At 39.2% G+C, this 121,896-nt stretch overlaps 1 long non-coding RNA gene, 1 other non-coding gene and 2 pseudogenes across 6 annotated transcripts; 3 read left to right on the top strand and 1 right to left on the bottom strand.

Annotated features, from left to right (window-relative positions):
• Nucleotides 1-3,755: 3,755 nt before the first annotated feature.
• Nucleotides 3,756-120,709, top strand: LOC138844624 (uncharacterized). 5 transcript variants are annotated; one of them, XR_016217351.1, is made up of 5 exons: nt 3,756-4,000; nt 5,757-5,829; nt 108,381-108,515; nt 111,235-111,438; nt 117,961-119,444. It is a non-coding gene; the product is annotated as an uncharacterized LOC138844624 (long non-coding RNA). The 5 variants fall into 5 exon arrangements; XR_016217348.1 differs by lacking the exon at nt 108,381-108,515 and adding an exon at nt 120,157-120,709 and having other exon boundaries at nt 3,761-4,000; nt 117,961-118,255; XR_016217349.1 differs by lacking the exon at nt 108,381-108,515 and adding an exon at nt 120,157-120,708 and having other exon boundaries at nt 3,771-4,000; nt 117,961-118,089.
• LOC127483715 (protein SET-like) lies at nt 11,438-12,521 on the top strand (annotated as a pseudogene).
• Nucleotides 15,935-16,226, top strand: LOC149122992 (signal recognition particle RNA). Its single transcript, XR_016218773.1, has one exon.
• LOC100343494 (MKI67 FHA domain-interacting nucleolar phosphoprotein pseudogene) lies at nt 49,622-50,601 on the bottom strand (annotated as a pseudogene).
• Nucleotides 120,710-121,896: the final 1,187 nt, after the last annotated feature.

The raw sequence follows: 121,896 nt of genomic DNA, 5'->3' as shown, positions 1-121,896 counted from the left end.
CTGGAAGGTTTTAATTTTGGAAGTAGTTAATTTCTGAATTCAAAACAATGTTTTCTAGGGTCTGGGGTAGGAGAAGAGGGAGCTGTTGTTCTGTTGATATAAAGTTCTGGTTACGCAAGGTGAATAAATTCTAGAGATCTGATTTACAATGTGATTTATGTAGTTAACAATGCAGTATTGTGCACTTAAAAACTTGTTAAGAGAAGAATTCATGTTAAGTGTTCTTACTGTGCAACAAAACAGTGTACTCCAAGGGACACAAAGAAACCATTGGAGGTGATGGATATTTCACTACCTCATGGTAATGCTATCATTGGTATATGTATGTCCAAACTCATCAAATTGTACAGTACAGATGTGAGGGGATGTTTTTGGTATATCAGCTGTACCCAAATAAAGCTGTAAAAATACACTCTGGCAATAGCTTGGAAAGAGTAATGAAATTTGTACAAAATCTTGAAGTAGTCAATTGCTTGAGGCTGTTTAGGGGCATTTTTTTCTAGATACAGGACACAGTCTTTTCACAACATACAAGTAAGGTATGGTTGAAAGACTAAAAGACTTGTGTCATGATTCCCTACCACTCTGTCAGATCCTTGTGCTTTTCTGCAAAAACAATTTCATTCCCTATCTCAAAAGAAACTGCACTTGGCAATACAATTTTCTTTTTTACTTTGTATTAGATATGCTTCTTTGATTTATATATAACTGCTTCATTTTGCCTTATTTAGTAGCATCTTATGAAGCTTCACAAGCAGTAAGTATACTCAAAATATGTGTTATATCAATCATATTTGTTTTCTCTGGTCAGCTATTTTCATGTAACTCTCATTTGTGCTATCACCACAGTCAATTGTTGGCGCATTGTTGGGTAAGTTCATACAATTTTTTTAAAAGATTTATTTATTTATTCCAAAGTCAGAATTACACAGAGAGAAGAGAGAGAGAGAGAGAGAGAGAGAGAGAGAGAGAGAGAGAGAGGTCTTCCATCCAATGGTTCACCCTCCAATTGGCTGCAATGGCTGGAACTGCACTGATCCGAAGCCAGGAGCCAGGAGCTTCTTCTGGGTCTCCCATGTGGGTGCAGGGGCCCAAGGACTCGGTCCATCTTGTACTCTTTTCCCAGGCTATAGCAGAGAGTTGGATCAGAAGTGGAGCAGCCAGGACTCGAATTGGCGCCCATATGGGATGCCAGCGCTTCAGGCCAGGGTGTTAATCTGCTGCACCTCAGTGCCAGCCCTAGTTCATACAATTTTGAAAAAAAATTGTTTATTTAACGTGTGGTAGGGAGTAGGGGAGAGCTGCTATCCACTGGTTTACTTCCCAACAGCTGTGGATGGCCACACTGTAGCCAAGATCCAGGAACTCAATCAGGTCTTCCACGTGGGTAGAGGGAAACCAGATCTTGTGCCATCCCCATTGCCTCCTAGGATATACATTAGTAGTTAGCTGGAGTCAGGAGGGAGCTGGTATCAAGTCCAGGTACTTTGATATGGCATGTGGCATTTTAATTGATGTCTTAAGCAGCTAGGCTAACACCAACCTCAGTCATGGCTTTTTAATCTCGTGCCACTGGTGACGTGAGGTTGTCACTGATGGCGTCAATCTCCATTGCTGGTTAGGCCTATGTAATCATTTACTTTCCCAAGGTAAAGATAAAGTAGCATTTTCGCTGAGCTACAGTCAAGTTGATAACTATGAACATAATTATAAGCACTCAGTTGTGTTGTAAAAATAAAGCTTAAAAAAAACAACAAAAATAAAGCTTGATATTATATACTTTCATCAATTTAAAATTCATTGGAAAAACCCCCACTTGTTTGTGCAATCATATTCTAAGTTCAGATTTAATTTATATTGAATTCATGTAATAGTTTGGGTTAAGTGTAAAACTTTCAAAAGTAAATTGAAAGTAGAAAAAGTACATTTAATTATTGGAAAATGTCTTGTTACCCAAATGAGTAGTTTCTACTTCATTTAGAAATAGCTTTTGAGTGGTATTTGGAAGCCATTTTATTGATGTGCATATAATTTAACATAATTTGAGCATAGTTTTCTTATCTCTGATAAAAGGTTTGTTTTGCCTGGGAAAGAGCTACGCTTGCCTACCTTTTTCCTCACACATCTTACACACAGATTTTGCATAGTAGAAATAGAAATAGCCTGAAGTTGTGTGGTAGACTATTAACCTGGTTCACAAATGTGGTATATGGTATCTTCCTTTGCCATCTGTCTCTATTGTCCTACTGCAAATGACATCAGAAAGGTGCAGAGAGTACACAGTTTCGTGTAAAAGTGTTATAGCTGCCCCCTCTCTCCTGTCATGTGTTAAGATTCAGGAAGTGGTGACAGAAAGTGTTATTTTGGCCTTTCTTTCTTTCTTTTTTTTCTGTCTCTGAACATCTGCAACTCCCTTTGGATTGTGCTGTACACTAAAAATAAAACAACTATAGCCTGTGATTCACCTTGTTTTCACTGAGTCAGGACTGTAGATTCTATGGAAGTTTCAGTGACATAGGAGAGTTATAAAAAAGGAAATAAAATTGCTGAATATAGAATGAATTTGGAAGATGATCACAGTATACCTAATATTTGGAACTCCTACTTCTTCCAAATTTTACTTGAAGAATGATTTTAATGTTGTATTGTTGTAGACCTTGTGATTACCTGGAATTCTTAGGGACTCTTTATTTAGATCTGTTTGCCATAGATTTTTGCATGAGAAATGATATATATTAGAGTTTATGTCTAAAAGAAATAAGTAGATCAAATCTCCCTAAAATCATCCTCACTCAAGGCGATGCTTTTTTTTTTTTTTAAAGATTTTATTTATTTATTTATTTGACAGGTAGAATTACCGACAGTGAGAGAGACAGACAGTGAGAAAGGTCTTCCTTCCATTGGTTCACTCTCCAAATAGCTCTACGGCTGGAGCTGTGCCAATCCGAAGCCAGGAGCCAGGTACTTCTTCCTGGTCTCCCAGGCGGGTGCAGGGGACCAAGGACTTGGGCCATCTTCTACTGCTTTCCCAGGCCACGGTAGAGAGCTGGACTGGAAGAGGAGCAACTGGGACTAGAACTGGTGCCCATACGGGATGCTGGTGCCGCGGGCGGAGGATTAACCCAGTGCGCCACGGTGCTGGCCCTCAAGGCAATACTTTTAATAAATTCTTTGCACAATTCAATCATCATTGTGGAAAGAAGGAATTAAAATCCTAGTTAAGGAGGCAATTAGTCAGTGTAGGCTTATGAATAGACAGACAACTGCAATAGAACTCTCCTGGAAGAAAACTGTCTGTTATAACTCTAAATTCATTTTAAGAATTAATTGCTGTTGGCTTTGCAGGTTTTTGGTCTTATGAAGGATTCACACTAAAATACGAACATGCTCTCAAGGCATAGTGCATTAGAAAATTCAGAAATTGGATTTGTAACTAACTTGAAGACTGTGTTCAAATAGTGCCCATGGTATATTTCTAGTAATGTGTCTTTCAAATTTGTATTCATCATTTAAAAATTATTTTACTAAGATGACATACTCATTAAATTGGAAAATGATGCAGCTTGGAGAGATAGCTAATATGTTGCATGATAGAATTAATATCTAAGTGATCCTGATTAGCTGGAATGGAGATGGAAGGTCAAATTAAGAAAAAGTTTCTGGGGCTGGTGCTGTGGTATAGCAAGTAAGTCACCCCCTGCAGTGTGGGGAGCAACTGAGACTAGACTAAATTACTGGAATTAGGACTAATTCTATGCATCTGATCTCCCACAATATGGCGCTGAGAGAGAGACCAAACAACATCTACACAGCTGCCTCGCCAATTCGACTGATAAACTGCAGGAGCTGATCCTGCTCCTGATTGGAGGAGAGCAGCGTGCTCAGCGTGTGGGCAGAAGAGCATGGATTGGTGGAAGAGGACTATAAAGGAGGAGAGAAACAACATGCACCAGGAACACCTGAGGAACATCTGAGCAGCCCCCGAGAGAGCTGGCAGGCGGTATGCTGCTCCTCCATGGAAGCGGGGAAAGCGGCGGGGGGGGGGGGGGGGGGGGGCGGGGGTGCCGCCCCTCCGTGGAGGCGGGGTGGGGGGGCGGCAGCTAACCCGGGACAGCGTCGTTCCTCCACGAGTGAGGGACTGGCAGCAAACCCGGGGAGGGCCGGGCAAAGAGAACAGCGCAGGGTCCAGTGTCGTTCCTCCACGAATGGGGGAGCGACACTGCAGTGCTGGCATCCCATATGGGCATTGGTTTGCGACCCAGGTGCTCCACTTCAATCCAGCTCCCTGCTAATGCACCTTAGTAAGCAGCAGAACATGACCTGAGTGCTTGGGCCCCTGCACCCACGTGGGAGTCCCAGAAGAAGCCCCTGGCTCCTGGCTTCAGCCTGGCTCAGCCCTGGCTATTTGTGGCCATCTATGGTGTGAGCCAGCAGGTGGAAGATCTCTCTCTTTCTCTGCCTTTCTGAAACTCTGCCTTTCAAATAAGTAAAATTAATCTTTAAGGAAAATAAAGAGAAAATGAAGTTTCCTAACATGAATTATAAAGTGCTATATTTTTTTAGATAGCAGAACAACCACAATTGTGAAAGCTATCTATCATGTGAAAACATTGTAGAAATATTGTTGCCTGGAAATTAAACAAAACAAAACAAACAAACAAACAAACAAAAAAAAACCTGGAGCAGGTCCTGTGGCATAGTGAGTAAAGCTGCCTCCTTCAGTGCCAGCTTCCCATATGGATGCCAGTTCAACTCCAGGCTGCTCCACTTCTGATCCAGCTCTCTGCTATGGCCTGGGAGAGCAGTAGAAGATGGCCCAAGTCCTTGGACCCCGTACCCATGTCGGAGACCCAGAAGAGGCTCCTGGCTCCTGGCTTTGGATTGGACCAGCTCTGTCCATTGCAGCCATTTGGGGAATGGATCAGAGTATACAAGATCTTTCTCTCTCTGCCTCTCTGAAACTCTGCCTTTCAAATAAATAAATCTTAAAATGAAAGCAAAAAAACAAACCACAAAAACCTGATCTCCTCAAACCTGAAATGTAATACAATCACTGCTCCTATCATAGAATAAATGATATTTTCTTTTCTCCATAAAATATTTATGATGGATTGTGTTTAATTTTAATCATATTTTTAAGATTTATTTATTTATTCAAAAGGCAGAGTTACACACACACACACACACACACACACACACACACACAGAGAGAGAGAGAGAGGTCTTCCATCCATTGGTTCACTCTCCAATTGGCTGAAATAGTTGGAGCTGCACCGATCCGAAGCCAGGAGCTAGGCGCTTTTTCTAGGTCTCCCACATGGTTGCTGGGGCCCAAGGAGTTGGGCCATCTTCCACTGCTTTCTCAGGCTATAGCAGAGAGTTGGCTTGGAAGTGGAGCAGCTGGGTCTTGAACCAGCGTCCATATGGGATGCCTGCACTTCAGGCCAGGGCATTAACCTGCTGCACCACAGTGCCAGCCCCAATTTTATCATATTTTGAAAGTGACTGAACAATTGGAGCATATTCAGAGAAGCCTGAGTGGAAGCCACTCATAGTTGCGAGAATGAAATATGTATAAAATGGAAGAGAAAAACTTGTATGGACTGGATTCTTGTAATAGCTGAAAGTTAATCAGGTAGAAGAATTCGGTTTATTCTGAGAAATCACAGAGACAGGCTTAGAAGCATGTGTGTATTAGAGAGAGAGCAGAGATGCTTTGGTTAAAGAGTTATCTGAAAATCATTGTGTTTCTTTAGGAGGAATTCCACCATTTTTATAAGTTCAAGTATTCATTCAGAGATTTGCCAACTGCTTGTCAGAGATATTGTGGTATGTATTCTATGTCTAATGCTTTGTGCTGTTATTAATTTAATTTATACCTTACAGGAGGTCAAGATACAGTGAATAGTGAGACACAAAATAGGGGCTTAGAGTCAGGGAGAAATAGTGCAAGGAGGAGAAATAATCCTTTTTGGGTGTGTGTGGTGGTGTGAGGAGAAATATTATTGATAAGGCAGTAACGGGTTAAACTTTTGCCTATTCAGTTGTTAAGAGTCAGCTTATATGGCTGGTAGGGGTAACAGGAAGAGTTGGGGGCAATGCAGGGTGTCGTATCTTCCAATCTTTTACCCACAACAAAATGCCATATAGGAATTCTTTAAGCTAGGGACTAGAGATATTAAGAGGATTAAAATATATTTCCTTTCCATTGGAGCTCACATTCTAGTAGAGAAAATAGACATATAGACAATTCACAATACAACTTGTAAGAGCTTTTGCAGTAGATGGTAGGTCTATAGTGGATGGAGCCAGTATTATCTGGGGACCTGAAAAGATAGTTTATTTAGTAAAGCAAAACAAGAAAGATCTTCAAGGAGTGAAAGGTACACAGTATTTTTGCACAGTTAATTTTTGTGTCATATCAAAAGCTGGATTATTATTTGAGAAGGAAAAGTGATTCAACTGTACTGCACATTTTGTACAAAAAATAAAATGTTTCCTCTTCTTCTCTTTGAAAATGTGAATTTTGTTTGTTTTTAAGATTTAGAATAAGAAGGAGAGAGAAGATATTATTTAATAATTTAACTGCAAAACCAGATATTTCTTTCCCAGAATTTTCCACATACTAGAGTCTTAAATATTTCTAAAAATTCTCATTCACAACTTTGTTGCAACAAAATGAGCAAAGTAAACTCAAAGTAACAGAGAGGTCTTCCACCATGGTTGATAATGTCTACAGCCTAGAAATGAGAGATTCTATTTGATATAATGCAAAGTTTGAATATGTTTCAATATTTTTCTTCCAATTTCTTTCAATTTAGTGGTTGTATCTATTTATGGGGGAAAATTTCTTTATTCAAATATATTATTATTTTATTATTTGTGGTTTTTTATTTGCTCTCATATATACTGCATCATTTCTTCTATTATAGTAAAAGAATAACTGGTGGCAGCCGGCCATTCTGATTTTAGTGTAATTTAATTTATTGTTTACCATGTACTATATAATAACAAAAATGGGTTAGGATTTTTTGCTCATTTTTATTATACAATTTTATTTAATGCACAAGAAGATGAGAATGCCTTAAGGACTAATTCTGAGGTCAGAATGCTACTTAAGGTGATTGTAATTCTATGAGGCTGATGTATGGACTGCTTCCCATGTTGGAACATTCACTCCTTTTTAATTTTACCTATTATTATTACCGAACACTCGGTCCTATTTATATGGTCACTTTAAAACTTGATCTTATCTATATGATCACTTCAACACTTACTCCTATCCATATAATCTTTATAATATTTAAAGTGCTATTTTTACTACCCAGCTTAAGGGGACTTGGGGTCCCATGGCAAGCTTTTAAACTGTACCATTAGAAGTAAGTCCATAGGAATGTATGCATAACTATACTGCTTTATAGTTACAAACTTCATACATTTCACAGTTATAACTTTAGGATCGTGGTGAGTCTTCTTACCATGCCCGCCCTCCCACCCATACTCCCACCCCCTACCTCTTCCCTCTCTTATTCTCTTATTTTTCATTAAGATCTATTTTCAGTTAACTTTATACACATATGGTTAACTATTAAGTAAAGAGCTAAACAATTAGTATGAAAGAAAAAAAGATAAGCAAAATAAGAAAAGAAGAAAAAAATTATTCCTCAACAGTCAAGACAAGAGCTGTTCAAAGTCATTGCTTCTCAAAGTGTCAATTTCACTTCTACAGTTTGCCTTTTAGGTGCTTTATTAGTTATCACAGTTCAGGGAGAACATGTAGAATTTGTCCTTTTGGGAAACTTATTTCACTAAGTATGATGTTTTCCAGTTTCCTCCATTTTGTTGCAAATGACTGAATTTCATTTTTTTTTAACTGCTGTGCAGTATTCCATGGTGCATATATCCCATAATTTCTTTATCCAGTCTTCAGTTGTTGGGCATTTGTGCTGATTCCATGTCTTTACTATTGTGAATTGAGCTGCAATAAACATGGAGGTACAGATAGCTCTTCATATCCTTATTTCATTTCCCTTGGGTGGATTCCCTGGAATGGGATGGCTGTGTCATCTGGTAGGTCTATATTCAGCCTTCTTTTTTTTTTTTTTTTAAAGATTTATTTATTGGGGCTGGCACTGCGGTGCAGCAGGTTAAAGCCACAGTCTGCAGTGCTGGCATCCCATATGGGTGCCGGTTTCAGTCCTGGCTGCTCCTCTTCTGATCCAGCTCTCTGATATGGCCTGGGAAAGCAGTGGAAGATGGCCCAAGTCCTTGGGCCCCTGCATCCATGTGGGAGACCCAGAAGAAACTTCTGGTTCCTGGCTTCAGATCAGCTCAGTTCTGGCCATTGCAGTCATTTGGGGAGTGAACCAGTGGATGGAAGACCTCTCTCTCTGGCTCTACTTATCTCTGTAACTCTGTCTTTCAAATAAATAAAATATTTCTTTAAAAAAGATTTATTTATTTATTTGAAAGTCAGAGTTACACAGAGAAGAGAGAGAGAGAGAGAGAGAGTGAGAGAGAGAGAGATCTTCCTTTCGATGGTTCACTCCCTAATGTCTGCAGTGGCTGGAGCTGCACCGATCCAAAGCCAGGAGCCAGGAGCTTCCTCTGGGTCTTCCCACATGGGTGCAAGGGTCCAAGGACTTGGGCCATCCTCTACTGCTTTCCTAGGCCATAGCAGAGAGCTGGATCAGAAGTTGAGCAGCTGGGACTCAAACCAGTGCCCATATGGGATGCCAGCACTGCAGGCGGCAGTTTTACCTGCTACGCCACAGTGCTGGCCTCATATATTCAGCCTTCTAAGGTATCTCCATACTGTCTACCATAGTGGCTTTTCCAGCTTACATTCCCACCAATAGTGGATTAGAGTACCTTTTCCCCACATCCTCAATAGCATTCATTTGTTGATTTCCATATGAAGGCCATTCTAATGTGTGTGAGGTGAAACCTCATTGTGGTTTTGATTTGCATTTCTCTGATGGCTAGTGATTCTGAGAATTTTTTTCATGTGTCTGTTGGCCATTTGGATTTCCTCTTTTGAAAAATGCCTCTTTAAGTCTTTTGCCCATTACTTAACTGGCTTGTTTGTTTTGTTGTTGTTGAGTTTCTTGATCTCTTCATATATTCTGGTTATTAATCCTCTATCAGTTGTATAGTTTGCAAATATTTTTTTCCATTAGGTCAGTTGTCTTTTCACTTTGCTGAGTGTTTCTTTTGCAGAGCAGAAACTTCTCAATTTGATGTAATCCCATTGGTCAATTTTGGCTTTGATTGCCTGTGCCTCTGGGGTCTTTTCTAAGAACTATTTGCCTATGCCAGTGCCTTGCAGTTATTCCCCAATGTTCTCTAATAATTTGATGATATTGGGTTGTAGATATAGGTCTTTAATCCATTTTGAGTGGATTTTTGTGTGAGGTGTGAGGTAGGGGTCTTGCTTCTTACTTCTGCATGTGGAGATCCAGTTTTCCCAGCATCATTTGTTGAAGAGACTGTCCTTGCTCCATGGATTGAATTCAGCTCCTTTGTCAAAAATAAATCAGTTGCAGATGCATTGATTGATTTGTGGCATTTCTGTTCTGTTCCATTGGTCTATCCATCTGTTTTTGTACCAGTACCAGACTATTTTGATTATAACTGCCCTGAAGTATTTCTTGAAATCTTGTATTGCGATGCCTTCAGCTTTGTTTTTGTTCTATAAGATTACTTTAGCTATTTGGTGTTTCCTTTATTTCCATATGAATTTCAGCATCTTTTTTTATATCTGAGAAGAATGTCCTTGGTATTTTGATTGATATTGTATTGTATTTGTAAGCTGCTTTAGGTAGTATGGACATTTTGATGATATTGATTCTTCCAATCCATGAACATGGAGGATTTTTCCATTTTTTTGGTATCTTCTTCTATTTATTTCTTTAATGTGTTGTAATTCTCATGGGAGAGATCTTTGACATCCTTGGTTAAATTTATTCCAAGGTATTTGATTTTTTTGGATAGCTATTGTGAATGGGATTGATCTTAGTAGCTCTTTCTCAGCCATAGAACATGCTGCTTTTAAATTGGCAATAAGAGGGGCCGGCACTGTGGGTTAACACCCTGGCCTGAAGTGGTGGCATTCCATAAGGGCGCCAGTTCGAGACCCGGCTGCTTCTCTTCTGATTCAGCTCTCTGCTATAGCCTGGAAAAGCAGTAGAAGATGGCCCAAGTCCTTGGGCCCCTGCACCCATGTGGGAGACCCAGAAGAAGCTCCTGGCTCCTGGCTTCAGATCAGCTCAGCTCTGGCTGTTGCGGCCAAGGGGGGAGTGAACCAGTAGATGGAAGACTGCTCTCTCTCTACGTCTCCTCTCTCTGTGTAACTCTGCCATTCAAATACATAAATAAATCTTAAAAAAAAATTGGCAATAAGAAATCCATGATGATGCCATATTGATTTATTGTTGACAAAAAGAAAGTGTGTTATTGTGTCAATATAGGGAAATTTAGTAAGAGTGAGCTTATCTTAATAGCAGTTCACCCAAAAGACTTGGAGATTTTATTTGTCTGCAATCTCATATGGGCTCATAATGTGATATGGCTATAAAAAAAGTCTATGCTATTTTGAAGATAATAGATGCAATATATAGATGAATAGTTTCCCGAACAACATCAGATCATATCTGACATATATGAAGTACAATGATTTAAGGGGAATATTGACAGAACAAGCTGGATCATTTCTCAACTTATATATGACATAGAATAGAGAGGACTGAGTTTTTCTAGCTAGCAAAAGAGAATTCATGAGGAAGCTAATCAAGTGCTTTAATGGTACTTAATGTCTTGTAGAAGAATGATTAGACTAACAGAGTTGTAGTTTCAGAAAATTAACTGGAGAGAGATGGTTTGGCTCAGCCCCAAGTGTATCTGGTAATTGCAAAGGACTACCTTTTGATATAGTAAATGTCCCTGTGTATGATGGAGATGACGAACTAACATTTCACCACTCCCAGTATTTGTGTCATTTGGCATGTAACTTTTAGCACCTTCCACTGTGGACAGGTTGATCTTTCTGACCCTTTAACTCTTGACTGAACCATGTGAATTGCTTTGACCAATGGGATGTTACAAGAAGTGACACAAGCAGAGATGTGAAGCAGGCTTGCATATTGGGGTTTCTTTTCTCTCCTACTTTTGCCAGCACCATGAGAACATTTTTACGCAAGAGTATTGGCAGGAGGAGCCCCGGCCGGCCGGGGCCGGCGCGCCGCCCCAGCCCCTCCCTCGTCCTCAGGCCGCGAGGGCAGCGCAAGCAATCGAGCGAGCGAGGGGGAGGGCGAGCGAGCAGCGCCGGGAGGAGGCGGCCGGACAGAGCGAGCGTCCGCGCGTGTGGCGTGAGGGGAAGCCGCCCGCCCGCCCCCCGCGCCTTCCCTTCTCTCCCCCTGGCCGCTCCCCGCCACGACCGCGGAGCAGCACCATGTCGGCGCCGGCAGCCAAAGTCAATAAAAAGGAGCTCAACTCCAACCACGACGGGGCCGACGAGACCTCAGAAAAAGAACAAGGAGCAATTGAACATATTGATGAAGTACAAAATGAAACAGACAGACTTAATGAACAAGCCAGTGAGGAGATTTTGAAAGTAGAACAAAAATATAACAAACTCCGCCAACCATTTTTTCAGAAGAGGTCAGAACTGATCGCCAAAATCCCAAATTTTTGGGTAACAACATTTATCAACCATCCACAAGTGTCTGCACTGCTTGGGGAGGAGGATGAAGAGGCGCTGCATTATCTGACCAGAGTGGAAGTGACAGAATTTGAAGATATTTAATCAGGTTACGGAATAGATTTTTATTTTGATGAAAATCCATACTTTGAAAATAAAGTTCTCTCCAAAGAATTTCATCTGAATGAGAGTGGTGATCCATCTTCAAAGTCCACCGAAATCAAATGGAAATCTGGAAAGGATTTGAGGAAACGTTCAAGTCAAACGCAGAACAAAGCCAGCAGGAAGAGACAGCACGAGGAGCCAGAGAACTTCACCTGGTTTACTGACCATTCTGACGCAGGTGCGGATGAGTTAGGAGAGGTCATCAAGGATGATATTTGGCCGAATCCATTACGGTACTACTTGGTTCCTGATATGGATGATGATGAAGGGGAAGGAGAAGAAGATGATGATGAAGAAGAAGAAGAAGGGTTGGAAGACATTGATGAGGAAGGCGACGAGGATGAAGGGGAGGAAGGGGAGGAGGATGAAGGAGAAGATGACTAATAGAAAACACTGATGGATTCCAACTTTTTTTTTTTTTTTTTTTTTTCTCCAGTCCCTGGGAGCAAATTGCTGTCTTCTTTTTATTTTTTTCCCTCTTGTGCTCAGTCTCCCTGTTTTTGAGGTCTCTTTTCTCTACACCATGGTTCTCACCTTATTGTGGGGAAAATACCTGAAGCAGAATACAATGGGAAAAGAATCTCTACCCCTTTCTTTTCCAAATTCATTTTATCCCTCTTGTCTCAACAAAAACTGTATGGAATCAACACCACCGTGCTCTGCGGGGGGGGGGGGGGGGGGGGAAGGGAAGAAACCCTCCTGCTCCTGCTGGCTCTGCTGGAAGCTGGAGGATGCCAGGCCCCTGTGTACTAGTGCATAGAATTCTAGCTTTTCTCCTCCTTTCTCTGTATATTGGGCTCAGAGATTACACTGTCTCTGTGTGACTACGGACAGTTAGCATTTACCAACATGTATCTGTCTACTTTCTCTTGTTTAAAAAAAGAAAAAAAAACCTTAAAAAAATGGGGTTATAGAAGGTCAGCAAAAGGTGGGTTTGAGATCTTTGGGTGGGTTAAGTGGGCATTTTGACAACATGGCTTCTCCTTTGGCATGTTTAATTGTGATGTTTAACGGACATCCTTGCAGTTGAAGATGACACTTTTAAATAAAATTCTCTCCTAATGATGAAAAAAAAAAGAGTATTGGCAGATGAGATGTATATCAATCAGTTTGAGTCATACTCAAAAATCAGCTGAGGACCAACTAACCTCTAGACATATGAGTTGAGTATAACTAAGCCTAGAATATCCAGAAATGCCCAATCTAAATTGCTGATTCATTTATTTATTATGAGCTAAAGAAATGCTTATATTTTAAGTCACTGTGTTTTGAAGTGCTTTGTTACACAGTATTAATGTATCAAGAGATAACATTTTCTATAGGATGGTCATGTTTAAGAAGGAGGTAGATGGCTATCAGTCAAAATTGTTATAAAAAAGAAACTTTATTTATTTAAGTAGACACAGAAAAGATAAGTCCCAAAGATGAATCCCTTTCCAGGAAACACCATTGTGATATTAATATAATAGTTCACATTTAATGAGCTGTTACTATATGCCAGACATTAAGTGCATTATATTTATTAGTATTTACTCTTATGAAATAAGTACTCTCATTATTTCCATGATACTGTTAAGGAAACAAGCACAGATCACACAACCAGTAAGTGGTGTATCTAGAATTGAACATAGGTATTTAGCTACAGAAATAATACCCTTATCAGTGTACCATGTTCACATTGATCCATGATCTCTAACTAGTATTCCTAAAGCACACTGGAAAGTTGGCATTTATATCTCCATGTTTATTAAGTTGGGAAAATTAATGATTATTTTTGTAAATGCAGTTTTTTTGGATATAGGAAAACCTTTAACACATGAATCATATTACATAAAATTCAAAAGAAACCCATTAGATGTGAAAATTGATAAATTTTTTAAAGATTTATTTTATTTTTTGAAAGACGGAATTACAGAGAGAGGTTGAGACAGAGAGAGGTCTTCCATCCGCTGGTTCACACCCCAGATGGCTGCAATGGCTGGAGCTGAGCTGATCTGAAGCCAGGAGCCAGGGGCTTCTTCTGGGTCTCCCATGTGGGTGCAGGGGCCCAAGGACTTGGGCCATCTTTTACTGCTATTCCAGGCCATAGAAGAGAGCTGGATCAGAAGAGAAGCAGCTGGGACTAGAACTGGCACCCACATGGGATGCTGGCGCTTCAGGCCAGGGCTTTCACCTGATTGATAAATTTAATGCTTTGGTTGTGGTGATATTTTGGGGGGGGGGCATGACTTAATAACTCATGTTTTATTGGATGCTGTAATTAATTATGCTACTTTTGTAATAAAATGAATATTTTGGTACATTCTCTATAGAAGATAAATATTGAATGGGACTCAATTTGAACTGTTAAGAAACATCTCTGTAGATCTAATGAATTTATTCAACATGAATATGGTGGATGAGCTCTATTTTAAAAATTATTTAAAAACTTACATTCTCTTTTCATTGCTTGCTTTTCTTCAGTCGTTCTTATTTTTAAGCTAGGGAATTTGGCACCAGCATGGTAGATTGTGAAACTTGTGACTTACCTCTTTTGGGTGTTTATTTCATTTTGTAAAAAAAAAAAACACTGTTCAAAATCTATATTTATTTGAAAGCAAGAGAGAGGAATAGAGATAGGGATGAGAGAGAGAGAGAGAGAGAGAGAGAGAGAGAGAGAAATTTGATTTTCCACCTGTTGGTTCACTACCGTGGGCCAGATTGAAGCCAGGAGCCTGGAACTCCATCCATTTCCCACATGGGTGGAAGAGACCCAAGTACTTGAGTCATCATCTGCTGCTTTCCAGGATATGCATTATCAGGAAGCTGGATCACAAGCAGAGCTGGAACTGGAGCTCAGGGACTGTAGTATGGGATATGGCATCCCAAGTGGTGACTTAACTGCTAAGTCAAATGCCTGCTTCTAAAACCCATCTTAACACAGGTGACCTCTAGCATCTCTCACTCATTTAAAAAAGGAACCTATACATTGTTTTTCTTTTTCTTTCTCTTTTTTAATATTTATTTATTTGAAAGAGTTACAGAGAGAGAAAGAAAGGCAGAGAGAGAGAGAGAGAGAGAGAGAGATCTTCCATCTGCTGGTTCACTCTGCAATTGGCCGCAGTGGCTGGAGCTGAGCTGATCCAAAGCCAGGAGCCAGGAGCTTCTTCTGGGTCTCCCACGTGGGAGGGGCCCAAAGACTTGGGCATCTTCTACTGCTTTCCAAAGCTATAGTAGAGAGCTGGATTGGAAGTGGAGCGGCCAGGACTAGAACCGGTGCCCATATGGGACTGCTTTCCCAGGCGCATTAGTAGGGAGCTGGATTGGAATTGAGGCAGCTAGGACTAGAACCAGTGTCCATATGGATGCCAGCACTGCAGGTGGAGGCTTAACCTTCTATGCCACAATGCCAGCCCTCCCCGCCCCACCCCCTCGTTGTCATTCTTAACACAGTTTTCTAAGCAGCTGCTGCCAATTGATTGAAGCTGCAGAAAAGTTCAAACCTCTTTATTATCCTGGCATTGGACTGATCTTAGAAATGCCCAGATGATTGCTTAAAATTTTAATCTAGTAAAAATTAAACATCTACTAACCACTCCCTAGAAACCAGGCACTAGGTTCAAGGTTACACCTGCATTAACTCATAATTCCCACATAATCTCTATGTGATAGATATTATCATTATTCTGATTTTATGAATGATAAAACTGAAGCTTAAAGGGGTTAAAGTAAAATTTCAAAATAATAGAGTTAGTATATTAGTGGTGCCAACATGTAGATTAGCTCTGATTTTCTTACTTCACAGCACAGGCTCTTAACCTATGTCTGATATAACTGCTTTTCACTAAAGTCTTTGGTGGTGCATCAACACTCTTTAGGTTTCCTCTAAGATGACATTAGTTATGCAGAGCTGCCTTGTTCCCTAAAAGTGGAGTGGAGAATCTGTGGGTTTTGTTTGTTTGTTTGTTTTTGTTTTGTTTGTGAAGGAAAGAGATTAACCAGAAAGCATATAATGATAATTCCTTATAATATGAGTAGAATAGCATTGGGAATGTGGAATATCTTACTGCATTTGAAATTATATAAGAAGTTGCCGGGCGCGGTGGCGCGCGCCTGTAGTCCCAGCTCCTTGGGAGGCTGAGGCCGGAGGATCGCTTGAGTCCAGGAGTTCTGGGCTGTTGTGTGCTATGCCGATTGGGTGTCCGCACTAAGTTCAGCATCAATATGGTGACCTCCTGGGAGCAGGGGACCACCAGGTTGCCTAAGGAGGGGTGAGCCGGCCCAGGTTGGAAACGGAGCAGGTCAAAACTCCTGTGCAGATCAGAAATTATATAAGAAGTTGTTATAATATGTTTAAGAGTCATTCTTTTAAATTATCTAGTTTGAAATTGATGTCTAATTGATTGTTACATGAAATGTTGTTTATCAGAAGTTAAATATTATCTTTATAAGGCTTTAGAAATGAAACCAAAACCTTAAATTGTGCCCTAAAGTACTATTATAGAACTGACAGTGTGTACTGTCCTAAATATATTAATTCATAAAAAATGATTTTAATGCTCTTCTTAGCATGTCAGTGGCACAATTAAACATTCTACAGGATAGTTAACTGAATATTTTATGCCTCCAGAAAAGTTCTTGATCTTCAGAATTGCATACTAATTTTCAAATTCCTTTTATATAATGCAGAATTCCTTTAAGGAATTAAAAATTCATTTGTCTTTCAAATGAAGGCATTATGTATTTTTACCAACTTTTTTGAATGAAAGAAATGTCCAAAATTAGTGTGTTAACTTTGAATATTTTGGCTAAGTTTGACTTCTGAAAGTTAGAATATCCATGCAAATCATCAAAATTCCCTAATGTAATGGAGCATCCTTTATATGAGTAATTATTGTTAGTTTTCTAAATATAGTACAACTGAGTAGTTGAAGAGTAAGGAAAACATTAGATGGCCTACTTTTCACTAATTAATAATCTTTTGGTCCCCTCCCTTCTCCACTCTGTGAATTTTGAGCCTGGACTTAATTTTTCTCTTGATACTAATTAGCAAAATTCTGTTAATAGGAATAAAACTGTAGGGACTTCTAACTCTGATGAAAAGCTCCACAAGATAAGATAAAATATCCTCTCTTTCTATGAATCCACATAAATGTGGGCAGAATTTTAGCATTGTCATGAAACCATCCCTGGAAATTTTATTTGTAACAAGGGAGTCATAAAATTCCTGGATTTCATGCCTTGTTGCTGTGTTTTGTAAAAGTAACCTGCAACCTTTAAAAATTCCATTACTCATTTTTAAAAATTTTACTTAAGTTATATAAATTTCATGTATTTCATATATACAGATTTAGGAACATAGTGTCACTTTCCCACCTACCCTTCCTCTTGCCCATGCTCCAAACATTCCTTCTCCTCCATCTCACATTTCCACTCTTAATTTTTACAAATATTTATTTTCAGTTTACTTAATGATTGTATATTTAACCCTACATTAAGTAAAAGAGTTCAACAAATAGTATGAAGAGGAAAAAAAAAAAAACCACTGTTCGTTAATGGAAGACACAAGCACTGTAAACAATCATTGAATCTCAAAATGTCTATTGCACTCTAGTATATGACATTCCAGGTATTCTATTAGTTACTTTGGATCATGGGGAACATATGACATCTGTATTTTTGGGACTGGCTTATTTCATTAAATATAATGATTTCCAGCTGTATCCATCTTATTGCAAAAGACAGGATTTCATTTTTTTTTGTTTTCCAGAGTTTAGTATTGCTTTCTTTTTTTTTTCCAAAGAAAACTTTTATTTAAGGAATACAAACTTAATGCATTTCATAAATACAACTTTAGGAACACAGTGATTCTTCCCTCGTTGTCCCACCCACACTCCTTTACCTCCTCCCTCTCCTATTCCTAGTCTTATATTTTTTTCTAAAATCTATTTTCAATTAACTTTATATACAGAAGATTAACTCTATACTAAGTAAAGAGTTCAACAAGTTATATATAAAAAAAACTATTCCTCAGCAGTCAAGGCAAGGGCTATTCAAAGTCATTGCATCTCAAAGTTGATTTCACTTCTTTTTTATTTGAAACATTCTTTTTTTGAGAAACATAATTAACTTTAAAGAAGAACCCAAGAATGATACATCTTTTGTGAGCACTTAGACTTAATTATCACTTATGAAACATAAGAATATCCTCCACTTAATACACTAAAACGAAGTAATTCTTTGAGATCAAGTTTTACTTTTAAGTCTCATAATACAATTCTTTGAGGACAGAGGTCCTGCATGGGAAGTTAGTGCTCAGTGACTCCTGTTGTTAATTTAACACTCTTTTGTGTAATGTCAGTGATCACCTGAGGCTCTTGACATGAGCTACCTAGGCTATGGAAGCCTTTTGGATCCACAAACTCCTTCAGTATTTTGACAAAGCTGTAAGCAGAGTAGAAGTTCTCTACTACCTTCAGAGAAAAGCACATTCTTCTTTGATGACCACTCCTTTCCATTGGGATCTCACCCACAGAAGTCCTTCATGTAAGACACTCTCTGCATCAGAGTCTTGGCTTTCAATGCATGAAATATACCCTTAAAACTAAGTCTGTAGAAATCTATTCAGAACTATACAAGTTTACAGTTACAAACTCCATGCAATTCATAATTACAACTTTAGGATTGTGGTGATTCTTCCCACTATGTCTGCCCTCCCACCCACACTCCCATCCCTCTCTTATTCCCACTCTTATTTTTAATAAGATCTATTCTCAAGTAACTTTGTACACATATGATTAACTCTATGCTAAGTAAAGAGTTCAACAAATAGTATGAAAAAAAGTAATACTGTTCCTCAACAGTCAAGACTAGGGCTGTTTATAGTCTTTGCTTCTCAAAGCGTCCATTTCTCTTCTACAGATTGCTTTTTAGGTGCTCTATTAGTTATCACAGGTCAGGGAGAACATATGGTATTTGTCTTGTTGGGACTGGCTTATATCACTAAGTATGATGTTTTTCAGTTTCATCCATTTTGTTGCAAATGACTGGAATTCATTTTTTTTTTTTTACTTTACTGCTGTGCAGTATTCCGTGTTTTACATATCCCATAATTTGTTTATCCAGTCCTCAGTTGATGGGCATATGGGTTGATTCCATGTCTTTGATATTGTGAATTGAGCTGCAATAAACATAGAGGTACAGATAACTTTCATATGCTGATTTCATTTCCCTTGAGTAGAAACCCAGGAGTGGGATGACTGCATCATATGGTAGGTCTATATGCAGATTTCTGAGGTGTCTCATACTGTCTTTCATAGTGGCTTTATCTTCCCATCAACAGTGGATTAGGGTAACTTTTTTGCCACTTCCTCACCAGCATTATTTTGTTGTTGTTGTTGTTGATTTTTGTATTAAAGCCATTCTAATGGGGGTGACCTGAGATCACATTGTAGTTTTGATTTGAATTTCCCATTGGCTAGTGATCCTGAGCATTTCTTCATGTGTCTGTTGGCCCTTTTGATTTCTTGTTTTGAAAAATGCTTGTTTAAGTCCTTTGCCCATTACTTAACTGGGTAGCAGTATTTTAGGTGCTGTGTTAGTTACCACAGATAAGGGAGAACATATGGTATTTGTCTCTTTGGGACTGGCTTATATCACTAAATATGATGTTTTCCAGATTCATCTATTTTATTGCAAATGACTAGATTTCACTTTTTTAACTGCTGTCTAGTATTCCATAGAGTACATATCCCATAATTTCTTTATCCAGTCTTCAGTTGGCAGCATTTAGGTTGATTCATGTCTTAGCTATTGTAAATTGAGCTGCAATAAACATGGGCTGCAAATAACTCTTTTATTTTCTGATTTCATCTCTCGGGTAAATTTCCGGGAGTAGGATGGCTGAATCATATGGTAGAGCTATCTTCAGACTTCTGAGTTATTTCCAAAGAGATTTCCATAGTGGTTTTTCCAGTTTACAATACAACCAATGGTAGATTAGGGTACTTTTCCCCACATCCTTCTCAGCATTTGTTGTTTGTTGATTTCTTTTTCTTTTCTTTTTTTTTTTTTTTAATTTAAAAGCCAGGAGCCAGGATCTTCTCCCAGGTCTCCCACATGAGTGCAGGATCCATAGCACTTGGGTTATCCTCCACTGTTTCCCAGGGCAAAGCAGAGCGATGGATCAGAAGAGGAGCAGCTGGGCGTGGAACCGGTGACCATATGGAATGCTGGTACCACAGGCGGAAGCTTAGCCCACACTATGCCACAGGCCTAGCCCCTTGATTTCTCTTTAAAATCTCAATTTCATGGGAAAAATTTTCATTCATGTAATGCATGGCTTTAGTTTGTGGATTGCTTCTGATTGCTTTTGAATAATCCTAAGGTTAATTTTTTGATTTCTGTTTCCAGCATTTCTTCAATCTCTACATCTTCACATTGTAACACTGAAATATTGTTGTGTACCTTTGTTGTGGGGGGTGGGGGTTAGTCATGGTGTATTCCTTATTCTTGTTTCTTGAATTTCTATGTTTTACTTTAGGGATTTGTGGGATGGATTTTTTTTTCCTCTGATGGCTTTTATCTTTGAGCTATGTCTCTGTGGTTTAGTGGAATGTCTGTACTTTCAGTGAATACCAAGAGGTGTGTGGTGGGTATGGCCAGGGAGCTCTATTCAGTGCTTCAGAGTGGGGCCAGTATCCAGGGTAACACCCAAATTGGGTGTGTTAGATCTCAATGCCTGATTGTTAGCCCACAGTGTGTTCTGTCCCACTGTATGAACCACACAAATGATCTGTGCAGTTCTCATTGTGATCACAGTTCACACTGTAATGATCTGCTCTGAGCATCAGAGTTGCATTCAGTGATTGTCCAGAAACCCAGCTACACCCTGTACCTTCTCATGTAACCACTGAGTCTCCATAGTCTCAGCATACAAGGCTCCCACAGTCACTGGGTGCAGAGGATTCTCTGTCCTGCCAGCTTGTCCAGTCAACAGAGAGGCAGATGTTCTTTGAGACAGTTCCACCAAGGTTTCCTGATACTGGGGGGCTATGGGCACCTCACCATCCTATGTGGTTGCTCAACCATCCCCCAAAGGCTCAAAGTCAATGGGGACTGTGGATTATTCCCTAGACTAGAATCTCTGGATCACATGTGTACACAAGAGCCAGTGGCCAAATGTTGCTCTCTCCCTGCCACTACTGCCAGTATGGCCAAGAAGATGGTGTCCTGTTTCAGCCAGGTGCTGTGAGCATTCACAAAGTCTTCTGTGGCTCCCACTCAAACACAAAATGGTGCCTGCACTTTTTTAGCTGTGCAGCAGATGCTGTTTTGGGGAAGTTGGGGCAAGATAAATGTGCCCCCTCTACTTCTACTGGGTCTGTGGCCCGCTAGCAACTGCTAGTCCCCAGGGCTGCAGTCTAGAGTCATGCCACACTCCCCGTCTGGCTCTATCACTCTTGGTTGTTGCTGCAGTCTGTTCTCATCTCTGTCTCCAAGCTGCTGCCCACTCTGGCTCTTGGCTGCTGCAGTTATGCTTGTGCTTGTGTTTGTGCTGCATGTCTGCACCCTCCACATAGGTCCATGGAATTCCTTTTCCTCTTGTAGGATTTCCAGTGAGGTTTTCTCTCCAATTCTGCCCTGAGAGTGTACTTCCTATGCTTTTTTTTTTAATGTTTATCCCTCTCTAGCACAGTAATGTTGTTCCCTAGTCTGCCATCTTGGAATCCCCTCCATTGCTCATTTTACACAATAATTTTTTTATGATTTATTTATTAATTTATTTGAGAGGCACTGTGATGGGAGAGACAGAGAGAAAGGACTTCCATCCACTGGTTAATTCCCCAGATGGCAAAAACAGCCAGAAGTGAGCCTATCTGAAGCCAAGAACCAGGAGCTTCTTCTGGGTCTCCCACGTGAGTACAGGGGCCCAAGCACTTGGGCCATCTTCCACTGCTTTCCCAGGCCATAACAGAGAGCTGGATCAGAAGAGGAGCATCTGGGACTTGAAACAGCTCCCATATGGGATGCCAGCACCATAGGTGGCAGCTTTACCCACTATACCACAGCATAGGCCCCACAATAATTTTTAAAAAGATTTATTTATTTATTTATTTAAAAGGTAGGGTTGCAGGTGGTTGGGGGCACAGACTGAGAGAGAGATCTTCCATCCACTGGCTCAGGCCCCAGATGGCTGCAATTGCCAGAGCTGGGCTGGTCCAAAGCCAGGAGCCAGGATCCAGGAGCTTTCTCTGGGTTTCCCACATAAGAGGCAGGGATGCAAGAACTTAGGCCATCTTGCATTGCTTTCCTAAGCCCATTAGTAGGGAGCTGGATCAACAGTGTAGCAGCTGGGACACAAACTACCCCATATATATAAAGTCACAGGCAGTGGATTTAACCACTGTGCCACAATACTGGCTCAATAATTTGTTTTTCTGAAAATAATATTTAAATCAACATTCCTTTTTTTCTAAAAGGTAAAAAATATTGGAAGTGTAAACATGTTAACAAAGATAAAGTAAGAAAGGAACTGTTGATATATCTTTCATTCTTCACTTGGAGAGAAGGAAAATAAAATCTCTGGTTTTCTTATTTGAATAAAACATTTGGGGCCTAATCCATTTGATTAGAACTATTTGTTAAATTTATGACTATGTATTGCTGAAGGAAAAAGGCCAAAGGGCTCTTATTAAATTATTGTGATATATGCTATGGCTACAAAGCAGAGAGACAAGAAGTTTGCTATTTGTCTAGTGTCTGTGATTGAGGCACCAAATGCCAGATTTTTCTCATTTGAATAAGTGAAGCTGCTACTTACTAAAATATGTTAGTTCAGGTCTCCTCATTGGGAATGAAGCAGCTGTGATACTGAGGCAAGGGCAGGCACAAATTAGGGCCCAGACTCCTCATGCAGTTGAAGCTCTGGATTGTTGCTTCATTGTTGGTGCAGTGAACTTTGAATCTACCACAGCCTGAGTGGAGTTGGACTTTTGGAGGAGCTTTCTCCTCTAGAGTTATTCCCCCCCCCCTTTTTTTCCCCTTTAGGACTAGTCTCCTTCCTTTTGGATGCAAAGTGACTTTGTATTATCTGACCTTGAACTATAGAAGTAGGAAACCTTTGAGGAATTTAGATTCTTCCATTCTTCTCATGAAATGCTTCATCTTATTTTGATTTATAGTTCCCCTCTCCACTTTCTCCTAATGCACTGGAAAAGTAGAATTTAAAGCATAACAGTCAGATTCTTTAGACCACTAAGGATCTTACCCAAGGGGGAGATGAATAACTAATCCTTTTTACTTTTTTGTCTTTCATTTTCCTTTCTGGAAAGATCTGGTAAAGAAAATGAGTGGCTGTTTGCCGTGACTTGGATATGAAGCCTAGGCAGGGTTTAGTGTCGTTCCTCCACGAAGAGGGGGAGCGACATAATGGTGCCGTGACTCGGATAGGAGACCTAGGAGGGAAGAAGCGGGAAGAAGCAGGAAAATACTGGAGAGAGAGACTAGCAAAGAGCCTAGGGGAAAGCCGGACGGAAAAGGTGCCGGAAGAAGCTATCGAAAGCCTAGGCATAGACTCGGATACGGACTGTGGGAAAGAAGTTAGGATTGAAAGCTAGGATTGAAAGTGAAAGTGAAACCAAGAAGAAACTTAGACTCGGATGCGGACTGTGGGGAGAAGCCAGGGGAAATGAGAGGGGAATATTGTTGGAAGAAAAGTTAGGAAACATACCGGGTAGAGAAAAGTGTTAGGAGGATGAAGCCGCGGGGGCAGGCTGAGGCGGAGACGTAAGCTAGGTTTCGTCAAGTCAGCCCGGGGAGCAAAAGGCTAAAATCTAAAACCAGAGGCGGAGACGCATAAGCTAGGTTGGAATTCGCCAGGTTAGCCCGGGGAACTTAGACTGAATACCGGTGGCGGAAACGTGAGCTAGGCTGTGTGACTCGTGGAAGCCGCCGCGCGCAGAGAGCGCGCGGGGCACGAATAGATAGGGAATTCAGGGCTAGCGCGGAGGCCGTGGTGTGGGCGTGAAGGGTACAGAGACCGCAGAGTGCGCGTGAAGCCGGGAAGCCACCGCGGGGCGAGGCACCGAGAAGCAGCCTCAGGGCGGGCGCCGGGAAGCCGCGGGGATAAGAGAAACAGAAGTTTAGAAGTAAAATGAGAGAAATAGGAATGCTGGCAGATAGAAGTAAAATAGGAGAGATAGGAATGCCCGGAGATAGAGAAATAGAGAAAAATAAGGCCTCCCCACAACATGGCAATGAGAGAGCTTGGATTCGGTCTGCCTGATTAGTAAGACGATAAGCACCTGTGGGTGGCTGCAGGTCACCGAAGACAGGCACGTTATCAACACCAATAAGTCTCCCCACAATATGGCAATGAGAGGGCTTGGATTCGGTTTGCCTGATTGATAGGGCTTGTAAGCACCTGCAGGCAGTTCGAGCAGAGCAGAGCATGCGCTGCAGGGCACCGAACACAGGCACGCATCAGCGCCTAAAAACCTCCTCACAACATGGCGAAGAGAGGACCCGGATTTGGTTTGCCTGATTGGTAGGGCTTGTAAGCACCTGTGGGCTACTCCAGCAAGCAGAGCAGAGTGTGTGCCACGGGGCACCGAAGACAGGCGCGTATCAACGCCAAAAATAAAAAGAAAGGGGGAATTGTGGGGAGCAACTCAGACTAGACTGTTACTGGAATTAAGACTTATTCTATGCATCTGCTCTCCCACAATATGGCGCTGGGAGAGGAGGAAACAGCTTCTACACAGCTGCCTCCAGTTCAACCAATAAACAGCAGGACCTGCTTCTGATTGGAGGAGAGCAGCGTACTCGGCGTGTGGGTAGCAGAGTTGGGATTGGTGGAAGAGGACTATAAAGGAGGAGAGAGACAACATGCACCAGGAACATCTATCTGAAGGAACACCTGTGCAGCCCCCGAGAGAGCTGGCCGGCGGTGTGCCGCTCCCCCGTGGAAGTGGGAAAAGTGGCAGGGGGAACCGCCCTTCCATGGAGGTGGAAGGATCGGTAGCCAACCCGGGAAGAACCAGCAGCAAACCCGGGGAGGGCCGAGCAGACAAAAGAACAGCACAGGGTCCTGTGTCGCTCCTCCACGAAGAGGGGGAGCGACAGCTGTTGGGTTGTTATTTTTAAAATTTTTTTTGAGATTCTCAATAAATAAAGTATGGCTAAATAGATCTTACTGTACATAGGCCTGGTAAGAGTAGTTGGAAGTGAGTTTTCTGAATCAGAAAAGTTTCAATGCATATTATTATGGAATGTGCTGTTCTAGAAATGCTGAGCAATTTTCAATACGTATAAATCTCAGTCTCAGTTCACTCATGGCAATATGTTATTGGATGATAGGTTGAGGTCAGAAAGAAAGACCAGGATCTCATACCATTAGGCTGTGCCTTTTCACAGCAACTTAGGCTGCCATTTTAAATTTTCTTGTGAGGAAAACTATCTGTAAGAACCAGAAGCTGTAGTTGTACAAGTCCTTTTTGCAACTATAATATATGCATTACTGTGCCACTTGGAATAAACAATAATAAGATTTTAGATAAAGACATTATGTTGTGTTTTCAGCCATTTTAATATCATGTTGATGGGCATACCATCAAACTATTCTCAGCATATCACAGGGTTGTAGATATGGAACCTCAAAATGATCTGTATCAGTGATCAACAAGGTCAACATGAAACCCAATATATACAATTTCAACAGGGTTCTAGTCCCGGTCAGAGCGCCGGATTCTGTCCCGGTTACTCCTCTTCCAGGCCAGCTCTCTACTGTGGCCCAGGAGTGCAATGGAGGATGGCTCAAGTGCTTGGGCCCTGCACTTGCTTGGGAGGCCAGGAGAAGCACCTGGCTCCTGGCTTTGGATCAGCAAGGTGCGCCGGCCGCAGTGACCATTGTGGGGTGAACCAACAGAAAAGGAAGACCTTTCTCTCTGTGTCTGTCTCTCTCTCTCACTGCCAACTCTGCCTGTCAAAAAAACAAAAAACAAAAAACAAATATCACTTTACAAAAAAGTTCACTGCAGGATAACTTTAGGCATTTTGTTACTAATTCATTTTAAATGGTTAAAATAGCCAAGACACTCTGGCAAAAAAACAAAACAAAACAAAACAAAACCTAAATGAAAGATCTCTGTGAGTGAGATCCCAGTGGAAAGAATAGGTCTTCAAAGAAGGAGGTACCTTTCTCTGAAGGGAGGAGAGAACCTCCACTTTGACTATGACCTTGTCTAAACAAGATAAGAGTCGGAGAAGGGGCTTCCATAGCCTTGGAAACTCATGACTGGTGCATAGGGAGATTACTGATGCCATAAACAGGAGTGTCAATTTGTAAAGTCAACAACAGGAGTCACTGTGCACTTACTCCTCATGTAGGATCTCTGTCCTTAATGTGCTGTACATTGAGGCTTAATGCTATAACGAGTACTCAAACAGTATATTTCACTTTGTGTTTCTATGGGGGTGCAAACTGTTGAAATCTTTACTTAATGTATACTAAACTGATCTTCTGTTAAAAAAAAAAAGAAATTAGCAATTCCCAACTTGACTCTTGCTGGGATTAAACATGACAATAGGTCTGATCTGATTTCATCATCATTTAAAAAATCATCTATTATTTTTCACTTTATGCTTCTGTGTGGGAGCAAACTGTTGAAATCTTTACTTAATGTATGCTAAACTGATCTTCTGTATATAAAGAGAATCGAAAATGAATCTTGATGTGAATGGAAGGGGAGAGGGAGTGGGAAAGGGGAGGGTTGCGGGTGGGAGGGACGTTATGGGGGGGAAGCCATTGTAATCCATAAGCCGTACTTTGGAAATTTATATTCATTAAATAAAAGTTAAAAAAAATGGTTAAAATAGAAGATTTTTTGGAATACACAATAAAAGTACATCTATCTCCTAGAGAGTAAATGGTATTAGAAGATAAATAATATGTTAAAATATATCAATATGGCAATAAAGTAAATATAAAGTCTATGTAAATTGCAGTGGCTATATTTTACTTTGATATCTAATATTTTTTTTTGGAATATGATTTGGATTCTGTAATGCGTATGTGTATGTGTGTTGTGTGTAATCTCATGTTATTCTTGAGATTTTATTTCTATTATTAAATGCTATTTTATGGAGTTATCATTGCAACAAACTGAATGACAGTAATAAAACAAACAAAAAAATCAAATAAACAAACTATCCACACATATACACAAAACCCAACAAAACACCCCCCCATGGGACAACTGAAGTTAATTTAGCTTTTTTTTTTTATTTCTAAGGATTTATTTATTTATTTAATTTATTTATTTGAAAGGTAGAGGGGCTGGCATTGTGACATAGTGGGTATGGGTGCTGGTTCAAGTCCTGACTGCTCCTTTTCTGATCCAGCTCTCTGCTATAGCCTGGGAAAGCAGTAAAAGATGGCCTAAGTCCTTGGGCCCCTGCACCTGCATGGGAGACCCAAAAGAAGTTCCTGGCTCCTGGCTTTGGATTGGTGCAGTTCTGGCCGTTGCAGCCAACTGAGGACTGAACCATCAGATGGAAGACCTCTCTCTCTCTGCCTCTCCTTCTCTCTCTGTGTAACTCTTTCAAGTATATAAATAATTTTTTTTTAAAAAAGAAAGGTAGAGCAATAGAGAGAGAGGGAGAAGGAGAGACATAGAGAGATCTTCCATCTACTTATTTACATCCCAAATGTCTGCAACAGCCAGGTCTGGGTCAGGCTGAAGCTAGGATCCAGGAACTCCATCCTGCTTTCCTATATGGGTGGCAGGTGCCCAAGTACTTGGGCAATCATCCTGATGGCTGCCTTCTCAGGTGCATTGACAGGAAGCTGGATCAGCAGCATAGCAGGCAGACTTGAACTGGCACTCACATCTGGCATGCTGGTGTCACAAGCAGTTTCTTAACTTTCTGTGCCACAGTGCCAACCACTGTAACTATTATTAAATCAAGACAAAAAGTGACTCAGAGTTCTTTCTATGACACTGTATGGATAAGAATGGCCTCAGGAGCTTTTAATTCTGAATCAGGTTTATAGGCTGTTGTTATGGGGAAAGAAACAAGAGGGAGAGAAAAAGATGGGACACCAAGTAAAAATATCAAAGAACAGTTATTGCCCATTTGCTAGTGGTCTGGACTGCAAGAGCTGTTGACTTCTACAACTATTGCTATTTTTGTGGTGGTTGTGGCAGGTGCAGCATTGCACATTAGAGATGTTCAGTAATTTTTTAAAATTACTGATTTCATTTAAGTGATCTGCTTTTAATAGTTTAGAATCTTTTCTTTTTTAAAGTTTTAAATTTTATTTATTTATTTTCACTTTACTTGAAAGGCAGGGAGAGAGAGATAGAGGGTGGTCTTCCATCTGCCTGGCTCACTTCCCAAATGCCTACAACAGCCAAAGTCTGGAACTCAATCCAGGGTTCCCACATGGGTGGCAGAGGCCCAAGTACTTAAGCAATCATCTGCTGCCTCTCAGGAAGTATTAATGGGACGCTTGATTCAGAAGTGGAGTACGTGGAACTCGAGCAGAATATTCTAATATGGGATGTGGGTATCCTAAGTGGTGACTTAACAACTTTGCCAAACATCTACTGTTTAGAATCTATTATATTATTTTCTTTTTTGTGTATCTAAATTTTTAAATATATTTTTATTTGAAACAAATAGTTGCGCTAAGCAAGACCCCACTTAAAAAAAGAGAGCATAATAGTAGCAAAAATAATTAGCCAAGACAGTTCCAATATGTGAACTCACTGCGGTTGGGACAACTTTATTCCTATGTATTTCTTCCTACCCAGATATTAACCCCAAAATACTAGTGTTATTGTTTTCTTAAATATACAAAATTGAGAAACATTGAGTTGTTGGGAAAACTATATCTTTTCACATCTACACTGATTTCCCTACAAAACACACCTGTGTACGTGGTGGGGTAGGGGGAACCCTTATCTATGTTCTTTGGTTTTCTTATTACTTTTATAGATAGAATAAACGTAACAGATTTTCTGATTTTGACACTGCCTTTAAAAATATTATATCTACTTAATTGCTAGGTTAAATATAGAAATTAGTTTTTCTGTGAGAGGATGGGGCAGGCACAAAGTATTTGCTCTGCTGTAGGTGGTTATCTCCACTTCTTTGGATAGCTATGGACCAATGGATCTTAATAATTGGCAGTAGCAGAGAGCTATGACCAGAGCAGGTATTTATGAGATTGATGTAATTACAACTACCGATAATGTCAAAAGGGATTGAGATGATATGCTGACCAACTGTTTTGTGTTGTTAAGAGTTTTAACTGATCCCTTTTAAACAATCCTTAATCATCTTGAGTAGTATGGTAGATAGAAGGATCAGCTGGGCTGTATTTTTTTGAATCTTGGCTTTGATTTTACCTTTCTGAGTTTCCATTCCTCATCTGAAAAATCAAGATAAATCATATTGTCTGCTGTACCACAATGCAATCTGCATTAAATGTTATAATGTATGTGTAAGAGCTTTGAAAAATTGCTAAGAGCTATGAAAATGGTATTTAATAGTACTTCTACCCAGCCTCTCCTTCCTCATGCATTTCTTTCTCCCTTATGCCTTTGGTTCTCTTGTTTATGTCAGTTCTAAGTAGAGTAATGACCATATTTTGGGATAAAGAGGTGAGATTAAAGTGAAATTGATTTATTTTGCTCTGTGGGAAGTTATATACGCTTCCCTTAGCCTTTCTATTTATTTTAGATATAGAGCTTGTATGCATGAGAAAAAATCATTTTCTTAGGAAGATGTTGTTTGAATAACTTTATATACATCCTGGAAATGTACCAAGCAACCAATCTTATGAAGTTGTCAGTTTAGCATATATAGCATATATATGCACATCATCTATAGGTGGGGAGAAAGAGAAATGATAAAATAATGAGCTGTAATGGTGATAAAGACAATTGCCCCATCTCTCCCTGGATTAATATTCAATGCAGTTTTGGCACAAGTTTTGCTGACCTTTCTATGTGCATAATCAAGAAACAGCAGGATAGGAATAAGTGAGGGAATCATTTCACACATACACTGGTCTTTCTTGTCAGTGGTCCTGTTGGCCACCTGGTTGCAGGCTTTTATCCTGTGCTTGCAGACAACTTATCATAACTTGCAGATTGTTTCTTTAGGGCATTTTCTCCCACACCCAGTGAGGTAATAGCCTATACTGCATGTGTCTACAAGATAAAGTCTCCTAACAAACTTAATTATTATGTACAGGCCTAGTATTGTCCAGACGAATAAGAAATATCTTTTTGCAGTTACATATCCTGTAAAAGGACATAATAATTTTTATACTTCTATACATAGACACATGAATTCTTCAACACCACTAGACATATTCCTTTATTTATAATCTTGGGGAAATGACAGCATTACATGGTAAATGTCAAGGGGAGTAAAACAAACATGCATCTGTAATTTTCTTCAGATCCTTCTATGGGTGGAAGCAGGTTGAGCCATCATATAAATAATTGATGCTGATCTGATATTAGCTATAAGGAGATCATTATGGTCAGATAATTTATCTTCTGCACTGTTTGCTGAAACTTTTATCCATAAAGCTTTTCATAGCTGGGCATCAATATGGTGGATTTTTTTTTTGCACTCATCTCATTTTCTGTTATTAGATTACACCAGTGTTTTTCAAACCTATGACCCCCATTAAGAATAATGGGGATATTCTGACCAATACATACAAATATACCTATGTATAAATATGTATCATAATTTAAAAATGTTGAGTTCATGATCCACTAAACTCTTTCAAAGCATAGTTTGAAAAACATTTTACTGTTTGAAAATTCATTAGCTGAGATTTGGAGGCTTATTTTCTTTCTTTTTTTATTAAACCTATTTGAAAGTCAGAATTACAAAGAAGGAGAGATAGAGAGATTTTCCATTCTCTGGGTCACTCTCCAAATGGCCACAGTGGCAAGAGCTAGGGTGATCTTAAGCCAGGAGCCAGGATCTTCTGGGTCACTCACGTGGGTGCAAGGGCCCAAGTACTTGGGCCATCTTCCACTGCTTTCCCAGGCATATTAGCAGGGAACTGGATTGGAAGTGGAGTAGCCAGTACTCAAACCCATGCTGTGTTGCACAACAGCACTGGCCCTAGGAGGTTCATTTTCTTAGAGTCAATTATACTTCCCTCTGAAAATATGACTAAGATGGTGTAGCAGGAATCTCAGAGACCCAGGACACCAAGGCTCTTATCAGGAAAAAAACGTTTATTCTTGCTGTTAAGCCCAGAGGAGAGTTTTGTTTTCAAATTCTGAGCCCTAAACGAAGCAGGGTATTGTCTCAGATACCCAGCACAAACAACTTTAAGTCTTCTAGTACATACTCAGTTATACAATTTTTGTTCAGATAGCTTAGAGCTGCAGCACTACTTACAAAAGCATCATACAGAGTCACACCTGCATGCACCCAGAGTGCTGTAGTTGACCTAGTTGCATAGCTTTAGTTTTTTCTATTTTTCAGAAAACTCCTCCACCCCATTTTCCTGGAAAGCACCTGCTTGAAAGCCTCTACCATTTTTGGCCTTTAGCATTTTTGTTTTTCTTCCTTTAGGGGAGTTGTCCTTGCCACAGTGGGAATGGTGATGATTAACTTCCTTCATTATGTATACACTCATAATTTTTGAGGCATATTTTGTGAGATCAAGGACTATCCACATGGTTTAATTTGAAAGATCAAATAAGAAGATAATGTCATTGACAAAGGGATCACACAAACAAGACTGGTGTCTGCTAATACTAACTGATAGAATAAAAAAGGGAGAGAACGATCCGTCATGGGAAGTGAGATACACAGCAGACTCATAGAATGGCAGATGTCCTAAATAGCACTCTGGCCTCAGAATCAGCCCTTAAGGCATTTGGATCTGGCTGAAAAGCCCATAAGAGTATTTTAGGCATGGAAAGCCAAGACACTCTGGAAAAAAAAAAAAGAAGACCTAAATGAAAGATCTCTGTGAGTGAGATCCCAGTGGAAAGAACGGGGCCATCCAAGAAGGAGGTACCTTTCTCTGAAGGGAGGAGAGAACTTCCACTTTGACTATGACCCTGTCAGAATAAGATCGAAGTCGGCGAACTCAAAAGGCTTCCATAGCCTTGGCAGCTCATGACTAGAGCCTAGGGAGATTACTGACGCCATAAACAAGAGTGTCAATTTGTTAAGTCAACAACAGGAGTCACTGTGTACTTACTTCTCATGTGGGATCTGTCCTTAATGTGCTGTACATTGTGATTTAATGCTATAACTAGTACTCAAACAGTATTTTTCACTTTATGTTTCTGTGTGGGTGCAAACTGATGAAATCTTTGCTTAATATATACTAAATCGATCTTCTGTATATAAAAAGAATAGAAAATGAATCTTGATGTGAATGGAATGGGAGAGGGAGCGGGAGATGGGAGGGGTGCGAGTGGGAGGGAAATTATGGGGGGGGGGAAGCCATTGTAATCCATAAACTGTACTTAGGAAATTTATACTTACTAAATAAAAAACATAAAAAAAGAAGATAATGACATTGAGCCATATAGATTTAGAAACATCTTAGGACAAGGCAATTTTTCTCTCCTGACAAAACTCCCTTTCTGCCTTTATCTCCTTGGTTATGCATATTACCTAGATGTGGCTGTTATGTTGAGATGAGGAAGAATTAGGAGGAAACTTACATAAAATTGTTGTAATATAGGGACTTGGAAAATTTTAGTAAAATGTTCTCTGTCTCATGCTGAGATTCTTTAATCTCCATGAAGTAAATGAAGTATGATATATTTTTGATAATATTTTTATAAATTTTAATAAATTATCTATAGTTTAATTTATGTAACTCGAAGGCCTCAGGAATCATTGCTACTGGGAAGTGTTATATGGAGCAGGAAGGATAAGTCCTTTTAGTCTCAGTAGGTTGAAGATTTGTCTTTTCTGCCTTTAAATTTCTATGACACTTAATATTTATTTCAGACAATTGACTTCTTTCCTATATTCTGTCTGATGTTAGTCACTAATTGTTTCATGCATATGGGTTATATCTATTCCAATAAGTCTCTTGGGAACAATTTTATTTCATCTTTGTATTCTTTGAGTATTTCTTGGGAACTTTTTTTTGTTGTTGTTAAATCATTATTTTAAATTTATTTGGACTCAGATATCTTAGTACAAGTCTCATTGGACCATATATCTTCTTTTTCTTTTTCCATCCTTTTATTTAGTGAATATAAATTTCCAAGTACAGCTTATGGATTACAATGGCTTCCCCCTCATAACATCCCTCCCACCCGCAACCTTCCCCTTTCCCACTCCCTCTCCCCTTCCATTCACATCAAGATTCATTTTCGATTCTCTTTATATACAGAAGATCAGTTTAGCATACATTAAGTAAAGGTTTCAACAGTTTGCACCCACATAGAAACACAAAGTGAAAAATACTGTTTGAGTACTAGTTATAGCATTAAATCACAATGTACAGCACACTAAGGACAGAGATCCTACATGAGGAGTAAGTGCACAGTGACTCCTGTTGTTGACTTTACAAATTGACACTCTTGTTTATGACATCAGTAATCACCCTAGGCTCTTGAAATGAGTTGCCAAGGCTATGGAAGCCCCCTGAGTTTACTGACTCTGATCATATTTAGACAAGGCCATTGTCAAAGTGGAAGTTCTCTCCTCCCTTCAGAGAAAGGTACCTCCTTCTTTGATGACCCCTTCTTTCCACTGGATCTCACTTGCGGAGATCTTTCATTTAGTTTTTTTTTTTTCCCCCCAGAGTGTCTTGGCTTTCCATGCCTTAAGGGCTGATTCTGAGGCCAGAGTGCTGTTTAGGACATCTGCCATTCTATGGGTCTGCTGTGTATCTCACTTCCCATGTTGGATCGTTCTCTCCCTTTTTGATTCTATCAGCTACTGTTTGTAGACACTATTCTTGTTTATGTGATCCCTTTGGTTCTTAGTCCTATCATTATGATCAATTGTGAACAGAAATTGATCACTGGGACTAGTGAGATGGCATTGGTATATGCCACCTTGATGGTATTGAATTGGAGTCCCCTGGTATGTTTCTAACTCTACCGTTTGAGGTAAGTCAGCTTGAGCATGTCTTCCCTCTCTTATTCCCACTCTTATATTTAACAGCAATCACTTTTCAGTTAAGTTTCAGCACTTAAGAATAATTGTGTATTGATTACAGTATTCGACCAAAAGTATTAAGTAGAACAAACAACAAAAAAAATACTAAGAGGGATAACGTATTAAGTTGTTCATCAACAGTCAGGGTGAGGACTGATTAAGTCACCATTTCTCATAGTGTTCATTTCTCTTTAACAGGTTTCCTTTTTGGTGCCCCGTTAGTTTTCACCGATCAGGGAGAACATATGATATTTGTCCCTTTGGGACTGGTTTATTTCACTCAGCATAATGTTTTTTTTTTTGTTTGTTTGTTCTACTTATTACTTTTGGGGAACTATTTGGCTCTAACCAAGTACTTTTATTTTATTTACTGGGAGGGAAGGAAATATACTAGGTCTTTCAGTCCACATTTAAACCAATCAACTCATTGTATGAATTGTACAGACTCTTCCTAGACCGAACAGGGGGAGAAATGTCAATTACATTGTTCATTTTCAGTGCTCATTAATTACTAAATTTATTCCAGTAATCCATTTCATAAATAATTAGTGAGACTTGTTGTGTATCAGGCATTATGCAAGGGATTTAACTATGAGGAAAATATTGTGTACCTTATAGTATATTCTTTCCACCATTTTTTTTACAAACCAAGTGCTCTCACATTTTCCTAAATCTTCACTCTTGACTTTATGTTATTTTCAAAAAATACCCCCAGATCTTTTATTTATACTCTAGTATAAATAACCAATAACAAATTAAAGTGTTATCTCCAGAGGCACTCCAGAGGTGCTTTTTTAAATCAAAAGCATTGCTTTAGAGGAAAGGAAGAATTTTTTAAAATTTTATTTAAGATATATAATTTTCATGTATTTCTTAAATACAGCTTTAGGAACTTAGGGATTTTTCCTACTCTACCCTCCCTTCTACCCACATTCCCACCCTTCCTCCTTCTCTCTCTCTTATTCCCACCCCTAATTTTTATGAATATCTATTTTCATTTTACCTTATACTCATAAGATTAACCCTACACTAAGTAAAGAGTTCAACAAATAGTATGAAGAAAAAACACAACAGTAGAGACAAGGGCTGTAAACAATCATCAAATCTCAAAATGTCAATTTTGCTCCTATAGATTATCTTTTAGGTACTCTATTCGTTACCACAGATCAGGGAAAACATGGTTTTTATCCTTTTAGGACTGGCTTATTTCACTAAGTATAATGGTTTCCAGTTGCATTCATTTTGTTGTAAAAGAGAGGATTTCGTTCTTTTATTTTTTTAACTGCTGGGTAGTATAATAGAGTATATATATATATATATATATATATATATATATCATAATTTCTTTATCCAGTCAACAGTTGATGGACATGTGAGTTGATACATATCTTAGCTATTATGAATTTAGATGCAATAAACATGGGGGTACATATAACTCTTTCATATGCTGATTTAATTTCATTTGGGTAAATTCCCTGGAGTGGGATTGCTGGGTCATATGGTAGGTCTATTTTCAGATTTCTGAAGTATCTTCATGCTTTCTTGCACAATGACTGCAAGAGTTTACATTCCCACCAACAGTTGATTAAGATACCTTTTTCCAGGCCGGCGCCGCGGCTCACTAGGCTAATCCTCCGCCTTGCGGCGCCGGCACACCGGGTTCTAGTCCCGGTCAGGGCACCGGATTCTGTCCCAGTTGCCCCTCTTCCAGGTCAGCTCTCTGCTGTGGCCAGGGAGTGCAGTGGAGGATGGCCCAAGTGCTTGGGCCCTGCACCCCATGGGAGACCAGGAAAAAGTACCTGGCTCCTGCCTTCAGATCAGCGCAGTGCGCCGGCCGCGGCAGCCATTGGAGGGTGAACCAACAGCAAAGGAAGACCTTTCTCTCTCTCTCTCTCTCTGTCCACTCTGCCTGAAAAAAAAAAAATAAAAAAAGATACCTTTTTCCCACATCCTTGCTAACGTTTATTGTTTGTTGATTTCTGTATGATAGCCATTCTAACTGGAGTGAGGTGAAACACTGTGATTTTGATTTGTATTTCCCTGATCGCTAGTGATCCTGGGCATTTTTCATTTGTCTGTTGGCCATTTGAATTTCCTCTCTTGAAAAATGTCTGTTCAAGTCCTTTGTCTATTTCTTAACTGGATTTTTTTTGTTATTGTTGAATTTCTTGAGCTCTTTATAGATTCTGTATATTAATCCTTTTTCATTTGTATAATTTGCAAATATTTTCTCCTGTTCTATTGGTTGCCTCTTCACTTAGCTAAGTGTTTCTTTTGCACAGCAGAAGCTTGTTAGCTTGATGTGATTTAATATGTCAATTTTGGCTTTGATTGCCTGTGCTTCTGGGGGTCTTTTCCAAGAACTCTTTGCCTATGCCAATGTCCTGAAGAATTTACCCAATGTTGTCTAGCAGTTTGATAGTATCAGATCTTAGATTTAGGTCCTTGATGCATTTTGAGTTAATTTTTGTGGAAGGTGCAAGTTAGGGGTCTCATTTCATACATCTGTATGAGGAGTTCCAGTTATCACAGCACCATTTGTTGAATAGACTGTCCTTGCTCCAGGGATTTATTTTAGCTCCTTTGTCAAAGATAAGTTTGTTGTGGATGCGTGGATTGACTTCTGGAGTTTCTGTTCTGTCCCATTGGTCTACACATCTGTTTTTGCCAGTACCATGCTGTTTTCTTTTTAAAGATTTTATTTATTTATTTGAGAGGTAGAGTTACAGACAGTGAGAGGGAGAGACAGAGAGAAAGGTCTTCCCTCTGTTGGTTCATTCCCCAAATGGCTGCAACAACCAGAGCTGAACTGATCTGAAGCCAGGAGCTAGGTGTTTCCTCCTGGTCTCCCACATGGGTGCAGGGGTCCAAGGACTTGGGACATCTTCTACTGCTTTCCCAGGCCATAGCGGAGAGCTGGTTTGGAAGAGGAAAAGCCGGAACTAGAACTGGCACCCATATGGGATGCTGACACTGCAGGCAGAAGATTAAGCCACTGCGCCATGGCACCGGCCCTACCATGCTGTTTTATAACTTCCCTGTAGTATGTTTTGAAATCTGGTATCGTGATTCCTTCGGCTTTGTTTTTGATGTGTAAGATTGCTTTAGCTACTTGGGATTTCTTGTGTTTCCATATAAATTTCCACATTGCTTTTTCTAGATCTGAGAATAATGTCATTGGTATTTTGAATAGGATTTCATCGAATCTGTAAATTGATATCTTCCAAACCACGAACATACAAGATGTTTTCTGTTTTTTGTGTCTTCTTCTATTTCTTTTATTAATGTTTTGTAATTTTCATTGTAGGTATCTTTGACATCTTTGGTTAAATTTATTCCAAGGTAATTAATTTGTTTTGCTTCTATTGTGAATGGGATTGATTTTAAGAGTTCTTTCTCAGTCATGGCATTATCTGTGTATACAAAGGCTATTGATTTTTGTGTGTTAAATTTATATCCTGTCACTTTACCAACTCTTTTATCAGTACAATAGTCTCAGTGGAGTTTTTGGTTCCCCTGTCTATAGAATCATATCATCTGCAAATAAGGATAGTTTGATTTCCTCCTTTCCAATTTGCATCCTTTTGATTTATTTTTCTTGCCTAATTGCTCTAGCTAAGACTTCCAGGAAAATATCGAATACTAATGGTGAGAGTGGGCATCCTTAGCTGGTTCTGGATCTCGGTGGGAATGCTCCCAACTCTTCCCCATTCAATAAGATGCTGGCTGTTGGTTTGTCATAAATTGCCTTGTTTGTGTTGAGTAATGTTTCTTCTATACCCAATTTGCTGAAGGTTTTCATCATGAAAAGGATGTTGTATTTTACCAAATGCTTTCTCTCTATCTATTGGGATAATCATACGGTTTTTGTTCTTCAATTTATTAATTTGATGTATCACATTTATTAATTCACAAATATTGAACCATCCCTGCATACCAGGGATAAATCTGACTTGGTCCATGTGAATGATCTTTCTGATGTGTTGTTGGATTTGATTGGCTATTTTTGTTGAGGATTTTTGCATCCACGTTCCTCAGGTATATTGGTCTATAGTTCTGTTTCTGTTGTATCTTTTTCTCGTTTAGGAACTAAGGTGATGCAAGTTTCATAGAAGGATTTTGGGAGGATTCTCACCCTTTCAATTTTTTTGAATAGCTTCAGAAGAATTGGAATTAGTTCTTTAACTATCTGGTAGAATTCAGCAGTGAAGCCATTGGGTCCTGGACTTTTGTTTGTAGGGAAGGTCTTTATTAAGGATTCAATCTCTGTGTTGGTTAGAGGTTTGTTTAGGTTTCTTATGTCTTCATGACTCAATTTTAGTAAATTATATGTATCCAGAATATATCCATTTCTTCTAGATTTTCCAATTAATTGGCATATAGCTCTTTGTAGTAATTCCTGATGATTCTTTTTATTTCTGTTGTATCTGTTATCACATTTCCTTTTTCTTCTCTCATTCTATTGATTTGGGTCTTTCCTCTCTTTTGTTTGGTTAGTTGACACTTGGTGTATCAATTTTCTTTTTTTTCCAAAAAACTAGCTCTTCATTTCATTGATTTTTTGTATTATTTTGGTTTCAATTTTCTTTCGTTTTTCTCTCATTTTAATTATTTCTTTTCTCCTACTAATTTTGGGCTTCTTTTTTTTAATGGCCCACAGTACATTCAGGTGCATATTGTTCAATCTCCATGTGTTTGGATGTTCTATTGATTCTTCAGTAGTTGATTTCCAGCTTCATTCATTGTGGTCAGAGAAGATTATTTTGATTTTATTGAATTTTGTGAGACTTGTCTATGGTCTAGCATGTGGTCTATCCTAGGGAATATTTCATGTATTGATGAAATGTGTAGGATGAAATATTTTGTAGATATCAGTTATGTCCATTTGATCCATTGTATCAATTAGCATTGTTGTTTCTTTGTTAATTTTCTGTCTGCTTGATCTGTCCATTCATGAAAATGGTGCATTTTCTGCCTTCACATTCTTTCTTTATTTTTACTGCAATTTTTAAAAATTTAAAAAAATTTTAAGTTATGTAAGTGTCATGAATTTTATATACACAGATTTAGGAACATTTCCACTCCCCCCAACCTCCCTCCTGCAAAAATTCCAACCCTTCTTCCTCCTCCTTCTCATATTCCCACTTTTAATTTTTTACAAAGACCTATTTTCTGCTTGATAAACATATTGTTAAGCTTAAACTAAGTAAAATATTTCAGCAAATAGAATGAAGAAGAAATAAATAAAAGGAAAAAAAAACCACTGTTCTTCAATGGAAGAGACAAGGACTGTAAACAATCATTGAATATCACAAGGTCTATTTCACTCCAATACATTACATTTCAAGTACTCTATTAATTACCTCAGATCAGGGAATATGTATGATATCTTTATTTTTGGGACTGGCTTATTTCATTAACTATAATAGTTTCCAGTTGCATCTATTTTGTTGCTAAAGACAGGATTTCATTTTTTTCAGCTGAGTAGTACTCAGTGTATATGTATATGTACCATAATTTCTTTATCCAGTCAACAGTTGTTGGGCATCTGGGTTGACCTATATCTTTGCCAGTGTGAATTGTGCTGCAATGAACATGGGAATATAGATAACTCTTACATATGTTGATTTCTTTTAGTTTGGGTAAATTCCCAGGAGTGGGATGTCTGGATCATATGGCAGGTCTGTATTCATATTTCTGATGTATCTATTATTTCTTTCCTCCTGCATTTATAGCTCATTTATTTGGTTTCTTTCCAATTTCATCATGTAAGCACCAATTGTTATAAACTTCCCTCTTTTTTTATAGAAAGCTTTTATTTAATAAATATAAATTTCAATAATACAACTTTTGAATTATTGTGGTTCTTCCCCCAATACCTGCCCTCCCACCTCCAAGCCATTTCACCTCCTACTCCCTCTCCCATCCCATTCTTCATTAAGATTCATTTTTGATTATCTTTATATACAGAAAATCAACTCTATACTAAATAAAGATTTCAACAGTTTGCACCAACACAGACACACAAAGTATACTTTATACACAAAGTATAAAGTACTGTTTGAAGAATACTTTTACTGTTAATTCTCATAGTGCAACACATTAAGGACAGAGGTCCTACATGGGGAGCAAGTGCATAGTGACTCCTGTTGTTGATTTAACAATTGACACCCTTATTTATGGTGTCAGTGTTCACCCAAGGCTCTTACCATGAGCTGCCAAGGCTATGGAAGCCTTTTGTGACCACAAACTCCATCACCAGTTAGACAAGGCCACAAGCAAAGTGGAAGTCTCTCCTCCCTTCAGATAAAAGTACATACTTCTTTGATGGCCTGTTCTTTCCGCTGGGATCTCACTCACAGAGATTCTTCATGTAGGAAATTTTTTGCCACAGTGTCTTGACTTTCCATGCCTGAAATGCTCTCATAGGCTTTTTAGCTGGATCCAAATGCCTTAAGGGCTGATTCTGAGGCCAGAGTGCTGTTTAGGGCATTTGTTATTCTATGAATCTGCTGTTTATTCTGCTTCCCATGTTGGATTGTTCTCTCCTTTTTAATTCTTTCAATTATTATTAGCAGACACTGGTCTTATTTATGTGATCCTTTGACACTTAATCTTATCTTTATGATCAGTTATGAACTTAAACTGATCACTTTAACTAGTAAGATGGCTTTGGTACCTGCCAACTTAATGGGATTTGGAGTCTAATGGCAATAAACTTCCCTCTTAACACTGCTTTTGCTGTATCCCATAAGTTTTGATATGATGTGTTGTCAACTTAATTTGTTTCCAGAAATTTTTTAATTTCTCTTTTGATTTCTCCTATGATGCAGTGTTCATTCAGGAACATTTCCTTGAGTCTCTGTGTGTTTTCATATGATTTAGAGACTCTTGAGTTGTTGATTTCCAGCTTCATTCCATTGTGGTCAGAGAAGATTCATGGTGTGATTTTGATTTTTTTTTTTTTGAATTTGCTGGTTCTTGCTTTATGGCCTAGCATATGGTCTATCCATATGCTAGATAAAGTTCCAAGCACTGATAATAAGAAAGTTTCTTCTGCAACTGTGGGGTGAGAAGTTCTATAGATATCAGGTCCATTTGGTCCATAGTGTCAATTAGTTCTGTTGTTTCTGTGTTGATTTTGTCTAGTTGATTTGTCCATTGATGAAAGTGGGATGTTGACATCTCCCATTACTATTGTATTAGTGTCTATGTCTCCCTTTAGATCTATTAACATTTCTTTTATATAGCCAGGAATCCTGAAATTGTGTGCATATACATTTATTATAGTCACATCTTCCTGTTGATTTGACCCTTTAATTATTACATGGTGCCCTTCTTCATCACTTTTAAGAGTTTTTATGTTAAAATCTGATAGCTTTTATCTTGAGGTATGCTTCTGTTATTTAGTGGGATAACTGCATTTTTCAATGAATATCAAGAGGTGTGTGGTGGGTATGGCCAGGGAGCTCTGGTCAGTGCTCCAGGGTGGGGCAAGTATCCAGGTAACATCCAAGTTGGGCATGGTAGATCTTAATGTCCATATTTTATCCCCCTGTGTGTTCTATGTCACTGTATGAACCAGACAAATGATATGTGCAGTCTTTATTGTGAGCACAGTGAACATGTGTAGCCACTCCCAGTGATTGCCCAGATACCAGCTATTCCTGCACCTTCTCATGTAACCACTGAGTCCCCACAGTTTCAGCACATGAGGCTCCCACAGTTGCTGGGTACAGAGGTTTCTGTTTGCCCTGCCAGCCTGCCCAGTCAACAGAGAGGTAGATGTTCCCCAAGACAACTCTGCCTAGGCATCTTGGTCCTAGGAATCTGGAGGCACCTCACCATCTTACTTGATTGGCCAGTTGGGCTCCCAGCTAGGCTCAAATTCAGTGGGGAATCACTGGATCCTGGGTACACAAGGGCCACTGGCCGAATGTAGCTCTGCCACTGCTGCCAGCACCCAAAATGACACTCTCCCTTTCTCAGCCAGGCAGCAGGTAATGTTGTGGGGAAGCTGGTGCAAGACAATGTGCCCCCTCCACTTCCTCTGGGTTTGTAGGCAACCAATAGCCCCCTGGGCTCCAGACCAGACTCATGCCATGCTTTCCTTCTGGTTATATTGCCATGGTTTCTGCAGTCTGGTCTAACCTCTATCTCCAAGCTGCTGCCTAATTCAGTTCTTGGCTGCTGCAGTCCTCTGTTGCACCCATGTTTGTGTTGCATATCTGCACCTTCCACACAGGTCCATGGGGTCCTTCCTTCTTTTTTTTTTTTAGGATTTCCAGTGTGTTTTTCTCTCTAATTCCACCCTGAAATTGCACTTCCTACTCCCCTTTCTTTCACAGTTTATTCCTTTATCCCTAGTCTAGTACACCACGTCTCTCCCTAATCTGCCATCTTGGAATCCCCCCCAGGTTCGTTCCTTTCTTTCTTTCTTTCTTTCTTTCTTTCTTTCTTTCTTTCTTTCTTTCTTTCTTTCTTTCTCTCTCTCTCTCTCTCTCTCTTCATCTTTCCTCCCTCCTTTCTTTCCTTCCTTCCTTCCCTCCCTCCCTCCCTCCCTTCCTTCCTTCTTTCCCTCCCTCCCTTCCTTCCCTCCCTCTCTCCCTCCTTCCTTCCCTCCTTCCTTCTTTCCCTCTTTCCTCTCTCTCTTTCTATTCTTTTTTTTGCTTCATGTCTCTTTCTTTTCTTCCTCCTAGAAAATTTTTATCTAATGTATACAAATTTCACACATTTCATAAATACAAATTTAGTGACATAGTGATTCTTCCCACACTGCCCTCCCTTCACCTGCACTCCCACTCTTCTTCTTCCTCCCTCTCCTACTCCCATTCTGATGAGAAGTCAGCTATGAGTCTGATTGGAGATCCTTGGAAAGTAATTTGGCATCTTTCTCATGCCAGATCTTTCTTATGTTTTTTGTGGAAAGTTTGACTACAATATGTCATGGTGAAAATCTTTTCTGTTCATGTCTATAAAGAGTTCTATGTGCCTTGTTTCTCCAAAGTAGGGAAGTTTGCTGTAGTTATTTCCTAAAACTGGGCTTCTAGTCAATTCTCTCTTTCCACACCTTCAGGAACTCCCAAGACCCATATGTTGGGTCATTTGATAGTATCCCATAAATCTCCAACACTGTTTCTGGGTTTCCTAATTTATTCTTTTCTTCTTCTTCCTCCTCCTCCAACTCTTCCTTCTTCCCCTCCTTCTCCATCTCCTCCTCCTCCTTCTTTTTCATTCAAGTCATGTATGGATTTCTTAAACTCATGAGTTTGCTTCTCATTGCTTCTAAATTATCCTATGCTTAATCTTTTGAATTCCAATTCAGGGATTTCATCCATCTCTTTATCTTAACATTCTAATATTGAGGTGTTTTTGCGTTCCTTTTGGGGGTTCATGTTGTCTTCCTAATTCTTATTTCTTGAATTTATGCATAAATTTTTATGCATTTGTGGAAATACTTGTTGGTTTTTTTCCTCTGATGGCTTTTATCTTTGAACTGCTCCTCTGTGGCTTAGTGGAGTGTCTGCTCTTTCAGTGAATGCTCAGATGTATGTACTGGATGTGGCCAGGGAGCTCTGGTCAGTGATCTAGGGTGGGGTGAGTATCCAGAGTGACACCAAAGTTGGGTGTATTAGATCTCTTGTTAGCAGAAAGGGGAGTATGATCACCTCTGTTGGCATAATCCCACCCTCACCTTCTCCCTTCCAAAGTGATCAATGCCTGAGTGTTAGTCCACAGTGGGAGCAATTCTGCACTATTGCATGAACTGAACAAACAGTCTGTGTAGTCCTCAGTGTGAGCATGGATCCCATACCAATGACCCACTACAGATAGGGAGCTCTGAGAATGTGGAGCCGCTCTCAGTGATTGCCCAGAGGCCCAGCAACACCCTGAGCCCTCTTGCACAGTCACAGTCTCAGCATACAAAGCTCCCACAGTCACAAGGTAGAGAGGATCCACTCTGCCCCATTAGCCTGTCCTGTCCACAGATAGGCTGCGATGTTCCCAGATCCAGCTGCCTATGGGCACTCTGTCTAGGTGGTTTCATCATAGTCTTTTTATAAAATGCCTTTTTTATGTAATTATAATCATGTTTAAAATTGTACATTAGACTGTTCATTTGATATTATTATAGAATTGCACTTTTTTTAAAAAAAAGATTTATTTATTTGAAAGGCAGAATTACAGAGAGAGTGGGAGTGAGTAGGGGGGGAGAGCGAGAGAGAGAGAGAGAGAGAGATCTTCCATCTGCTGGTTCACTCCCCAAGTGACCGACTACAACAGTTGGGTCTGTGCCAGGCTGAAGCCAGGAGCCAGGAGCGTCTTCTGGGTCTCCCATGTGAGTGAAGGGGCCAAAGCACTTGGACGAACTTTCACTGTTTTCCTAGCTGCATTAGCAAGGAGCTGGATTGGAAGTAAAGCAGCTGGGACTCAAACCAGTGCCCATATGGGATGCTGGCATCACAGGTGACAGCTTTTACTTGCCTTGCCATAGTGCCATCCCCTCCCCTATGTTTAAAAAATCTTATGAATGTATTTGGGAGCTCTCTTAGAATTTATCACAGATATGGTATATAGTATCTGTGTGACTTAGGATGGCTTGGCTTATGATTTTTTTGACTTTATGATGTTGTAAGAATCATATGTATTCAATAGAAACCGTGCTCCCAATTTTGAATTTTGACCTTTTCCTGGGCCAGCAGTATAGTATGCAGTATAAACCTTTGTCATTATGTCTGGGTAGTGGCAGGAAGCAGTAGCTCTCAGTCAAGCTTGAGAGTAAGATCATGAGAGTAGACAACAAATATTCTTTGTTGTAGTTTTACTGAGTTATAATGTTCAGTAGATTGCTGTATTCAATGCATTTTTGATTTATAATTTTTAGCTTATAGTGAGTTAATCAGAATATAACCCATCATATATTGAGGAGCTTTTGTATTCATTAAAAACACTGTGATACTCATTATCTTATTTCAGTTCTCATAATTCTATGAAGGCAATAGAACAGATGTTATTCATTTTACAAACAGAGAAAATGAGGTAGGCTAAATGTCTCACTTAAGATCATGAGGATACTAAATGGCAGAATCAGTATTTAATAGTTGCAAATTATTATTGATATTAGTAATAAAGATCTGTACTCTTATTGAGGGCAGCTGTCACAGGGTCTGTGAGTGTCAGAGTTGGGCTCTGAACTCTTTTTTCATCTTAAATATCAAGCTTCTCATTATACCAACTGAACACAATAGACATGTTTGGACTTTTCTGATGCAGACTTTCCTTTGTAGAAACAGAGCACATAAATAAAAATATTACTTCCATATCCATTTAAAATAGAATTGAAAGTCCAATGGTAAGAAATGTTGAAGTCATAAATGATTTACTCAGAAACTACCCTGTCAGGTGGGCCAATCCAATGAAAAAAACCCACCTTGTGTTTAAGTCTGTTAACACTATATGTCGGCCGGCGCCGCGGCTCACTAGGCTAATCTTCTTGCGGCGCTGGCACACAAGGTTCTAGTCCCGGTCGGGGCTCCGGATTCTGTCCCGGTTGCCCCTCTTCAAGGCCAGCTCTCTGCTGTGGCCAGGGAGTGCAGTGGAGGATGGCCCAAGTGCTTGGGCCCTGCACCCCATGGGAGACCAGGGTAAGTACCTGGCTCCTGCCATCGGATCAGCGCGGTGCACTGGCTGCAGTGCGCCGGCCGTGGCGGCCATTGGAGGGTGAACCACGGGCAAAGGAAGACCTTCCTCTCTGTCTCTCTCTCTCACTGTCCACTCTGCCTGTCAAAAAACAAAAAACAAAAAACAAAAAAAAAAAAAACAAAAAAAACCACACTATATGTGATATGACTTCCTCAGGATGTGAATAATCCAGAAAACTAAATGAATTTCATTGATTCATTTATTATTTGGTGATAAAATATACATGCACATCCATATTGATAACTGTGAAAAAGGATTAAAGATTTTTCCATTGAGCTCTTAGATTTCATTTAAAATATGCTCATTTAATAATTTTAGGAAGACTGTTTTCTTCTTAACAACTGTTTTCAAAACTGATAGCTGTGACTGTAAGACTAGCTCTCTGTAGTAAATGCTGCCCCTGGCCAATCAGAGCTTGCCAGCTCCTTTGTAGATTTCTGTATCCTAATGAAATCCCCAACTTTTCATTTTCCAGACATATCACAGTCTACTGTGGCCTGGGCATATATGTAGCACATTGCAGTCCTATTTATTTATTTGAGAGAGAGAGAGAGAGAGACAGATAGAAGGGAGGAAGTGTATGACAAGATCTTCCATCTAATGGTTTACTCCCCCAAATCCTGCGACACCTGGGGCTGAGTGAAGCTGAAGTGAGAAGGTAAAGAACTGAATCCAGGTCTCTCATGTAAGTGGCAGGAGCCATGACTTGGGCCATTTCTTGCTGAACATTCAATAGTGTGCTCACCAGAGCACACATTAGCAGGAAGCTAGAATCAGGAGTGGAGGCAATATTCAAACCCAGGCACTCCGGTATGGTATGTGGGCATCCCAACCAGAAGTTTAAATCACTAGGCCAAATACCTGTCCCTTAATCCTATTCTTTACTCCAAATTCAAAGTTCCCTTATTGGAAATTTGTCTCTATATTTTTGTGAGACCATCATAGGAATCCAGAGGGGAGAAGTGCCCAGGCATGGCTTTTAGCAGATCAGGCTTGAATTAGACCTGAAATGAAGAGTATGCATTGTGAAGGAAAATGAAATGGAGGATGGAGACAGAAGGAGGAGAGGAAGGAGGGGAGTGTGAAAGAGACAGGGAGAGGGGGATATCATTATAAACAAAGGAGCCATCACAACTGGAAAGATGGAAGAATAAATAGATTGTAAGAAACCACGGAGCCTGACTAGTTTTATATGGTGATGTGTTTTACAGGGTGAGGACATGTTAGATTATTAAGGCTGTTTTTGTGATCTTACATTTTACAGTTTACTTGAATGGTCTTTTAGAAAGTTTCCTTCTTTGTGGAATCTGTGTCCATGGTGGTAGTGGAAGCTGAGAGTGTGAAGAAAGTCTGTTGAATTTAAATTCCCCTTTAGTTTACTCTTCAAGATAAACATTTGCCCTTTTCCAATTCTCTGTATTTAGAAATTATCACCCTGGACCAGACCAGGAATCTAATAAAATCCTTCAGTAATTCACTTGATCATATTTGTAGTACCATTCCCCAAGGGGAAGAAATCTCATTTTAATCCCAGCTAGAAGTCAGCTTATTCCTAATGCCTCAGGATTGAGATCCTTTGTATAATTTTAACGAGAAAATATGTTGTAAGAAGCTATCATGCCTTGGCAAAGGTACAAATCAAAAAGGTCTGTTCTGTCTCTTACTTCCATAAGGCTTTTTCCACAGAGACAAGCTGTCACATAGTTTTATTATTAGACCTTTTATGTTTAACTTTTCAAAAAAATTGTGAAGAATCAAATAAAAAGCCTTGATAAATCAAGTAGTAAATATTTGATCACTATACTATGTGTTCATTTTTCACTATTTTATGCAATTTTTATTATGCATGGCTGAGCTCTTTGCTAGTTTGCTATTATTTTTAAAATTTTGTTTTTAAAATCATCATAAACCAACTTAATTATATACATATTTAAAATAACATAGCAGATGGCCTCTACAAATCGAGGGTGCTGGTATTTGATGGGATTTTAGGCTGTAAATAACAGAAGTGCTGAATTAACTAGAATAAGCAAATTTATTATGCCAAAGAACAGAAAATCTAGAAGTGAGATAGGCTACAGGTGAGCTGCTTTAGTGGCTCATTATTATCACCACAGATCTAGTCTCTTTCTGCTTTTCCATTATGCCATCTGTAGTGTCAGCTTCAAATTAAGGCTTACTCCCTTTATGATTTTAAGTGGCTGTAACTGGGCTACAGATTTTCTTGTTCATGTAGTTTTTTTTTTTTTTTTTGACAGGCAGAGTGGACAGTGAGAGAGAGAGAGACAGAGAGGAAGGTCTTCCTTTGCCGTTGGTTCACCCTCCAATGGCCGCCGCGGCCGGTGCGCTGCGGCCAGTGCACTGTGCTGATCCGATGGCAGGAGCCAGGTACTTATCCTGGTCTCCTATGGGGTGCAGGGCCCAAATACTTGGGCCATCCTCCACTGCACTCCATGGCCACAGCAGAGAGCTGGCCTTGAAGAGGGGCAACTGGGACAGAATCCGGTGCCCCGACCGGGACTAGAACCCGGTGTGCCAGCACCGCAAGGCAGAGGATTAGCCTAGTGAGCCACGGTGCTGGCTTTGTTCATGTAGTTATAGAAAGACACCAGTTTTTTTCACTCTATCTTATCTTACAAGCAAATAACAGTATTTCTAGAAGCTTCCTGCATTTCTCTTCCCATGATTAATTGATAGTAATTGTGCCACATACACATTCTTAAACCAACTGTTAGCAAATTTGAACTCAGATAAATTTCTGAAACCATATTTCTTTTTAATTTTTATTTATTTGAAAATCAGGAAAACAAGCATTGAGTGAGACAGAGAGAGTGAAAGTGAGAGAGAGAGAGAATCTTCTACCACTAGCTTACCTCTTAAATGCCTAAAACAGCTTGATCTGGGCCAGGCTGAAGCCAGGAGCCCAGAACTCAATGTTAGTCTCCCATGTGGGTGGCAGGGATCCACCTACTTGAACCACATTAACTGGAAGCTGGAAAGGAGAACAGAGCCAGGACTTGAATCCAGGCATTCCGGTATAAGATGTGGGTGTCCCAAGTAGCATCTTAACCATTACCCCAAATGCCTGCCCCTGAAACCATATTTCTATGATTCAGTGGGACCATTATAGAATAAAAGGTGTCTCAGTATTTATCACATTACTTTACAAATGATTCTGGGCTTATCTGCCATACTTTGTAATTTACCTTATAATGCTTTATTATTTTTTTTCTTTTTTTAAAAAAATATTTATTTACTTATTTGAAAGTCAGAGAGTTACAGAGAGAGAGAGAGAGAGAGAGAGAGAGAGAGAAAGGTGTCTTCCATCCAATGGTTCACTCCCCAGATTGCCACAATGGCCAGAGCTGTGCTGATCCGAAGCCAGGAGCTTCCTCTGGGTCTCCCACGTGGGTGCAGGGCCCAAGGACCTGGGTCATCTTCTACTGCTTTCCTAGGCCATAGCAGAGAACTGGATTGGAAGTGGAATAGCCGGGGCTCGAACCGGTGCCCATATGGAATGCCAGCACTTCAGGCTTGCATTACCCGCTGCACCACAGTGCCAGCCCCCTAGTACTTAAACTTAATGATGACCAGTTTTTATGTAGGCAGAATAACTAAGGAGAGCTATGAAAGCTAAAAAGAAAACAAGACTACGACAAGGATACTATGAAGCCAACCACTGCACCACTGTGCCTTAGCAAGGGCAGACAAGCCAAAATCACTGATTGGTTTCCTGAGTGATGCAATCAAATAGCTTGTTTTTCCTCTGAAAAATCCCATCAATGGTTGCATTCCGTAGTATCACAGTAACACTCAGAGTCATAAAATCATCACATTTTCCAGAAGATATATTATACAAAATACACCACAGTAACGCTCAGAGTCATAAAATCATCACATTTTCCAGAAGATATATTATACAAAATACACTCAGAATCATGGATTGCTTTTTCTTCGTCTTTTCTTCCCTGAACGTGCAGTTGTTTGAGTCTCTTGTGTTTCTTCTTTTACATCAGATACAGGCTGTCTGAAAACTATTTCATCATCTTTCTCATCATCTTTCATTTCAGCTGCTTCAGATTTTCGTCTCTCCAAATATGATGGTGTACAAACTGGTGTGGGGCCCTGGCTATCCACAGTCTTCTCAGGAGTGTTAGCAGTACCTGAAGTCTTTTTTTTCTTCTTCTTAGGTATGCCAGAAGTTTTCTTCTTTGAAGGTACATTTACCACCTGGCCATTTGTAGAGTTCTGAAGATCAGTGCTTCCAACATTTTTCCTTTCTGTAAAATCAATGAGGGAAAATCATAATCAATTCCCTTTTTAGCTAATTTCTTTCTGAGTAGTTTTTCTTTCTTTTTAAATTGCTCCTCCATCCATAGCTTTTGTAGAAGTGTCCGATTCCGATTATACCGTTTCACTGCTGGATGTGATGGCTGACGAAATGGAACATTACATGCTTTAAAAAGTTCCTTATGTACTTTTTCAGGTGGCATAAAATGACACACCAAGAGCCTTTCACCAAAAAGGTAGTTGTTCATTGTATCAGCAACTATCTTGGCAACATCCTCAGACTCAAACTCCACAAAGGCATAGCCTCTGCTATTTCCAGTCCTTTTGCTTCTGGACAGTCGGAATCTTGTAACAGTGCCAAATTGGGAGAAATACTCTTGAATCTGGGTTTCATAAAGTGTTGGAGGTAGGTGGCCCACATAGATTACTCCAGGAGTAAGTGTTTCTTGCTTTTTTTTCTGGGTGACGCGCTTGCGGACTTGCTCCACCTCCTTCCGAAACTGTGCATCTTTCTCCGGGTTGAGAGACAGAATGGGAGCCGCAGGTTTGGAGAAGTCCGCCATGCCGGAGGTGTGCAGGCTGACCCACCATAATGCTTTATTATTACACAAAGCTCAAAACAGCAAAAAGCATCTACTATGGAGTTATTTATTAGATATGACATATCTTTAATTTTGAGTGGTCTTAATAATCTGCTTGACTAAATTTCAGCTATCTGGGAATCTAAAACTTGAAATTCTTCTCATTGCAACTGCTTACTTAAAGCAGGAAGAATTCCCGAGGGAGGAAAAAAAAGAGTGTTAGTACTCAACTCTTGGATACAATACAAGAACAGAGGTTGAATCAAACAAAGGGAATACTACTCGAGACAGACTGGTGGTAAGCACGATGCTGTCAGAAGCTGCAGAATAGTCTCTTGTAGAATCTCCCATGGTGCCTACCTTATGCATTTTCTCAGTGTATAGAGTTAGTTTTAGAAGAGATATAGGTTTAAATATATATATATATATTCATTTGAGTATATTGGGAGAGGGGGAGGATTTGCAAGTTTATGATAAGATCACTTTTTAATTTTTTGTGTTTCTTTTTTATTATTTTTTTCAACTTTTATTTAATAAATATAAATTTACAAAGTACAACTTTTGAATTATAGCGGCTTTTCCCCCATAATGTACCTCCCACCTGCAACCATCCCATCTCCCACTCCCTCTCCCATCCCATTCTTCATCAAGATTCATTTTCAATTATCTTTATATACAGAAGATCAACTCAGTATGTACTAAGTAAAGATTTCAACAGACTGCACCCATACAGACACACAAAGTATAAATTACTGTTTGAGTAGTAGTTTTACCATTAATTCATGTAGTACAACACGTTAGGGGCCGAGATACTACATGGAAGTAATGCACAGTAACTCCTGTTGTTGATTTAACAATTAACACTCTTATTTATGGTGTCAGTGATCACCCAAGGCTCTTGTCATGAGCTGCCAAGGCTATGGAAGCCTCTTGAGTTCTCCAACTCCGATCTTATTTAGACAAGGCCATATTCAAAGTGGAAGTTCTCTCCTCTCTTCAGAGAAAGGTACCTCCTTCTTTGATGGCCTGTTCTTTCTGCTGGGATCTCACTCACAGAGATCTTTCATTTAGGTCATTTTTTTTTTTTTTGCCACAGTGTCTTGGCTTTCCATACCTGCGAAACTCTCATGGGCTTTTTAGCCAGTTCCAAATGCCTTTAAGGGATGATTATGCAGCCAGAGTGCTGTTTAGAGTATTTGCCATTCTATGAGTCTGCTGTGTATCCTGCTTCCCATATAGTATCATTCTCTCCTTTTTAATTCTTTCAATTATTATTAGCAGACACTGGTCTTATTTATGTAAGACCCTTTGACACTTAATTCTAACTTTTTGATCAATTATGAACTTAAACTGATCACTTTAACAAGATGGCATTAGTACATGCCACCTTGATGGCATTTAATTGGAATCCCTTGGCATGTTTCTAGCTCTACTGTGGGGAGCAACTCGGACTAGACTAAGTTACTGGAATTAAGACTTATTCTATGCATCTGCTCTCCCACAATATGGCGCTGGGAGAGGAGGAAACAACTTTTACACAGCTGCCTCCAGTTCGACCAATAACCTGCAGGAGCTGATCCTGCTCCTGATTGGAGGAGAGCAGCGTACTCGGCGTGTGGGTAGCAGAGTTGGGATTGGTGGAAGAGGACTATAAAGGAGGAGAGAGACAACATGCACCAGGAACATCTAAGGGGAACATCCGGATAACATCTGAGCAGCCCCCGAGAGAGCTGGCCGGCAGTGTGCCGCTCCCCCGCGGAAGTGGGGAAAGTGGCAGGGGGAGCCGCCCTTCCACGGAGGTGGAAGGATCGGCAGCCAACCCGGGAAGAACCAGCAGCAAACCCGGGAAGGGTCGAGCAGACAAAAGAACAGCGCAGGGTCTAGTGTCGTTCCTCTGTGAAGAGGGGGAGTGAAACTCTACCATTAGGGGTAAGTCTGAGTGAGCATGTGCCGAACTATACATCTCCTCCCTCTCTTATTCCCACTCTTAAATTTAACAGGGATCACTTTTCAGTTAAATTTAAATGCCTAGGAATAATTGTGTGTTAATTAAAGAGTTCAACCAATGGTATTAAATAGAAAAAATACTAAAAGGAATAAAATAATAAGTGGTTCCTGGACAGTCAGGACAAGGACTGATCAAGTCATTGCTTCTCATACTGTCAGTTTCACTGCAACGGGTTTGCTTTTAGGTGCTCAGTTAGTTGTCACTGATCAGGGAGAACATATATGTCCCTTTGTGACTGGCTTAATTCACTCAGCATAATGTTTTCCAGATTCCTCCATTTTGTTGCAAATGACCAGATTTTGTTTTAACTGCTGTATAGTATTCTATAAATATCCTATAATTTCTTCATCCAGTCTTCTGTTGATGGGCATTTAGGTTGATTCCAGGTCTTAGGAATTATGAATTGAGCTGCAATAGACATTGAGGTGCAGACAGCTCTTTTATTTGCCAATTTAATTTCCTTTGGGTAAATTCCAAGGAGTGGGATGGCTGGGTTGTACAGTAGGGTTATATTCAGGTTTCTGAGGAATCTCCGGACTGACTTCCAAAGTGGCTTTACCAGTTTGCGTTCCCACCAACAGTGGATTAGTGTCCCTTTTCCCCCACATCCTTGCCAGCATCTGTTGTTGGTAGATTTCTGTATGTGAGCCATTCTAACCAGGGTGAGGTGAAACCTCATTGTGGTTTTGATTTGCATTTCCCTGATGGCTAGTGATCCTGAACATTTTTTCATGTGTCTGTTGGCCATTTGGATTTCCTCTTTTGAAAAATGTCTGTTTAGGCCGTTTGCCCATCTCTTAAGTGGGTTGTTTGTTTTGTTGTTGAGGAGTTTCTTTCTTTCTTTTTTTTTTTTTTTTGGACAGGCAGAGTGGACAGTGAGAGAGAGAGACAGAGAGAAAGGTCTTTCTTTGCCGTTTGTTCATCCTCCAATGGCTGCAGCGGCTGGCGCGCTGCGGCCGATCCGATGGCAGGAGCCAGGTGCTTCTCCTGGTCTCCCATGGGGTGCAGGGCCCAAGCACTTGGGCCATCCTCCACTGCACTCCCTGGCCACAGCAGGTAGCTGGCCTGGAAGAGGGGCAACTGGGACAGAATCTGGCGCCCCGACCGGGACTAGAACCTGGTGTGCCGGCGCCGCAAGGCGGAGGATTAACCTATTCAGCCGCGGTGCCGGCCATTGAGGAGTTTCTTGATCTCTTTGTACATTATGGTTATTAATACTTTATATGTTGCATAGTTTGCAAAAATTTTTTCCCATTCTGTCGGTTGCCTCTTCACTCAATTTGATGTAATCCCAATTGTTAATTTTGGTTTTGACTGCCTGTGCTTCTGGAGTCTTTTCCAAGAAGTCTTTGCTAGTGCCTATATCTTGCAGGGTTTCTCCAATGTTCTCTAATAATTTATGGTGTTGGATCATAGATTTAGGTCTTTAATCCATGTTGAGTGGATTTTTGTGTAAGGTGTAAGGTAAGGGTCTTACTTCATGCTTCTGCATGTGGAAATCCAATTTTCTCAGTACCATTTGTTGAATAGACTGTCCTTGCTCCAGGAATTGGTTTTAGATCATTGATCAAATATAAGTTGGCTGTAGATGTTTGGGTTGATTTCTGGTGTTTCAATTCTGTTCCATTGGTCTATCCATCTGTTTCTGTACCAGTACCATGCTGTTTTGATTACAACTGCCCTGTAGTATGCCCTGAAATCTGGTATTGTGATGCCTCTGGCTTTGTTTTTGTTGTCCAAGATTGCTTTAACTATTCGAGGTCTCCTGTGCCTCCATATGAATTTCAGCATCACTTTTTCTGGATCTGATAAGAATGTCTTTGGCATTTTGATTGGTATCACTTTGAATCTAGAAATTGCTTTTGGGAGAATGGACATTTTGATGATATTGATTCTTCCAATCCGTGGGCATGGAAGATTTTTCCATTTTTTGGTATCCTCTTCTATGTTTCTTTAAGATACTGTAATTGTCACCAGAGAGATCTTAGACATCCTTGGTTAAGTTTATTCCAAGGTATTTGATTGTTTTTGTGGCTATTGTGAATGGGATTGATCTTAGAATTTCTTAGCCGTGGGATTGCCTGTGTATACAAAGGCTGTTGATTTTTGTGCATTGATTTTATATCCTGCTACTTTACCAAACTCTTCTATGAGTTCCAATAGTCTCTTAGTAGAGTTCTTTGGGTCCCCTAAATAAAGAATCATATCATCTGCAAAGAAGGATAGTTTGATTTATTCCTTCCCAATGTGTATCCCTTTAATTTCTTTTTCTTACCTGATGGCTCTGGCTAAAACTTCCAGAACTATATTGAATAGCAGTGGTGAGAGTGGGCATCCCTGTCTGGTACCAGATCTCAGTGGAAATGCTTCCTACTCTTCCCCATTCAATAGGAAGCTGGCTGTGGGTTTTTCATAGATTGCTTTGATTGTATTGAGGAATGTTCCTTCTATACCCAATTTGCTTAGAGTTTTCATAATGAAATGGTATTGTATTTTATCGAATGCTTTCTCTGCATCTATTGAGATAATCATATGGTTTTTCTTCTGCTGATTGTTAATGTGGTGTATCACATTGATTGTTTTGCGCACATTAAACCATCCCTGCATACCAGGGATAAATCCCACTTGGTCTGGGTGGATGATCTTTCTGATGTGTTGTTGCATTCTTGGCCAGAATTTTATTGAGGACTTTTGCATCTATGTTCATCAGGGAAATTGGTCTGTAATTCTCTTTCAATGTTGCATCTTTTTCAGGTTTAGGAATATAGGTGATGCTGGCTTCGTAGAAAGAATTTGGGAGGATTCCCTCTTTTTCAATTGTTCTGAATAGTTTGAGAAGAATTGGAGTTAGGGGGCTGGCTCCATGGTGCACTCGGTCAATTCTTCGCCTGTGGCACCGGCATCCCATATGAATGCTGGTTCTAGTCCTGGCTGCTCCTATTCCAGTCTTGCTTTCTGCTGTGGCCTGGGAAAGCAGTAGAGGATGGCCCAAGTGCTTGGGCCCCTGTACCTACATGGGAGAAGAGGAAGAATCTCCTGGCTCCTGGCTTCTCCATTGTAGCCATTTGGAGAGTGAACCAATGGAAGGAAGACCTTTCTCTGTCTCTCTCACTGTCTGTAACTCTACCTTTCAAATAAATAATAAAAATATTAAAAAATAATTGGAGTTACTTCTTCTTTAAATGTCTGGTAGAATTCAGCAGTGAATCCATTCTGTCCTGGGCTTTTCTTTGTTTGATTGCCCTTTATTATTGATTCAATTTCTGACTTGGTTATGGGTCTGTTTATGTTTTCTATGTCTTCATGGTTCAATTTAGGTAGGTTGTGTATGTCCAGGAATCTGTCCATTTCCCTTTCAGTTCCTTAACATATCTTTTAAATAACCAGTGCCCTGTAATTAGGTGCATATATGTTTATAATAGTTACATCTTCCTGTTGAATTGATCCCTTAATCATTATATAGTGCCCCTCTTTGTCTCTCTTAACAGTTTTTGTGTTAAACTTTATTTTGTCTGATATTAAGCTGGCTATGCTAGCTCTTTTGTGGTTTCTGTTGGCATGGAATAACTTTTTCCAACCTTTCACTTTCAGTCTGCATGCATCTTTGTTGGAAAGATGTTTCTTGTAAGTTGCAAATAGATGGGTTTTGTTTTTTAATCCATTCCACCAGTCTGTGCCTTTTAACTGGAGAGTTGTGGCTGTTGACATTCAATGTGACTGTTTTTAAGTAGTGATTTTACCCTGCCATTTTTCCAAAGATATTTCTAATATATGCTTTGAACTTCCTGTGATCTTTTACTGAGATATTTTCTTCCTTTACCTTCTTTCATACTAATGGCCGTGTTTCTGTGTTTTTGTGTGTAACACATCTTTAAGCATCTTTTGCAGGGCTGGATGAGTGGTGACTAATTCTTTCAATTTCTGTTTGCTATGAAAGGTCTTTATTTCACCTTCATTCACAAATGAGAGCTTTGCAGGATATAATATTCTGGGCTGGCAGGTTTTTTTCTCTTAGTACTTGGGCTATATCTTGTCAATCCCTCCTAGCCTGTAGGATTTCTGATGAGAAGTCTGCTGTGAGTCTAATTGGAGATCCTCTGAGAATAATCTGATGTTTCTCTCTTGCACATTTTAGATTCTTTTCTTTATGTTTCACTGTGGTGAGTTTGTTTACAATATGTCGTGGTGAGGATCTCTTCTGGTCATGATTATTGGGAGTTCTATGTGCTTCTTGCATGTGGATGTCCCTTTCTCTCTCCAAACCTGGGTAGTTTTCTCCTAGTATCTCACTAAGAAGTCCTTCTAATCCTTTCTCTCTGTGCCTTCAGGAACTCCTAGAATCTGAATGTTGGTTTGTTTTAATAGTATCCTGTAGATTCCCAACAATATTTTTTAGATTTCTAATTTCCTCTTCTTGTCTTTGGTTTGACTGTATACTTTCCTGTTCTCTGTCTTCTAAGTCTGATATTCTCTCTTCTGCCTCACTGATTCTGTTTTTAAGGCTCTCAAATGTGTTTTTTATTTGTTCTATTGAATTCTTTTCATTTTGATTTCTCAATATCTCAATTTCATGTTCTACTAAATTCCTCATTTCATTTTGATTCCTCCTTAAGATTTCATTTTTAGGAGAGACATTTTCTGTCATGTCCTGCATGGATTTCAGTTGTTCATTCATTTTTTTTTGTAACTTCTAAATGTTCTTAACATAAATTTTTTAAGTTCTGTTTCTTGCATTTCTTCTATCTCATCATCTTCATAATCTTGTATTGTAGTGTTATGTTCTTTTGGGAGCATCATTATGTCTTCCTTGTTCTTGTTTCATCGGTTTTGCGTTTGTTGTTTTTCATTGTGGAGATATTCTTTTTTTTTAAACTTTTATTTAATGATATAAATTTACAAAGTACAGAATATGGATTACAATGGCTTCCCCCTCATAACATCCCTCCTACCCGCAACCCTCCCCTTTTCCACTCCCTCTCCCCTTCCATTCATATCAAGATTCATTTTCAATTTTCTTTATATACAGAGGATCAGTTTAGCATACATTAAGTAAAGATTTCAACAGTTTGCACCCACACAGAAACACAAAGTGAAAAATACTGTTTGAGTACTAGTTATAGCATTAAATCACAATGTACAGCACACTAAGGACAGAGATCCTACATGAGGAGTAAGTGCACAGTGACTCCTGTTGTTGATTTAACAAATTGACACTCTTGTTTATGACATCAGTAATCACCCTAGGCTCTTGTCATGAGCTGCCAAGGCTATGGAAGCCCCCTGAGTTCACTGACTGTGATCATATTTAGACAAGGCCATGGTCAAAGTGGAAGTTCTCTCCTCCCTTCAGAGAAAGGTACCTCCTTCTTTGATGACCTGTTCTTTCCACTGGGATCTCACTCGCAGAGATCTTTCATTTAGGTTTTTTTTGTTTTTTTTCCCCAGAGTGTCTTGGCTTTCCATGCCTGAAATACTCTCATGGGCTTTTCAGCCAGATCCGCATGCCTTAAGGGCTGATTCTGAGGCCAGAGTGCTGTTTATGACATTTGCCATTCTATGGGTCTGCTGTGTATCTCACTTCCCATGTTGGATCATTTGTTGCTTTTCATTGTGGAGATATTCTTTGTTTTTTTTTTTTTTTTTTTTTTTTTCTTCTTCTTCTTCTTTTTTTCGCTGTGGTGGCTTTTCTGATTATACTATGGCTCTAGATTAAGTGGACTCTCTGCTTTTGGTGAATTTCCAGAGGCTTGTGGTGGGTGTGGCCAGAGAGCTCTATTCAGTTTTTCAGGGTTAAAGGTGTGCCAAAGGTGACACACCCAGGTTTGGCGTGGTAGATCGATGGATCTCTCTTTTTATTCATAAAGGAAGTATTTGCATTCATCTGCTCTTCTTCTTGATGTTGATCAGTGCCTGAGTGCTAGCCCCAGTGGGTATATTTGTCTACTCTGTCCCAAGGACCACATAAATGATCTGTGCAGTCCTCAGTGTAAATTCACTTTCCTGCCAGCATCGCAGCCTACTGAGGTTTTTGCCTCACCTGTCTTTCCAGTGCTGGTGCGGAGGAGACTCTCAGCAGCTGGGCTTCTGAGCAGTGGGCACCCATGCCCTCCATGTAGATCTACTGTGTCCCTCTAATTCTTGAAGAATTTCCTCTGCCATTTTTCCCTAACTCTTCCCTGAAAATATACTCTCTCCACTTTTATTAAACTATCTTTTTCTGGACTATCAGTGAGCTCCCTCCCTAATCTGCCATCTTGGAGCAGACCTATGATAGGATCACTTTCAAAAAAGAATATCCACCTGAATATTTGGAATGCTACTCTCAAACCCAACTGTCCTGAGTAATATGAAAAAGGTTTTCCAATTCTTGTTCCACAATCAACTTTGAAAAATATGTTGTTTTAATAGTGTGGTAAGAAAACCAAATACAAAGATCTTTGTTACTGAGAGTAATAATTCTCTTATCTTTAACTTCAGTCAGTAACTCGGGGCTTTGGTTGCTCCAAACTTTGGCTATATCAAACATTGTATTAAGGAAGAAACAAACTTAAGATTAATATCATTTTCTAATTGTACTAGGTTCATTTGTTTATTCAAAAAATATGTTCAAATATTCCAATGTGTCATGTGCAAGGGTACTGAAGATACAGTGATGAACAAGACATGTCTCTGTATTTATAACTCTCCTAATCTAGGAGAATATAGGTGGAAGTTAGGAGAATGGTTTATTGGTGATTCAGGTTGCTGAATATGAAGGCTGGAAGTGATCTCAGTTATTTGCTATACACGCTTATAGGATAGAGTTAGAAAAGTCTGGAGAAGTTTGGCTTCTTGGCTAAGTTCAAATCAAGTCAATGGCAGATCCAGAAATAGAACTGGTCTCTCAGCTCACTTAACTCTCAGGATCCTTTCTGACGTTACTCTTTTTGCTTAGTGCCTCTGAGGGTGTAGGGTATGTCATCTTGCTCTTGGAGATCCTATTCAGGTCTTGAATGTAAAGCAAACATTGCTTGGACATGAATTCATTTTTAAACTCCAATAAGGTCCATTCGCATTGTATTATCTTACAAAAGCAAACATTTAGAATGCAAAGCAGCCATGAGATGATTATTATTTTTTAAACAAATGAGGTAGTTTAATAGATAAGGCATAAATGCCAACAATACAGATGATACATCTTTGTAATCATTCTGCATTGTTTCAGCAGGCTGTGAGAGAATTGCCAAAGAAACTGGAAGAATTAGGTTTCATGAATTATTCATTGGATTCAGTTTAACACTCTCATTATTTATAGTGCTTCAGGTTGGCTCTGGTGCTGATGATTTGCCTTAATAAGTATGGTAACAATGACTTGGCAGTGTATCTGTTTGTATTAGTGTGTGCTATTGTTTACTTAAATAAAACCCAAGAAACCCTTAGAAATATGCCTCTTTAAAAATAGTCATGGTTGAAAAATATTATATTCCATTCATCAGAGCCTAAACACTTTTTTTGCATAAACTATTTTATCCTTTAATGACTATGATTAATTCAAGGGAACAGCATTCATATTTAAGGTAACATTGTTTGTTGTGCAGGTAAGAAAGCATGGTGGGATTGTATAAATCTTTCTAAGCCTGGTTTATCTTGGAATTAAAAAAGTAGTATTTAAAGAGGCAAACTTGAACTAGTAAAATTGAAGACAATTTATATATAACTGCTCTGATATTTGAATTCCAACAGTTGGGGATTTATTTTAGAGAGAAATGTTTACATTATATGTTGGATTGTAACAATCATTTCCTGAGTTATTTGTTAGATTAAGTTTATGAACATGTTGTATAAAACCTATCTGATTGAATAGTTCTGAAAAATGCAGTTTATTAAGTCTGATATGAAGAGTTGTACTTTTTGCTTTTTTTTCAGAGGGTCCCAGGAGACTGTATTAATAGTTGACTATTAAGGAACCAGTGGAGATGATACTAGAGGATAAAGATATTTAGATGGTAGGATGAGAAATAACAAATTATTAATAATACTCAGAAAATACTTCCAATAATTTCCAATACCACTGTTTGTTTGACCTGAAAAAGAAAAAAAAAAACTCTCATTGGATAGCCACAGTGCTCTACAATAATGATTGGGGTATAAGTCTGAATTTCTTAAACAACATAGTTTCCTACCTCTTTCAGATGGAAAGCATTGTTCTTTCTCTTCAATCACACCTGCTGTTCTTTTAGAGCACAGTGCAAGTAACTTTGTCTCAATTTGAAGCGTGATCCAAAACTGCATTGTAAGCCTTTGCTAACAGGCACTACTGTAGCTCACCTCTACTTTTGAAAAAAATCACAGATTTGTTACATAAAACATTTATGATCTCTGACATCAACCGGGCACTCAATTCTGTTGAGAAATTCTTTTATGGTTCCAATGTCATCTTGGTCCAATTCTTTTTTTGGTTTTTATTTTTTTTAAAGATTTATTTATTCATTTAAAAGCAGATATAGAAAAGGAAAGAGAAAGAGATCTTCCATCTGCTGGTTCACTCCCCAAATGGCTGCAACAGCCAGGGATGGGCCAGACTGAAGCCATGAGCCAGGAGCTTCCTCTGGGTATCCCATGTGGGTGCAGGGACCCAAGGACTTTGGATATCTTCCACTGTTTACCAGGCACATTAGCAGGGAGCTAGATCAGAAGTAGAGCAGACCAGACTTGAACTGGTGCCCATATATGATGCTGGTACTGCAGGTGGAGACTTAACTTTTAAACCTCAGCACCAGCCCCAATCTGTCCAATTCTTTAAGAAGATACTTAAAAAGTCTTTTTCTTCTTTAAACTTTTAAATCTCACCACATCTCTCATAACTTCTAATAGATAACTTCATTTATTAGAGGAAACAGAACATCAGATCCTTGCTTCCTTATTCTCTGTCCGTGACCAGTAACTTGATTAAACTCATTTTATTTCCCTTCTATGAAGTGAAAGAGGTATCCTTTCTCCTATATGAAGCCAATCGTTTCATGTGGAGGATGCTTTCTTCTTCTGCCTCCCTAGTTATACTTTCTACCAATGATCTTTTGTATTTTTTTTTTTTTTGACAGGCAGAGAGGACAGTGAGAGAGAGAGACAAAGCAGAGAGAAAGGTCTTCCTTTTCCATTGGTTCACCCTTCAATGGCCGCCGCGGCCGGCGCGCTGCGGCCGGCGCACCGCTCTGATCCAATGGCAGGAGCCAGGTGCTTCCTCCTGGTCTCCCATGGGGTGCAGGGCCCAAGGACTTGGGCCATCCTCCACTGCACTCCCGGTCCACAGCAGAGAGCTGGCCTGGAAGAGGGGCAACCGGGACAGAATCTGGTGCCCCGATTGGGACTAGAACCCGGTGTGCCGGCCCCGCAAGGCGGAGGATTAGCCTATTGAGCTGTGGCGCCGGCTGATCTTTTGTATTTTTAACTTCTCACTTTTACTGCCATACCCTTCTGTATTATTTATTTCTACATGATAGTTTACCAACTTAAAACAATAAATGTATGTTATCCCATAGTTTCTGTGGGTCAGGAATCTGGGAGTGGCTAAGCTGGATGATTTTCATGTAGTCTCTCATGATAGTGCAGTCACGATATCAGCTAAGGCTGACAGTCATATGAAAGTTTGGTTAGGGGTAGAAAATCCTCGTATAGGATGGTTCATTTATAGGGCTGTGGGCAGAGGTCTCAGTTTCTTGCCATATGGACCTGTTCATAAGGTTACTCAAATATCTTCACAACATGACAGCTAGCTTTCTCTAGACCTTGTGATGTGAAACAGCAAGTCAGAAATCACAATGCCTTTTATAACTTAGCTTCAGAATTACACACTGTCATTTACACACTATCCTGTTGGTTACACAGATCTGTCCTATTCATTGTGAGAGGTGAGGAATGGAGGGGGAGCTCAACATGATACGAGAATCATTGGGGTCATCTTGGAGGCTGACTCCTCTACCTTCCTGTAAGCATTTAACATATTCAATTTTCTTTTATATTAAACAAAATAACAAAAATATCTAAACAACTAAATAAACAATCAAATCAGTAACCCCTCCACCCCCGTGACATACACCCTTTCTAATCTTGCCTTATTTTTCTCCTTTTTACATTTGAGTTTAGTCTGTGGTGTTGAGTATTGAACATGTTGTCCATACTCTGTTCTTGGCTCCTTACATGCATACATTTTTCAATCTGCTTTTATATAGCATCCTTTCACTTAATTAAACTACTCCTGTGAAGATCTTGACTTCCTTAATAGAGAAGTCTAATGGACATTTTCTAGTTCACTTCAACTTGACCTATGAGTAGCATTTGAATCTGTTGACCCAATGCCATGCTCCCCCATTCATGAAAAATCTCTCTTCCTCTAGTTGCTCTGATGTATCACCCTCCTATTTTTCAACATCTCTTATTCCGTCTCAATCTACTTTTCAAGTTCCTTTCCTGCTATACCTTCTTTGCTGTTCTTTAGGTAATCCTCAAAGTTTTGTCATATATCTGTTCTTATTCAATATGTTCTCTCTCTCTCAGATTAATTAATTAATTAATTAATTTGAAAGGCAAGTGACAGAAGGAGAGGGAGACAAGATCTTCCATCTGCTGGTTCACTCTCCCAGTGACTGCAACAGCAAGGTTTGGGTCAGGTCCAAGATAGGAGCCAGGAACTTCAGCCTGGTCTCCCACTTAGGTGGTAGAGACCCAAACACTTGGGCCATCTTCTGCTGCCTTCACAGGTGCCTTAGTAGGAAGTTGGATTGGAAGCTGAGTATCTAGTACTCAAACCAGTACTTGGATATGGGATGCTGGCATTGCAAGCAGTAGCTTAAGCAACTGTGCAACAATGCTGGCCTTGTCCATACATTCTCTTGAGTGCTAGTCAGCACTACCATGGCTTTAACAATTACGGATATGTTGCTTACTCTCATATCTTCATCTCCAGATCCCAACTTAACCAGCAAGTTTTTATTATCTCTATTTGTTTATCATATGTTTACACTAGTGACATCCCCAAACTTCAATATCTTTCTCCTCCTATTGTGTTTTCAGTTCCTGTGAATGATGCCTTTATCCAACAGTTTTTGAATTGAAGAAGCTCAACACCATTTCACCTATTCCTTCTCTTTTACCTCTGTCATCTCATCAACCAGAAAATAATGATGATCCTAATTTTAAAAATATTTATTGGATCAATCCATTTATAATATTTCCCCTGTTCAAGTTGTCATATTTTCTTCATTTATTACTACAAAACTTCCAAATGTTAGTCTACTCTTGCGTTCTTCTAATCTGTTCTCTATATTCTCCTTCAAAAAGAAAATCTGATTATGTCATTCCCCTGCAGGGGTCGGCACTGTGGCTTAGCGGATAAAGCCGCAGCCTGCAATGCTGGTATCCCTTATGGGTTCCAGTTCAAGTCCTGTCTGCTCCATTTCCCATCCAGCTATCTGCTTTGGCCTGGGAAAGCAGAAGAAGATGGCCCAAGTCCTTGTTGTATAAGATTGCATTAGCTGTTCAGGGTCTCCTGTGTTTCAGTATGAGTTTCAGCATCATTTTTTCTATGTCTGAGAAGAATGTCCTTGGTATTTAGATTGGTATTGCATTGAATCTGTAAACTGCTTCTGGTAGTATGGCCATTTTCATTATATTGATTCTTCTAATCCATGGACATGAAAGGTTTTTCCATTTTTTGTATCTTCTTCTATTTCTTTCTTCAATGTTTTGTAATTCTTATTGTAGAGATCTTTGACATCATTGGTTAAATTTATTTCAAGGTATTTGATTTTTTGTAGTTATTATGAATGATCTTAGAAGTTCTTTCTCAACCATGGCAGTCTGTTTATATAAAGGTTAATGATTTTTGTATGTTGATTTTGTATCCTGGCATTTTACCAAACTCTTCCATGAGTTTATATCCTGCCACTATACCATTCCTTTTATGAGTTTCAATAGTCTCTTAGTGGAGTCTTTTGGATCTCCTATATATTGAAACATTTCATCTGCAAATAGGGATACTTTGATTTCTTCCTTTCCAATTTGTATCCCTTTAATTTCTTTTTCTTGCCTAATGGCTTTGGCTAAAACTTCTAGGACTGTATCAAACAACAGTGATGAGAGTGGACATCCTTGTCTGGTTCTGGATCTCTGTGAAAATGCTTCCAGCTTTCCCATTTCAGTAGGATGCTGGCCTTGGGTTTGTCATAACTTGACTTGATTGTGTTGATTAATGTTCCTTCTATACCCACTTTGCTGAAGTTTCATCATGAATTGGTGTTGTATTTTATCAAATGCTTTCTCTGTGTCTATTGAGATAAGCATATGGATTTTGTTCTTCAATTTGTTAATGTAATGTTTCAAATTGGTTGATTTGCAAATGTTGAGCCATCCTTGCATACCAAGGATAAATCCCACTTGGTCCAGGTGAATGATCTTTCTGATGTGTTGTTGGATTTTATTGGCTGGTATTTTGTTCAGGATTTTTGTGTCCAAGTTCATCAGATTAACATAACAAAGGAATTCAGCTTGGAGGCCAAGAAAAAAATTAAAATAACAAAGCATAATTTAATATATATCACTCTATTACTTGGGTATGTAGTATATGGTGGGCCATGGGGGCCATTATCTTGGGGCAGAGTCTGTTGCCCATCTTTAGGTGAGGGCAGAGTTCCCCATAGGGGGATCACCATCTTGGAATGGAAATCCCATCCTCTCAGGCAGGAAGTGGAGCATCCACCATGTTTGCTGCTCCTCCTCCCTGATGCTAAGAGGTTTCTAAGCAACCAAACCAGTTCTCCTACTCAAAATTAGCAATTGAAAGCCTTCTTGATAAACCCAGGGACAAAGCAAATTTTGAAGACCTTTTTAACCATCTGTAAGAGAAAAGTTTTTTTTGAGCCTTTTAACCTTAGAAAACACATAAATTTTCTTTAAAACACATTACAACCAATTTAGAACAAGTAGAAGCTAGCTCTCTGAAAAATCTTTTCATCTCTCTGTTACATCGTTTAGCAGTGACACCACATCCTTAAAGCTGGAGACCTTGAAAGGAGACAATCCATGCTTTTTCTGAAAGCTATCAGCAGAAAGAAAAAAAACCCCATCCAAGTCCTGCTGTTTGTCTGTTTTATTTTATTTTATTTATTTTTTATTTTTTTTTTTTAAAATGAAGCCTGCAAGCTGCGGAAGCAGCTGCAGCAGCTCTTTCTCTGGAAGGGCAGGGCTGGCTCCAGCCTCAACCCATGAGTAGCTCCCAGGGTGGGGCTCCCCTTCCCTTGTGAAATTTGCCTGGATGGGGAGCCACTGGAGCGCATGCTGTGGCTGTTGCTGCCCCTGTGGCTGTAGGAACCATCCAGGTTGGTATGTGGGCTGCCTCAGGAGCCCAGGGCTAGCGCATGCCACAGGCCCCTCTCCATGCAGCTCCATGCAGCTTGCGGCCAATGCCACCTCCCAAGAGCAAGGCACTTCTCCCTGTTGGAGTTCATGCATTGGTGGAAAGCCAGTAGTGCAGGTCCAGTCGGGGTCTGTGCTTGCACTGTCTCTGGGGTGAGCACGTTGGAGCCCCATGTTTCCCTTCTCTCACCTGCAGCTGGTCGTGTAGGGAAAATGCTAACCCAGATGAGGATGGATGGGGTGCAGGCAGAGAAATGGAGTTAAAAGCCCTGGAAGCCAGTTTTTATCATACTGCCTACTTTTTTCCTTGTAATGAATTTTGCAGAATTTCTCTATTATTGAAAATCATTTAAAGGTCCTTTTAAGGTCACACCAGAGTTGCCAAATAATATCCGAGATATACCCCTTAAAGATCCCATCTTGGGTGCCATTTAAGTTGCCATTTTGCTTATTAATAAATTCAAAATATTAATAACCTTTTGGGGTCTTGCCACAAATTCGGAGAAGAATTCTGAATACTGGCATAAATGGACAAGGCAGCATGATAAGTTTTTAAGCTTTTTATTCAGTGAGAGAAATGCATAGGCGAGTGAAGGTCCTATCTAAGAAAGAAGGGAAATCTGGATTCATACCGAGTACCAGGATCCATCCATGTGGAGGAGCATGCAGGACAGAAAGCATGGAGTGTGTGGCCTAAAGGCTATGCACTTGAAGTAGCAGGGCAGCAAGCTGGTCCAAGGCAAAAGGATAAAAGGCTCTAATTGTATTAATTTAGGTCTTCTCCCTCCCTATTTTGGTTAGTTGGGACAATAATGTGTCAATTTTGTTTATTTTTTCAGAAAAACTGATCTTTGTTTCTCTGATCTTTTGAATTATTTTTTGGTTTCAATTTTTGTTTACTTCTCTAATTTTATTATTTCTTTTCTCCTTCTAGTTTTGGGTTTGGTTTGCTGTTGTTTTTATAGGTCCTTGAAATGCATTGATAATTCATTTATTGGTACTTTTTCAATTTATTGATGTAGCCACCAATTGCTATAAGCTTTCCTCTTAACACTGCTTTTGCTGTATCCCATAAGTTTTGATATGTTGTGTTGTCATCTTCATTTGTTTTCTGAATATTTTTATTTCTCTTTTGATTTCTTCTATGACATGCTGTTGATTCAGGAACATGTTGTTGATCTCCATATGTTGGCATATGTTCTAGAGATTCTTTAGTTACTGATTTCCAGCATCATTCCTTTGTGGTCAGGGATTATGCATGGTATGATTTTGATATTTTTGTTTGTTGAGACTTGCTTTATGACCTAGCAAGTGGTCTATCTTAGAGAAAGTTCCATGCACTGATAAGAATATGTATTGTGCAACTGTAGGATGAAAACTTCTGTATTTCCATTAGGTCCATTTAGTCTATCATGTTGATTAATTCTGTTGTTTTGTTGCATATTTTCTGTTTGGTTGATCTGTCCATTGCTGAAATTGGGGTATCGAAGTCCCACATTACTTTTGTATTGGAGTCTGTGTCTCCTTTTAGATTTAATAACATTTCTTTTAAATAGCCAGTGCCCTGTATTTAGGTGCATATATGTTTTTTTTCTTTTGATAGAGCATATAGTCACATCTTCCTGTTGAAGCGTGATCCCTTAATCATTACATAGTGCCCTTCTTCGTCTCTTTTAACAGTTTTTGTGTTAAAGTCTATTTTGCCTGATATTAGAATGGCTATACCAGCTGCCTTTGTTTTTCTTAGCACGGAATATCTTTTTCCATCTTTCACCTCAGTCTGCATGCAATTTTGTTGGTGAGATGTGTTTCTGTAGGCAGCAAATAAATTTTTTTTTTTTGACAGGCAAAGTTAGACAGTGAAAGAGAGAGAGACAGAGAGAAAGGTCTTCCTTTTTTGTTGGTTCACCCTCCAAATGGCCGCTATGGCCGGCGTGCTGCACTGATGGGAAGTCAGGAGCCAGGTGCTTTTCCTGGTCTCCCATGCGGGTGCAGAGTCCAAGCACTTGCGCCATCCTCCACTGCCCTCCCGGGCCACAGCAGAGAGCTGGACTGGAAGAGGAGCAACCGGGACAGAATCTGGCGCCCTGACTGGGACTAGAACCTGGGGTGCTGGCGCCGCAGGCGGTGGATTAGCCTAGTGAGCTGTGGCACTGCCCACAAATAGATTTTTTTTTAAATCCATTAATCTGGTCTGTATCTTTTAACTGAAGAGTTGAGGCCATTTACATTCAAGGTGACTATGATAAGGTTTGAGTTAGTCCTGCCAGTTTTCCATAAATAGTCCTATTTTTACTTGGAATTTCCTTTGTACTTTTATTGGGAGATTTTCTGCCTTCAGCTTCTTTCATAGTGATGACCATGTTCCTGTGTTTCTGTGTGTATCATACCCTTAAGCACCTTTTATAAGGCTGGAAGAGTGGTGACAAATTCTTTCAATTTCTGTTTGTTATGGAGGGTCTTTATTTTACACTCATTAATAAATGAGAGCTTTGCAAGGTACAGTGTTTTGGGTCATCAGTTTTATATCTTAACACTTGGAATATATCTTGCCATTCTTGCCTAGCCTATTGAGTTTCTGATGAGAAGTCAGCTGTTAGTCTAATTGGAGATCCTCTGAAAGCAATCTGGTGTTTCTCTTGTACACATTTTATAATCTTTTCTTTATGTTTTACTATCAAGAGTTTGACTACAATGTTGTGTGTTGAAGGTCTTTTCTGGTCATGTCTGTTAAGAGTTCTATGTGCTTCCTATACTTGGACATCCCTTTCTCCAAATTAGGGAAATTTTCTGTAATTATTTCACTAAGAAGGCCTTCTATTCCATTCTCTCCATACCATTAGGAACTCCCTAAGAGTCATATATTGGGTCATTTGATAGAATTCCATAAATCTGCAACAGTATTTTTTTATTTTTCTAATTTCTCTTCCTCCTCCTCCTCGTCTTTCTTAAAGTGAATTTTACTTAACCTTTGCAGCTTTTACTTTCTTTTCTTTTTGTAGAAAGTTTTATTTAATAAATATAAATTTCATAGGTACAACTTTCACATTATAGCAGTTTCCCCCCGTACCTGCCCTCTCACCCCCTTTCCTGTCCACCTCCTACTCCCTCTCCCATCCATTTTTCATTAAGATTCATTTGTAATTATCTTTATATACAGAAAATCAGCTTTATACTGAGTACAGATTTCAACAGTTTGCACCCACACAGATACACAAAGTATAAAGTATCGTGTAAAGACTAGTTTTACCATTAATTCTCATAGTGCAACTCATTTATGTCCTCATTAAGGACATAAATCCTACATGGGGAGCAAGTGCACAGTGACTCCTGTTGTTGATTTAACAATTGAAAGTCTTATTTATGGCGTCAGTGATTACCCAAGGCTCTTGCCATGAGCTGCCAAGGCTATGGAAACCTTTTGAGTCCACAAACTCCGACATTATTTAGACAGGGCCATAATCAAAGTGGAAGTTCTCTCCTCCCTTCAGATAAAAGTACATCCTTCTTTGATGACCCCTTATTTCCACTGGAATCTTACTCACTGAGATCTTTCATGTAGGTCTTTTTTTTTTGTCACATTGTCTTGGCTTTCCATGCCTGAAATCCTCTCATGGGCTTTTTAGCCAGATCTGAATGCCTTAAGGGTTGATTATGAGGCAAGAATGCTGTTCAGGGCATTTGTCATTCTATGAGTCTGCAGCCTTTATAATTATTACATCTATTTAATTTCAAAGACTCATGCAGGTGAAATTGTTAACTGCTTGTTAAGCACTTGTGGCATAAAGGGTAAAGCTGTTGCCTGCCATGCCAGTATCCCATCTGGGCACTGGTTCAAGAGCCAGCTGCTCCACTTGCAATCCAGCTTCTTGCTAATGCACCTGGAAAAGCAGCAGAAGATGGCCCAAGTCCTTAAGCCCCTGAAACCATGGGGGAGATCCAGAAGAAGCTCCTGGCTTGAGTCTGGCCCAGCTCTGCCCGTTGCAACCATTTTGGGAGTGACCAGTGGATGGAAGATTTCTCTCTCTTTATCTCTTCCCTCCCCTCCCCTCCTCCTCCTGACCCACATAAACCCTGCCCTTCAAACAAAGAAATAAGTATTTTAGAAAAATCATTCTTTTCTTTTATCTGAAATGACCAAAACCTATCTTGGTGTCTATCAAGCTGTATTAATTTTCTATCTCTTTGACTAGACTCTGAGCATTTTCTAGAGAAAGAGAGTAGCTTATAAGTATTTAATATAAGCCATTTTGGAAAAATGAATGCACAAATGTGAGCAATTAATTATTTTATGAATATGTTAGTTGGCTGCTTGGTGAGTTATTGTTAATAGAATAAAGGATTTTCCCTGCTGACTATGTACTGATAACTTTCATACTTGTTCCTACTACACATCTGAAAAAAGGAGCTATAACAGCCCTTAAGTTAGTTAAATTAAAATATTAATCATTGTTTTTCTAGAGATAGCATCTGGCTTGAAACAATTAAAACAATTAAGGAAGTAAATATATCAGAACATTAGGATCTCTACTTTTTATAAAAGAGTGAAAAATGAGGCGTCATCCTTGAATTTTTTATCAATAGATAAGCTGCTCTATGGGTAGAAAAACTTTAGAATGATTGGAAAGTGTCCAATTCAAAGGAAGCAATGTTTGGTCTGTTCAATTAAAAAAAAAAAAAAACAGATGTATTATCCAGTCTGCTGATGGCTGGAAGCTTTGTTAGAATGACACTTCTTTTTTACTCAGAAGGAAATGAAAGAGGAGACTACTTATTGAATAGTTTTGTATATTTATCACCCTCTTCATATCATTAGTATGGTGCTGATTTTAAAAAAGATCAGATAGGAATCCACCAAGGATATAGTAAAAATTTGCTGCATTCCTTAGGTGATGTAAAGTTTTAAGTTTTAAATTTAAGAGCGCTCTTGCAATTATATCTTACACTTAAAAATTTGTATATTTTCTTTTGTTTTTAATTGATATTATTTCAGGACAACTTGTCTGTTTAGTGATCATAGAGCCAGTTTTTTCTGGAATTGCTTCTGTATAAGAAACAATTTTTTAATTGTTCTCTAAGGACTTTAAGTTTTTCTGCAGATTTCCATAAGCATACCAATTATTCATTTATGAGTTAAACATATATATGTATATATATATATTTGAGAAAGGATTTTTTTTAGATTTATTTATTTTATTTGAAAATCAGGGTTACACAGAGAGAAGAGAGGCAGAGAGAGACAGAGAGAGAGAGAGAGAGAAGTCTTCCATCCTCTGGTTCACTCACCAATTAGCCAAAATGGCTGGAGCTGCGCTGATCCGAAGCCAGGAGCCAGGAGCTTCCTCCTGTCTCCCATGTGGATTCAGGAGCCCAAGGACTTGGGCCATCCTCTACTGCTTTCCCAGGACATAGCAGAGAGCTGGATTGGAAGTGGAGCAGCCAGGTCTCGAATCGGCACCCATATGGGATGCCAGCGCTTCAGGCCAGGGCGTTAACCCACTGCACCACAACAACAGCCCCATATGTATATATTTGTGTATAGTTCCTGTTCACATTGAACTTACAGTTAAGAAGGGAGACTTTAATGAAATAATCTTACAAATAAATTTTCTTTTTTAATATTTTTATTTATTTATTTGACAGGTATAATTACAGACAGTGAGAGAGAGAGAGAGACAGAGAGAAAGGTCTTCCTTCCATTGGTTCACTCCCCAAATGGCTATAACAGCTGGAGCTATGCTGGTCCAAAGCCAGGAGCCAGGTGCTTCTTTCTGGTCACCCATGGGAGTGCAGGGGCCCAAGCACTTGGGCCATCTTCTACTGCTTTCCCAGGCCACAGCAGAGAGCTGGACTGGAGGAGGAGCAACCAGGACTAGAACCGGAGTCCGTATGGGATGCTGGTGCCGCAGGCAGAGGATTAACCTACTGCACCATGGTGCCGTCCCCCAAATAAATTTTATCTTATTGTAATTTTTTTCTTTGAAAGGCAGAGTTACAGAGACAGAGACCTTCTGTCCACTGGTTCACTCCCCAAATGGCCACAATGGCTGTACCTTGGCCAGTCTAAAGCCAGGAGCCAGGAGCTTCTGGATCTTCCATGTGGGTACAGGGGCCCAAGTACCTGTACCATCCTCTGCGGCTTTCTAAGGTACATTAGCAGGGAACTGGATAAAAAATGGAGCAGCTGGGACTCTAACTGTCACCCATATGGGATGGCAGCTGCCAAAATTCTGGCTCCACAAATGAATTTAAAATTACCAATTGTGGGGCTGGCATTGTGGTACAGCAGGTTAAGCTCTGGCCTGCAATGCTGGAATTCCCTGTGGGCTTCTGTTCAAGTCCCAGCTGGTCCATGTCCTATCCAGCTCCCTGCTAATGTGCCTGGGAAAGTAGCAGAAGATGGCCCAAGTGCTTGGACTCTTGCACTCATGTGGGAGACCCGGATGAAGTTCCTGACTCCTGGCTTCAACCTGACCCAGTGCTGGCTGTTACAGCCAACTAGGGTGTCAATCAGAAGATGGAAGCCCTCTCTCTCTCTCTCTCTATATATATATATATATATACACACACACTCTCTCTCTCTCTCTCTATCTATCTCTCTCTCTCTATATATATAGATATATATCCCTCTCTCTTTCAAATCTTTCAAAATAAATAAATAAATAGTTTTAAAAAATTGTTATGATCAATGGATATATGTGTGGTATCCTGATGGCCCACAGCTAGAAGATGAGTAGAAATCAATCAGGTAAATACGAAAGTGGTGGTGGAAGTGGTGGTAATAGTGGGAGGTACTGGAAGAATGGTCAAAGCTGAAGGAGTACCATGTGCAAAGGACTAGTGGATAGCATATGTAAGGTTTAAGTTACTGAAATAAATCCATTTTGTATGGAACACAAAGATGGCTCTATGTTTTAGGGAAACATGATGGCATGATGTTCAGACATAACCCTAAGTAGATTTTATTTTTAATTGGAGAGGCAAAGTGCGAGAGTGAGCACATGAGTGAGCATGAGAGTGAACACCACTTCTGATTCACTCCCTAAATGGCTGCTATGAATGGGGACTGGGCTGAGACTGAAGCTAAGAGTCAAAAACTCAACATAGTCTCCTATGTAGGTGGCAGGAAACTAATCACATGAGATATCATGGCTGCCTCTCAGGGTCTGCATTAGCAGGAAGCTGGAGTCAGGAGCCAGAGCCAGGTATCAAACTCAGGTTCTTCAATGTGGGATGCTGACATCTTAACCACTTAAGCCTCCTAACTCCCCCTTCAAGAGTTCTGAAGGCCATACTAAGGACAATGGTCTTTATGTTAAGAGAATAGAAAATTACTGAAGTATTCTAAGTAGAACTTCTGACATGGTAAGATTCGCATTTTGATGGGATCACCGTGGCTGGAGGTTGAGAATGGAGGGAAAGAACCCAACCCTTGAGACTAGTTAGGAAGCTTTTGTAAGATTAGAGGTAAGAGATGGTTGGCATTTGGAATAAAATTGTCCTACACAGTTGTGTAGCTAATGCACTGCACAGATGCTTCCAGTCCCCTCACCCACAAGACTTTACTCACTCAGAGGGACTGCCAGTTTGTGATAGATGAGAAATGTAGACTAAGGGACAGAGAAATGTGAAGGATGACTTCTGTATTGTTATCAAGCCTCTGGATAGATGGTAATGTCATTCATTATACCTGCTTGTATTTGTGACTTTAAGAATATTTTCCTATAGATTGTTATTAAGGCTTTTTGTAGACTAAACACAAGTACATTCTCTAGCTTCATCATCTACCACGATTCATCTGGATGTATAGCACAGCCTAGCCATGGTAATGACATGGAATTCTTGAGAACTGAAAGGTAATTTCATGCTTTCATGCTTTTGCTAATGTTATTTTCTCTGACTAAATTAGAATATCTTTCCCCTCATATTCTGACTGAAAAATTCCTAATTAAAAATTTAAGCCTCTATCTAAAGGAAACCCAATCTGCAGCTTCTCACCATCTACTTCTGCCCAAGGAAGAATGAATGGTACTTCCTTATGTTCTTCTTGAACATCTTATACACACCTTTCATACCTTGTAACTGATTATTGGTTGGTGTTTTCCCATAAATGGAAGACACATGGAGAGCAACAGCCTTTCCATTCTTTCTAGAGGTTGATTCATTTTTGATCTTTAATCATAGATTAAAGAGTCAAATAAAAATAAACAAAATTGACACCCCATTGGCCCAACTAACTAAAAAAAGAAGAGAAAAGACCCAAATCAATAAAATCAGAGATGAAAAAGGAAATGTAACAACAGACACCACAGAAATAAAAAGAATCATCAGAAATTACTACGAGGACTTGTATGCCAGCAAACAGGGAAACCTATCAGAAATGGATAGATTCCTGGACACATGCAACCTACCTAAATTGAACCAGGAAGACATAGAAAACCTAAACAGACCCATAACTGAGACAGAAATTGAAACAGTAATAAAGGCCCTCCCAACAAAGAAAAGCCCAGGACCAGATGGATTCACTGCTGAATTCTACCAGACATTTAAAGAAGAACTAACTCCAATTCTTCTCAAACTATTCAGAACAATCGAAGAAGAGGGAATCCTCCCAAATTCTTTCTATGAAGCCAGCATCACCTTAATTCCTAAGCCGGAAAAAGATGCAGCACTGAAAGAGAATTACAGACCAATATCCCTGATGAACATAGATGCAAAAATCCTCAATAAAATTCTCGCCAATAGAATGCAACAACACATCAGAAAGATCATCCACCCAGACCAAGTGGGATTTATCCCTGGTATGCAGGGATGGTTTAATGTGCACAAGACAATCAATGTGATACACCACATTAACAGACTGCAGAAGAAAAACCATATGATTATCTCAATAGATGCCGAGAAAGCATTTGATAAAATACAACACCCGTTCATGATGAAAACTCTAAGCAAACTGGGTTTGGAAGGAACATGCCTCAATACAATCAAAGCAATCTATGAAAAACCCACAGCCAACATCCTATTGAATGGGGAAAAGTTGGAAGCATTTCCACTGAGATCTGGTACCAGACAGGGATGTCCACTCTCACCACTGCTATTCAATATAGTTCTGGAGGTTCTAGCCAGAGCTATTAGGCAAGAAAAAGAAATTAAAGGGATACAAATTGGGAAGGAAGAACTCAAACTATCCCTCTTTGCAGATGACATGATTCTTTATTTAGGGGACCCAAAGAACTCTACTAAGAGACTATTGGAACTCATAGAAGAGTTTGGCAAAGTAGCAGGGTATAAAATCAATGCACAAAAATCAACAGCCTTTGTATACACAGACAATGCCATGGCTGAGGAAGAACTTCTAAGATCAATCCCATTCACAATAGCTACAAAAACAATCAAATACCTTGGAATAAACTTAACCAAGGACGTTCAAGATCTCTACGATGAAAATTACAAAACCTTAAAGAAAGAAATAGAAGAGGATACCAAGAAATGGCAAAATCTTCCATGCTCATGGATTGGAAGAATCAATATCATCAAAATGTCCATTCTCCCAAGCAATTTATAAATTCAATGCAATACCAATCAAGATACCGAAGACGTTCTTCTCAGATCTGGAAAAAATGGTGCTGAAATTTATATGGAGGCAAAAGAGACCTCGAATAGCTAAAGCAATCTTGTACAACAAAAACAAAGCCAGAGGCATCACAATACCAGATTTCAGGACATACTACAGGGCAGTGGTAATCAAAACAGCATGGTACTGGTACAGAAACAGATGGATAGACCAATGGAACAGAATTGAAACACCAGAAATCAACCCAAACATCTACAGCCAACTTATATTTGATCAAGGATCTAAAACCAATTCCTGGAGCAAGGACAGTCTATTCAATAAATGGTGCTGGGAAAACTGGATTTCCACATGCAGAAGCATGAAGCAAGACCCCTACCTTACACCTTACACAAAAATCCACTCAACATGGATTAAAGACCTAAATCTACGGCCTGACACCATCAAGTTACTAGAGAACATTGGAGAAACCCTTCAAGATATTGGCACAGGCAAAGAGTTTCTGGAAAAGACCCGGGAGGCACAGGCAGTCAAAGCCAAAATTAACTATTGGGATTGCATCAAATTGAGAAGTTTCTGTACTGCAAAAGAAACAGTCAGGAGAGTGAAGAGACAACCGACAGAATGGGAAAAAATATTTGCAAACTATGCAACAGATAAAGGGTTAATAACCAGAATCTACAAAGAGATCAAGAATCTCCACAAAAACAAAACCAACAACCCAATTAAGAGATGGGCCAAGGACCTCAATAGACATTTTTCAAAAGAGGAAATCCAAATGGCCAACAGGCACATGAAAAAATGTTCAAGGTCATTAGCAATCAGGGAAATGCAAATCAAAACCACAATGAGGTTTCACCTCACCCCAGTTAGAATGGCTCACATGCAGAAATCTACCAACAACAGATGCTGGCGAGGATGTGGGGAAAAAGGGACACTAACCCACTGTTGGTGGGAAGCAAACTGGTCAAGCCACTATGGAAGTCAGTCTGGAGATTCCTCAGAAACCTGAAGATAACCCTACCATTCAACCCAGCCATCCCACTCCTTGGAATTTACCCAAAGGAAATTAAATTGGCAAACAAAAAAGCAGTCTGCACCCTAATGTTTATTGCAGCTCAATTCACAATAGCTAAGACCTGGAACCGACCTAAATGCCCATCAACAGTAGACTGGATAAAGAAATTATGGGATATGTACTCTTTAGAATACTATACGGCAGTAAGAAACAACAAAATCCAGTCATTTGCAACAAAATGGAGGAATCTGGAACACATCATGCTGAGTGAAATAAGCCAGTCCCAAAGGGACAAATACCATATGTTCTCCCTGATCGGTGACAACTGACTGAACACCAAAAAGGAAACCTCCTGAAGTGAAATGGACACTATGGGAAACGGTGACTTGATCAGCATAGCCCTGACTGTTAATGAACAACTTAATACATTATCCCTCTTAGTAGTTTTTTTGTCTGTTCTACTTAATATGACAGGTTTAATTCTGTAATTATCACACAGTTATTCTCAAGTGTTGAAAATTAACTGAAATGTGATCCCTGTTAAACATAAGAGTGGGAATAAGAGAGGGAAGAGATGTATAATTTGGGACATGCACAAGCTGACTTACCTCAAACGGTAGAGTTAGAAACATACCAGGGGATTCCAATTCAATCCCATCAAGGTGGCATGTACCAATGCCATCTCACTATTCCAAGTGATCAATTTCAGTTCACAATTGATCATAATGAAAGGACTAAGAGTCAAAGGGAGCACATAAACAAGTCTAGTACCTGCTAACACTAACCGATAGAATAAATTAAGGGGAGAGTGATCCAACATGGGAAGCGAGATACTCAGCAGACTCATAGAATGGCAGATGTCCTAAATAGCACTCTGGCTTCAGAATCAGCCCTAAAAGCATTCGGATCTGGCTGAAAAGCCCATGAGAGTATTTCAGGCATGGAAAGCCAAGACACTCTGGCAAAAGATCTCTGCGAGTGAGATCCCAGTGGAAAGAACAGGTCTTCAAAGAAGTAGGTACCTTTCTCTGAAGGGAGGAGAGAACCTCCACTTTGACTATGACCTTGTCTAAACAAGATAAGAATCGGAGAACTCAGAGGGCTTCCATAGCCTTGGAAACTCATGACTGGAGCATAGGGAGACTACTGATGCCATAGACAGGAGTGTCAATTGGTAAAGTCAACAACAGGAGTCACTGTGCACTTACTCCTCATGTAGGATCTCTGTCCTTAATGTGCTGTGCATTGAGATTTAATGCTATAACAAGTACTCAAACAATATATTTCACGTTGTGTTTCTATGGGGGTGCAAACTGTTGAAATCTTTACTTAATGCATACTAAACTGATCTTCTGTAAAAAAAAAAAAAAAAGAAATTATCAATTCCCAACTTGACTCTCACTGGGATTAAACATGACAATAGGTCTGATCTGATTTCATCATCATTTAAAAAAAATCATCTATTATTTTTCACTTTATGTTTCTGTGTGGGAGCAAACTGTTGAAATCCTTACTTAATGTATACTAAGCTGATCTTCTGTATATTAAGATAATCGAAAATGAATCTTGATGTGAATGGAAGGGGAGAGGGAGTGGGAAAGGGGAGGGTTGTGGGTGGGAGGGACGGTATGTGGGGGAAGCCATTGTAATCCATAAGTCGTACTTTGGAAATTTATATTCATTAAATAAAAGTTAAAAAAAAAAGAAAAAAAAGAGTCAAATAGTAAAACAAGGCTTGTTTCGTAAAACAACAGACTCCCATGTCCTCTTGCTTCCCTAACAATTCCCAAGGCCACCATTTTTGACAATTTAACCATTTTTAAAAATTATGTACTGTCATGTTTCTAATATGAGCTTATATGAGGGTATTTCAAAAAGTTCATGGAAATGAAATTTAAAAATAAGTTTATTTTGGTGCAAAATATTTTTTTAACTTTTATTTAATAAATAGAAATTTCCAAATTACAACCTTTGGATTATAGTGGCTTTTTCCCCCCATAACTACCCTCCCACCCTCAACCATCCCATCTCCCACTCCCTCTCCCATCCCATTCACATCAAAATTCATTTTCAATTATCTTTATATACAGAAGATCAATTAAATATATACTAAGTAAAGATTTCAACAGTTTGCACCCACACAGAAACACAAAGTATAAAGTACTGTTTGAGTAATAGTTATACCGTTAATTCACATAGTAAAACACATTAAGGGCAGGAGTAAGTGCACAGTGACTCCTGTTGTTGATTTAACAATTGACATTCTTATTCATGATGTCAATAATCTCCCAAGGCTCTTGTCATGAGCTGCCAAGGCTATGGAAGTCTCTTGAGTTCACCAACTCCGATCTTATTTAGACAAAGTCATATTCAAAGTGAAAGTTCTCTCCCTTCAGAGAAAGTTACCTCCTTCCTGGTGCAAAATATTTTTGAAATGTGCCTACAAGGAATCTTCAAAAAGTTTATGGAAAGTGCATATTATAAAGAAACTATGCATGGCTTTCAAAATTGTATTATACCAAAATAAACTTATATTTTAGGTCGGTGCCATGGCTCAATAGGCTAATCCTCTGCCTGTGGCACTGGCACACCAGGTTCTAGTCCCGGTCGGGGCGCCAGATTCTGTCCCAGTTGCCCCTCTTCCAGTCCAGCTCTCTGCTTTGGCCCAGGAGTGCAGTGGAGGATGGCCCAAGTCCTTGGGACCTGCACCCACATGGGAGACCAGGAGAGGCACCTGGCTCCTGGCTTCGGATCAGCATGGTGCACTGGCCACAGCGCGTGGGCTGCAGCGGCCATTAGAGTGTGAAACAATGGTAAAGGAAGACCTTTCTCTCTGTCTCTCTGTCTCACTGTCCACTCTGCCTGTCAAAAAATAAAAATAAAAAAAACCTTATATTTTAATTCCATTTTCCAATGAACATTTGAAGTACCCTCATATTTTTCTTTATTTTTCAGTTTTATTGTTAAGTATTATGCATTGACTCGCTCCTTTGAGGGAAGGTAGTTTTAAAAGAGAGATTTAACTTTTTTTCATATGCAACCACCAGCACATACATTTACTAATGTATGCAAATACTCTATACAAATACAAACCCTGTTCTTATCCTCTACATAGAGCTAACTTCCAATTTTGATTAGATCAAAATTCAGCATTAGAATATCAGCTTCACTTTTCAGATGATTAAATTATGTCTCTTAAAGGTTGTATGGTTTTACCTATGGTCAAATTATGAATAAAATACGAGATTAAAATCCAGTTCTTCAGCCTCTTAGCCTATTGTCTGTGACCACAGAACTGCAGACAATGATAATCAGTGGGCATAATAAACAACTTTGATTATAGAAAGGCATATTTTACAAAATTTAGAGACAAAAAAGGCTTAAATGCATGGCATATGTCCCTTAAAGAGAAACAAGGTAAAGGATTAGAATATTGTCAAAGAGGCAATTCTTCCCACATGGTTACAAGTGAGGAAGAGCAGGCAAAATGATTCAAAGAAATCTACTGAGGATTCTTTAATGAGCTCAGATTTTTTTTAACTTTTATTTAATGAATATAAATTTCCAAAGTACAGTTTATGGATTACAATGGCTCCTCCCTCCCATAACTTCCCTCCCACCCACAACCCTCCCCTTTCCTGCTCCCTCTCCCCTTCCAGTCACATCAAGAATCATTTCCAATTCTCTTTATATACAGAAGGTCAGTTTAGCATATATTAAGTAAAGATTGCAACAGTTTGCACCCACATAGAAACACAAAGTGAACAATACTGTTTGAGTACTAGTTATAGCATTAAATCACAATGTACAGCACATTAAGGACAGAGATCCTACATGAGGAGTAAGTGCACAGTGACTCCTGTTGTTGACTTAACAAATTGACACTCTTGTTTATGGCATCAGTAATCACCCTAGGCTCTTGTCATGAGTTTCCAAGGCTATGGAAGCCTTTTGAATGAACTCAGATTTTTTAAAGGTATGAAGACAAGACAGAACTCATGATAGAAGAAGAGTAAAAGCCTATCATGGATTTAAATTTTTTTTTTTTTTATTTTAAAAGCAGAGGGAGAGAGAGAGAGAGAGAGATCCATCTTCCATCCTGTGGTTCATTCCTGAAATATCCACAATAGCTGGATTGGTCTGAAGCCACGAGCCCAGAATTCAATCTGGATCTCCCACAAAGGCATCAGGGACCCCAGTACTTGAGCTATCACCTGCTGCTTTCCAGGGTATGCATTAGCAGGAAGCTGGATTCAGAAGTGGATCCAAGACTTGATCCTAGGCACTGTGACATGGGATGTGGCTTTGCCAACTGGTGTCTCAATCATTGGGCCAAACATCCATCCGTTACAGACTTTTAACAAAAGAAGCAATCGGATTTAATCTTCAGATGAATTGAGTCTTATAGAAATGCAATTAGACCAAAAAAAATTTTTTAAAATGTCAGATATAGGAAAGTCAGAAACTCTCATGTTCTGTTCAAGACCTATATGAGGCCGGCACTGCAGCTCAATAGGCTAATCTTCCACTTGCGGCGCTGGCACACCAGGTTCTAGTCCCGGTCGGGGCGCCAGATTCTGTCCCGGTTGCCCCTCTTCCAGGCCAGCTCTCTGCTCTGGCCCGGGAGTGTAGTGGAGGATGGCCCAAGTCCTTGGGCCCTGCACCCCATGGGAGACCAGGAGGAAGCACCTGGCTTCTGGCTTCGGATCAGCGTGGTGCACCCGCGGCACCGCACTGGCCACGGCGGCCATTACAGGGTGAACCAACGGTAAAAGAAGACCTTTCTCCCTGTCTCTCCCTCTCACTGTCCACTCTGCCTGTCAAAAAAAAAACAAACAAACAAAAAACAAAAACAAAAACAAAAACCTATATGAAAGCAGCTGGTTAAAGGAGAGGAAAGAGACACAAATCCAATTCTCCTTTATCTCCTCTGTAAATAAAATCTTATATTTGTAACTGAAGTATAAACAATCAAGTGGATTGGGTTTTGTGCTAAGGCTGGACAATTGGTAGATATAGTTATTAGCAAAAAAACCAAAAGACACTGACAAAAGAATAAACGAAAGATGATCGATAAGGCATTTGACCTTGTAGCAATGACAATCAGGAGTGCATACCATCAGCCCTGCAAATATCATGCAGATGACTGATTTATTTTGTGATCTTGCAGGCAGGATGGTAAATGAAAAAATAAGCTGATATTGAAGAGTGTTAGCATTAGAAAGTAGTATTAACTAAGATGTACTGAAAACTACAGATGAGAAGGAAACTGAAAAGCAGCTAAAGTCATCAAGTTTTGAGGATATTGGACTTTGGAAGCAAATGAGGGACTGATTAAAATAATCCACCAGGATGATTTTAAAGATAGACCTTTTAGACCGAATGGCAACCTGTGTTTTTATTTCTGATCTTTCTGAATCTCAGTTTCAAAGACTGTTCTTTTTTTTTTTTATTTGACAAGGTAGAGTTATAGACAGTGAGAGAGAGAGAGAGAGAGAGAGAGAGAGAGAACGTCTTCCTTCCATTGATTCACTCCCCAAATGGTGGTTATGGCCGGTGCTGCACTGATCCGAAGCCAGGAGCCAGGTGCTTCCTCTTGGTCACCCATGCAGGTGCAAGCACTTGGGCCATCCTCCACTGCCCTCCCAGGCTTCAGCAGAGAGCTGGACTGGAAGAGGAACAACTGGGACTAGAACCCGGTGCCCACATGGGATGTCAGCGCCACAGGCAGAGGATTAACCAAGTGAGCCACGGTGCTGGCCCCCAAAGACATTTCTTTTAATTGATTTTATTTATTTGAAAGACAGAGTTACAGAGAGAGGTCTTCCATCTGCTGGTTCACTCCCCAGATGGCTGCAATGGCCGGAGCTGCACCGATCTGAAGCCAGGAGCCAGGAGCTTCTTCCAGGTCTCCTACGCTGGTGCAGGGGCCCAAGGTCTTAGGCCATCCTCTACTGATTTCCCAGGCCATAGCAGAGAGCTGGATTGGGAGAAGAGTAGCAGGGACTAGAGCTGGTGCCCATATGGGATGCCAGAGCTTCAGGCCAGGGCTTTAACCCACTGCACCACAGCACCGGCCCCTCAAAGACTTTTAAATTTATTATTTTACAGTGGTCATTATTAGAATAAGCATGAATAAACTCTTTTTTTTTAAAAAAAGAATTACTTATTTTATTTGAAAGTCAGAGTTACATAGAGAGAGAAGGAGAGGCAGAGAGAGAGAGAGAGAGATCTTTTTTTTTTTTTTTGATAGGCAGAGTGGACAGTGAGAGAGAGAGAGACAGAGAGAAAGGTCTTCCTTTTTTGTTGGTTCACCCCCCAATGCTGTGGCCAGTGCACCACGCTGATCTGAAGACAGGAGCCAGGTGCTTCTCCTGGTCTCCCATGCGGGTGCATGGCCCAAGGACTTGGGCCATCCTCCACTGCACTCCCGGGTGCAGCAGAGAGCTGGACAGGAAGAGGAGCGATCGGGACAGAATCTGGTGCCCCAACCGGGACTAGAACCTGGTGTGCTGGTGCCATAGGTGGAGGATTAGCCTATTGAATCGCGGCACCCGCCAAGAGAGAGGTCTTCCACCCACTGGTTCACTCCCCAGTTGGCTGCAATGGCCAGAACTGTGCTGATCCAAAGCCAGGAGCCAGGAGCTTCTTCTGGGTCTTCCAACAAGGGTACAGGACTTGGGTCACCTTCTACTACTTTCCCAGACCATAGCAGAGAGCTGGATCAGAAATGGAGCAGTGGGGACTCGAACCGGTGCCCAAATGGGATGCTGGCATTGCAGGCGGTGGGTTTATTCACTACGCCACAGTGTTGGCCCCAGAATGAACTCTTAAAAATATGATTCAAGCCTTGAAGTTCTTAAAGTGAGAATTTCTATAACTCACATACTCATATAAGTAGCTTCACTCTAAAGACCATATTAGAAAAAAGAGAAGTTGTCGGGCCAGCGCCGCGGCTCACTAGGCTAATCCTCCGCCTAGCAGCGCCGGCACACCGGGTTCTAGTCCCGGTCGGGGCGCCGGATTCTGTCCCGGTTGCCCCTCTTCCAGGCCAGCTCTCTGCTGTGGCCAGGGAGTGCAGTGGAGGATGGCCCAGGTGCTTGGGCCCTGCACCCCATGGGAGACCAGGAAAAGCACCTGGCTCCTGGCTCCTGCCATCGGATCAGCGCGGTGCGCCGGCCGCAGTGCGCCGGCCACGGTGGCCATTGGAGGGTGAACCAACGGCAAAGGAAGACCTTTCTCTCTGTCTCTCTCTCACTGTCCACTCTGCCTGTCAAAAAAAAAAAAAAAAAAAAAAGTTGTAAATATATAGTTCATTGATAACTGTCAAATATACACCAGAAGTAATCTGTTTTTCTCTGCTTCAGAGAGCCCTATGATATGGATTCCTGGATTCTATAATGAATTTCAAACATAACAGTGTAATTTTTTTTTAACTTTTATTTAATGAATATAAATTTCCAAAGTACGACTTATGGATTACAATGGCTTCCCCCACATACCGTCCCTCCCACCCACAACCCTCCCCTTTCCCACTCCCTCTCCCCTTCCATTCACATCAAGATTCATTTTCGATTATCTTAATATACAGAAGATCAGCTTAGTATACATTAAGTAAGGATTTCAACTGTTTGCTCCCACACAGAAACATAAAGTGAAAAATAATAGATGATTTTTTTTAAATGATGATGAAATCAGATCAGACCTATTGTCATGTTTAATCCCAGTGAGAGTCAAGTTGGGAATTGATAATTTCTTTTTTTTTTTTTTTTTTACAGAGGATCAGTTTAGTATACATTAAGTAAAGATTTCAACAGTTTGCCCCCCCCCCATAGAAACACAAAGTGAAATATATTGTTTGAGTACTCGTTATAGCATTAAATCTCAATGCACAGCACATTAAGGACAGAGATCCTACATGAAGAGTAAGTGCACAGTGACTCCTGTTGTTGACTTTACCAATTGACACTCCTGTCTATGGCATCAGTAGTCTCCCTATGCTTCAATCATGAGTTTCCAAGGCTATGGAAGCCCTCTGAGTTCTCCGATTCTTATCTTGTTTAGACAAGGTCATAGTCAAAGTGGAGGTTCTCTCCTCCCTTCAGAGAAAGGTACCTACTTCTTTGAAGACCTGTTCTTTCCACTGGGATCTCACTCGCAGAGATCTTTTGCCAGAGTGTCTTGGCTTTCCATGCCTGAAATACTCTCATGGGCTTTTCAGCCAGATCCGAATGCTTTTAGGGCTGATTCTGAAGCCAGAGTGCTATTTAGGACATCTGCCATTCTATGAGTCTGCTGAGTATCTCGCTTCCCATGTTGGATCACTCTCCCCTTAATTTATTCTATCGGTTAGTGTTAGCAGGTACTAGATATGTTTATGTGCTCACTTTGACTCTTAGTCCTATCATTATGATCAATTGTGAACTGAAACTGATCACTTGGAATAGTGAGATGGCATTGGTACATGCCACCTTGATGGGATTGAATTGGAATCCCCTGGTATGTTTCTAACTCTACCATTTGGGGCAAGTCAGCTTGTGCATGTCCCAAATTATACATCTCTTCCCTCTCTTATTCCCACTCTTATGTTTAACAGGGATCACATTTCAGTTAATTTTCAACACTTGAGAATAACTGTGTATTAATTACAGAATTAAACCAGTCATATTAAGTAGAACAGACAAAAAAACTACTAAGAGGGATAATGTATTAAGTTGTTCATTAACAGTCAGGGCTATGCTGATCAAGTCACCGTTTCCCATAGTGTCCATTTCACTTCAGGAGGTTTCCTTTTTGGTGTTCAGTCAGTTGTCACCGATCAGGGAGAACATATGGTATTTGTCCCTTTGGGACTGGCTTATTTCACTCAGCATGATGTGTTCCAGATTCCTCCATTTTGTTGCAAATGACTGGATTTTGTTGTTTCTTACTGCCGTATAGTATTCTAAAGAGTACATATCCCATAATTTCTTTATCCAGTCTACTGTTGATGGGCATTTAGGTCGGTTCCAGGTCTTAGCTATTGTGAATTGAGCTGCAATAAACATTAGGGTGCAGACTGCTTTTTTGTTTGCCAATTTAATTTCCTTTGGGTAAATTCCAAGGAGTGGGATGGCTGGGTCGAACGGTAGGGTTATCTTCAGGTTTCTGAGAAATCTCCAGACTGACTTCCATAGTGGCTTGACCAGTTTGCATTCCCACCAACAGTGGGTTAGTGTCCCTTTTTCCCCACATCCTCGCCAGCATCTGTTGTTGGTAGATTTCTGCATGTGAGCCATTCTAACTGGGGTGAGGTGAAACCTCATTGTGGTTTTGATTTGCATTTCCCTGATTGCTAATGACCTTGAACATTTTTTCATGTGCCTGTTGGCCATTTGGATTTCCTCTTTTGAAAAATGTCTATTGAGGTCCTTGGCCCATCTCTTAATTGGGTTGTTGGTTTTGTTTTTGTGGAGATTCTTGATCTCTTTGTAGATTCTGGTTATTAACCCTTTATCTGTTGCATAGTTTGCAAATATTTTTTCCCATTCTGTCGGTTGTCTCTTCACTCTCCTGACTGTTTCTTTTGCAGTACAGAAACTTCTCAATTTGATGCAATCCCAATAGTTAATTTTGGCTTTGACTGCCTGTGCCTCCCGGGTCTTTTCCAGAAACTCTTTGCCTGTGCCAATATCTTGAAGGGTTTCTCCAATGTTCTCTAGTAACTTGATGGTGTCAGGCCATAGATTTAGGTCTTTAATCCATGTTGAGTGGATTTTTATGTAAGGCGTAAGGTAGGGGTCTTGCTTCATGCTTCTGCATGTGGAAATCCAGTTTTCCCAGCACCATTTATTGAATAGACTGTCCTTGCTCCAGGAATTGGTTTTAGATCCTTGATCAAATATAAGTTGGCTGTAGATGTTTGGGTTGATTTCTGGTGTTTCAATTCTGTTCCATTGGTCTATCCATCTGTTTCTGTACCAGTACCATGCTGTTTTGATTACCACTGCCCTGTAGTATGTCCTGAAATCTGGTATTGTGATGCCTCCGGCTTTGTTTTTGTTGTACAAGATTGCTTTAGCTATTCGAGGTCTCTTTTGCCTCCATATGAATTTCAGCACCATTTTTTCCAGATCTGAGAAGAACGTCTTCGGTATCTTGATTGGTATTGCATTGAATTTATAAATTGCTTGGGAGAATGGACATTTTGATGATATTGATTCTTCCAATCCATGAGCATGGAAGATTTTGCCATTTCTTGGTATCCTCTTCTATTTCTTTCTTTAAGGTTTTGTAATTTTCATCGTAGAGATCTTGAACGTCCTTGGTTAAGTTTATTCCAAGGTATTTGATTGTTTTTGTAGCTATTGTGAATGGGATTGATCTTAGAAGTTCTTCCTCAGCCATGGCATTGTCTGTGTATACAAAGGCTGTTGATTTTTGTGCATTGATTTTATACCCTGCTACTTTGCCAAACTCTTCTATGAGTTCCAATAGTCTCTTAGTAGAGTTCTTTGGGTCCCCTAAATAAAGAATCATGTCATCTGCAAAGAGGGATAGTTTGAGTTCTTCCTTCCCAATTTGTATCCCTTTAATTTCTTTTTCTTGCCTAATAGCTCTGGCTAGAACCTCCAGAACTATATTGAATAGCAGTGGTGAGAGTGGACATCCCTGTCTGGTACCAGATCTCAGTGGAAATGCTTCCAACTTTTCCCCATTCAATAGGATGTTGGCTGTGGGTTTTTCATAGATTGCTTTGATTGTATTGAGGCATGTTCCTTCCAAACCCAGTTTGCTTAGAGTTTTCATCATGAACGGGTGTTGTATTTTATCAAATGCTTTCTCGGCATCTATTGAGATAATCATATGGTTTTTCTTCTGCAGTCTGTTAATGTGGTGTATCACATTGATTGTCTTGTGCACATTAAACCATCCCTGCATACCAGGGATAAATCCCACTTGGTCTGGGTGGATGATCTTTCTGATGTGTTGTTGCATTCTATTGGCGAGAATTTTATTGAGGATTTTTGCATCTATGTTCATCAGGGATATTGGTCTGTAATTCTCTTTCAGTGCTGCATCTTTTTCCGGCTTAGGAATTAAGGTGATGCTGGCTTCATAGAAAGAATTTGGGAGGATTCCCTCTTCTTCGATTGTTCTGAATAGTTTGAGAAGAATTGGAGTTAGTTCTTCTTTAAATGTCTGGTAGAATTCAGCAGTGAATCCATCTGGTCCTGGGCTTTTCTTTGTTGGGAGGGCCTTTATTACTGTTTCAATTTCTGTCTCAGTTATGGGTCTGTTTAGGTTTTCTATGTCTTCCTGGTTCAATTTAGGTAGGTTGCATGTGTCCAGGAATCTATCCATTTCTGATAGGTTTCCCTGTTTGCTGGCATACAAGTCCTCGTAGTAATTTCTGATGATTCTTTTTATTTCTGTGGTGTCTGTTGTTACATTTCCTTTTTCATCTCTGATTTTATTGATTTGTGTCTTTTCTCTTCTTTTTTTAGTTAGTTGGGCCAATGGGTTGTCAATTTTGTTTATTTTTTCAAAAAACCATCTCCTCGTTTGGCTGATTTTTTGTAATGTTTTTCCTGATTCAATCCTGTTGATTTCTTCTCTGATTTTAATTATTTCTCTTCTCCTACTAGATTTGGGTCTGGTTTGCTGTAGGTTTTCTAGATCCTTGAGGTGAATTGAAAGCTCATCTATTTGGTGCCTTTCCAATTTCTTGATGTAGGCACCTATTGATATAAACTTTCCTCTTAACACTGCTTTTGCTGCGTCCCATAAGTTTTGGTATGTTGTGCTGTTATCCTCATTTACTTCCAGAAAGTTTTTGATTTCTCTTTTGATTTCTTCTATGACCCATTGTTCATTCAGGAGCATGTTGTTCAATCTCCATGTGTTTGCGTATGCTCTAGGGATTCCTGAGTTGCTCATTTCCAACTTCATTCCTTTATGGTCTGAGAAGCTGCATGGTATGATTATAATTCTTTTGAATTTGCTGAGACTTGCTTTATGGCCTAGTATGTGGTCAATCCTAGAGAAGGTTCCATGTACTGCGGAGAAGAATGTAAAATCTTTAGCTGTAGGATTGAAAGTTCTGTATATATCTGTTAGATCCATTTGGGCTATAGTGTCATTTAAATCTACTGTATCCTTGTTGATCTTCTGTCCTATTGATCTGTCTATTTCTGAGAGTGGAGTATTGAAGTCCCCCAGTACTATTGTATTGGGGTCTAAGTCTCCCTTTAAGTCCGTTAACAAATCTTTTAGATAAACCGGTGCCCTGTAGTTAGGTGCATATACATTGATAATTGTTATATCTTCCTGTTGAATTGATCCCTTAATCATTATGTAGTGTCCCTCTTTGTCTCTCTTAATGGTTTTTGTGGTAAAGTTTATGTTGTCTGAAATTAAGATGGCTACGCCCGCTCTTTTTTCATTTCTGTTGGCATGGTATATCTTTTTCCAGCCTTTCACTTTCAGTCTGTATGGATCTTTGTGGGAAAGATGTGTTTCTTGTAAGCAGCAAATAGATGGGTTTTGTTCCTTAACCCAATCAGCCAATCGGTGTCTTTTAAGTGGACAGTTCAGGCCATTCACGTTCAATGTGACTAATGATAAGTGGTAACTTTGCCCTGCCATTTGCCAAAGATAAGTTCTAATATATGCTTTGAATTCCCTGTGATCTTTTGCTGTGAGCTTTCCTTCCTTGGTTTCCTTCCTTTACCTTCTTTCATATTGATGACCGTGTTTCTTTGTTTCTGTGTGTAACACATCTTTAAGCATCTTTTGCAGGGCTGGACGAGTGGCAACAAATTCTTTCAATTTCTGTTTGCTATGAAAAGTCTTTATTTCACCTTCATTCACAAATGATAGCTTTGCAGGATATAATATTCTGGGCTGGCAGTTTTTCTCTCTTAGTACCTGGGCTATATCTTGCCATTCCCTCCTAGCTTGCAGAGTTTCTGATGAGAAGTCAGCTGTGAGTCTGATTGGAGATCCTCTGAGAGTAATCTGCTGTTTCTCTCTTGCACATTTTAGGATCTTTTCTTTATGTTTCACTGTGGAGAGTTTAATTACAACGTGTCGTGGTGAGGATCTCTTTTGGTCGTGTTTATTAGGGGTTCTGTGGGCTTCCTGTACTAGGATTTCTCTGTCCTTCTCCAAACCTGGGAAATTTTCTGCTAATATCTCACTAAAAAGGCCTTCTAATCCTTTCTCCCTCTCCATGCCTTCAGGAACTCCTAGAACCCGAATGTTGGGTTTTTTAATAGTATCCTGAAGATTCCCGACAATATGTTTCAGATTTCTAATTTCCTCTTCTTTTCTTTGGTCTGACTGTATCCTTTCCTGTTCTCTGTCTTCTAAGTCCGATATTCTCTCTTCTGCTTCACCCATTCTGTTTGTAAGGCTCTCTATTGTGTTTTTCATTTGATCTATTGAATTCTTCACTTCAGTCACTATCCCAGTTTCCTGTTGTACTAGTTGTTTCGTTTCATTTTGATTCCTCCTTAATATTTCATTTTCACGAGAGAGATTTTCTATCTTGTCCATTAAGGATTTCTGTAGTTCAAGAATTTGTTTTTGAGAACTTCTTAATGTTCTTATCAATTTTTTGAGATCTGCTTCTTGCATTTCTTCTATGTCATCATCCTCATAATCTTGAATTGGGGTGTCTTTTTCATTTGAGGGCTTCATGGTGACTTCCTTGTTTTTATTACCTCAGTTTTTGCATTTGTTATTTGGCATATTGGAGATATTTGGTTTCTTCACTGTGGTGCTTTTTCTTGTTATACTATGACTCTAGATTAAGTGGACTATCTGTTTTTGATGGAGCCTTAGGGCTTGAGATGGGTGTGGCCTGAGAGCTCTGTTTGGTGTGCCAAAGGTGACACTCCCAGGTTAGGCATGGTGAACCGCTCTCTCTCTCTCTCTTTCTTTCTTTCTTTTTTTTTTTTTTTTTGATTCAAAAGGGAAGTAATTCCGCACAGCTGAACGAAGTTGGAGGTAGTTAGCAGGCAAATGATATACCCACAGGAGCCAGAGATTGGAAGCTCTTTCCCAAGGACCACACAGGGAATCTGTTCGGCCCTCAGAGTGGGCTCAGATTCTCCTTCAGTCTCCCACTGGGTTGCCAAAATTACGGAATTGTAGCGTCTCTGGAGAGTGCTCACGTGAATTCCGTGAGTTCTCTCCCCCACCGTCTCTTTTTTCACAGTCTCAGTTCAGTAGCACCACAAATTTACTAGGTGCTAATCTCCTGTTAATTCGCCCCGCCCAGAGTCAGGTTTTTCTGCTAGGCTCAGGGCCGGTGCAGACCTGAGGTCGCTCTGCTTATGACGTATGTCCAAGATGGCGCCTGCTCTTTGTCTTGCTCGCCCTTGAGAGGTGAGCGGAGAGAGAGAAACCCGTGTCCGTACCAGTCACCTTTTTTTTTTTTCCTCTCTCTCCCTTCCAGTTAGCCTGGTGAAGTCCCCCCCCCCCCCGCCCGGGGGTCGTTCCCTCTAGTCTCCTCTCTCCGCTTGCCTGCCGGTGTCTCGGGCTATTGAGGTTCGGCTCACCTCGTGTTCCAGTGCTGGTGTGTTGAGTCTGCCGCTGGTGTCCCGAACTGTGGGCTCCCACGCTCTCCACGCAGGTCCGCTCCCCTTCCAGCGCCGATGTGTGGACTCGGAGCCCTGGACGTCCCAAGCCTGCCCGCTGTTGTCTGTGTGGCACGCACTCCCCTTCGAGCACTGGCGCACAGAGCCTGCGGCTTGCGCAGCTCGGTCCCGTGGCTCGGCTTCCGCGGCTCGGTCCCGCGGCTCGGCTTCCGCGAGGTGGGCGACCTTGTTCTCCCAGTAGGTCCTCTGATTCGTGGCCACTCAATCCAGAAGAGTTTCCTCTGCAATATTTTCCTGGTTCTTTTTTCTGAGGCTACCATAACTCCCCTTTTATTAAACTAAATTTTCCCGGACTATCGGTGCACTCCCTCACTATTCTGCCATCTTGGCTCCGCTAACAATGTAAATTTGATAATATAATTTCTCTGGGTCTTTCCATATTTGTACTACGAGTGGTGTAGATTGATGAGCTTTCTCTGTCTCTCTTATTTTCTCTCTAGCAATCACACTCCATGGATCTCTTAGGGAGCTACAAAATCAAGTTCATATCAAAGCAAGTACAATCCATGTAAACCAAATTAGCAAAGGAAATCTACTGATCCTGAGGCATCTTAAAATCTCTCACTAGTAGATGACAGAGACTATCTGTTTCAGATTCCCAAGGTGTGAAGGCAAGCCTGGAAGGAATGTCAGATTGCAACCAGTGGCAAAATATTAGAGAAAGAGTGAGGTTAAAAAGAAAAGAAATCACAAGTGTGTCTGGAAATTAGTGGGTCTGACTTATCTCAGCTTTCTCTAAATTTAAGAGTTTATTTATTAACCTCCTTTTGTGAGCTATTGCTTTTTTCTTTGCCAATGAATTTTTAAAATTAAAGGAATGCAAATTTCATATGTACAACTATAGGAATATAGTTATTCTTCCCACCATACCTGCCCTCCCACCCATACTTCCACCCCTCTTCTTCCTCTCTCTCCTCTTCCCAGTCCCATTCTTCATTAAGATTCATTTTCAATTAACTTTGTACACAGAAGACAAACTCTTTACTAAGTAAAGATTTCAATAATTCACACACACATGCACACACACGAACTGCTTGAGAATAAATATCACAGTTAACTTTCATAATACAACTCATTGAAGACAGAGGTCCAACATGGGGAGTTAGTGCACAGTGACTACTGTTGTTAATTTAACCATTAACACTCTTATGTATTATGTCAATGACCCCCAAAGGCTCTTGACATGAGCTGCCTAGGCTATGGAAGCCTTGTGAATCTGCAAATTCCTTCCGTATTTAGACAAGGCCATAAACAAAGTATAAGTTCTCTCCTCCCTTTAGAGAAAAGTACATCCTTCTTTGATGGCCACTTCTTTCCATTTGTATCTCACACACAGAGATGCTTCATGTAGAATATTTTTTGCCGCAGTGTTTTGGCTTTCCAAGCCTGAAATCACTGGCTTTTCAGCCAAACCAGGAAGACTTAAGGGCTGATTCTGAGGTCAGAGTGTTACTTAAAGTGATTATCATTCTATGAGTCTGCTGTGTGGACTGCTTCCCATGTTGGAACATTCTCTCCTTTTTAATTCTATTATGATTACCTGACACTGATCATATGTATATGGTCATTTATAACACTTAATCCTATCTATATGTTGGCTTTAACACTTAATAGGATTACTTTAACACTTAAAATGACATTTTTATCACCCAGCCTAATGGGATTTGAAGTCCCATGACAAGTTTTTAAACTGTATCCTTAGAAGTTAGTTAGTCCTTAGGAATGTATTAAGAACTATATAGATTTACAAAAAGGGAGAGAATGATCCAACATGGGAAGTGAGATACACAGCAGACCCGTAGAATGGCAAATGTCATAAACAGCACTCTGGCCTCAGAATCAGCCCTTAAGGCATGCGGATCTGGCTGAAATGCCCATGAGAGTATTTCAGGCATGGAAAGCCAAGACAGTCTGGGGGATAAAAAACCTAAATGAAAGATCTCCGCGAGTGAGATCCCAGTGGAAAGAACAGGTCATCAAAGAAGGAGGTACCTTTCTCTGAAGGGAGGAGAGAACTTCCACTTTGACCATGGCCTTGTCTAAATATGATCAGAGTCAGTGAACTCAGGGGGCTTCCATAGCCTTGGCAGCTCATGACAAGAGCCTAGGGTGATTACTGATGCCATAAACAAGAGTGTCAATTTGTTAAATCAACAACAGGAGTCACTGTGCACTTACTCCTCATGTAGGATCTTTGTCCTTAGTGTGCTGTACATTGAGATTTAATGCTATAACTAGTACTCAAACAGTATTTTTCACTTTATGTTTCTGTGTGGGTGCAAACTGTTGAAATCTTTACTTAATGTATGCTAAACTGATCTTCTGTATATAAAGAGAAATGAAAATCAATATTGATGTGAATGGAAGGGGAGAGGGAGTGGATAAGGGGAGGGTTGTGGGTGGGAGGGACGTTATTGGGGGAGAAGCCATTGTAATCCATATTCTGTACTTTGGAAATTTATATTCATTAAATAAAAGTTAAAAAAAAAGAACTATATAGATTTACAGTTACAAGCTTTCTCCTCCCTCTCTTATTCCCACTCATTTCTTATTGAGATCCATCCTCAATAGACTTTATACACATATGATTAACTCTCTGGTAAGTAATGCATTCAACAAATAGTTTGAAGAGAAAAAAATGAAAAATAAAAAAAACCCTCAAATTGTTCCTCAACAGTCAAGACAATGGCAGCTAGGTCATCCCTTCACAAAGTGTCAATTTTGCTTCTGTAGCTTTTGCATTAGGTGCTCTATTCATTCTCGCAGATCAGGAAGAACATATGGTATTTGTCCCTTTTGGACTGGCTTATTTTACTAAGTACTATGTTTTCCAGATTCATCCATTTTATTTCCAATGACTGGATTTCATTTTTTTTATACTGCTGTGTAGTATTCCATAGAGTACATATCCCATAATTTCTTTATCTAGTGTTTGGCTGACAGGCATTTAAGTTGATTTCATGTCTTAGATATTGTGAATTGAGCTGCAATAAACATGAGGGTACAGATAACCCTTTTATTTAATGATTTCATTTACATTGGGTAAATTCACAAGAGTGAGATGGCTTGGTCAAATGATAGGTCTATATTGCAGATTTCTGAAGTATCTCCATATTGTCCTCCAAAGTGGCTTTACCAGTCTATAATACAAACAATAGTGGAGTAGGGTACCTTTTCCTCCACATCCTTGCAGGCATTTGTTATTTGTTGATTTCTGTACGAAAGCCTTTGTAACTGGAGTGAGGTGAAACCTCACAACGGTTTTGATTGGCATTTCCCTGATGGCTAGTGATCCTGAACGTTTTTTCCTGTGTCTGTTGGTTCTGTTGGCCATTTGGATTTCCTCTTTTGAGAAATGTCTGTTTAAGTCCTTTGCCCATCTCTTAACTGGGTTATTTGTTTTGTTGTTGTGGAGTTTCTTGATCTCTTTGAATATTCTGATTATTAATCCTTTATCCATTGCAGTTTGCAAATAATTTCTCCTATTCTGTTGGTTGTCTCTTCACTTTCCTGAGTGTTTCTTTTACAAATAATTTTTCTCATTCTAATGGCTGCCTCTTCACTTTCCTGAGTGTTTCTCTTGCAGTGCAGAAACTTCTCAATTTGACGTTATCCTATTTGTTAATTTTGGCATTGACTACCTGTGCCTCTGGGGTCTTTTCCAAGAAGTCTTTTTCTATGCCAATGTCTTGCAGAGTTTTCCCAATTTTTTCTAGTGATTTGATGGTGTGGTGTCATAGATTTAGATCTTTAATAGATCTTTAATCCATTTTGAGTAGATTTTTGTGTAAGGTGTACGGTAGGGGTCTTGCTTCATACTTCTGCATGTGGAAATCCTGTTTTCCCAACACCAGTTGTTGAATAGACTATCCTTGCTCTAGGGATTGGTTTTAGTGCCTTGATCAAATGTAAGTTGGTTGTAGATGCTAAGATTTATTTCTCGTGTTTCTATTCTATTCCATGGCCTATCCATCTCTTTTTGTACCCATACCAGGCTATTTTGATTATAGCTACTTTGTAGTATGTCTTGAAATCTGGTATTGTGATGCCTTTAGCTTTTTTTTTTAAGATTTATTTATTTATTTGAAAGTCAGAGTGCGGTGACTGTTCCTCACCACCACCGGAGAATTAGGCAGGCTGCCTGCAGCTTGCCTTGACCGAGAAGGGGAAGTGCACCACCCGCCACTCAGCCTTCCCTAAACCCGGGGGACAATCAGGCATGGTGTGGAGCCCAGTTGAAGCAGGGTCTCACTTTATTGTAAAAGGGAGGTGTATATATAGCTGAGGTACAGAGTGGATGGTACAGAGTGGATGGGTGGATGTGGGCAAAGGGTGGGGTGTTGTGATGCAAAAGGTTCCTAGCCACTCTGATTATACCACCTTAATGATCCTTAGGCAGAAGCGCCCTGGGGCTGGGGTGTTTGCTACCAGGGATTTGAAACTTAAAGACAGGTTTTCAATTCGAGGCAGGCTCAGGAAGATTCCTCTAGGCCTCTCCAGATTCAGTGTCCCCCAAATCAGAGTTACACAGAGAGAGGAGAAGCAGAGAGAGTGAGAGGTCTTCCATCTGATGGTTCACTCCCCAATTGTCTGCAATGGCCAGAGCTGAACTGATCCAAAGCCTGGAGCTTCCTCCCAATCTCCCACGCAGGTGCAGGGGCCCAAAGACTTGGGCCTTCTATCTTTGTTTTTGTTGCATAAGATTGCTTTAGTTATCCAAGGTCTCCTGAGCTTCTATATGAAATTAAGCATCATTTTTTCTATATCTGAGAAGAATGTCTTTGGTATTTTGATTGAATCTGCAAATTGTTTTTGGAAGAATGGACATTTTTATGATATTAATCCTTCCAATCCATGAATATGGAGGATTTTTTCATTTTTTTGTATTTTCTTCTATTCTTTTCTTTAATGTTTTGTAATTCTTATCATAGAGATCTTTGACATCCTTGGTTAAATTTATTTGAAGGTATTTGATTTATTTGTTGATATCATGAATGGGATTGATATTAGAAGTTCATTCTCAGCCTTGGCATTGTCTTTGTATACAAAGGCTGTTGATTTTTGTGCATTGATTTTGTATCCTGCTACTTTACCAAAATCATCTATGAGTTCCAATAGTCCCTTGGTGGAGTCTTTTGGATCTCCTGTATATAGAATTGTGTCATCTGCAAATAGGGATAATTTGACTTCCTACTTCCCACTTTGTATTCCTTTGATTTCTTTGTCTTGCCTAATGTTCCTGGCTAATATTTTCAGGACTATATTGAATATCAATGGTGAGAGTGGACATCCTTGTCTGGTATTGGATCTCAGTGGAAATGTTTCCAACTTTTCCCCATTCAATAGGACACTGGCCATGAGTTTGTCATAAATTGCTTTGATTCTGTTGAGCAATGATCCTTCTATACCCAATTTGCTTAGAATTTGGAGAGAAGGAATTAGAAGGCTTTTTTAGTGAGATACTTGCAGAGAACTTCCCGGGTTTGGAGAAGGACAGAGCCATCCAAGTACAGGAAGCTCATAGAACCCCCAATAAACATGACCAGAAGAGATCCTCACCACGACACGTTGTAATCAAACTCACCACAGTGAAACATAAAGAAAAGAATCTAAAATGTGCAAGAGAGAAACATCAGATTATTCTCAGAGGATCTCCAATTAGACTCACAGCAGACTTCTCATCAGAAATCCTACAGGCTAGGAGGGATTGACAAGATATAGCCCAAGTACTAAGAGAAAAAAACTGCCAGCCCAGAATATTATATCCTGCTAAGATATCATTTGTGAATGAAGGTGAAATAAAGACCTTTCATAGCAAATGGAAACTGAAAGAATTAGTCACCACTCATCCAGCCCTGCAAAAGATGCTTAAAGATGTGTTACACACAAAAACACAGAAACACGGCCATCAGTATGAAAGAAGGTAAAGGAAGAAAATATCTCAGTAAAAGATCACAGGAAGTTCAAAGCATATATTAGAAATATCTTTGGGAAAATGGCAGGGCAAAGTCACTACTTAAAAATAGTCACATTGAATGTTAACAGCCTCAACTCTCCAGTTAAAAGGCACAGACTGGCAGAATGGATTAAGAAACAAAACCCGTCTATTTGCAACTTAGAAGAAACACATCTTTCCAACAATGATGCATGCAGACTGAACGTGAAATTTGGAAAAAGATATTCCATGCCAACAGAGACCACAAAAGAGCTAGCATAGCCATCTTAATATCAGACAATAAAGTTTAACACAAAAACTGTTAAGAGAGACAAAGTTGGGCACTATATAATGATTAAGGGATCAATTCAACAGGAAGATGTAACTATTATAAATGTATATGCACCTAATTACAGGGCACTGGGTTATTTAAAAGATATGTTAAGGGAATTAAAGGGAGACTTAAACTACAATACAATAGTATTGGTGGTCTTCGTTACTCCACTTTCAGCAATAGACAGGTCAACCGGACAGAAGATCAACAAGGAAACAGCAGATTTAATCGACACTATAGCCCAAATAGATCTAACAGATATCTACAGAACTTTTCATCCTACACTTAAAGAATTTACATTCTTCTCAGCATTACATGGATCCTACTCTAGGATTGACCACATACTAGGCCATAAAGCAAATCTCAGCAAATTCAAAAGAATTATAATCATAGCATGCAGCTTCTCAGACCACTATGGAATGAAGCTGGAAGTCAGCAACTCAGGAATCCCTAAAGAATATGCAAACACATGAAGACTGAACAACATGTTACTGAATGAACACTGAGTCATAGATGAAATCAAAAGAGAAATCAAAAACTTTCTGGAAGTAAATGAGGATAACAACAACATATCAAAACTTATGGGATATGGTAAAAGCAGTGTTGAGAGGAAAGTTTATAACAATAGGTGCCTACATCAAGAAATTGGAAAGCACCAAATAAATGAGCTTTCAATTCATCTGAAGGATCTAGAAAAACTGCAGCAAACCAGACCCAAAACTAGTAGGAGAAGAGAAATAATTAAAATCAGAGAAGAAATCAACAGATTTGAATCCAAAAAAACATTACAAAAGATTAACCAAATGAAGAGCTGGTTTTTTGAAAACATAAACAAAATTGACACACCATTGGCCACACTAACTAAAAAAAGAAGAGAAAAGACCCAAATCAATAAAATCAGAGATGAAAGCTATTGTGGCTCTAAACAGGGCCAAATGTTACAGAAGGAGTCTTGGATTTTTGCCCTCTTTTTAATTTTTATATAGATTTGTTTATTTTCACTTTATTTGAAAGGGAGAGAGAGAGAGAGAGAGCAAGCGAGAGTATGAGAGAGAGAGACAGGGCTTTTTTGCATCCACTTGTCCCCTCCCCAAATGCCTGTTTCAACCAGGGTTAGGTCAGGCCAAAACCAGGAGCTGGAACACAATCTGGATCTCCCTTGTTGGTTACAGGGACTCAAATACTTGAATCATTATTTGCTACCTCCCAGAATATGTATTAGCAAGAAGCTGGACCAGAAGTAGAGAAACCAAGACTGAAATGGAGGCATGTGTCCTAAGCACTGTCTTAACTGTTGTACCAAACACCCGCTTCCTAGTTTGATGTCTTCTAGGTCTTTATCTTTCTGGCCAGCATCATGGACATCTGGAGACCTAGTCATTTTATCCCTTTATCTTGGGAAATATTCTTTCAGTTTGATCATTTGAAAAAATGATATTCTCAGGGGGCTGAGAAGGCAGCCTTCTCCTATCCTTCTCTGCTCCCACCAATTTTTCAAACAGATCAGATATAAACTGCTCTGTGATTAGCATTCACCTTGTTGAGAATGGCAATCCCAGAGTATATAATAGGCAATGTTCCAGTTCTGCATCTTCTTTAGTACAGGCTAGTGAAGATATATTATGTGTTCCATAGAGATTGACCAATCCATTCTCCCTTGAGGGACTGAAGAAGTGACTGAGTAATCCAAGCATATATCTGAATCCTTACATAGAAGCAAGCTGGTGATTCTAACAAGTAGACTTACACAGATAATCTAGGCTAGAACTATATGGTTTGTTGCTTAATTTTGGCTTGTCCAGAGTGAGAAATAAGGTTATAAAAGGACCTATGGAGCCTTTGGAAGAATTTAGAATGCCCCTCACTCTTTTTGTTTCCATTAGGTTGATGCTGACCTGATGTGGTTCTGAGCCCAGTGCTTAGCCTGGCAAGCAGATCTCAGCCCTCACACAAACACTTGGCCATACATTTCTGGGTAGGGCCCAATTTTAACAATAAACACATAGATATTCAGTTAACTCGGTGATACATTATTTCAGTTATGACATAATATAATGTAGCAGTGGGTTTATTTTAGAGGAAGAATTCATTTGAACATTTTTATAAATCTGAAGTAATGGATTAATTTTTTTGGTTGTACATCATTTAATTTATGGAAATGATATGCTTTAGTAAATTCACAAATTTGGGTTTCATGAAGGTCTTAGAGACATATCCTTGAGTACAGTAGAGGCCCAATGATTTTTCAAAGTATTTGAATGACTTTATATTTATTTTCCTTTATTATAATTCTGATTAACATAATATATATTATATATTACATAATATATAATATATATATTGGGTCTATTCTAATGTTGTTTTGCTTGAAGCATTATATATCTTCTGTTTTTACATCAAAAACAGCTAGAGAGATATAATTCATACACCTATGATGTTAAACCAGTGGAGACAGCAAATTCCTACTTTGATTTCTATAAAACAATGAACAATTAAATATGCAGTTATAAAAACAAAGGCATAACCATAGTGGACACTTGATGAAAAAATGATGTTATGACTTATTTTATACAAATATGAAAGCCAACAGTCTCTTTCAGATAATTGTGCAATGAGATTAATAAATACTAGAATGTTAAAACATGACTTCTGAATATTGGGAACATTTCCAAAATACATTGATTACCGTTGGGGCTCCGACCAAAATACCTCAAAGTCTTGGTACGCTAAATATTTTAAACTGAAAGAAACAGCAAAGGCCTTAGAAGCAAGGTCTCTATAACCCTCTCATGCCCTATCCCCTGTCCCTATCTCTCCTTCAAAATGAGTAACAAAAACTATAACTCCTCTTCCTCAAGGTGGGCCATAGAACTAGAATTCCTCTCCCCCAAAGCTACTCATAAAATCCAGAAAAGTCACTTTCTGGCCTTTCTGTTACTCACTTGTAGACCTTCATTTTGAAGGGATCCTGTTTCATTCTACGTTGGAAGTACTGCTACACAAAGCGATCAAGAAGTATCTGAACAAACAGACCTTCCTAAGTTCCCCCCATTTTGTTACCATTAGATCATACTGTTTTTGTTCATTCACATTTCTTCATGGTTGTCCATTCTTCATTGAACCTAAGGCTGGAAATAAAAAAGCTTCCATGAGAATCTGGTCTTCATTTCTGAAGATTCTTGTGTCATGTAAAAAGCTTGGACTAAATAAATTTTGTAAGCCTTTCTCTTATTAATCTGTCTTTTGGTACAAGGATGTCTGCCTTGTACCTTGAGATGGCTGAGGAAAAGAAGTAATAACTTTTGCCTCTCCACTATCAAAACTCAAGCATAAATCTTTATTTAGGCAATCTGTTGATATATATGATCTGCCATTTCAAGGAACTGAGTATGAAAAACAACAACAGCAAAATAAAGCAGTTATCCTAAAATCATTTGACTTCTTTAGACAAGTATACATAGTAATAGTGGAAAAATGAATGAGTTTAATGCAGTTGAGTTGTAAACTAATTGAGCTATGAGCATTGACATCTTGAACCATGATTGTGGGAAATGCTTTTTAAAATAAGCACTTTTTGATAGCCCCAATTGCCTTTGTAATTCATTACTATTTATTCTTTTCATTTTTCAATCTTTAAAAGCAGACTGCATATTGGGATGCCTTAAAATTTCCTTTTTAGTAAGCCTGTAATGGTAAGGGTCACATTTTAATATTTGCAGTATAAAGGCAGTGTATCTCAAGAAGTTGGGTTTAATATTTTACTAACCTAGCATGGGGTAACAGTTAATGATTTTTTTAAAATAAAAGATTGGAATTAACTTAAAAATATGATAGACTCCTGGCTATGTATATATACTAATTGATGAGATGAGAAAAATATTTTATTGGGATTAAGAGATAGAAGTGAAGCCCGCTAGATTTTAGAGTAGCTCAGATGTATGCATAGTCATCAATAATATGCAATAAGGTTGTGGGAGGCATTGTTCATGTTCTTGCTGTTATGTCTCAGATGCTACTGTAGTCTCAATAATGGAAATGTGTTATTACCTTCAGGGCATATGACATGGGCATGTGAGGGCAAAGGCTGCAGCATGACCATTCTAGGTATTCAAAGAGGATGTGAGAAGCATCTGAGGTCAATAGTACAAAAGGGCAGAGCAACAAAAGAGAAACAGCCTTAGGCATATTATGTTTTCCATTTTATTATTTATTATCCTGGGGGTAAAAGTGTGCATGATTTCTATGTGATAAGAAATTCAAAAGTGAATAAATATTTTCTTTTATCTGAGCCATAATATAATGTTTAGTGCTGTGACATAGACTGATGAACCATCTAATTTACCAATGAAATAGGGCTCTTTAAAATCAACTTCCAGTCTAAAATCAGAGATCAACAATTCAAGAAATCTGTTTTTTTTTTGCTTCTAAGATGTAATCAAATCAATTTTAAGAATTCATAAACCCTAAAGGTAAATATTTACAGCAGATATATTTTGAAATAGTATCAACTTTACCCAAAGTAAGGAATAGTTATAGCTCTCTGGAAAGAACATATTAGGTGACATGAATTGTTTTGGATATGTATAAAGCTGATTGATGACTATGGGCAAGTCAAACAGTGCCTCTAATTCATGGTTTATTTATCTGAAAAATAAGTGGATTGGCTATGTCAATGATTTAAAAGGTGCTTTCTGAGGTCCCAAGGTTCTCAGTAGGTGCATCATCATCTACTTTGATGGCTGAATGTTAGCATTTCAGTGACTGCCTTCCATTGAGCCCACTTCTTCAACCAATTGAAGTCATTCACTTCCCAAAGTCCCCACTTTCAGATACTCTAATTGGATCAAGCCTTTCCCCTTATCTACCAACCATTAATCTGTTAAATTTTAACATGTGACTTTGGAGTCTAAACTTCTGCATGAGCTTGGGGGATCATGTCCTGTTCTATCCAGAATATTAAGTTATATTAGATTTTAAAAAATACTCATGTAGCTAAGAAAGTTTTGAAAACACTAGGTTCAGATTAAAAATAAAATACAGTAAAAATTTAAAAATTTGTTTTCACCTGGAGAGAAAGGACTGTGCCACTTTGTCTTTTTAGAATCTAGCATATACCAGGTATTCCATACATATATATAAAGGCAATGGCTACAATGTGGAAGTGGGAAGGAAATGTAAAAGCAGAATGCATGATATTTGTGTTGATGAGCCTCATTGTCATTTCTATGCCCCTTGCAGTAGTAGTGAAGTACAATGTGTACTCTATTGGATGGTTAACAGTTAATTTTATTGGATTTATGTACACAATCAGAAATTCAGTCTTAGACAAAGTATTTACTATCAATTCCTAGAAGTATATACAGAAAAACTGGACGATTTAGAATGAGTTAGAAAAGTAACTCTTTGAGTTTGTCAAAAACACAGTCTAAGGAGTAAGACCAATTTGCAGTATTTTACAAATAGAATTGAATACTCTTATGCATTTATGAACACATGAAACATTTCCATTATGTGGGAATATCTATTCTATGACCTGTCTTAACAAGGAAAAGGCTTGAAATTTTCTTTCCCATTAAATAATATTGTGTGTGTGTGTGTATGTGTGTAGCAAAAACAAGAGAGAAGCAAGAATAACTCTCACAGATGCTTAGAGGTTTAAGATTAAGGGAACATGTAAATATTATTCATGGTGGGTGTTCTGTGCACTTCAATGAATGTTCCCAAATAATAGCAAGAACAATTTAGAAGTAGCTTGACTTAGAGTAAATCAATAATAGTCCCTGAACTAGAGGGATATAGAAAAAAAATTAGTTGACAGGACTCCAGTAAGGAAAAAAACATTCAAGTAACTGATGAGATATTCTACTGCCCAGAGGAATTATCCAGCCTTTAGCAAGGCAAAGTCAGCTTCAATGAGCAAGAGGTTTATTTTAAAACAGAAGCAAGGAAAAGGATCTGGGTTAACAAATCATGGGAAGATATATTATCAACAGGGGAAAAAAACAGAATATAGCAACCAACTGGTTTCCCTGGAACAACTGAAAGAATGAAGGAAAGCAATTTAATGTATCCTGGTCATGCAGTTACTTCCCTTTATCCTTATTAACAGGGCTTGTCAAAATGGTTCTAGAAATTGGATGAATGTATGTAATATATCATGATAAATATTTGTGAAAAGCTTTATTTCTGTTTTCCTCTGGATCTTTGTTTCTTGTTTGACTTTCACAGGAAGTTTATAGTCATTTTGATTCTTCAGATAATCAGTTTCTGACTTCCCTGGTTATGAGGTTGAAGAAACAAATAGGAGGAAAAGATGTAGTTTGTGCTTGTTCTCATTGTTTTTCTTTGTAGCATCAACATATCAATAACACTGAGTCATACATTGGCTGTCTGATTTAAAATTGACTCCCAAATTTTCACTATGACTATGATATGATGATGACTGTTGCTATATTTGAGGCACCTACTACATTCTCTAGCTTTAATGAGCTCTCTTATGAACATAGTCTTACATAATATGCACAATGTGAAAAACAAAGTATTTTCAGTATTCCTATCAAATAACTTGAATGTCCACAATTCTGTATGCTTGTTGTCCTTAATGGTTGTTGGAAGGAAATGATTATTTTTTGACTTAATTGGTTTACTCAACTCAATTCTAATAAATTATAATACAGTACCATTCATTATTATCTTTATTCTTTTTATAAAAAAAGATTTATTGGGACTGGTGCTGTGGTATAGCGGGTAAAACCACCGCCTGTAGCACTGGCATCTCATATGGGCATCGGTTCAAGTTCCGCTGCTCCACTTCTGATCCAGCTCTCTGCAATGGCCTGGGAAAGCAGTGGAGGATGGCCCACTGCATGGGAAGACCTGGAGGAAGCTCCTGGCTCCTGGCTCCTTGCTTTGGATTGGCAAAGCTCTGGATGTTGTGGCCAATTGGGGAGTGAACCAGCTGATGGAAGACCTCTCTCTCTCTCTCTCTCTCTCTCTCTCTCTCTCTCTGCCTCTCCTCTCTCTATGTAACTCTGACTTTCAAATAAATAAATCTTAAGAAAAAAAGAATTCCGTTAAAAAAAGATTTATTATTTAATTGACAGGCAGAGTCACAAAGAGAGAGGGAGAGACAGAGAGAGATCTTCCATCCACTGGTTCACTTTCCAAATGGCCACAACAACTGGGACAGGGCCAGGTCAAAACCAGGAACCAGGAACTTCATCCAGGTCTCCCATGTGAGTAACAGGGGCCCAAATACTTTGGACATCTTCCATTGCTTTCAAAGGTACATTGTCAGGGAGCTAGATTGAAAGTGGAGCAGCTGGAAATTGAACTGATGCTCATTTCATATGGGATGACCACCCATATGGGATGTTACAGGCGGCAGCTTAACGTTGCACCAAACCATTGGCCCCTATTATTTTTCTTTATTGTACTATATCAAGGTATAGGCAGATCTGCCTATATTTAGTGTTGTATTCAGAACCAAAGAGAGTGAATTATCCTGATAACTAAACTCATTAACTTACATATGTTCCCTCTGCATTAGTTCTCTAACTCAGAAGGTGACTTAAAGTTGCTTTAGTACCAGTGGCAAGTTCACTTAGAAATTATTGAGCTAGGACGTGGTCAAGTTAACTGTTGAGGGCAAAATGCCCAGCATTGGGAGTAACAATAGTTATTAGTGTATCTTGTTTGGATTTTAGTGTCTTCCTCTCCCAGTATATTGAAAAGACATAGAAAATTCCATCATTATAATTTCAGGGTTCATCATAATAGACCTATTTGAATGAAAAAGTACTGAAGTTTCTATTTTAACAATGTTTTGGAAGGTCTCTGACACTCTCATCTCTTATGAACCTCTCAGTTGTTGAGGATGTTTGGGCACCTGTGTGAAATTGTGAGGGACAAGAAGGAGCCACAGTTTAGTTATTTACTGTGAAATGAAAGATTTCTGGTTGAGAGGGCATTGTTGTTGACTAATGGTGGCTTCCATAGCAATGTAATGAGCAGGATATGGTGCAAGAAAGTAGGACAAGATCATAGCAATTTTTCATAGATTTCATATAATTGATTTTTAGGGATTTAGTTATAGAACTAAATAATTTCAATAGTAGAAAATTAATTGCTGATTTAATATATGCAAATCAGGCATAGAGTAAATATTATTTGACTTTAAAGTTTGACTTGTCTCAGACCATTTTTATTTATACCTATTGTCCTGGCATAACCATTAATAACACCTGGAATAGTCAGCCCCCAAGATGGTGCTCAATGATTCTGCCTCCCAGTGTTTACATTTTAATTAATCCCCACCACATTGTACCAAAATTGTTCTAACTGTAGAATATGGCAAAATGATGGCATGTCACTTATAAAAGACAGGTAGTTCCATCTCAGTGTCTCCATCATAATCATCATTAAATTAATTCAAGGGGAGTCCTGATGGTTTGAAGCCTTCTTCCAACAGCCATTTATGTGTGCATGGAAACAAATCTTCTGGCCCAGTAAAGCTTTCATCTGGACCTATATAATTACAAATTCATAAGAGACCCTGAGAGACCAGGAACTAAGCCTCCTCTAGGTTTATGAATGTGTAGAATAATGTGTTTGTGGCTTGAAGCTGCTACATTTTGGGATAGTTGGTTTTACCACAATATATGACAAATATATCACCTAGCCCACTCCCAAAAGAGTCTTGATTTGAATGAAAAACTATAAGGCCATGCTATATAAAGCTGATATGTCAATATAAGTTTAATTCATAAATTTATTAGTTTTTTCCTTCTTTTTAAAAATTTATCTTTTTCCAAAGATTTATTTTTATTTTTTTATTTGAAAGGCATAGTTACACACACACACACACACACACAGAGAGAGAGAGAGAGAGAGAGAGAAGGAGAGAGAGATCTTCTACCTGCTGGTTCACTCCCAAATGATCACAATGCTCAGGGCTGGGCCAAGCGAAAGCCAGGAGTCAGGAGTTTTCTGAGTCTCCCATGTGGGTGCAGGGACCCAAGCACTTAGACCATCTTTCAGTGTTTTCCCAGGCACATTATCAGGGAGCTGGATTGGAAGTGGAGCAGCTGGGCCTTGAACTGGCACCCATATGAGATGCCAGGATTGCAGGCAGAGGCTTAACTTGCTATGCCACAATGCTGGCCCCCTACTTATCTTCTTTGAAGTTTTTTTTTTTTTTTTATTATTTTGTTCTTTTGAAAGAGTTACAGAGATAGAGGGAGAGACAGAGAGAGATCTTTCCATCTGTTGGTTCACTCCCCAAATGGCTAGTTCAGGGTGCAGCCAGGAGCCCAGAGCTCCATCCAGGCCTCCTACTTGGGTGGCAGTGGCCCAAGTATCAAGGGCAGAATACGTTTTTCTCTCATTGAGTTTATGCTTGACCTTATGACTTGCTTTGGCTGGCGGGATACTAGAAGTCATGTTGTAATGAGAGGCTTGACAAAGTGTTAGATTTCACTTGCTCTCTAGTGATTCTGTCACCACCATAAGAAGGCCATGCCCAGCCCAGTCTGCTGTTCACAGAAGGGGCAGATGCATAGGTGAGTCCAGTTGAATTGAACTGACCTCTAGTATATTCATATGCATGTATGTTATAATAATAAATGGCTGTTGCTTTACTCCCTTAAGTTTTGTTGTGATTTGTTACCTAGAAACAGTCAACTGATATAGCAATCTCCATATATATCTTTTACAAGCTAGAAAAGCAAATAATGTAACTATTCCTTACATTATATGTTGCTTGACAATTATGTGATTTATTTATTTATTCATTTATTTAACAATTATGTGATTTTATTAAATTATCATGTTATATAGCTTTTTGCACAAAGGGAGAGACATTTATTTAGCATGGGTCCACAATCTTTAAAATGATACTTTTTTTTGGAATGCCACATGAGAGAGACTTCAATGTATTTAATTATCCAACTTGTGATTTGTATACTGGAGGCCAAGACTGACATACTGGGAATATCATACTGTGGTTAATTCAAATGAAGTGTTTTTATTCTTTTTAATTTTATTTAAGGTATAAAAATTTCATGTATTTCTTATATACAGATCCAAATACTTTTTTAAGGGTTGTGATAATCCAATGAATAAACTTCTCAAGGTCATCTACTTCCAAGATTCTACTTCTGTACATTACCCCTTTATGCACCATATAGAAAGTCAATTACCAGAGATTTAACTATAAAACTTTTCAGAGATATAAGTCATGCATTTTATTAACAAGGGAAGAAATGGAATGGATTTTTCATCTGTCATAGACTTGTGCTAAAGAAAATGTTGCAGAGTTTTACTGGGGGCTCTACTGTTTTAACCTTCCTAGCATGATTAATGACCACCTATCAACACTCTAAAGATCATGTGTCTAGGTATTCATTTCTTTTCCCTTGGTGAATTAATTTGTGTCTTTTTAAATATTGACATCAAAGAGGTTTTATATTACTAAGAGATAGCTGAGCTATATCATCAAGTAAGCTTAACATATAAGAGAAATTCAGGAAAAAAACCCTAATGGCCATCTGGTATATTATCTGAAACAATTTTATTTTCCATGATTAAAGGACTCCTCTGATATTTTTAAAAGCTATTGTAAATACATATCAACTGGGTAAAATTAAGCTCATTTCATTATTTTCCTTCTGGAAGAAGAAAAGGTATTATTATTTTTTTTGACAGGCAGAGTTAGACAGTGAGAGAGAGACAGAGAAAGGTCTTCCTTCTGTTGGTTCACCCCCCAAATGGCCGCTATGGCCAGTGCTGCACTGATCCGAAGCCAGGAGCCAGGTGCTTCCTCCTGGTCTCCCATGTGGGTGCAGGGCCCAAGCACTTGGGACATCCTCCACTGCCTTCCCAGGCCACAGCAGAGAGCTGGACTGGAAGAGGAGCATCCGCGACAGAATCCGGCGCCCCAACCAGGACTAGAACCCGGGGTGCTGGCGCTGCAGGTGGAGGATTAGCCAAGTGAGCCGTGGCGCTGGCCAAAGTAAAGGTATTTTAAATGATGAATTCTATCTAAAATATGATATACAAGCTTTAGTAAAGATGTAATTTCTGTTTGAATTATATGGCTCATCCAAATTTTAATTGTTTTACTAGCTAGAATTAAGGGAATAAGGTTGATGGAATAAGGGTTTTTAAAATTTTTTTATATGTATTAATTTAAAGAGAACAGATTTCATGTGCTTCATAGGTACAGTTCTAAGAAGATAACCATACTTGCCTCCCTCCTCCAACCCCCCTCCTTCCCTCATGAGCTTTTGCAAAGATCTAATTTTAATCCACTTTGTAATCACAGATTTAGTTCACCACTAACCATAGTATTCAACAAGTAAAAAGTAGGAAGACAACAATTCCACAGGAGTATAAACAAGGGCTAAAGCTAGTTATTGCCTTTAAAGAGTACCCTGTCAAATTTCCTGTCTGTTTTTAAGTCTTGGTAACTTCTGAAGGTTTTGTGTTATCATCTGATATATTTATCACACAACTATCCCTTTCTCTATAAACTTAGCTTATGCTTTTGGAACAAATAAGTGGTGGTGATGATTTGGTACCTGACTAGTTTTGGTTGCTATTCATGATGTTATGACTTTATGCTAAAACCTGGGAGAAAAAAGGAACTCCTAGAGTTTGAGTTTCATATTGCCAACACAGAGAAAACTTGGAAGCACAAGGTATGTCTCTTTAATTGTTGTGTTGGCATTAAATAAATTGACTTTGAGTATAAGTGAGACTAAGTAAAAACTCGAGGAGTCCATAAAGTACAGTCATCTTTGGTATCTGTTCTGTGGATCATACTGAGTTTTGAAAAAATTTTAATTTCTACCCATAAAAAAGATGGGTATTTTCTTTCTTTCTATTTTTTTTAAAGATTTATTTATTTGAAAGTCAGAATTGAGAGAGAGAGATTGATTTTCCACTCACTGGTACACTCCCCAGATGTCTAAAATGGCCAGGGCTGGGCCAGGCTGAAGCTAGGAGTCAGCAGCTTCATGCAGGTCTCCCACGTGGGTGACAGTGTCCCAAGTACTTGTGTCATCTGCTGCTGCTTTTCCCAAGCCATTAGCAGGAAGCTAGATTCGAAGCAGAACAACTGGACTTGAACTGGTACACATAGGGGATACCAGAGTCATAGGCATTAACCCACTATGCCACAATGGCAGCCCTGGGCATTTTCAATATAACTTTGTTACCAATTTCACATTTTTTGTGGCCAAAGCTTGTGATGGAGTCTGCTTTTGATGAAAAATGAAAATTTTTGTCATATTCACTTTAGACAATAGCAGTCTACAACATTTTATACAATTTTCTTAAGATTTATTTATTTATTTGAAAGTCAAAGTTACACAGAGAGAGAAGGAGAGGTAGAGAGAGAGAGAGAGAGAGAGAGAGAGGTCTTCCATCTGCTGATTCACTCCCCCAAATTGGCTGCAATGGCTGGATCTGCACTGATCTGAAGCCAGAAGCCAGGAGCCTCCTCCAGGTCTTCCCACGTGGGTGCAAGGGCCCTAAGACTTGGGCCGTTTTTCTCAGGTCATAGCAGAGAGCTGGATTGGAAGTGAGGCAGCCAGGACTTGAACTGGTGCCCATATGGGATGTTGGCACTGCAGATGGTGGCTTTATGCCACAGCACTGGCCCCTACACTTTTTTTTTACATGGTGGAAATGTAAATTATTATCCTTAAGACTATAAATAGTTTTCATATTATAATTGCATTCAAATTCTTCTTTTCCATTAAATATTTTTTAGTCACCAGCAGTTAAAAAGTGAAGAGTGTTAAATGCCATGACTTAAATCTACATTTGATAAAAAATATATCATTTGCAAGTTTTCTAAGAGAACCATTTGCAGAAACAGGAAGGATGGAATGTATTTGTTGATGAGGGAAAAATCACCTGTGTGGTGAGATATGTATTTTGGGTAAGAAATAGACATCTCTGTTTAAATGATTAGGGGAGCATCCTCTGAAAGTATCTTTCACACTGAGTGACATGATGCATAATTATCTGTTAAAGTTGTTGATGTGGTTTGTGTGTAGGTTATGATGTTCATTTGAAGAACATCCCACTTACAAGGTTTATATAATACAACATATAAAGAAACTTAGTGCCCCAGAGTTTTAAAAGTCATTAATCATAGTGAATTAAGACAGTTAATCAAGCCTTAGACATTGACAAAAGATTGTCCCTGAGGATTTTTACCTTGAAATCCTTTAAAAAATGATGGTTTCTACTTTCTACTTGACTGCCTCAGTAAGCCAATTTATTTTCTTCAAGAGACTCTCAAGGTCAATGATATGACTATGTCAGCTTTAAGTGATGTTTTCCCTCACTCATGTAAGCAGACTTCCTTTGTTATGACTGATGTTGAGAGTGGTGCTATCAAAAAACCCTCATATTGTGTAGGAAGAAATTAGGTAGAGGAAAAGACAGTATTGCAGATTTTAATTTTGTCTTCAAATGAAAATATTTAACATTTAATTGAAAATTTGTACTCAAGATGCAATTAAAATTTTTAAAAAATTAATGATGAATATTTCTCCATGAATATTATGAGGATATGCAGAAGAATTGGGCTAGACCATAGCATATTACCCTGAGGGAAAAATCAAAGAAAATGTCTAATTGGGTTAATCTTTATAAGTTGTGTAAGGCCTGTAATTAATTTCAAATTGAATTTCTTAATCAGTTTTTCTCCTTTGTTTCCCCAGAAATCTCCATGGTAGCACATTATTTCAGCACAGAGTCATGGAGACATGATTTTTGAAGTCTGGCAGAGGCAAATGTCTCTTAATGCTGATCTGAAAGATATCTTTGATGAGCCTATACATCAGGCCAATCTGCAGAGTTGATCAGAGGCTGATGAGGAGTTCTAAAGTGAGGCAGTCTGGGAATGAAGATTTCACCAGAACAAGGTGATTATATCACTGTTTTCAGAAAATGGCCTCATCATTCCAGATTTAAATGTTGAATTTCTTAAGGCTTAAATGTACGAACTCTTCCAATATATTGTCCTCTACAGTTTAAAAATGAGTTGGAGAATCGAGTCAGCTTTCAGATTTCAAACTCCTTAAGCTCACTCTATCTTGGATAAACTGAAATTTGTACAATCTTGACATTTGTTTTAACCCTTATTTACTATTATAGAGACTTTGTGGCCCCTGATGCAACAGTGGCAAATTCTTTAGGCTGAAATTGTATTTGTTTTTAAAGGAAAAAAGAATCCCTAGGGTTTGTGGCAAAAAATCATATTGAAAAAAGAATTTAAAATAGCCATTTTTCTCCAACATTATATTTCTGCCCTAAAGCTTATTATTGGAATACACTTCACAGTGAATAGCAAAGTAATAAAGGAAAAGAGCTATTGGAAATAGATGACAAAAATAGTGATATTTTGCTTTCATGGTCTCCTTTTCTAGAGAATGATGGCTAAAAGAAAATTATGCCACTTTAAAACGAATTTTAAACACTAAGCTGAAAAATAAAAGCAAGGAATTATTATAGGAACACAAACTGATACATTCTTCTGAAGAATTTGAATTACCTTGAAGTACTTTTCCAGCTGTTAGCTTGTATAATCTCTAAGACATTTCTCTACTTTTATCACTACACTTTACCATAAATCTATAATGCTGATTACTACTCATGTATCAATGACAAAGATACAATTATGGGGGACAATTGGAAATAAATTTAAGAACTGATGAGTAGATAATGAACGTTGATGCCTAATGAATAATGCAAATTAAAATAGCTAATAGATTGGTTTTGTGTCTTTTCTACTTTCAAATTTGAGGTATTAAATTTTATAGTAGAGAAAGAAATAAAGAATTTAATGTTTACTTATCAGTGGCAGGATCCAGAATAGTAATTTAAACCAAGAATTCATACAATAACATGAAGAACTCCTTTATGTTGAAAACTGAAACAAGATAATTCATCTTACAAATTAGCAATTTATTACAACAGTGCTAATTAGGCTTATATTACTATAATTAAGCCATGCTGTGATTAAGAGTCTGCCTTTCAAATTATAAATAAATATTTTAAGCTATTATCTCAGGATTCCATGCTGTTTTCAGGGGATATTTTTTTGTTCTGCAAATACAAATCAAATCTTAAATTACATCTTCAAAATGTGCTATATTCTGCAGGTTTCATTGTAGTGAAGTGTGGAAATTAAAGCAAGGGTTCATAGTCTTGATTCCCTTGTGGTAAACAGATGGAGAAGAAAGCAACAAAAATTTAACATACAAAGAAAGCAAGCTTGGGAAGAAATAACAACTGGGACTAAAAGAGGATGCTATCAAGATTTGTTTTACTTCATGTTGACCTAGCCTTCTCTTTCTTTTTTGAACTTAGATGTCAGTAAGAGTAAATACATCAAAACAAGACCTTGTTCATAAGGGGTCTTGTTACTAATGCTATCCACAATCCTCTCATGTAAATCAAATTGAAACGTCAGAGTGTCACTTAATTTCTTTCTTTTCCAGTTGACACCACTTAATTCAATCCGGGATTGATTTAATCTATCTCAAATAAAAATTATAGGGCACAGTAAATAACTCATTTGACCCCACTGAATCATCTAGAAATATTTTCTTGTCCACAATATTCGTGGTATTCTATTAGGCAGTATTTCTCTTTCTCTTTAGTGCAATATTTTTTTTTTTTCTCAAAGTACCTGCTTTGTAGACTGCAATGTTCTGGGGGAAAATACATGGCTCCTGTTCTTAATGAACTTGGTCTAATGGGAGAGTTAAACAAGAAAGACATTACACTGTTGCATCTGTACTGTGGCGGAAATAGTATAAGTAAGATACTTTAAAAAGAGTGAAAATGAAGAGTATCACCTCAACTACAAGCATGAGGCTATGTATTTACTCATACAGTAAATAAATAATAGCTTGTGTAAGTTTCAAAAGAAGATAGGAGATAGCTAGTTTAAAAAGCAAAAGATGGGGCCAGTGATGTGGCATAGTGGGTAAAGATGCCACTTACGGTGCCAGCATCCTATATGGGAACCATTTCGAGTCACGGCTGCTCCACATCTGATCCATCTCTGCTATAGCCTGGGAAAGCAATAGAAGATGGTCCAAGTCCTCAGGACCCTGCACCTGCATGGGAGACCTGGAAGAAGCTCCTGGCTGCTGGCTTTGGATCAACCCAGCTCTGGCCTTCTGGCCATTTGATGGAAGACCCTTCACACTCTGTGTCTCTGTAACTCTGACTTTCAAATAAATAAATACATCTTAAAAAATAAAAAAGCAAAGGAAGGGCACCCTGGGAGGGAAAGGTATTACAAAAGGATAGGATAATAGCTATGGGTAATATGTATTTAATTCCTTGCTAGATGCTAATTGTCTCCTGTTTTTTCCCCTTACACTTATTTCATTTAATCATCAAAAGAACAGGATGAAGTAATGGTATCATCCCTATTTTACTAATGAAGAAACTTAAATTTTAAGAGGCTAACTTGGCTGGTGCCGTGGCTCAATAGGCTAATTCTCCACCTAGCAGCGCCGGCACACCGGGTTCTAGTCCCGGTCGGGGCGCCGGATTCTTTCCCGGTTGCCCTTCTTCCAGGCCAGCTCTCTGCTGTGGCCTGGGAAGGCAGTGGAGGATGGCCCAAGTGCTTGGGCCCTGCACCCATGGGAGACCAGGAGAAGCACCTGGCTCTTGCCTTGGGATCAGCGCGGTGCGCCAGCCGCGGTGGCCATTGGAAGGTGAACCAATGGCAAAGGAAGACCTTTTTCTCTGTTCTCTCTCTCTCACTGTCCACCCTGCCTGTCAAAAAAAAAAAAAAAAAGGCTAACTTACGAAGGGCAAGCAACTTATGCGTTATTAAGCTGAAAACTTAAACTAAGCTTGTATAACTCCAAAGTCTGTTGTCTCATAATTTGCGCAGCTGCACAAAATGATTAGAGCTCCATGTTGTTTGCGTTCATTCATTCATTCATTCATCACACAAATGTTTACTGATGCAGGCATTGTACTAGATCCTAAGGATACAAAGTAAATTCAGAAATGATCTCTCTGCAGAGGGAGATTTTTGTTTAATAGGATAGGTATGGGCCGGCGCCGCGGCTCACTAGGCTAATCCTCCGCCTAGCGGCGCCGGCACACCGGGTTCTAGTCCCGGTCGGGGCGCCGGATTCTGTCCCGGTTGCCCCTCTTCCAGGCCAGCCCTCTGCTGTGGCCCGGGAGTGCAGTGGAGGATGGCCCAGGTGCTTGGGCCCTGCACCCCATGGGAGACCAGGAAAAGCACCTGGCTCCTGGCTCCTGCCATCGGATCAGCGCGGTGCGCCGGCCGCAGCGCGCCGGCCGCGGCGGCCATTGGAGGGTGAACCAACGGCAAAGGAAGACCTTTCTCTCTGTCTCTCTCTCTCACTGTCCACTCTGCCTGTCAAAAAAAAAAAAATAATAAAAAAAAAAATAGGATAGGTATGGCTAGCTAAATACTGACCTAAATGGCTAGTACACCATTGGTGTTTTATTAGGGGCTATGGTTTTGGTATTGTGTGGAGATAGTAGAGGGTTAAGTAAAGATTAATTGAGGGCTGGTGCTGTGGAATAGCGGGTGAACCTGCTGCCTGCAGTGCCAGCATCCCATGTGGGCACCGGTTTGAGACCCGGCTTCCCCACTTCCAATCCAGCTCTCTGCTATGGCCTGGGGAAAGCAGTAGAAGATGACCCAACTCCTTGGGCCCCTGAACCCGAGTGGCAGACCCGGAAGAGGCTGTGACTTTGGATCGGCTCAGCTCTGCCCATTGTGGCCTTTTGGGGAGTGAACTGGTGGATGGAGGGATCTCTCTCTCTCTCTCTCTCTCTCTGCTTCTCTGTAACTCTGACTTTAAAGTAAATAAATAAAATTTTAAATATAAATTAAAATTAATTGAGGATACTTACAGAATTCTGAATATTGGATATAGGAAAAAGGAGAGACATTCTAGGTAATAAAGCAAACTGAGAATAACCAAAGAAATATATGAGCAGAATCTAAAGAGTGGCATGACTGAATTTTGAGGAAATGTATAAGAAAAATATGTTTTAAAGTAGAATAGACAGGGTTCAGTTATCTTTGAGTATAAGGATGAGAGAGAGGAATATATAGTAATTCCTAGACTTGTCTTTGTTGGCTGAGTGTCTGGTAATTGCAAATTCCAAAAGCATGAATCACAGAAAAATTAGCTAAAATTAGATTGAAGAGAAATAATAAGGATAGGAAGCTTAGGTTTGTGTAGATCAATCAGACAGATATATCTGTAGTCTGTTGTTCTGGTTTCAGAACAATGTCTTGGTAGATTATCTAAGTTTGTAGTTATGAGTATGTAGAAGGCCCTATTGAAGTTATAAAAGAAGATGCAGTCTCTCTGGTAGCATGTCAAAGGTTAAGAGGAGAGGATAAGACACAAAACTGTGAAATACTCTGGCCTCAGAATCAGCCCTTAAGGCATTCGGATCTGGCTGAAAAGCTCATGAGAGTGTTTCAGGCATGGAAAGCCAAGACACTGTGGCAAACAAACAAACAAACAAACAAAAAACAAAAAAAAAACAAAACACAACAACAACAAAAAAAAACCAACCAACCAAACAAAACCAAACACCTAAATGAAAGATCTCTGTGAGTGAGATCCCAGTGGAAAGAACAGGTCATCAAAGAAGGAGGTACCTTTCTCTGAAGGGAGAGAACTTCCACTTTGACTATGACCTTGTCTAAAAAAGATCAGAGTTGGTGAACTCAAGAGGCTTCCATAGCCTTGGCAGCTCATGACAAGAGCCTAGGGGGATTACTGATGCCATAAACAAGAGTGTCAAATTGTTAAGTCAACAACAGGAGTCACTGTACACTTACTCCTCATGTAGGATCTCTGTCCTAAATGTGCTGTACATTGTGAATTAATGCTATAACTAGTACTCAAACAGTATTTTAGACTTTGTGTTTCTGTGTGGGTGCAAACTGTTGAAAGCTTTACTTAATATACGCTAAACTGATCTGTATATAAAGAGAATTGAAAATGAATCTTGATGTGAATGGAAGGGGAGAGGGAGTGGGAGATGGGAGGGGTGCGGATGGGAGGGAAATTATGGGGGAGGGGAAGCCATTGTAATCCATAAGCTTTACTTTGGAAATTTATATTCATTAAATAAAAGTTAAAAAAAAGACTGTGAAATATACCATCTGGGTCTCCCACATGGAAACAGGGGTCCAAGCACTTATGCTACCTTCTGCTGCTTTCCCAGGCCATTAGCAGAGAGCTAGATTGGAAGTAGAGAGGCCTGGACTTAAACTGGTGCCCATGTGGGATGCTGGTGCCACAGGCAGAGACTTAACCTATTACAACACAGCCCCAGCCCCAACAGTGTCCCACTTAATGCTTGGCATATTCAGGTGGTTGAATGAATAAATAAATACAAAAAGACAGTGAAAGAGATGGAAGACTATATTTATATAGTTTATTTCAGAGATTAATATTGGGGATGTAATTTCTAAGTTGGTATAATTCTGGTTGATAACATGTTCCAGGCTGTGGTTGGAGTTGACTTTTTCTTCTAGATTTTCTTTTCTTTAACAATTTGATGACAGTGTGCCTTGGAGAAGACTTCTTTTACGTGAGTCTGCTTGGAGTTCTTTGAGCTTCTTATATCTGGATGTCTATGTCTCTTTCAAGACTTGGTAAATTTTCAAATATTATTTCATTTTGCCTTTTCTTCTCTAGGATTACCTATAATACAAATATTTGGTCATTTAATGATATCCTATATTTTGAGGAGACTTTCTTCATTTTTTTAGATTATTTCCTATTTGTTTTTGCCTGATTGGGTTATTTCAAAATTATTGTCCTTTAGATCAGAAAATCTTTTTTCCCTGTATTTTCTTTTATTTTAAAATATTTCAAATGATACAGAACAGTACAGAATCCACTGAACACACAGATTTACCAGTTTTTAACATCTTGACATATCTACTTCATATGTAAACATTACATATACATGCATACTATTTTTACAAAAGCAGGGGTGGATATATTAATATCACATAATGTGATATTCACTGATAAACCATAAAGTGAGGGAATAAAGGTATATTGTTATGGTAGGGATATTAACTCAGTGAAAACAGCTTTTATAAATATGTGTATGCTACATAATATGGCATTCACAAATATATATGTAAATATATTTTATATACATATATGAACTTTCACATATGAGAGAAATCATGAAGTATTTGTCTTTTTTCACACAAATTTTGATTTATTGATAATAATGCCAATTTAGGAGGTCAGAAATTCACTTGTTGTAGTCTGCTGTTAAAGATTTCGATCTTATATTTTATTTCACTGATTGAAGATTTAATATGCAGAACTTCTATTTGGTTCTTCTTTTTTATTTTTTTTATTTATTTATTTTTTTTATTTATTTTTTTTTGACAGGCAGAGTGGACAGTGAGAGAGAGAGACAGAGAGAAAAGTCTTCCTTTTGCCGTTGGTTCACCCCGCAATGGCCGCCACGGCCTGTGTGCTGCTGCCGGCACATCGCGCTGATCCGATGCCAGGAGCCAGGTGCTTCTCTTGGTCTCCCATGTGGGTGCAGGTCCCAAGGACTTGGGCCATCCTCCACTGCCTTCCCGGGCCACAGCAGAGAGCTGGCCTGGAAGAGGGGCAACCGGGACAGAATCCGGTGCCTTGACCAGGACTAGAACCCGGTGCCACGCCGCCTGCCAATTTGGTACTTCTTAATGTGTTCTGTCTCCTTATCACTATTTTCATTCATGTCAAGTATTGATTTGCTCATTTCTTTAATTTGTCTACCTGTATTCTCTTGCACCTCATTGAGTTTCCTTACAATTATGATTTTGAATTCTATATCTGTCATTTCATAGGTTTCCTCCACTTCAGCATCTAATTCTGGAGGATTATTGTATTCTTTTTGCAGTGTCATGCTGCAAAAAAAAAAGCTGTCATACTTTTTCATATTTCCTATGTCCCTATGTTGATGTTGCATGTCTGGTGTACACAATCCCTTCTTTACAGAGTAGATTTTATTGGAAAAGAGTTTATGTGTTAAGATCAGAGTCAGCGAACTCAAAAGGCTTCTGTAACCTTGGTGACTCATGACAAGAGCCTAGGGGGATTACTGATGCCATAAACAAGAGTGTCAGTTTGTTAAGTCAACAACAGGAGTCACTGTGCACTTACTCCTCATGTAGGATCTCTGTCCTAAATGTGTTGTACATTGTGAATTAATGCTATAACTAGTACTCAAACAGTATTTTAGACATTGTGTTTCTGTGTGGGTGCAAACTGTTGAAATCTTTACTTAATTTATACTAAATTGATCTGTATATAAAGATAATTGAAAATGAAAAACAAAAACAAAAAACAACAAAAAAAAGAGTTTGTGTTAGCTGGAATGCAGGATATCACTTCTCTTGTTGTTTTGGCATTGGCTTTAGGTGAGCCCAGGAGTTTAGTCTCTGAGTGATTTCTTTTGTCTTAATCAATGCCAGTTGTATCTATAAATGACACAGTGGACTACTTTGCTGCAGTTCATAGGGAAAGGAGTGTTGCTTTGAGATGAATAAGGATTTCCTTGTTTGAAGTCTTTCTAGGTGAGGTTGCAGGCATCATGGAACAGAGACCACCTGTGTTCTTTCTGAATTCCTGATTCTCAGATCACTAAGTATTGTATAAACATTATTTTTTAGACCAATTATTTTTTAGACTAAGTAAGGGCCTGAGGCCAGAAATTAGAAACTAAATCCAAGTCCTCCACATGGGTGGTAGAAACCCAGTCACCTGAGCTGCTACTACTGCCTTCCAGCATTTGTATTAGCAGGAAGCTGGAGTTAAGGGCAGAGCTGGGTATTAAACTTAGAAAACCTAATATGGGATATTGATGTCTTAACTGCTAGGCCTAATTCCATTCCCAAGGTTCTCACTTTTTAACATTAATGTACAGGAAAAATCACCATCTATTTAAGTAAGTGTTTCCATATTAATGAGATTGACTATAACAAACAGATTTCAGAGAAAATGCAAGCAATTCAATGATCAAAAGAAAAGTTTAAGTTTAGAAAGAATGTCATTTGTAAATTTGGAGAAATGTGAGGTGATATTTTATCCATGGAACAAAAAGAGGTTACTATTAAAAAAGTAACAGCAATAGAAAAGAGGTTAAGAAAGAGCCTTTTGGAATTAAAAACCAACACAGAATTTAAACTTCATAAAAAGTTTGGAAATAATGTTAGGAAAGTGTTTCAGAAAGTGATGGAAGATAAAAATTATAACATAAGAGAGGGATGTGAAGTAGTGAGATGTTGAAAGGGTGCTAAATTCTCTCACAGCAAAAATAAAGCATTGAAAATAATTTTAAATTTACTTAAATAAGAACTCTTGGTTTAAGTACACTCGTTAGCGATAGAAGGTGGCTCAGTGATACAATGAAATGTTTGACAAGGGAAACGAGATGGAAGATGGACTACAGAGGACAGCTAATTTTCATGAGCTTTATTATTTAATTTAATGTGATTAATTATTTAATTTTCAAAACTAGTTGTATATGTTAATTATGTAAAAATAAATTGTTTTGAAATGAAATTTCTAATTTTTTCTTCCCTTTAAATCTAGGTTTTTCATCCATGGCAGTACTCACACTTTGGACCAGATAACTCTGTGTGGGAGGTGTGTTGTGCATTGGAAAGTGTTTAGCTGCATCCCTGCTCCCAACTTAACAGATGCCAATATCACCCCCTCATCCTCTCAGCTATAGTAATAAAAAAGTCACCAGACATTGTCAAATATCCCCTGGGCAATAATAATGACTGCCATTTAACAATCATTGTCCCAAATCTACACCAAACATTAAAAGCAAACAAATAGGCACAAAAAGCTCTTCAAATGTGCATGAACAACATGTCAAAAACCTTCAGAGTTCACTTGGAATTGTAGAGTTTCTTAAAGTCCATAGACTTTTATAGCTTCTGTACATTTATATTTGTGAGACATTGTGTTGTATGGGTAATGCTGTTTGCTTAAAATTAAGATCTTAATACCCACTGTGTCTTTTGACTTTAATTTTAGCTGCAGTGAATTGATCAACAAGTCTAACATAGGAGGCATTGAGAATCCTTTTGGCTTCCTGCTGGATGGTCTGTAAACCCATCTTGTTCAGAAGTTGCTGAATAATAATCCACTGTTCTAAAGGAGAAACCTAACTATGGAGGGGATATAATTAAAAAATAACAAGCTGTGTATTTTGGTTACCACAGGAACAGTTTTGGCTTTGTGTGCCTGAGCTGTTTGGAGGAAGATCCTGCAGTTTTAACAGAATTCCTCTTGTGTCCATATTAATCAATGCTCTTGTGGTCAATCAGAAGTTTGACTGATGCTTTCATGCTGATAGAGCAACTCTGCCTGCTAAGAATAAAATAACACAGAGAAAGGATAATGAAAGACAGTTGCAATTCTAATGGCCACAGCCTTCAATATGGAGAGTCTGGCAACCTTGGTTAAGGAGCTAGCAGGCTGATTTCTTTTTAATTTGAACATATGACACCAAGGATTTCACTACTTTGTGTGGTATAATGACCTGGTCAAAGAACAATGTGTCAACTAATGTGCTTATAGTGCATGAAATTATATGCAATATTTTCTAACTGTTTGAGGGCATATCTTTTTGGCTCACTTGCAGAGACTCTCAAGAATGATTTCACAGCAAGTAAAGGAGAGAGATCTTAAAAATAGGTCTTATTTGTGATTAAAATACTAGTTAGTTTTTTAACATTATGTTAATGTATTATACTTTTAAAATTAAATCTACTTTTTTTAAAATATTTGAACGGGGCATATACACAAACAGAGAGAGAGAGAGAGGGAAAGAGAAAGTGAGTGAGCAAGAGAGAACATTCCTGTCTGCTAGTTTATTCCCAAATGCCTGCAACAGCTGGGTCCAAGAACTCCATCAAGGTCTTCCATGTTGGTGTCAGAGACTCAACTGTTTGAACCATTGCTATCCTCCCTGGGTCTGCATTAGCAGGAAGCTAGAATCAGGAGTTGAACCTGGACACTACAATGTGGGATGTGAATGTCTCTAGTGGCATCTTAACCATCTGCCATCATACTCTAAAATTTTAAAAATAAGCAGTCCGTTAAGGGATTCGGGTACATTTTTATTTTAAAATTTAAGTTTATTTTCTTTTTTTAAAGGTTAATTTTTTTAATTTTTAAGTTTTTTATTTTAGAAGATTTTTTATTTGAGAGGCAAAGTTACAGACATAGAGAGGGAGAGACAGACAGATAGGTCTTCCATCCTCTGGTTCACTCCCCAAATGGCCACAAAAACCTGAGCTGGGCTGACCCAAAGCCAGT

Source organism: Oryctolagus cuniculus, chromosome 12 (assembly GCF_051225735.1).
Source record: "Oryctolagus cuniculus isolate XC-2025 breed Fujian yellow rabbit chromosome 12, ASM5122573v1, whole genome shotgun sequence".
NCBI lineage: Eukaryota > Metazoa > Chordata > Mammalia > Lagomorpha > Leporidae > Oryctolagus > Oryctolagus cuniculus.
Note: the sequence above shows the minus strand (reverse complement) of the source record. Positions and strands in the feature narration are given on the sequence as shown.